Here is a 144,179-nt window from a genome sequence, read left to right on the forward strand (position 1 = left end):
TTCCCTACTTTGCTTATTAGTAATCTGTTCACAGATCTGTTTAAAGTGCGGTGACATACCATCTCTCAGACTATTAACAGTTCATCCTCTTTTTTGCAGAAGAGCGTAAACTGTTATTTTATACAGGCATTGGAATGCGGCCAAGTTACTTTGTGAAAACACACAAAGTAACTCTTCAGTGTTAGGACACGAACTGGAATTTCCCAGGTGTGTCTCAGAGTACAGCTGCTAGTATCTTTCCTTCTGTGTAAATATTCCTGTCCTGAAACACTATTCAGATTAGTTTTATAGCATCACTCAGTTTCACTACTGATGTCTTATTGTGGAACCATTTCTGTATGGGGGGAAAAATAAGGAGACATAAAAAATACTGGTTTCCATGGTTTGGCCATTTTGTTGTTCCATTTATCACAGGTAAAAAAAAATGTGGCACTGCTACCCAGTGGTGGATCAAGTAGGTTTCCTTTTATATGTTAAGTACGTTCGGATTAAAACACTATACAAATAAATACACAGCAGAAAAATCTATACAAAAGCAAAACAATATTATTATGTATGTCAGCTCTGAATCAGTAATTGTTTCCCCAGTTCTGAACACAGGTTCAACCACAGGTTACCCTTTGCCTTCCATCCAGCTGGCCTGTGACACAAGAGGTGCCAGATAGCCTTTTGTTTCACCTGTTTCGGTAGTGGATGAAGTGTGTCTAGGTTATGGTTGTAGGAGTATGGAACACCATGCCGGTGAAGTCAATACCCTGACTGCCTTCAAGAAACAGCTGGGGGAGATCCTCAGATCAGCCGGCTGCCAACTCGATAAGCAGAAAGACCTCTGCTCGGTTGCGACTGTTCTTGTGATCGTATGTTCATGCTGCTGTTCCGGTATAAAGATACTGGTATAAACCTATCCTGCTGGCCACTATTCTGTGGCTGACAGATAGTCTTCCAATGCCCCCTGCACCTTGGCTAATTTTGTGAAATCAGTCAGGCAATCAAGCAATCAGGACACCCTGTGTCTGATAAGAAACAGCACAGTCTGAATTCAGACACTACATTATAGTAGCTGTAGTGTTAACCTTGCACTTTGCAACATTTTGGATAGCTGTGCAAAGGTCATTACAGACCCCTGTCGACACTGAGGTGGTACTGGCACAAAGTACAGTATCAGGTTTTTCTGTGAACTCTGAGGAAATTGACACCCAATGCTGTAATATGTAATGTTTCTGGATGAAATTGTGACAAAAAAACGTCTAAAGCTTAAATGCAATTTCAGTAAGTGCTGCATACGGTGCAGGTAATAAAAATGACAAAATCATGTTCTTCAGCATTACAGTTTTATTTTATTGGTTTAATACCCAGAAAAATGCTACTCACAACTGCAAGCAATACTACAGTGACAAATGGATGTTAGTTATTTTAAAGAGTCTTAATGCCTTCTGGTAATAAAAAATTAACACACGTTCCTTTTTCAGGATGTCCTGAGAGATTTCTGCATTTCTGCTGCCGCTCTGCATGCAAAGGTTATTTGCATGCAATATTATGCAATATTTTTCCTGATTTTCTTCAAGCAGAAGGTGCTTCTTTGAATGGTAGTTTGCTGAATATCTTACCGCTGGTACACAGAACAATACGCGATTCGGGGGCGTAGAGAGTTTCAAAGCAATGTGACAAACAGCTGGGAAAATTGCTGCTTTTATTACTCTAACAAGGGATCAGGCCTCAAGATAGAAATAATGACTCTGTTTTCCTGCAGTTGTATCCCACATAGGCCAATGTAGCTGATGGTAATTGCACAGGAAGTAGTGAGAAATGGAAAAATAACAATTAGGCAAAATAATGATAAAATCTGAACAGTTAAATTTTCACCGACGTGTTTGCATCAGATCCCTGTCTCCATTGTTCCAATTGAATTTGAGAGGCTGCGTGTTCTTCACTTCATCATCTTCACTGAATTAAATGGAGCTGAATGACTCTTATGGGTTCAGACTCAGTGTTGTCCAGCACAATCATCTTATTGGATTAATTTCAATATTAACTGCAAATCAGCTGTGCTGTCTGCTGGCTGTGCTTTAATTTCATTTACTCTGCAATGTGTCTTCTGCTGCTTTTAAGCATTATTTTTTGTCGCGAGTCACAATGTTTCTGGGCAGAATTACAATATTTGGCCCTTCAGTTGAAGAGATGAAATAATCCACCATGTGCTTTTTAAATCAAACGATACTTTCAGTAAGCACTGATCACATTTGCCAGTGCTGAGTTACCAGCTTGAGTGTGGTTTGGAAAAGCGTAACATCGTCCAAAGTGACTTTGCTGTCAGGGTCAGTTCGGCTGGGGCAAGACCTAGGTTGCTAGGCGTGTAAAAGACAAAGTCCAAGCTCATTTGCTTATACTTCATCAGTGCTACTTTTGAGAGAAGAGATTGTTCAGGAAGATTTAAATACTAATAATTATAATAATTGCTTACACTTCTATCGCGCTTTTCTGGACACTGCACTCAAAGTGCTTTACAGGTAATGGGGACTCCCCTCCACCACCACCAATGTGCAGCCCCACCTGGATGATGCGACGGCAGCCATAGTGCGCCAGAACGCTCACCACACATACGCTATCAGTGGGGAGGAGAGCAGAGTAATGAAGACAGTTCATAGATGGGGATTATTAGGAGGCCATGATTGGTAAGGGCCAATGGGAAATTTGTCCAGGACACCTTACTCCCCTACTCTTTTCGAGAAACGCCCTGGGATTTTTAATGACCACAGAGAGTCAGGACCATGATTTTACATCTCATCCGAAGGAGGGCGCCTATTTACAGTATAGTGTCCCCTTGTGGACTGTTTGTTTTTCTCGTGTATGTTCTATTTGAGTAGATAATGATATGCATTAATTAGAATAAAAAGGTAAATTCTGTAGTAAACAATATCTCCACCTTTGTAGCTACCCCTAGTGTTAGCTCCTCACTCTGCAAAGAGGTCCTTCAGGTGTTTTCCTTGTCCTCTGCCAAGAGTATTAAGCCCAGGTTTCTTATGCTTGACTTCTCTAAAAACTTTCCAAAGTGCATTGTCTTATTGGATGTTGCTATTTCTTGACTGCCCTAAAATACATTGTAATGCATTCTTGCTTTTCAAAGAGTGACACTCTTTGCACACTGTGAATGCATGCTCAAATAATGGTATCTGTGAGAACATCATCCCTGGGAACTTGAATCAAATGAAACATGAAATATCATTACAAGTAAAGAAATGTAATTTTTTCCATGTTAAAACTTGTTGATTCACAGCATTTCAGTGATGGCATTAACAACACTAAACCATAGGTGATACTTTCAGATTATAGACGAAGAATACCCTAATCACATTTCAAATATTTTTTTTCTCTTCATCTTGTATTTTTTAACTGTGTATTATTAGAGGAATTTATAGTCCCCAGAGGACAGCTGAATTGAACATGTGCTTATGTCACATGCACCAAAAATTGTCAACTATAATTCACGTCTAATGCCAGAAATCCAAATCTTTGCGAACGAGTTTGCTGCCAGCCTACAAAATTCATGACCTATAACGTATTCATGACTTGTTTACTTCTGGTTGTTGTTCAGTGATTTTCTGTTGCTTGACACCATTTTTTTCTAGTGAATTAGCAATCAAATGGCTTCCGAAATCTTTAACAGCCGGGAGACTATGTACGAAAAAGGATTCATTGCGGATTAATATACAGAAAGCATCTTAACCACATGATATCACTAGCAATACTGGCCGTATTGCAATGATAATACTGCGCTAAACAAAAAAAAAAACGATTCTTCATTATTATTTCACATTTGTATTCTAAAAATAAAAATGAATAATACTTTTAAGGTACAGCACATAAAAAATTAAATACCGGATACAGGGAAACGCTTGGTCTACAACGAAAGAAGTTATTTTGAATGTAAAAAAAAAACATTCAAAAGCGCACCGAAACGGCGGGTTGCTGCCATTAAACCAATGTTTAAAAAGAGTTAAACAATAACAAGCTTGAAATTCGCTGTAGCCGTGCAATATCTACATTTAACAGGCGTTATTATCTTAGACGTGGGTATTTCGTGCATTGTCAATAAAAGAGTAAGGGATTATAAACCCGGAGAGCCGTCACCCCCACTGAGCCCGTGCCAGAGGTGTCGGGCCACCTCCTTACTCAGGAATGGGTGTGCGAGACCAGTGACGTCTATTGACATGCCCCAGGCCGCTTCGCAGGTAACCGCTTGCAGATGTAGCTGCCTGTGGTCCTGGTGTCAAGAATGCAATCCTAGCGCGCCCTTCAGCTATTGCAACAGCTCAGGTTGCGATTCCTGGCGCCGGGCCGCAGTTCCGCGAAGTGAGAGCTGAAACAAACAAGACGGAATGAAAATACAATTAAAAAAAAAAGGGCGGGGTATACCCAGTGTGAGTCAGTTCATTGTGACTCTTGTCGCTTTGACAGTTTGACAATGGAAACCAATGTGACTGGACATTCCCGCAATTTGTCGACGTGGGAAAGAGCTGTTTGTTGTTTCTGCCCCTGTTTTGGACGACTTTTTTTTTTCCCACCCAAGCTATATCACAAACGTCTTTCGTTGGGCATCGTTGGTCGTGCCAGACTGAAGACTAAAACACTTATTTTGTGCCCCTGAATGCTGATCACTTGGGCTTCAGTTTCCATCCGCGGTACTTAGGGTTAGAAAATTAAGTGTACACACAAAGCCGATATTTTGGTTTGTTTTGTTTGTTTGTTTTTTTTCAAAAGTCAGTGCGATTTAGCACACTGGCTAAGCAGCCGAACCCGCGTCCCATGTCTCACCGCAGAGCAGAATGAACTCTGGCCATAGGAGTAGCTGAGATTCTGGTCTAGATGTTAACGTTTTACCTTATTTTAACTGTTATGGAACATGTGGCGTTATACGAAAGTGCTTCGAGAAACAAGAATCATGTTGGGCTGATGAAGCGCATCGTATTCCAACTAAAAATAATAATAAAAACGTTTTCAATTGTTTCTCGGTTTATGGATTTCATGTGCGCCTGTAGCGGTAAAAAATAAAATAAAAAATCCACACTTTTTAATGTCTTTTGTTAAAACGCATCTTAGCTTCGTAGACTGCTAGTAACCTAAATCCAAACTGTGTAACTGGGTTTCAGGCAAAATAGTTCTGGATTGTCTTGTGATTACTTTTATTTTGGGTTCATTTTCAGAAATCCCGAAGAAGGATCATTCTTCTCCTGGAAAGAAGAGTTAAAAGAAGTGAGAAATTACACAATTTCAGAAAAGATGAGTGGAGCAATGTGAACATCTGGTAAAGTTTGGAATAGGCCACCATTAAGCTCGTTATACTGGAATAAAGAGCACTGGACCTTCCATTTTAGTTTTGCAGCTGGCTGTTAATGAGCTTCCTGTGACTGTATTTAGTAATATCAAATAAAATAAAACACATCAAACATAGAATCCAAAAACTGCAGTGAATGACGACTCAATCTCTCCATGTTTGTGAGAACGTCCTTATGTGGAAGAAGATAATCAAGGCACTATGAGTTTTAAACAAAGGCTCAGCAGGAACGGCAGAAACCAAGGTCCTCCTCACCTCTGCTACTCTAACCTGTACTTCTCCATGATGTCACTTCCTGAAGAAAACTACCAGTACCATAGTGAAACCCTCTGTCTCATTTGTCTTTCTGCATCCTTCACCCCATCTGCAATGTTTCAGTTACTGCTTGATTCCCTCCTTGCTCTGTATGGCGGTCCTAACATCCTCAATCAAGTGGGTTTAGGCAAAACATCATATATGATTTTATACTCCCTCACTGTAACTCTTCTCAAGACTTAGAAAACTGTTTTTGCAATTTTGTGCTGATTAGCGAGCAGGGTGTGGCATTTCAAGAACTTCGAACCTCTGTGAAAAAAAATCTCAGCAAAAATTACATTTATTTTACGTGCACATACTGTATATGCTTTTGTTAAATATGTTTTTTTTTTTAGGTCTCATGACATTTCTATAAGAATCATTAGCTGGCAGGCCAAAGAATCATTTGTCTGAACAACATATACTGTATTGCTGATTGCTTCTAATGACCACATTTCTGTTTTAACTGGAGTGCCCCCTTTCCATGAAAATCATTGAGAAAACAGCTGTATTAAAGATGAGAAATGAGCTTTATTGTCTGAGGAAACATTTAGTTGCATGTGTTTTTGGGGTCAATCTATGGGGCCAGGTTTTATAGCTTCCTGTGTGATGGCTTTGCTCAAAGCTTCTCATCTGGATATCTTAAATGCTGAAACAGCAGAGGATGTACTTTACGTCACTAGTTTGTTGTAGGACGTGAGTGAAACTTCATATTCAGCACTGAATGGTACAGCAGGAAGCTTTCTGATTGATATCTTAAGGTTGAATTTCCTTTTGACAAAGAATATGCCTGTACATAGCACACACAGCATAATTGGAGGTCTCTGATACTTTTTTAAGCTCTTTTTGGTCTTTGCGTGTTTCGGTCTTGAATAATGTAAGATCATCATCTTTTTCTCTCATTCATATTCATATTGTCTTCAGGCTCATTATCATTGTTGATAACAAAATTCAGTATTCTGGATGCCTTTAGTTGGCTCCTGGTGAACAATTATGTTTTATAGGGGGTCTTATAGAACAACCTGATACAACAGCGATCACATCTTTAATTTTAAACATCTAAATTGCATGGTAAAACTACAAAATATCACTGTAAAACCTTCATCATCTCTGCACGGTTCCTCTTTAAATTTGCTTTTCAACAGCTTTCTGTTTCTTCTGTAAGCTTTTTTTAAATCGTTAGGGTGGAATTTTTACATATACAGTATCTCTCTTGTGTACGGAGGGCATCTGAAGCATGTATTTACAACATGATGCAACTACTGTTGAAATGCAGTTCGCATAAGTCATTAGGTTTGTTACACTGCTCTGTGGCTTGCTGTTTGAGAACATCATACTTTCCAAGGTTTACAACCTATCAGAAATGTATGAGCTGTGCCAGGTGTTTCTGATAAGACGCTGACTGCCGCGGGGATAAGCTGAAAATGCATTCAAGTCTTCTCAAAACTAGCAATGTGTGTTATGTGACTAATGCATGTCTCACTTTGTGTGAACGTTCTTTCAAGGGAATAAGAACATTGTGCTGTTCTCAATTTCATGACTGTTTTCACAGGCCTGGATTAACACTTATCAAGTTATGCCAGACTTGACATAATATCTGGTAAGGGAGTATATAAAATTTGCTGTGTTTGGCACTGAAATACCCTGTCATCTTACTAGGCATTGCTGAGACTTGTATACTAAATGTCTTCTCTTCTCACTGGATCTGCCTGATCCTGTGTAGACGAAGCTCATGAAAGATAGTTAAGAGGTATACGTTTGGAACAATGTTCTGTGTACTGGAACATTTCATTGGTCTCTGTTTTCTGATTTGAAATCTTGAAGGGCTTTGTAGGTACCTGCCATTAGGCTTATCCAAAAATCATCTGTCTATACCTGCCAGGTTAGTTTGGCAGATACTGTACAGGAGTCTTTATTCATTTATTCTTAGTGGCTTGGCAAATTCTGAGAATCAGCATATGGGGTGAAAATTAGGACATCTTGCGGGCATGACTCAGCTGAGGAGGTGATGTTAAAGTGAGATCCAGCAAAAATAAGTCAGATAAGCTTGTTCTGAAGGTAAAAAATTGATCTCAGAGGAAGGGCAATATCCAGCAAGCCCTCTGCTGATATCACGATGCTTGACTTGTTGACGTTGTTTCCTGCAATAATTTGACTTGCAATACTTTCGACCCTAATAAGGTTTACTTTTACATATACAGAGAGGTTCAAAATTAGTAAAGGTTTCCATTCAAAGCGCAAATTGGGCTCGAAAGACACTGGTACAAATATTACAAATCTTTGTCAAATGACGACATTGCCTAGAACTTTCCTGTCAACACAGCTGAGTATCACTGGGGATTGATTGAGTTGAGTCGACTCCGCTTTCTGCACAAAAGCAACCCCCTAGGGCTTGACACCTGTGAGGTTGTAGTGTTGTGTTGAGTGTACTAGTGTTGAGTAGTGTTGAGAGCTGCACCTGTACTCCCTCTGATGCCCTGTTTCTTTCCCCCTCACAGTGAGATTGAAGCAGGCAGCCAGGTAGTGTATAATTCAGAAGGTGTGCATATCTTGTCTTCATCTTTTCTGTGCTATTTTGAGAGCTGACATGATGAGCCGATTAAGAAGTGTCTTCCACTTTCTCATGGCATGGGAGATGAAGAATCCAAATAAAAGAAAAAAAAGTAAATGAAAACATTTTGTTCTCTTAGAGGACTTGGATCCAACTGCACATGTGTGCACGCACAAAGACACACAGATATATGTGGAAGGGTGTTGAAATGCTTGATACCAGATGGTTTTTAATACAGTGTTCAGAACAATGCAGTGAGCAGTGGGCCTTCACTTCTATGGCTCAAGGCTGCTCTGATTTCCACTGGGCTGTATTTCTCTTGTGTGAGGCTCAAACAACCTCTTGTGTTGTGGACCGAAGTGGTTGGTGCTTTTGTTGCATCGCTCTTCTTTAGTTGCATCCATTTCAGATAAGGAGGGTCAGGCGTCAAGGTCAGCCTTTAAGCCTCTGCTTCCTGTTGCAGACAGTGCTTTATCAGGCACTTTATCAAGCATCTGTGATAAAGATGCCAGTGCAATAGCACACCATAGTCATCAAATAATACACAGCAATGCCTTGCTATAAATGCCTGTCCATGTTATATTGTGTGTAGGAACAGTCACACTATGAAGGCTCTCATCAGCCAGATCTGCAGGTATGGAAAGCTGGCATTTATCAATCTTGGTCTGATTCTTTAAAATCTTGCCATTAAACATCATGGATGATGTTCCGGGGTCAGTTTTCCCCAAGACGTGGCTGCTCTCACTGCCACAGTACTCAGCCTGAAGCTGAGCTACAGTAGGTAAATGAATACAAGAGCTACTGTAGCTAGAAGATAAGGTTTACAGTACAGTTACAGTTCACCAGCCTGCCTTGTTCAGCCAGCACTGGAATTTAGCAGAAATAGTTATTTAATGCTGGGTTTTGTGCAATGCTCATTACACTTAAGCAGCTGTTAGTGAAGTATTCTTACTGCACTGAAGTTGCCTGCCTATTTAAGCACAGCAATAGGGCCTGTACGTCTGTGGTTTGCAAAGTGTGTAACCTGTTAATTCTTGTTTCGGGCTTGTTTCAGTCATGTAACACTCATGTGCACCATAAAGCTGGCACAGCAAATGAAAAAGCAAGAGGCAAGTGTCTGCCAAAAATATTAGGTAACTGAATTCATTACCAATAGATTAAAATATTTGGCCATGTTTCAAAGCGCAGTTCTGAGAAAAATGGTTCCTGCATATGTGCAAATTTTATCTCTCAGCAGTTGATCAGTATGTCAGTCAACTCCTCCACTGAAGATTATATGTTGGCCTCCTGTTCCCTCTGTTTATATGACAGAAGAGTAGGCGTTTCTATCTCATCTGCAATCAGTTCGAATAACCACCCCTCAGGACTCAATGCAGGACTGTTTCAATATTACGAGGTTAAACATAAACCCTTTGTTATATCTAAACAAACACAATGCCTACACTAATTATTTGCACATAGTCAATAATGTGGATATATTGCTTTCAAGGTTAGTCTTTTTAATAATAAAGTCAGAGTAACACTAAGATCAAACTGAATTGGACAACTGCATGAAGTTTTTCCTGAAATCCATTGAACCTTTTCTGACTTCATTCAATCCATTTTCAGTCCTATTTCCCTAGCAAGGGACACAGCTTCTTTCATATGTAGTGCATTGCCCTGACACATTCTAGGCATATCCCCATCATCTCCAAAGTCTACTGCTCAAGAAGTAAAGAAATATTTTTAATAAATCAGGCTGTGCAGCATTAATATCAGGTGGTCTAAGTGAAAGACATCATTTTCTATTTTTTTTTTAAAGTCTCCTGTTTGGCTTTTATGTTTTAAATAACTGGTTACGTTCCTTTTAAAATGCACTATGTTGCTTTTTTCAATTTTCTAATTCTTCTTTGGAAAATTTGTTTTTTCTTACAAAAAACATTGCTGTTTCTGGCTACAAGTTCTCACATTAATGTATATTTTTCTAAAGTATTTCTCTTATTTAGCTGTGGGTTTCCAGATCTCTCAACTATGGTTATTGAATACACTATTAGGGTGTGTGCCTGAGTATTTTAGATGCTACACTATATGAGACTGAATTCATTCATAAGGAATTTTCCAATTAAGCTATGATTTCCTTTTGGAAAAATATACTGAATGTTTTATTAATGTGTGGTAGTTAGGATTTAACGTTTTAGAAGACCTTTAACATCTGCCTTTAGAAGATGTTAGAAGACCTTTAACATGGAACCTTATTCCAGATGTCAAAGGTATTCTAAAGCAGGATTCTAACATAATTCCATTTTTTAAATCAAATGTACTTTCAGCCTGTGAAACAAGAGAGTAACATCGTGTTGCAATGTCCAAGTCACTCATGAGAAAATTGAAGCCCATGTCTACAAAAATCTACCTTTTCTCAAGTCAGTACATCAGGGGCGAGTCAGCCACGTGCACTGACACGTCAGTCATGTTCCTTTGCGATGAAAACCAGATGCGTGAAACATGAACACACACGAACACATGTACACAAGTCGTTAATAAAACAGCAGAGGCTTGTCATGCATTACTCATGTGTGACACACAGTTAAAACACACTTACTCGGATTTGGAGATTTGGAATAGTCAGTTTTTTGTTTTCAGCACGGGAGTGCCAGTATAATGGCTCTGTGCCTTTGGAGAGTGTTTACAATATGAATCAGCAAATGTCTGTCTTCAATAATCATAAACAAAGTCTGTTCTTTAGCCGCCTTGGCACCTGATGCAAGAAAACACATTCTTAATCACTGTTCTTGAACACTGTAGGAAAACTACTGGTGAAAATCTTTAATAGTTTTGTGTTTTTTGAAAGCACAAAAAGGCTGTATTGAGACTGCACGTCTCGTTTTAAAGTTGTACTTTATAGTTTTAATAGTCATCAATCTATAAACCCCTCTTTTCTTTAGCATTTCCAGCGTAGCTGGTTCATTTATCTACAGTTATCTTCAGTTGTCTACATGAGTGCTTATTTGCTCAGAAAAAAAATAATTTTGCTGGTATGTATATAAAGTGCTCTATATGGTTATCATTATGTCATTGTCTTAGGATGCATCCCATTGAATTAATGAGCTTTTTAATAACCACTAGACTGCATGTAAAAAGTATTTTTTCCTTGCGTGTATTACTTGTGCATTAGCTTGATGATATGACAAAATAAAATCATATATACATATCCTTTCTAATGCTGGTTTGCTTGCCGATTTTGTCTCAAGAAAATACATAATGCTGTTCTTTGATAAACATTTGTGTTTCTTTTTTTAAAACCAGGTGAAGTGGCTCTGTGCAGGCTTGGAGTACAAAGTGCTCTGTGTTATTTTAGTGATGTTCCAATGCTTTCACCCTCTGAACCTCTCCACCAAGGACCACCTACGCTTTGGAAAGCTGCCAGCTGTAGATCTGCCCCCAGATTGGGGGCCTGCCAAGACAAGGCGAGCCAATCGCTGGTGCTTGTTTACGAACATGCTTTTCACTACAACTCATCTCTCTCTCTCTCTGACAGAATAGGCACAGCTCAGTCAGTGATACAGAACCATAGCTGGTATGAGAACAAATGCTAACAGTCTTTCCACAGCAGAACTCTCTAAAGCAGACTTCCAATTTCAATTTTTGTCCACATAATCTCAAAGCCATAGACCGCAGACTGCTGTTTCACTGCTATTAGGACTCATTAGCGTGACATGGCAAACATTAACTGGTGGAACAGGAATATATTTTTAAGAACATCACTGTGAGTTATGGGAATTAATATTAATCAGATCTTTCACAAACCTGAGATACTAAATTGTGGACTTCTGAATTTGGTTTTCTGCATATACAGTACAAGGTCAGCTTTGCGATAAGTCCTTAAACAGGTGAAAATGTTTTCTTTTATGTTATAGACACAAAAAGCACGAATAGGAGTCTTTTTGGACAGGTCTGCCTCCATAATCATCCATAAGAACAGCTGCAGACGTGAGGTGTTCATTCAGACAATCTAGCCTGTTTGGTTGCTAGTAGCTAATTCACCCAAGGGTCTCATCCTGCTGTTGGTTGGGAGAAGCAAGGGTCCCTGCTTCAGCAGCGTGTCTTGGTAGCTGGCTAGTTCCCCTCTCCCACAACCCTTTGCTAACACAAATGTCTCCCGTTCTCAATTTCGAATCCACTTCCATTTGTGTCTTCTGGTTTATACTTCACTCTTAATTCTGAGGAAGTCCACTGGGATGACTTTGCCAATGCAATTGGAGGATTTTGAATATTTGGATCAGGAGACCCTATAGGCTCCTCTGTTCAAGACTAAAAAGCTTCTGTTCTTTCATTTTGAAACTGTAGGACATTCCTTTAATCCCTGGAATGTATCTGGTTGCTTTTTTCTGGACTGATTCCAGAGCAGTAATGTCTTTTCCCTAACATGATGCGCAAATGTTTTAAACGATATTCTAGATGAGGTCTTACTTTTGTGTTAAAGAATTTTAACATAACACCCATTGATTTGAATTCTACAGTTCTGACTATATATCCTAACATTGTGTTTGCCTTTATTCTGCTTCCCCACATTATCTAGAAAATGACATGTCAAAATAAACACTTGTAGTTTTTACTACCTGTAAGCGGAATCGGGTGATGCTGCTCATTAGTATTCCATGTAATTTCAATTCTTCTTTTCCTGGATCTCAAGTCTGAGTTTTGACCTGCCTTGTCCATTTTGTTTTCCACTTGCTTGTCGCTTTTCACATGCTTTATTTTCATTTTTCATACAAGATGGTGCATGAAACCAGTTTTGCATTCCTGGGCAGGATGAATCACGTTTTCCTTAAACAAATTTTAAAAAACACAAGCTCTGTACAGGGAAGGGAGCCTTTTAATAGATCTGAAAATGATTCAGCCCTTGAGAAAGCAGACCAGTTCTATCCCAGTGTAGGCTGACAGTTTACAATCATGAGATGAAACACAACAGCAGCAGAAACATTCCCTGTGTGTATGTTTGCTATATACTTAACACTGAGTTCTTTGCCTGTTTCTCTAAACTGCAGAAATAACCCAACATTTCACCTTGGATTCAGTAGAAAAGTACTACATTGATAATGCTCCTGAACAGGGAGATCTAATAAAAGAATTGTTTACTTTAAAATTGTGCAATGAATATTGTTCTGGCTAACATTTACTGTTCTCCAATGCGAAATTTATTGCTTGTGCACTAACTGCAATAAACCTTCCTTCTCAATTATGCTGTGTTTTATTATAGGGGATTGGCATAAGGCATTTGCCAATACCTTTTGTTTAATATCCTCAGGGCCCAGAGGATCAGCATAGCAACTATTACTGACACAGTGCAACAGCAGCTGTGTGATGCTCATTGTTTGCTGAGCGTTTTACAGACTGTTTACACAATCTGGCCGAATTGCACACAGTTAATTGTATTTGGTTTTAATAATGTTTTATCTTCTGCAGCTAGAGTACTTTTATCTGTGTTATGTATGAATAATGTTTCAGGTATTCGGGCACCAGATGTTAAAGATCAAATTCGAGTCACGCAGAAATGGGACATTAAAGACGCTTTCACTCTTTCCAATTTGATTTGAATCTTTCACAGCATCACATTGGACTTTAGCAGGATAGCATCCCATAATGCTGGGTAGTTTTACATATTTGTATTTTCCTATATAAATACTGTTATACTTTCCTCAACAGATATCCGGCTCATGCCTGTGACTCAACTTGTCATTGAGACACTAGTGTCCAAGAGGATCATACTGCATGTGCATTTTTAGAGTAGAGTAGTTTATTACCATGTGTACAATGGAATTCTTAATCGCACTGATCTCTCAGGACATACACAGTACAACAGACAACACTACACAGTGTAGACAACGAAAACAATAAATATATTGTGAAAAAATAAATATGTAGTAGTGAGACCAAGAAAAAAAAAAAGGTAGACTATGTTAAAAAGTGCAGGTGTGTATTGAGTCTAGTGGTCCGTGTTTTAACAGTGCGGTATCGCTTGCCAGAGGCTAGGGGGGAGAACAGTTTGTGGCCGGGATTGCTGGGATCCTGAAAGATGGATTGGGCTTTATTGCGACACCGGATGGTGTGGATCCCACCGATTGATGGTCAGTCACATTCCATGACTCTGTGCCGTTGCCACAACCCTTTGTAGTGCGTCTCTGTCACGCGTGGTAGCACTGCTGTACCACACAGTGAGGACACTGGTGAGGACACTTTCTCTGGTGCTGCAGTAAAAGTTCATGAGGAGCTGCTTCCCCAGACCGCATTTCTTTAAGCACCGCAGAAAGTGCAAGCACTGTTGTGCCTTTTTCAGATTTGCTACAGTGTTTTGGAGGTAATTTAATTCTAAATTCTGTGTCACATGGAATCCTTTACCTATTATTTTTTCCTCCTGACATCCACTGGTTTGAGTGACAGTAAATAGTTTTAACAAAGAGTGACAACACTAAATGGGTAGAAAAAAATAAAGATTTATTACAAGAATTTGTTAACCTCTTAAGGTTTAATTATGTGCAGTTTAAAAAGCTGCTACACAAGTTGCTCCTTTTGAGACAAAAGGGTCAATTTTAATGTTTTAAAAAGAACGGTTAAGCATTAATTAATCTTATTAATCTTAAGTACACTTCTTGCAACTTTGAAACAAATCACATACACAGGGATGTTGATACAAGTCGAAAGCACACAATACATAATACAATTAAAAAAAGCTATTTACATCATTGTATCACTTTGGCCATATAGAATAATAATCATAATGTTTAACAGCTCAATATAATAACTAAATCCAGTCTAATAATAAATTACACAGTACTGTATGTAAACCTGCTATCAAATCACCAATACATTTAACTGTCTCCATTAAATTCAAAAACATGAATTCCTCAATATAAATATATTTTTAAATTCTTTGAGACTAGCTTCTTTCAAAGTACATTTCTACAAAACAAATCAATTCCCCCTCAAACATGTGGCTGTACGATCTTTAAGAGCAGTTTATGCAAAAGCCTTATGAGAGATGTTAACTGCTTTATGTGTTGTAAAGATGTATGTGTTGGAGTCAGCCTTTAAAAAAAATGTCCTTTTCCCCTTTAAATTCAGTCTGTCAGTACCCAAAACGCAAACTTCAAAGTCATTTTCATTGGCAGTTGATGAAAAGTAGTTAATAAGTAAATCTTTTGATGTTTTTTGGTTTATCTGACTTCTAACTCCATGTATACTCTGAAGCAAAAATGCTTAAAAACAGACCTAAGCAAGTTATTTACACAAATCATTTCCATGACAATCAGCTACGTGTCTATCTCTCCACAGAAAGTGCGATCAGTCCTCCTGTCACCTCCAAAATCAGATTTTGCAGCTGCAGTGCAAAACAGAGGTGGAGAGGAAGGACGAAAGTCCAGACGGCCTTGAACAACAGACGTCCCTTTGTTGGCTGTGTGTGTGTGCGAGTGCGCTCTTGCAGTTTAAGCTTAAAAGCGATAAAAGAAGGTCTTTCCTCCGCCACACATGCTGAGGATCAGTTCTCTACAGACGAACATGTACAGAGATTCCTGTTCTTATCCAGCTGTACCCACCAGCGCAATGACATTTCAAGATAGGACATCTTGTGCAGGGTGACCAGCTCAAAGACCGTAAATACGACCTCAAAAAGGACCGAAACCGTTACTTAAAAAGTGGCAGGAGGGCACCTCTCCCCCTTTTTTTCCAGGGCACGGACAGCGGTTCAGTCCTCAGTGTCGGGCTGAACTCCCAGCATGACGTGCAGCTCCTCTGCGGAGTAGCCCAGCAGGTTGTGCAGGTCACAGACAAAGCGGTAGACGTAGCGCTTGCCCGACGTCTTGTGGATGATGTTCTTGTCGTAGTAATAGCGTAGACCCCGGCTCAGCTTCTCGTAATTCATCTTCGGCTTGTTCTTCCGACGACCCCAGCGCCGGGCCACCTGGAGGAGCGAGGAGAGACAAGGTAAGGGAGAAGGAGGGACAGCCAGACATATCCAACGTCGGCTGAACGGGCCAGATCTGCTGTGAATTTCAGTTTGCTCATCCTTCCGTGGCACAGAAGAAATTAAGACCACAAGACAACAATGTGTGGAGAGTGGCTTGCGAAAACGAACTTTCAGGTCATGCAATACAGCTAACGCCAAACAAAGGAGCGCAGAGTTTTTGCTGGTGTGATAGTTTCAAGGGTCTGTTTCTCTTTTTTTTTTAAATAAAGCCATGTACTTAAGGTTAACAACATATTTGTACATGTAAAGTCAGAGTGGGACAGCAGTACTGACCTCATCAGGATCGGTGAGTTTGAACTCCCAGCCATCTCCGGTCCAGCTGATGAAAGACTGGCAGGACTTGTCCGTCAGCAGCTCCAAAAGGAACTGCCACAGCTGGATCGGTCCGCTTCCTGCAGGAGGTAAAACAGGAAAACGGTCAAGGGCCGGCCACATTAAACAGGAAGATGTTGCTATGCCACCCCAGCAAAAGGAGACAGGAGCTGACCTGTGAATCCAGCGAGGACAGAGGCCGGGATGACTGGCTTGCCCAGCTCCTGGGGTTCGTTTCTCTCCTGCACGTAGTCTTTGAAGGACAGCCCCTGCTTGTGCAGGCCAAGGGGCCCCGCGCTGCAGTCCTCGTCGAAGCTGTCTTGGGAGGGAACCCGCTGCATGTCCGCCAGAGAAGACTGGCTGCTCCAGGACCGCAGGGCTGACTCGCTGCTGTCGAAGCTGTCCATGCTCTCCACAGAGCTCTGCTCCTGTGAGGCAACTGCGGAGAAGCAAACAGGGACACCATTATTTTTGTGTTCTATAACTGTTGGATTCATATACAAAGCAACAAAACCCGGCCAATATAGAAATGGGACCTCACACAAAAAACTAAGCAGGGTGAAGAAGGGAAATTGAACATATACTGGCAATAATGTCATTGTTTTAAAGGGCACGTGAACAAATAAGAGAAACGTATTTTCTCTGTCATCGCTCCTGTCTCTGCAACCTGTACCCGGGCAGTATTTAAATATTACGTTGTTGTCAAGTGTTGTAGCTCCCATGAAGGCAGACGTTTCCTCAAGCACCCAAAAACAGACAGAGGAGAAGGATCAGATTTTTCAAAAATGCAATTCAGTGGCATTTCTTTGGAGGAATAAAGGAATTCATTTTTGCCCACCACTAGACATTAAAGGACTTTGAATCATATGATAAAAAATCAAAGATTAGCACTTACAGGGTTTACAGACTCCTGAGTTTAGGTTGTTCCTTGAGAAGCCCTGGTTGACAGAGAAGTAGCCAATGTTGACAGTCTGCAGTTGGGGTTTGGGAAACATCTGAAAGTCTTGTTCTGTGGCCAACACTGTGGTCTTGTCAGTGCTCTCAAACAGCTCTCTCAGCAGACTGCTGGTGTTATCAGAGATCTGCAGAGCACACTGGGTCTGCTCAAGACTGAATCCTACAGAGGGAAAGAGCTCACTCTTAACTCCACTGGACATACAGCATACCAAAGGGGTCACAACAAAGCTTTCCTGTGTAAACATGTAAAACATGCCAGCGCGATGCCTAGTTTTGCAATTGATTTGAGTCATTTTCACACACGTCAGGGAATACTTCACCTTCCTTAGCCAATTCAGAAACAGTGAATAGTGTACTAAATAAATATGATGTTCTTCTGATTCAGTGTTACCTGGATACCATGAATATCAAGGTACAGTGGAAATAGAAATTCTCAGGTGCAATGATAGAAGAACACAGAAATACAGAGGAACCCAACTCTATACACAGCCATTGCTGAGGGCACCGCCGTAACCTTAACATATCTAAAACAAAGCAGTACAGCACCTGAAATATCCAAGGACTTACCTATGGAATTGTTGTTAATCCACCTGGACATTGTGGTAGGAGGGACACTAGTGTTGTTGCACTGAGACTGTTTGTCCTGAACATCTGTGTGAAAGAAAGACAGAGGCACATGATGTGATTAAGCCAATGATCTTCAGCTGAAAGTGTAATACCTACAGTATCTGAAGGAATCTGATTCATCTTCGCAATTATCCGATCACGTGTTGAGATTCCTGCATTCCAAAAGGAGGAAGCCCACCTCTAGGGCTTTAAGGTGAACCTCCACTGTTCTCTTAGTGATAGTATTGAATACAGTATTTGCAGCAAATGCATGGAAACCTAATTCCCCCTTTACCTTTCATCATCTGCTCCAGGTGCTCCCAGAGGATGTCCCCAACAAAGTCGGGAGCTAGCTCCAAGAAACGCTCCTTGCCCAGATCACAGAGCTCCTGCCCGGTCATGTTGAAGCTGGAGAAATTGACGCCGGCCAGACTGAACTCGCTCGCTGACCATCGAAGCCACTGAATAACTTGCTTCTTGCTCCACACACGTGGGTCTGCCATGGAGAGAGACTAATCAGCACCCCGCCACAGCCCGATTACTCCTCAGATAGCTGTGCCAAACACCTGCCTTCCAGTAGGTCCATAAAAGGCTCAGTGTTGATTTGAATGTCTTCAGGGATCTTGTGACACAGTTACTTTATATACTGCACAGTACAATAGCCTAATAAACCAATAAATAGCCTCAGAAAACACTTAATGCTGACAAACAACCTAATATTCCCTATGCACCTTTAGCAAGGCAATAATAAGGACTGAGGCTACAGGAGTAAGGGGCAATCTTTCTGAACGACAGCCATGAAGGGCAATGGCAGAGGGCAGTTTTATATACGATTCAAAGCCAAGGCTTTGGGGGTGTCCGCTGTGAGAAGATGAGAAGACATCTTGATGGAGACTCACCGTTGGGGATACCACAGCGCAGCTGCTCCTTGGCAAACCCACTGAAACTGGCCTTCAAAGCCTGGCTCATGACCGCTTTGCTGCAGGGCGTCAGCAGAGGGACAGTGCACGAGCCCAGATCTAGGAGACGCAAAAGAAACAGGCATATTGATTACTGAAGGCCAGTGAAAAGGGCTTCCTGGTGTTTACTTTCTTCAGTGCAGGAGAAGATGGATCTTGCCGGCCACATGGGCCTTTCACTATGCTAGTTAATGACAGACTGACGTGTAGCACAGATTTATCTCTGCACAACTGGCTTGGCTTATGAGTTTAATTACTAGCATAGAATCTCTGATGTTTTAGGGATCCTTTTCGTCTCTGAACATGTTCTCTGCGTGAGGAATATAACAAAACCAAGTTCCAGATTCCAGTGGGGAAGCTGCTGAGAGTACTGCACTCAAAGAGATCCGAGCTGTGCACTTCTGACCAGATGTTTAGAGGGCAAGAGAAGCAGCTGGATGCTGATGGCTTGAAAGAATGGAAAAGCCACAGTTGCACAGGGAGATTCCTGTGGGCCAGTTCTGGCTTTGATCTTCGCTGCACAGTTGCTGAGGTTGTCAAACCGTGGTGATGGTGTGCGTGTGATTGTTAACAACTATCCCTGACGACTCTTTCAAAAAACTTCCCCTTTTTATTAAGTAACATCATTTACATCATTCTGGTCTCTGATGTTGTAACTATGTTTCATAATTCTCATTGAACACTAAGACGCTAATACTGACACATACTGTACATTACACTGGAGTTTAATGACAACATTTGCCTACAAGGGGCCTTTGTGCTAAATGAGGCTAACACATTAGACTTTTGCAATTTCAGACTGGTTCCACCTTGCTTGGGAACAACGTTTTGAAAAAACAATTTTTAACTTGGTCATCAACAAAACAGTGCAAGTGATCCTTGTTTTCTGAATATCCAAGGTCTTGGTTTATTTTTTTTCTCCATCAGCTCAACCTCTCTCAATCTAGATCCAAAAGTAACTTCCGAGAAGGACATTCATTCACCTTTTTTGCATTAACTCCTAAATTTACTCTATAACTATCCCAAGAAGTGAAGATTTATGCACAATTTCCTCTTGAATTTTCAGTTTTTCATTGCTGAGGTCAGGCCAAAAGTATCATTCTATTATCTTGGAGGACAGGATCAAGTCTTCCGGAGGTCTGTGATGTATCTTACCAAGTGAAATGGAGTCAAGGCCTGAAGGCACCTCCTGGACTGACTGTTCATCATCTGAAGCAAGATAGCATCCCGCAAATAAGGACATGGGGTCTTCTAGGACATCAAATGCAGTCTGACGCTGAGGAAAAATAGGAGATAAAAAGAGCTCTTAAATGACAACCTCTGCATTGTTGTTTTTAGCTAAAAGGTGCTAATAACTGTTCCTTGCCTGCTCTAAAATTAGTTTTGGTTGCTTTCATTTAAAAATTAAAACAAAAAAACAGGTTCTATCTATAGAGTAGGTTTATTTTTATAGTCTTATGGTCAATTATCTGGTACATTGAAAGTCAATGAAAGGATATCGGTAAGAAGACATTTAAAATGTGGCTCACCATACTCATCCAGCTGCCAGAGCAAATAACTCTGTACTGGCACAAAAAGTGTTTATATCTCAAAACACGAAACTGAATGGTCAGAAATCAGAGAGTCTACAACTTTTACAATCGCGAGTTTGAAATTCCACTAAGCAAGCTATGAAGAGAAACAAACTGATATTTTCAAGAGTGGAATTGAAACCCATTCAACGGGGCAGTGCAGCTGAAGGACAGTCAATAGGCCTTAGCAGACAGCACTGTACAGAGTCCACACCTTTTCTCTACCTTGTCCTCTGCCACTGAAAACATTCCACTCTCTGAGATGAACTGCAGCCTGAAGGGGGGGGGGGGGGGCCTTAACTTTATTATCTGAGAGAGGTGATAATTCATCTTGTGGCTGCCGGCTGCAGATCCTAACTGTATATGATTTGCTGCGTGGGAGTGCGCTGTTTCAACCCAAAACTGCAACCAATTCCTGCCTCCCCTTAGATCATGGTGGGTAGATTGCTGCCTTATCTAGACATATAAAAGCAGGTCATGCCCTGACTTAAGACAAATCTGAAGTGCCTCTTTTCTTTTTTGTTAAACCAGTCATAAAGTTTACAACAGAGGTTGACTGATTTTATCATCTTTTATCCTTCCCAGCTTACTTTCTCTCTGACAGCCTTCTGTCAGCAAACACCGATTGGCCCAACCTGCTGTCTGCTGCCAAGAACAGTACTTGGGCAAAATCTCACCTCTAACACCTGCTTTCACCCCCAGTTTCTTAATGAGAGTGCTTAGCCACATTAGCCATCATTAATACTCCCACACCTTACTGATAAACACACAAAAGCTTGGCTTGCTGGGCCAATACTGACCTTTTCAGTTCAAACACAGGCCTGCCACTGACGTCTTTGGATATTTCACTGTTTTGTTTCTGATAACAAGTAATACAACCAGAAGCCTCAAGCTTTAAACTAGGAGTTAACTGTATTTCCACACATGCGCGTAATACTCTGTGAAGACAGCTTGTGCGCACCATCTGCGACATTAAATCATTAAAGGCAATCGCTTGAGGGTGATATCTTTGTATTTTTTATATATTTTACTGGAAAAAAAAAATTTGTGTGTGTGTGGTATCGTTCCAAACACACAAATAAATATCAATGTGAAAAACGCCCTCACTTTGATCTTGTTTGCCGAATTTTAGCCACGCGAGTGACAGAAAAATATAGTTCAATAAAACGAATGTGCCGTGATCAGACACCTTGCTGTCTCCGTTCCTCGTGTTTACTCCAGCTTCTGCATTTAATGGGCAATTTAGGCTTCTGGAAACAGCGCATCTCAGAAACAATTTAAGAAAATAAATGTGCTCAGCCTGACCTTTACCGGAGTATAACAGCCCATGCTATGGCTAATCTAGAAGGTGTTCAGATGAGAATTTTAGTGTCCTTATGCAGCTAATCTTTACAGCACATGGCTGAAACATTAAAATTCCACAGCAGCTGCAGTGGAACCTGGTGTATCCCTTAGGAACCCTTAATACACCCACTGTAGATTACTGTAGATTAAAATTGCATTGTAAATATTAATATCAATAGGATGACAAATGTTTAGGACTTACTGTACTGAAAAAAAGCTTCTTGGCACACACCAGTTAGCAATACCTGGTCTGTGTTATTTCTGGCCTCGCTCAGAGTGAAGACAATGTTCTTTAATTTGTTTTGGTTTTTCATTTTGTCAACAAACTGATAAAAAGGCCAGCAGGCCTGTATTTGCATTAGAGCATACTACAGAGTTTCGACAGTCTCTCTTTGGGCTGACAGCTCCTGGGCTGGGCTGGAGTCTGGGTACGAGGAGTATGGTGTGAGATTACTCATAGGGTCTAGTCACACTCTGATTGTGTCTGTTTTCACATCTTCTTCCAATCTAGCACTTGGGTCACATCACTAGTGCACAAGCAGTGCATTGTTATAAAAAAAGAGTAAATAAAGAGAAAGCTAGTGAATGATTTATTCAAATAAAACAGTTACGAGTTCAAGGTGGAATTAACTTGAATACAAGACAGTAGCACAACAGAACCTGAAGTGTTTACCAGTGTCTTAGACTGGGGTCTAACCCTGCTTCTGGAGAGAGACTCTTACAGGTCATCCTAATCCACTCAATTTTATAGCTCACCATGAATCAATTATGCAAGTAATCTACACATTTAAAGAAACTTTGATCTCAAGGGCCTAAAGGTTTTGTTCCAAAATGAACTGCGAATTACATTAGTTAACAAATCACCTGTAATTGATACACCCTCAAGTATACCCTATAAACTCGCTTGTACACATCAGACCCAATTTTGTAGAGTATACAAAGATGTAGGAAGATATTCTTTGAACATGACCGGCACTTTCTAGAAATAATTCTGATGTTTAAAACCAATTTTCCGGTTGAAAGACTTTGGGTGTTTGCACTGAACCATTTCATCACCCCGACTTGAAAGGAGTTCAGACCAGCACAGCCTCCCTTTACTGGCAAGTGAAAGGTTTTTCTGAACAACAAACACTTCAAGGTCTCTGGATTTGTGTGTCTCTTTGTTGTCTGAGGACTAACTGAGGTTTTCAGAAGAGCTTCGGAGTTGTATACATTAGATACCTTAAATACAAAAACTCCTCTACAGATTACCCCGTTTATTACTACAGTACATAGTTGGACGCAGCATTTTTCAGTGGAAGTAATGGATTTTATAACCGCCTCTTTTCTCTTTCCTCCACGCAGTGCACCTTTTGTAACACAAAACCGTTTTCAAAGCGGTTCAGGTACTGTATTTCTAAACTCACACAACTGCTACTGAAGGTAACAATTTCAGTTCACAAGTCAAAGGCGATACTCATACGTTTGACACAAAAAGACATGAAAAGCAACCATCATTTACGAGATCAAAGCAATTAATGTCATTGTGCAGTGGCATTTAAATAAACCTTGATATATTGAAAGTGGAGTAATCATGAAGTATTGATTCTCAAATTGTGATGAGTGAAGAACACACTTATGAAAGAGTGAATTATTCTCTCCGTCTTCCTACCTTAAGAATGCCGCGGTAGCCGCAAGACAAAGGAGCCACCTGATCCATACCGACCTCACACATCGCGATCTAAAGCAAGAGAAAACGCGTTAGACTTGTGCAGCGCTTTATTATAAATTATTCATTCATAAGTGAAACACCAGGATGAGCAACAAACCTTCCCAAATAGCAATAAGTGAAGGTTTGTTTAAAGACGTTACAGTGACACAGTGACAGAGACAAAAAACAAATAGGATAGTGTTCAGCGACCAAGCAATTACAAAACAGGACCCCTTCATCACCGTGCAGTCATTGCATTTGACTCCTAGACGGTCTATGTATTTTGAAGTACCGGGCACTTCAAGAACCGCCATATATTCGACAAGAGCAATGATAATAATAATAATAATAATAATAATAATAATAATAATAATAATAATAATAATAATAATAATAAACTAATTTTACATATTAAACAATTATCCCGGGGCGCTAAGCGAATAAGACAGGGATACACGACCTTGCAGATAATATTTAAGATGTACTGTATTTAACATTTAAGCTCATCCAGAGAGCATACAACTTAAACAGACGAGTAATGATAAAGTTTATTTCAACAAGTAGACAAAGATATGAGGCGCTATATAACACTTTATTTCAACCAATGCTTTATTAATGTCTACACTTTAATAAGAATGGTATAGTTTGCTCTTTTTTTTACGAGAAACGGTTGAGTCACGTTACTTTCTTTTTTCACGCTTTCAAATTCCGCTTTGCATGTGACACCGACCAAACAAACTGATTCAGTTCCCACATCAAAGCCACGAGTGGAGCTGCAGAGGAAATCTGGGAGTCCTGTCTGTGGTTCTTGTGTTTAGAAACAATGCAATTAAGGAAAGATAATTTAAACCAGAATTAAGAGCAAAGAACCCAGACAGCAGTTCTCGGACGATTACTCATGTATGTTTTACTTCACAGTAGGAATCTTTAATGATGTTTCCCATATATATAATGTGGCGTTTCTGTTATTACCTAATCTATACAATTCTTACACAGAAAAGCGCATGATTTCCTCATTGGTCACAAGTTTAACAGATACCAGAAATGACTCACGCTCGCTCGTCACAGAGTAGGTGGCACCCTGGGTACAACTGAACAGCGAGCCTAACGTGTATTACTGACAATTACCTCGTTCATTTATTAAATCCAATTCAGTGTTGCACCGCAAGTTTGATCCATTAGAAAATCGTTCAAACGCACAACAGGAAACGCACGTAAGATGGAAATGATAAAAACGTAACATTTTTTGTTAGTGACTTAAACCTCGATCACCGAAATGTACAGGCAGGAGAGCATCGTATTTGATTTAACTGATATCGGAAAAAATAAGCCGGACGTACACTACTGCATTGTCGAAATAATTCAAGCACAAGTGATTTTTTTTTTGCGGCAAGTCAAAAAGTTTACGTGATAATGCAACAAAAAAAAAACCGAAGATCCAACCTAAAACGCCGGTGGCTTTTAATCGGTTAAGGAAAATTGTGTTGTTCAAATAACAAATGAAAAATCACAGAACGACTTTCAGAAATTCTCATTCTTACAACAATACAGGTTAATAACTAATATAATATAATACCGCACCCAAATGTAAATAACTATGTTAGATTGCTTCAAGAGAAAGACAAAAAAATAATCTGTAATTGTTCACAAGCTTCAAATATCTCTTTCCTTGTATAACGCGTATCGTATTCGATAATTACGTGTCAATTTAAATTCGATCATTAAATTCACCTTTACTCAGGTGATTTTCTTAGCCCAAATTAGGAGCTATGCACAAGCAACACCGCACACTGCTTACCTGTTGAAGACGTTCTACAGTGAGAGAGAGATAATAATAAATCTATTCTTCTGAAAAGCTGGAAATATGTATATCCACAATAGGTCGATCGTATTCCAGCGACGTCCTGGTGGACTAAATTCCTCAAAACAGACAACCGATTGACGTTGATCTTCGATCTGTAGTAGATGCTTGAAAAGGCGGCTGCAGTTTTAACCTGCTGTCTTCGGTGGATGTGAATGATCCGGCTCCGTGCGGCTCTAATTAATGAGGAAGTGCAGATCACTTTGCTCCTTTCATAGACTGGAGACCAGTCGCTCCGGGGAGGAGCAAACAGTAAACACTGATCTGCCATTCACTCAGAGTAGGTGTTTCATCTACCCAGACTAGTACAGTACTAGTACTACAGCTGTGCCGCCGAGAATTGTAACACACCAGGCATGAAATAGCTTATGATTATACTACAACCGTAGCTGGAAGCGATATTTGGTACTGAAACTCCGCACGTTTTCTTTAGTGTGGCTTCTTCCTGTACGTACTGTATACGTAGAGGTTAATTCCACGCTGAAAAGTAAAAAGAAATAAAGAGAAAAAAAATACAACGTTTCCACAAACGCGTGAAAAGGACTCCACAGCCTACACGTGCTTTTCCATCTTTTTACTTTGCAATATGGACTCAAACCTCTGCCGTACTTTGTAACACTCGCACCGAGGCAAATGCCTGCTCTAGTTTCTTAATGCACCGCACATGTTACAGCTGCGAATGAGCGCCATGTCTGTAAATATATGATAGAAAGTGCGCAGGCACTGCTGACGATATACGTTATGTATGGTACAAACACATACAGTACACGTCTATGTTAGAATTCAAAGGAACACGTAAAAGTTTATTCCCTGCTGAAAAGAGAAGGAAAGAAACACCACGTTTCGGCTGTGGAGCCTTCTTCGGGTGTGTTTGAGTTCTATGTCGCAAGTGGGGAGGGCACATTGCTTGTGTTATTGCATACATAAAATGTCCCTGAATGCACGGGGCAGCTTGTTCGTTTCAAAAGCCTGTTCATTATATTCTAGAAGAGATCAATTGGAAATGTATCAGTAACCTTCAAAACCCTGTTCCCGATGGATTCGCTAAAAAGTTGCTTGAAATCAATTTGTTTGCCCTTGAATTTCATAAATTGTGCACTGTGTGCACAACATGATCACTTGTGTTCGGTTTGCAAGCCTTGGTATGAGATAAGACCACGAGCATTAAAATATCTGATAGAATGTGAATCATTTTTATTGACAAGGTGTACTAACGGGATTCTGATTGTGAAAAATAGCAAAATGGGAATGCCACATCTGAGATTTTACAAGCCTTTCCAGTCAGTGCTAAACTGTAATTATATATGTAATTATAGACAATTTAAGTTGTTCTTGAAAGAAATTGCAGTCTGATTTTGGCACACCACTGAAGGTGGTAATTGCATTTATCCTAGACACTTCATTTGCTGGGGATTTTGTATCACAAGTCTTGGTCAAAGAAAACACCGTAAAACCCTTCCTAGCCATGAAGTAACTCTGTACCGATGGAAGCTGTACAGTATAAAACCTGATACAAAAGATTTCATCTCTGCTACATAAAACGCAGCAATTGCTATAGTACTGCACATGCCAAGAATATACTTTTCAAAACACATCACCCATTCTTAGGCTTGTCTCACAGAGAAGCACATCATGACCAGTCAGTCAACAGTTCTTGCGCATCAATAAGTGCTGCGGTACAACACGGCATTCTTGTCAGAAGGCTTAATGACATTGATAACATCTAAACGGGAATTACTGTGAAAATCACAGCAGGGCTGTGGGAGTGTGGCACAAGGTGCCCACCCGTGTTGCTGAAGCCTGCTCTTACAGATTGTGCTGCTTCATTGACTAACGGCATGCTGGCACATTAGAGCTACAGTATCTCCCACTGTAACAGAGCTCATTACTAAAGTAAAACAATGGAAATAACAAAAGAATCTAAATAGTTTTATTGATTGATTTTGAGCTGTTTCAGCTTTTTCCACACAGGCTGACCTCTGTTTAACTCATCGCTTTTAAAAAAAACGTAATTTAGTCCAGGCTGACATCCAGTGGTCTTGAGAAACTATTATTTTAGTGTGACTAGATGATTGTTGTGGTAAGAGTGGGGGAAATCAATGGGGGAAATCTACACTCTTTTTCTTCTCCTAACCAGCCCATTCACACAAGTGCAAGATGTCCATTCATGCACGTGATCTATAGGTTTTAAGCTCGGCAGTGCCTGTCATTAGAGTTCCCGTTCAAACTGGTGACAGTATGACATTAGGGCACAACTTACTCCAGCATGACCTTTTATTGCACTTGTTTCTGGGTTTGATTCTGTCTCCTCCATTAGCAACGTAATGGAGCCAGTTAAGTGGATAATAAGTACAATCAGTGTTTTCCAGGTGCTGATTGAAGAATGCCCCTAAAACCTACAGGATCTCAGCATTCAAGTACCAGCGTTGCTTATCCTGCTTTGTTGCTTCAGCCTTTTAGAATCAATTGGTTTTCTAGTACAAAAAGGTTACCCATATTGGTGAGGTGTGCACTGGTTTTCATCATACAGCAGTGAGGTGCACAGCATCAACACCCATTTCTTTTCAGTTAAAGAGCTGTTCTTCAGTATAAGTTTTTGGTACTTCCTATTGAGCAAAATCTTAATTGCAAATGTGTCAAATGCTCTCATTAAACATTAAAGTAAAAATGTATTTTTTTATTATTTGTTTTCCCGTGTTAATTTCAGCTGTGCTTTGACTTGCTGAAGACTCAAAGTTATCCAGTGAAAAAATGTTAATATTGGTTTATTGATCACTATTTGAATATTTCATTAACATTTTTTTGGTCATTCTTTCAATTCAATTCAATTCAAGTAATCCAGCCTATAACTGAATAGCTCCTTTCATATTCAGGTTCCCTTGGGATCCAACCACTGTCATAACCATAAAAATAATGATTTTATAAGTGTATTACCAGGATGTTTATTAAAATGGTAGTAACAGCTGCCAAAAAGGCATTTCACTCTTATAAAACCTAATGCCATGAACCACAGTTTTCTGCGCTCTGGATTAATAATTCAAGAATAACTGATCATCTGATGTAGTCACATCCATAGCTACTACAAACTGTGTGACAAATAAATGTGCCTAAGATTCCCGGCTTTAGTCCTGGTGAACGCAAGGAAAGCTGTGTGAACCTGCAGATGGATTTTGTTTACCACTAAATAAGCCATCGCCTAGCAACCCCTACATCTGGCTTTCCCTGTGCCTTTGTTGTGAGGCCTTGGTGTACAGGATCATGCAGTCAGGGGCTTCAGATGAATACATCAATCAGTACAATGTCTTTAGCTGCTGTGTCTCTGTTAGCTAGACGGTGACAAGACAGTGCAATAGTTTCAGAAGGACAATACAGTAAATAATACATGAAAGCAGCTGGAGTGTTAAAAATAGACACCTCGGAGCACACAATCACAGCAATATTCTGAACATGCTTTGGCCAGTCCGTGACTATTTCTGTTTCTTTCACATTTCATAATCTGCATGACCCACTGTGAATGAAACATATTGAACTAGTACTTTTTCAGCACTTGCTCTTTGAAGGGTGTGTACAAGATTTCAGATCTCAGTTTTTGATTGCCCTTCGTATAGATAACAGGATTTTAGGTGGAGTTGTCCACACTTTCACACTACTATAGAATACAACCTATTCCAGTGGGCTCTTCACTGCAGATTTAGTAACTGAATTACCAAGACAGATTTAATGGCCTAATTGAAAAAAAACAACCTTTAAGCATTACATTAAGTATCCAGATCTGACTGGACTAGTAGTACAGTCTCTAATCTGATACCAAAAAACTAACTACACTCTGCATATTAGCTTTGCAAAAAACTAAACCATTTGACAACAGCATCAGTAACGCTCCTCAGAAGTAGTCAGCACATTATTTGTGAAACAGCACTTGAAAAATCTGTATTTAAAGATAAAAGCATGTCAATTCAACATCCACACTGATCTGAGTGCTATGAAGGCCTTTATAAACAGCTTAGCGCCAAGGATTTTTAATTGCAATGCATGAATTATGTTGGGAAAATATCAAGTCTTTGTATTCTCTATATCCTCAAATGAATCACAGATAATTGTGTTCTTTAGTTTAAATTCTAAATAAAGCAAATGGAGCATTTCTTAAAAAGATGGCACTGTGCACATAGAAATGATCCGCTGTAAATTAGAAAACAACAGAGTGAACAATTCATACCTTTTTTCAGTAAAGGACAGTAAAACTACACCTCTTTGAAACCTTTCATGCTGGTGCAAAACTTTCTTCTTTAAAAGCAGATATCAATAAATTACCCAGACTATAATCGAGCCATAACATGACATCAGTGTTGTGTTGTACAGGGTTCAACTACAGTACCATGCCAGAGCACTCTAAAACAAAAAAACTTTAGAAAATCTGATTGATGTCTGTAAACTGTAAGTGCCACTTTGCACATTACCACTTGCATTTACCTGGGTGATATTTTAAACAGATAAATACCAGCTGCAAAAAATAGAGTGGGTTAGCATACTTTAAGTTCCCCTGTGTTTTGACTGCATGATTGCTTTTCCATATAAGCCAGCAGATGGTTCAGAGGCACTATAAAACAACACTAACCTAAGAATTAAAAACACAAATGATTGGTAAATCTCAGATTTGCTGGTTATGATAATGTTGTTGATAATGATTGGTAAATTTCATTTGTTTCCTTGTCTGATCTGTACAAAACTCAAAAAGCCATCATGCTTTAATATGACTTTTAACATTAGTATGTACAGTACACCATCTTGACACTATATATACACATCATTATATACTTTCTTCTATGAAATGTTTGTTTCAAAACAAGTACATTTCTTTAGCACTATGAAAGATGTTATATTGAAAACCTTGAGGTTTCTACCAAAAATGATTGATAAACCCAGAGTTAAATCAATAAACGAATCAGATAGCTGAAAGACAAATTAACATTCACAAATCACTTTCATCTTGCTATGTTTTAGGCTGATCTCACAAACCAAGAATGGCTGGGCCTGGTCAGTCCTTGGCTTAGAGACCTCCAAGGAAATCCAGGTTGAATGGATTAAGACAGGATACATGGATAAACCTGGGCTTTAACTGAATGGGGAACACCAAGTGATGTCTGACCATACCAATGTGTATATAACATTGAAGAAATATTGTTATGTGCATGTAAAAGAGGGTATCTATAACATCAGGCAATGCTTTTTTAAAAACACCTTTTTTTTAAAAAAGAGAAGGTTTGGAATAGGTAATAAGGCTTTAGCGGAAGAAGACTTTTGAAGAAAGTGGAGCATAACACTTCACGGCATTTCTATATAAATTAGACATCGTCTGGTAAGGTTCACTGTAGCATGCTGACTCCAGTTTGGCCATCACTCAAAATCAGGACATTAAACTCCCTAGGAATGATTTTTACGATAACACATAAACAACATTGCTTACTTAGGAGAACCAGAGGCTGTGTGAAAGTCCTTGACCGCCTTCATTTCTAAATGCAGGTGAAATGAAATGTTTTGTTTTTCTTCAGCGCAGCCCATGAAATTCATGTCGACAGAGAGATGCTTTATGAAAACACTGGTTGAGACGCCGAAAACAGAACTGGCAGGGAAAATGCACTTCAAGCAATTTGTTATGCTTGTGTTGTGAAATCTACACTCACCTCTTCCACAAAAAGGCAGAAAAAAAGTTGTCCCAAGAGAATGTTGGGAAAACCAAAAAGATTAAGTTTACTGGAAGTGGGGGGAAAAAGCCGACCGACTAATGAAAAACATTAATAGTCTTTGTGATTTTTAAGTGTTGAAATATTCAGGATGGTGATTCAGGGTTTCAAATTATGGATACTGTATACTCAGACAGCTTTTTGGCAAATTCATCTTTTCACTTAAAGGCTATAAACCTTCACTTAAGCAGACAAATTAATGAACAACAACTTAACTCTAAACTAGTAACTATCAAACTGAAAAAAGCGACTTATTGCTTTCAAGGTTTAATTGGCATTGCAATCTCGTCAGAAAATGCAAAATTTGTCACAGAATGGCAAAAAATGGGTTTGGGTCAACGGGTGTCAGGGTCTATGATGACTCATAGGTTTGTAATGAATGGCCGGTGTCATTTTGTCTTTGTCTTTCCTTGTGAGCTTCCCGTTGATCAAAAGTGGTCCTTGTGCAGACACCCATTAATTATCACACCATTCAGAGTGGAGGGATTGGAGTCTAAAGTCTAACTGGACCTCAGACTGAGTGGGGGATCTCTAAAACAGGGTGTGGATACACAATGGCCATCTCCACACAGCCCACTGTTAGCTCGACACAGACTCAAGACAAAAACCCCAGTCATGAGAACTCAGGAGCAAACAGAGGTAATGAAACTGGAGGAAACAGTTTGGACCAGAGCACCTAGGAGAGGGCTTGGACATCAGGGACTCCACAGACAGCATCCCTGCTACCTGAAGCTGGACTGTGTGTTATGATGAGACCTGAATCTAAGGCTACTCATGCCACTCACACCTGACAGCGCACTGAAGCTCAGCAGGCGTGACCCTGGCCAGTACCTGGATAGGACACCTTCGAAGGTTGCTGCTGGAAGAGGTGTTAGTGGGACCAGTAAGAAGCTCTCACCTTGCAGTCTGTGTGGGTCCTACAGGCCCCAGTAGAGTGATGGGAACACAGTACTGGAAAAAAGACGCAGTCTTTCGGATCGGACATAAACCCAAGGTTCTGACTCTCTGTGGTAATTAAAAATCACAGCGAGTTTCTTGAAAAAAAATAAGGGTGCTACCCCGGTGTCCTGACCAAATTACCCTCTGGCCTTTACCAATCATGGCCTCCTAATAATCTATGAACTGGTTGAGTTTATTGGCGCACTTTGCTGCACATTAGTGGTTGTAGTGGGATTCCCCATTACCAGTAAAGCAGTTTGAGTGCAGTGTCCAGAAAGGCTTTATATAAAAACATTATTATTACTACTACTAGTACTTAGTAATTAGTCATTAAAATTGACACTCTGGGCACAATCTGACGGCCTCAGATTGCCCCTTGCTTCAGATTTGTCACTTCTCATCCCGAATAGATATATGTTTTGTGCCGTTAGGCTGCTTGAGGATATTGGCTGACGCATGGCACCCGTTCTTCACTGATGGAGTCGGTCATGCAAAGCGCTCCTCAAAAACGCTTTATAAATACAATGGATTATTTAAGTATAAAGCTGGATTTGTACACGCTCTAGGTGGGCATTCGGTGTCTCGTTACTAATTAAAACCAGTGTTATAAATTCTGCGCCTTGCTGTCACACACAAAAAAAGTTGCCTGTTCTTCTGCGGTCGTTGCTAACGACTGCTGATTTTGATAGCTCGGCCTGTCACGAAACCGCGAGAAACGTTTCCCCTTGTTTTTAAATCGCGTGGCTTTAGGTCCCTCTGCTGGTGAAGTATGCGGTGTGCGTTTCAGTAAGTTTACGTAAAGCAATTGTATCAAAACAATACAAAGGGGGTACAGAGTATAGATTAATAAAGTATATGCATATGAAATGCGGCACTATTTTAAAACAAATGTTGAACTTTTATTTTAAAGGATTTTTCTTATGTTTACGCTTCAGAACAGTGCAGTAGGTAGTCTGTTCTAGACAAGACAGAGAGCTAAGCCAAAACAAACTAGTGTGTGTGGGTGGTTGTGCCTAACTGCGTTAATAAACACGTCTAAAACATATTAAACTCTGAAACGCTGTGGTTAGAACACAGAATGAGAAGAAATACAATTGGAGTCTGTGTGTTTGTGTTTCAAATACAACTGAGTTTATCAACCCAGACTGCCATAAAAATGACATTTAATTGAGTGCAGTCCAATTTTGAAAATGAAAATGCCGGTAATAACGGCATAACCGCTGTGACACACCTTTCAAATATTGTTGATTTCCAAAGTGCCAATTTTCATAGCAAAAAGTCCCATGACACACAACTCTTTTCTTTTTATCTTTGCTTCAGACTTTCCTTTTTCGGTTAGAAAAAGCTTAAAAAGATTATTAACGGAGTTAAAACATTTTAACAACATCTGAGCGTTTTGAGCACAGATGGTGATGTAAACAAATTGCCGTAAATTGGATACAATATCTCCTGTTGCTCTTAAAAATATTTTTGTCCAAGAAGCACTGCTTTTAACATAAACTATGATTTATAATAATCTGCTTGGGTTTAAATACGAGTATTATAAATATGAGTATTATTGTAAATAATGGCAGGAGGCCATAGCATTTAGCATTTTTTTAAAAATCAACAGGAAGAGAACTGTTAGGTACTCAAAAATTGTGTTCTGTGTACAACACTTACTTAAGTAAGCCAGCCGCCCCCACCTCAGAGTTTTACTGCAGAAAAAAAGTGAAAAATGATGTGACCATTTTTCATGTGTAATTAGTCAATGAAATGTGATCCTTCACTGCAGTTAGGCAGGCCATGTGCTCCAGCTTGGAGTGAATGGCTTCCAGATTTGAATCCAATCTCTTCTGTCTAGACTCTACGTTGCTTTTTTTCCCTTCGTAGCTGAAAACAGACTCTTTACACAAAACGCCAACAGCTCAGAGGTTTTTGTACCTCTTTCTCATAAAGATGAGGGACAGGCCTTTTCTGCAAGCCAGACCGAAGACCAGCCTCACTCAAGACTTTTTTTTACAGAACACGTGTCGTCTGGGACAGACAGACAACTTCAGGCTCTGCAGCAGGTCATGCAAAGAACCCTTCTCCAAGAAAATCTGGTTCTGATTACTTTGCTTGAATAAACAAATGCACTATGGACTATTTTAATAATGCATGCATGCTTGATACTTGATGTGAACTTTTCAATATCAGCTGAATCTTTTCATCATGCTCCAAGGGCCTGCATTGAATTCAAATTGAAATTTCTACAGAATATACCTCTGTTTTTATTTATGTATGTAGCCGCTGTCAACATTCATTTTTGTGTATTTAACTATACTTAATCTATCATAGGTTATTGAACAGCAATCCATTCTATCAGGAACATTTAAGGATTGCAGATGAATTAACTAATTTCAGAAAAGGAGATGGCGGTTCTTTACCATCCAACTATGCAATATGTCAGTTGTGAAGAGTTAAACATCACTCTTCTTATCAACATCTTTGAGACTAATGAATCCCACTCCTCTTCAAATAAAATTCAGTTTTAACCTTGGGGCAAAGGGAACTTGATGTGAAGCAGAACAAATACGACTATGATGGAAGACACGTTAACGCTGATTGTTAGGAATTCCTAGCTCGTGAGGGCTCAGCCTAAATTAACTGTGTCCAGTTTCTCAGAAGGGATATGAGCTTTACCTGCTAGCCGGAGCCCAAGCCTGCCCTAGACAGACAAGTAACTGGTTTGCAGTTTTCCCAGGCTTACTTGTCAGACTGATTGGTCAACATTAGTATAGTACATTTCTTTGCACAGACAGTCACCCAATCAGCTACTTGGGCAGGGACCTCCAATTATATAAATAACCCCAGTAGCATGATTTCAGCTTGGATTCTGCTGGAGCTAAACTGGTGAGATCCCATGTGACTCACTGTTGTCATTTGTTTCTAGAGCTTCTGTGCTCATGATATACTTTATGGTCCTACACCTTCAAAAAGAAAACACATTGGATCCTCTCACAATCATAAACATAAGTTTTATATTTTTATTAGTGCATACGTACTTGGTCAGTGTCAGGGGAAGAAAATCTTAGTAGATTTCTCAGTCACTTTGCTGATACATATGCAATTATCCTTTTTTTTAAATAAAACAGAACTCCATGTAAAAGAATTAACAAAGTGCTGATTCATGTGTCTCCAGGTGACATTGATATTAACCACATGTCCTTGCATAGTGTAATTGCTTGAGAGCATACATTGCCAGACTCCACTTAGAGAACTTTCCCCAAAGTATAATAGCAACACCTACAGTATGTGTAACATCTCATTTCAAGTTCAGCAGAACATTTAAGGAACAATCTTGATGCCTTGATAGGAATAGGAATGAATCCGTTCAATTGTCATAGTTTAATGTTAGTACCTTAAGCGAGCATTTGAGAATGACCGTTGTCTAACAATGGCATTGCTCTGTGTGACTAATATAAAATGTGAAATTGTCATGCCATTTAACAAAAATGGTTATAGCATCAGACATTAAGAAAACTATACATGACTAATTGTATGTTTTTCTCTTTGCTTTTATTAGTTTTAGTAAAACAAGGAAGAGTCAACATTTGTCTACTGGAAAAAAAGATGCTCTCCCTTTCTTTGGTGTTGATTACAGAAAATTAAAACAATTCTTCATTGCACTTTTCACAGAGCTCCGATGTGCCCCGAAGAAAAGACTGTGTCAGTAATCAAAATGAAAATGTAATTTCCTGAAACAATTGTAATAGCTCTACTATGGAGGTGCAGCTCTTTTCCAAACTCTTTCTGAACAGTGTGGAATGTGATTAATAGCACAATAAGGTCATTTCAATAATATTGTACTGGTTTCCATATTCTCAACCAGATCCACATAAAAGGCACAAATCTACTTATTCTTATTTAATATATAAATATTTATATTTGTATTCATATTCATACATAAATGTATATTTCTTTTACATGATAATTTCTAAATTAATTCATTTTTCTAATCCAATGTGCATTTTCTTAGTATGGTTTTCCAGGACTGGAAGCTCACCTATCCAGGCAACAAGGTGAAAGGGATGAACGAAACATTCATTAATATTTTTTTGTATCATGCAGTACTGAAAGAGTCAAGTTCAAGGATTCCTTCCCCCAAAAAAGGTACCACAGTGAGGTTCATTTTAGGGTAAAGTGATGGTTACTTTCAATTAGTTCAGCCAGAGTGTTTAAATTAAATGCTAGAGAAAACAGAACTCTATTTTGGCTTTCCATTCTTCACTATGAAGTCATTACACAATTAAGAATACATATAGTGCATATGAAAATAAGATCTGCTTATGCAGATGTAATTTTGTATAGAAAAGGTTTTAGGAAATGGATAGGTAAATACTCAGCCTGAGGTGATATAATTAGCGAAGTTTATTTATATCGATAATCCAGTATATTTTATATCCAGGACATCGATGATTCTGGTATAGTTAGAGAACAAGTCAAACTTGTAATGATTGCAAAATAGTAGGATTAGCAATCAATGTAGAAGCAGCAAATGAAACTCACATGGATTTGGTATATTCAAGACTGGGCAAACTTCTCAAAGACATTGACAAAGGTAACGTATAGAGAAACACAAACCAGAGGACACAAGTGAAAGCTATATGGGAGAGCATGTCTTTATGCAAAGAGTTGTGGGAGTATGCAACAAATTACCCATCCATGTTGTCAAGCCCATACTCAGGCATCTGGAAACGACTGGATAAGATCATTGGATCAATTAGTTACTGACAAAATAAATTAGGTAGATGGGAAGAATGGCCATCACTCGTTACCACACTTTCTATTGTTTGTTACATTTCCTGATTAAGGCTTTCATTTAGCATAGGAATGGCAAATTTGCTCACATTATGCTGAATTGTAAGTATGTGATGTGGTAAGAGACAAAGTAGAATGCATGTTATGAGATCCGAGTGCTTTTCAAAATATGGAAAGGTCTTTGTAGACAGGCAAGGGAATGTTTCCAAACACACTCAGCCCTTGTAATTTTACTTTGAGCAGTTTGTGTTGACAGATCTTGTCTAGTGTTTTTCCAAGCCCGTATTCGAATCAGATTGTTGAAATGTACTTCCACATAAAGCAAACGTCAATGACGTTTCTGTGCTCTTGTGTTTGAAAGTGGAAAGCTGGTAATCCAGAAAACACACTGATTTCTAATGACTGCCATCTAAATTAAAAAGAGACTGCATCTCACATCAAGTATTCAAGCCATTCTGTGTTACAAGCTGTCACTAAGGCCACTAAATGTTTCGATCCTACAGTTTTTAGTGTGGGAGAGAAACTTAAACCTGCTTTTACTTTTGTAGAGCTGACCAATGAATCTACAAGCCAATCCTCAGTTTTTCCCGGTTCTGTAGAATTCTGTGGAAACCAGGATCAGGTTGCGTGACATTTCTTTATTGCCTTATTCTCCATTATTATTGCCCTGAGGTCTTTGTTTCTTGCTTATGATTTGCATTTTTTGCCATTGTAAGATGAAGGATTCATGTTTACACTGGGTTTAGTTTGTGGCTTTGGGCATGTCTCTAAAGGCATTTTTAAAATATTATTATTATGTTTCTTTAGTTGGACAATCTGCCCTTTTCTTTTGCATTCTTTTAGAGCAGATGGCCTCCCGTCTCTTCTGAAGGCTTACCTCCAGTGGAATGCCCTTCATGCTTCTCTCATAGCCATTCCTGTGTGGTACTTGTTCTGCAACACTCTTTCTATAGGATGTCCAGTGGCAGAGTGAAATCCGTGGAGAAAACCAGACGTGCCCTGTTCTAAGACTGACAACCTGAACAGAACTAGTAGCAGGGCTTGGCGTGTCTGTCTGACTTCCTGCTTTTCTTTATAAAGTTAGGAGTCCACCTGTTAAGCTGTTATTATGAAACCTCTTTTACTTCAAGCTGGGATGTACCCTGAGTAATTGCACATCAATTTCAGGGAAAGGAGACACAGCAGCATACTTGTACATCATGTCAAAAATGCAGAGGACTGAAGTGCCTCTGATTTTGTAATCATTTAGCATTTTTGTCTTTTTTTTTTTAAAAAAAAAGCACCAGGATCTTTGAGAGACCATAGCATTGACATCTTGGTGCCTTTTCTGAGGCATCCATCCCAGCCATTTCAGAACTAAAACGCACGTGTAATTCATAATAAATCACCACAGCTACAGCCACAACAGCAGCAGGCTTTCAGTAATCAGGGTTGGACAAACATGATTTCTCTCTTTCGGTCTTTAAAAACAGGACGTGAACCCCACCAGGTTTTAAGGAAGGGCTGTGGGGGTTGGACACTCATCACTTCCAAATACAGCCCCTCGGCTTGACCCAGACTTGGGGGTCTCTGTGTGTGTTTCTTTTTTTCTCTCTCGTAATTTCTCCTTTTTTTCCCCTCTGATTTCTGGCAGACTTGCGGAATGTCTGGGAGCCAAGGGGATTGGGCCTTGCTCATGGTGTAGCATTTTGAAACGAGAAAAAAAGGAGGGAGAGAGAGAAAGTAAGAGACTAGACCACAGAAATGTAAACACGTCTGGAGCTAAAATAACTCTGCTTTCATTGAAAACACCCCTCAGTCACAATCAGACTTCTGTGTGCTACACCCTGTCAAAAACCCATGTCAATACGTGCCAATTAATTAATTAAATCGTAATTGTTTTGCTGTTACACAGGCACGTAATAGCACAAATTTCTATATCGATTTTATTCACTGTAACTGACTTTCTTTGAAAAAGCAATAGTAATACAATAAATATGTGAAATAACAGAAAAGAAAAGCTATGAGAACTAAATTCAGAAATCTTCATCTTAGCATTGTTAAAGAATTTCTTTAAAATCAAATGCTCACAGCTAAAACATAAAAAAAGAGATTTAGAGTTCTGCATCAAATAGATAATGTCTGGTATTTATGCATATATTGTTTATAAGTGGCCGGCTCAGAGAAAAATTAAAATGTTGTACATTCATTATATGATCCTTATTATTTACAACCTATTTTGGAGAATAAACATATAAAAAAAATAATAACTAACAATCCTTTTTAAAGGGTATAAATTAATATAAGTCATTTAGGCGTGTAACACATTGTGATACTTCAATGCACATGGTGCACATTTCATTTAAACACAATGACAACAATTTCCTTTGCCACTCCTAATACAATACATCAGACAAAAAGTACTCAATTTCCATTACGTTGCATGGTTAAAAAGCCAACTAAAGGGGGAAAAAAATATGTGCCATTTTCCTTACAGCGTCTTTGCTTAAACATTGAAAATGACAACGCAGTTTTGAAAAAGGGATTCGGTGAATTTGTTCTTCATGGTCTCGATGCCAGGCAAAAAGAGCTGACGTACGAACGTCTGGAACCTGACCTCAAACATTTAGACGTAAATTAAAACAATTAATTCCTGAAAAGTCAATATGGGTTTTTAAATTTGTACAATTAGGTAAAAAATTATGTTTAATTAGCTAATTTCGGAAAATAGACGCAACAAAATCCGGGACCTCTTCAAGCAGGGTCTTTGGGACACCTGTACTGATGTCTGAGTAGAGACTTCATGAAACCTCCCCAGAGCCCTGAGGTTAAATAATCCTTCCTCATGGCCCACAATCCATACACTACAGCACGTATAGTATTTTCTCCAGCACGGCACAGTCCTTGGATAACAGTCTTAGCTATTAATGAAGGGGACTCACTGTTCTCGACACCTACAGTATATACCCTACCAGGGTGCTTAAAATCAAGGTGAGGCCAAGCCGTTTCCCTTCTTTTATGTGCTCTAGCTAAACGCGTGGTTATTTTAAAAGAAACATACTTTAAAGATAAAGAAGCTCAAATCGTCATAAAAAAAACTTAAACGTTTAGAAGTCTGAGCCTCTGCAGGGATATTTTGTTGGATGAGAAATTTGAAGTCCATAGGCGCGATCTGAATGAATGGATGAACAAGTTAAATTTCTCTTGAGCTTTAAAACGACGCTGTAGAAGTCCACTTTATGGATTAACCCCGCAGTGTTCGTAGTGTAACTTAATCGAGAAGGCGGCGTGAAATTATTTTCTCGGTGAATCTGTTCAGAAAAGATGCCGGCAGAACCATTGCTGCCAACTTTTTTTGGGGGGGGGGGTAGTCGGTTTTTGCCATTAGGTGCTGAGCAATAACAACGGTGTAAAACCAGCTTCGCTTCCATTAAAAAAAAAGAAGAAAATATAGCAGATAGCTATAGACAGCTGCAATTTGTCTTGATGAATTACATCATTGTGTCTTTTTCAGTCTGAGTGAGTTGATGTTTTGTCTTTTCTCGACTATACGTCGTGCTCATGGTGATTTTAAGGCTGTATTGTTGTTATTCTTGAAGTAATTTACCTAGACTTGAATTTCTTTCATTCGCGTTACTTCTCGTCCTTTCTCTTAGTTTATTCTCTCACTCGCTCACTCGCTCACTTTCTCTCTCTCTCTCATTCGTCCGCTCACAGTAGTGTTTTGTGTGACTTGCTCCATGTACTCTATGCTAATATAGTAGATGTAGTCTGAGCAGTTGCACTGATCCATAGTTTAAGGAAACAACGAAAGTCATTCAGTCCTTCCAAAAGCTCAGTCCTCAAAGCTCAGTTAAACTTCACGGAAAACAAGTCGGAAGAAGATATTATATATACAGTACGCATCTTTCCCGACTCCTTAAACAAACTGTAAGTAATACCGCTGCTGAGAAGTTTTTTGTACTCTAAAAAAAGTTAGCCCTAGACAGAAACGAGACCGGCGCAGTATTAAAATGGTGCTTGAGTTTATGATGGGATCTGTTTTGACGCGTAGATTAATATGGCACATTTACAAATATTACAGAGCCCAGGGTGTCTGAGATGCTTTTGCAAACCGAACAGGACAGGACAATTGGTCCTTACGAAGTGCACCGGCAGGGCGCTGCGTGTTTGACAGTTGTTGTATCACATTTCTTCTTGCTTGATTATAGGTTTTTATCTGAAATACTTTTTTCAACTGAGTATTTAAAAAAAAACATTTCATTAATAGGTTATTGCAAGTTAATAAATATTGCTTTTAACGCAAGATGATCAACAAGGATAAAACATGTGAGATGTGTAGTTTGCAGCTTCCTTCTAATAATGGAATAGGTAGATATGTTAGATATAGATATGTTTGGTCGGGTCCTTTTATTTAGTTTGTGAAATGTTCAGATAAAGACAGTTTGACAGTTTATACTTGCATTATTGTGTAGGAGACCTCTGGCGAAAGAATCGTGGGGTTCAGCTTGATTTAACACAAACTACAACCGTAAATTGTTTCTGGTTAAGAATGGTGTATTTGTTGTACCGAGGGATACTGCTTTTATCTTTGAGCGTTTGTGGAGGATGTTGATTTTTTTTATCCTAATGTAAACAGGGAAAGATGTACGTGTGGGATGAAACGATATGAAAAACGAAAAATATTTCCATATCAAATTGATATAATGAGTTGCTCTGCGCCGAAACCCATTTTATCGTAGACGCTTATGGGTGATAAGAGTATGCTCTGTAATTTTATTTTTATCCCCGGAGAGATTTACTTATGTTACTTCTACGGCCAATCACATTTCGGTTAAATATTTTATGGGACCAGAAGACATTGTGAATTTCAGTATTTTACTAGTGTATTTTAAGTAAAGTTTTTATCGAATCCACATTTTCCGAAACTGGAGATGACACCTTTCTAAAATTTAAACACTGACTAGATTAGTCCTGACAGATAGATGAGGGTAGATTTGTAGTCACTGTATCTTGCAAAGGCTGCATAGTGGTGTCAGTGTTGCTGCTTCTCAGCCTTTGGGTCTCTGGGTTGCTTTACAGTATGGAGTACCTGCTGTGTGGAGTTTGCATGGTTGCTAGTGGCCTAGTGATTTTTCATCAGGTACTCTGGTTTCTTCCCACAATTTAAAGGCATTCCATCCAGGTTAATCTGTGTCTTAATCTAACTTGTCCCCTGTGTGTCTGTTTGTGCCCTGTGATAGGGCTCCCTGAGTCTCTGTCCTGTGTTAAGAGAACACTGAAAATTGGATGTGTATTTCTGGCTAAGGTACTTACTGTAGGACACGTTAATTTATTGCAGTTAGAAGTCATTATCCAAGCCGCGTCGTGTAGATTTTGTAGTGCTGTCATTTGCAATTGGTTGTACTAAAGTTTTGTGTTTGATGTAGATTACCAGAGTGTTCTGAAAGTGAACAGCTTATACTACCTACACTGCATTGCATGTTCATGTTTAATTCTTGCTTGTAATATAATAATAATGAAATGACTTAAAAGGTTATTTTTTCGTTCATTTTTTTTCTTTCTCCTCATCTGTTTAGAAATAGCTTGTCTTTGCCCCTTCTCTTGGTAGAACCTTGAAAAAAGCATTAGTCATTAAAATATAAAACAGAAGGCTAAATAAACCATTTAAATGTGACGTAAAAATTGGAAGAGCGACAGCGTCGATTTGGGTGTGATGTGTTTTAACAAGAATCCCTCAGACAATTGAGTTAGATAAACAGTTTAATTCCATCTAGTCTACCGCTGTTCCAATCTGTTGACTATTTAAGAATTCAATTAGGTGGAAAATTCTAAAAAAGAAAACAGTTTCTTTTTTTAGTGATTTATTTTCATCCTACAGTGTATCCTAAAATAATCAGACTTCCTACCACTTCAAACAGACAGGGCCTGTGCTGCTCTTTAAACTGTCACACATGTAAGTTTTAATGGAACCCAGTTCATACATTATAGCCATTAACCTAAAATTTGTGCCGAACAGTTCAACTAGCAAAAGCAGTGTTATCAGAAAATGTTTTTAGACATACATCATGAGGCTAGTTTTTCGGAGATCTGATAAAGACCAAAAGGGAAATGGTAGAGATTAGTGCAAATTTCTTGTTGTATTGTTTTAATCATATTTGTTAACCGAAGGGCTGTACTAAAATGCCATACACTAACTAAAAAACACAAAAACTGAAGCTGAAGCTGAAATCGGCAACTTTTAAAGGCTGACCATCAGCTGGAAGAAATTCACTTCAGCCTCAATATCCGTGAAGCCAGAGTTATGAGTTATCAAAGGTCAAGGGAAGAAGTGAATAATCAGAACTTCTTAATCAATAAAATCTTAGAGGAGCTCCAGATCTAGATGAAGAAATTGCAGTTAGCATTTTGGTCCACTCTCCCATACTGTGAAAAAAGCTTTCTCTGTTTTTCTCCCACACGATCCATTTTGCCAGACCTCAGCTTTTAAACTTTTGCGGTTTCTTCCAGAAAATGATGAGAAACTGTTGGAAGAGAAGCACTTTGAATATCACCATGATAGTGTACAAAAGAGGGGAGATTGTTATTTTTGTATGAAAGTCCAATCTGGTCTTCAAAAGCTAATCAAATAAAGTTATATTCATGAACTATAAACTACTACTGTATATTATCAGGGCAGAAGCCTGACAAATTCTCTGAGCTTATGAACCTCTGAGCATCTCTGAGAACGTTGACCTGTGTGTGTAATGGCTGATATATGAGTACTATTATTTTCCAAAGAGGGTGTTTCTTATGAAAAAAAAAAGATCAATTTGTGATATATGTTCTTTTCCTCTGCCTTATCGAAATGTATTTTCTGTTCCAAAGGCAACACTTAAAGTTTTGTGCCAACATTTTTTTCACATATGTCACATCTTTCCAATTAGATTTTGGCTTTGCCGTTCCTTTTCTGACTCTTGGTTTCCAAAGAAAATTCTTAACAATGCTTTTCATACCATTGTGAAAAATACTGATGGTTTTTGTCTCTCTGTCACCAATCCGTAATTATAGTCACATTATTGTATAGCACCCAGTATGAAAGGGTACATACAGTATGAGGAAACTCACAGAACAACATAATGCTCTTTTAGTCTGATAGAGATGTACAGGGGCTCTCTTAGACATATTGTAGATTGACTATGCAAAGCACACTAGCCTCCATAAGACAACAATCAATCTAATCTAAGGTCTTCTTGCCTGCCTGTTACTGTTTTTCACGTTCGAGATTTCAGCCATATGGTCCTCTTTAATTCCCACTTTGGAACCTAGACTTATTCAAGTGGACTGTTAGTCTTTGCAGAACGTTGGGTCTCTGCGTTGTGGATTCCTTCAGTTTCTCAAGGTGTGCTTTGTGAACCCTTTCAGAATGCTAATTGGAATATTTCTAGCCCGGAGGCCATTGTGGAATCGCATGGTAGCCATATTATGGCTGATTTCTCATGTGACTAAAGAGATGTATGGTTTACTAGTAGCCAAAACAGCTTTGGCTCTTACTATAGTATACTACATGTTACTGTTGAATAATGCATGTCTGTCATTTATTCTGCAGAAATGCTTACCCATGGATTTTCTTTTCTGCTTTCTAAACTGGTTCTGATTTTTAATGGACAAGGTGCATTGACAACTAAATCAATGAGTCCAGATCAACCTAAAGACTGATTCTCAGCAGGCAGCTCTCCTGCAGTGTGCAGCTGAAGTGTACGGAAAGACAAGGAGGTCTATGAAAGAGTGTCCCAAAGAATGGTGTAACAGAATGCAGTGCTCTTTGTTTCATGCATTGGTCAGTGTGCTTGTGAGAGCAGTTTCTAGGCAGTGGCAGTAGTGCATTTCTCTACACCTCTACAAAAATCTTTACCGTGTTTTTAGTTCTTTCTGGATTTTGTGACAGCATATTTTTGATGGTCTTGAGACGTTTATCGCTAACATCTGTCTGTTTACATATTAATATCGTCACAAGGCTTGAGGTTTGTGGAGCTGAGCTGTCTGTTTGTTGTGATATCAGTTTAACTTGAGTACTGTAGGCTGGGATCACTCCTGTTGCACTTTCACAGCAAGCGACTATCAACAAGGCTGGTGTTGAAAGACACGAGATGTTAGGATAGAAGAGTTCAAGTGGAATATTTGCCGTTTTTGCTCTCTGGCTGTCCCAAAGTGCACTGTCATGAAATTCTGCAAATTATCCTGTTCTGTCAAGGGTTCACATGATACTGCAAGGAATGATTCATGCACCACTCGAAAGGAGAATGTACTTGTAGTATGTACGATTACCAAACCCTTGATCACAAAATATTTAGAAATCAGACAGATTAGAAGAACGGAACTTTAATGTCCCTTTAGTGGACCAGCAAACTACAAAATGATCCTTTATAATTATCAGGGATTATGGTATTTCCAGACTGCACTATGTACAGCAGTACCTCCCACCACTGTTGTCAAATTAAAGCAGCTCCAGACAAACATATAGATTTATCTTTTCAATTTCCTGTCTCGTATGCATCAGGGTTAGATTTAGAAAATTATAGCAAGCGAAATATGTTTGGGATCCCAGAACATCTACGCTCTGTTAATAATTCCTGTGAAGTGTGAAATGTCACAGCAGTCACGACTGGGCCATTCTGGCACGATGTCCTGACCATGAGATGGCTGTGCTGACTGGTATGAATGGCCGGGGAGGAATGAAGTGGTAAACCCCACGGTTGGCTGGTCAGAAACGGAGGCCCGGCTGTCTAATTCAAACCGGCTGTGCGCCGGAAGGCGACTCTGCTGTCCGCCTGCTCGGGCGCAGGCCTGGATTAGCCAGAGAGACTTGTTTTTGTTCTCCGGGCTGCTGCAGTTTCTTAGCCCCAAGACTGCAAATTAAACCATCCCATAAATCTTCCATTATAGGTAGTAAAAACTAATTTTAGATTTCCTGCTCACGGCAGCATCTCCGCTGATTGCTACCACACTTTCAAAAGGGGCCTGAGCTGAACTGTTCGGAGGGCAGGGGCTGTTTTACTGCAGCCGTGCCGTGTGAAGAGCTGTAGTACAGACCTTCATTTACGGGCCACACCATGCCTGTTAAAGGGCTGTTATCGTTTGTAAAGGTTAGCCCTGATGGACCGATTGACAGCTCGCCTGTGTTCGGCGATTTCTGTCCGTGTGTCATCGTCTGGTCATTGGCTTGGCGATGGCCGCCGTCCCCTCGCGCAGCAGTGGTGATACAGCGTGACCCGCAGTGTTACTTATTTGTGTTTCATGTGCTCATACGGCAAAACAAATTTACTGCCACACCCCCGCCCCCGACCTGCGTCGTCTTCTAAGAGATGTGGTCAGAAGCTGCCAACATTTAACCGGAATTGTAATACATTTGGCATTTCCTTGCTTGTGCATTCATGCAAGTCCAACACCTTGGTTTCATTTTGCAGCTTGAGGCAAGGAGAGCTTGTAGACATGTATTCCATTATAGGAATTATAAAAATGTGTATAAGTAATGCTCAATTAATTACTTTTTTCACAATTTAAATGCTAACCTCACTTTATCATTTTCTTGTTTTTTTTTTCATTGTATTCTTCCAAATTGGATACGTATTGAAAAACACTTTTTTAAGGGAAGATGCGTCACACTGCACATATGATACATGTATATTATGCAGGATGTTCTCCAAAAGGGAATAGAGAAAACTGCCATTTACTGTACTTCTCCTGCTTAAAGAATTTTAAATTTCATTACATACTGTATGTATGATACAAGATGCAATTTGCCTAACCACATATTCTAAAGTGCATAGCTTTACTATGGTAAAGATAGTGGAAGAAGCTCAGTTCATTTTAGGTAAAACCTCGAAGCTGCTACAGTGTCTATCCTGTTTTGATTAATGGCTGCATATCTGTGATATTATACATTTGTTTTCTTTCACAATCACCCTCTACAGAATGGCCTTTTCAGACAAGATTTTGTTCCCTGCCTCATCAAGCATGAGTTATGTTTTGTTTTTGTATGGAATTTTTATATGAATGCTTGACAGTACAAACTGCAGTATTTTAGTTTAGGGTTCATAAAATATGTTATAAAGAAAGGTGCCAGTCTGGAACTACAGTATGTCATAAAGAAAGCAGATTTACTGGCTTGAATTTGGAATGGCTGAATCGTCTCCTTTGGAACAGCTTCTTGGCTGCCAGCTAAAAAATATTTTCTGCAGGTACAAATACGTTTAGAAATGATATCAAATGGATATTCACATTTTTAAGGCTGAACAGTTCTCTACAGATTCTCTACACAAAAAAGTCATCATGTTGTACTGATATAATCAGCCTATTTTTATAATGTTAGTATTTTATTTAAGATGATTAAACTGTCACTACAAAACCATACCCTTTATATTATTATTATTATTATTATTATTATTAATAATTATAAAGATAGACTTCCTGTAGATAGACTAGTACAGGCCTCAAGCTTTAACAGTGCTGTAGATCTTAGTGTATTTTAAATTCTGTGGTAGCCCTGCAGTTCATCTGAATGCATACCAGAAGGCCATTCTCCCTGGCTTTGTGTCATACAAGCTTATATGGACTAAACAGCAGGATGAGTCAAACGAGGGTATAGGGATAAAGTGCTGCTGAAGGCGAAAACGGTCATTAAAAAATAATTTGTTCAGGTCAGGTACGCCCCATCATGTCAGGTAGCAATAGCAATCTGATGCAGCACCTGCCATAATCCCCATGATCAGATCAGATTTGCCCATACATCTTTCTGTAGGTCCTAGTGCCTAACTGCATCTTATAGTATGTAATGAAGTGAAACACAATTCTGAATTTGTTAGCCCCTCTTTCAACAGGCTTTAATACTGTTTGGGGAAAGAGTATGCAGATATATGCTGCATTTCCTATAATGGATTTTGAGTTGTACCATTAAATACATCAAATGATATGGTAGCTCCACGGAGAGAACCTGCAGGAGACTGAAAATCCACATGTACAGGGGCTTCAGTGTAAATTACCTGGGTTAAACTTGGATACTGAGATGGAAAACCAGTACTGTTTCATAAATACAAGTGGATTGTGATTACAATGGTATTTCAATTCTCCAGAGAGTGTTGTTTTATTTATTATTTTTAAATGAGACTCGTAATTAATTTTGAAAGTATGGAAAGTCAGTTTTAACGAGTGGGAAGTACTGAAAGCCCAGCAAGTGTTGCATAAATACGCAGAGTAAAACTGACAGCGATGACATTTAAAATAAAAATGCACAGAGTATAAGCACACCACATTCTAGCTTGAGATGAGTCATGGATTTTGCTCAAGTTGAGCAGGTCTGGAGAAGTGCACTGATACCACCTGAAAGCAATGTCTTATCCACTGTACTGGGGCCCACACATATGGAATCAATTTATAAGCCCTCTTCAGTTTCCAATATACTGTAAATGCCGAGACTTTGGGCTTCACTGAGAAGAGATGTTGAAAGCTGAAGGTGTTCACACAAGCTTACCGTTCAATTACATTTCTATTACAGTGGGTAGATGCTGCCAAAGCCTACCTGTCTGCTCACTAAACTGAACTGGACTGCATATCTGAGGTAGGTTATGTACAGTAAGCAGTTATGTTTTGGAAAGCAATAAAGAAAAGTAGACCTACTGTATGAGAACACTTTATTGTCATAAATACTAGTACAGTAATTTTATTTTCTAGCTATCTGATTGCAGACTACCGGTTTCAGGTACTACACTCGATTGAGAAGTGGCTCATTGATAGTCTCTTGCTCTTGATAAGAAGCAGGGCCTACTTAATACTGGACTTTGAGTTGTCTATAGTGGAATATTCCATGGTCATTTAAAGGGAACATTCCAGATTTTTGTTTCATCATCCACTAGAATTCATTTTCTAGTTGTCGATGCTTTGCAGCTTCGTTATTTCAGCTACAAATAATAAGGACTTTAAATCATTACAATACAAGAACAATACCATTACAATTCAGTCCCAAAAAGGTATGTAACAATATGACCTCCTTATAAAAGAGACCTTCTTGTCAGACACCTGCCACTAAAAAGGAAGGATATTATTTAGATATTTTACTTCATTCTATTTTGGCTTACTGTGCCTAATTGTTGTAAATTAAGATGATATGCAGAAAATAAGCAAGAAAAGATGTATAAATAAACAGCATAATGTGAACAAATAGTACTGTGCAGATTTAAAGTTGTATTTAAATGAATTCAGTCTTTTTCATTTTCTAAAAATAGGTAGGGAAGTGTTGGGCATGGCTCTTAAGAACTTAATTCCAGTAAAGACCATTTGCAAGTTGTTGCTTAAGGAAATACTGTATGATAAATTCCTAATACTCAGGAAACTGTCTTTATTTTATGTATGCAGTATAGGTTTCCAGTTACAATTGTTTATTATTTTTATGAGACCTATGTCAGATAACAAATGCAAGAGATTCCTAGTTAAATTTAATTTTTTTAAAAAGGTATATAATTTGTCACTTGGCTGAGCTCAAAATATCCACAGGTTCTGTAGGTGGAGTCTGTCTCTGTGCAAGAAGTATAATTTTTCTCTTGGTTTATATATTCTGTTGCAGGTTTAAATATCTTTAAAGCCCCGACTTTAATCTACAGTAGATAGCATACAGTATGCATTCTGAATCAAAGCCTCCTTTTCACTCATGATCCTTATGTGTCATGATCATTCCAGGACAACAGTATGGTGGAGTAATATTTGACTATACTGGAAATGTATTGTGGAAAAGTATCAGCATGATATTAAACATGTTCAAGGTTTCATGGATTGCTTTACTCCAAGCAGTTGTGTTTATTACTTTTTATTTGTTGTTTTAAGACACTCTGATACTAAGTTATTATCCAAAGAGCTGTTTCCACAGACACACATTTTCCATTAATTTCCTCTTAGACACTTTTCTGAACATTATGCAGATGTAGAAAACTCATGTTCAAGTCAATGTCCGTGTGTACTAGGGTAGATGAAGATGTACGCTCTTTTTCCAGAGTGGATCTTGTTGAGTCACTTGCAAAAAGTGGTGCAGTTTATATACATAATTAAATGAAAGACTGTTTTGTGGTTCTAAATGTTGAACCCAAACGGCCTGCTATTTTTTTTAATTCTTGTGAGCCACACAAAACCATCATTGTTAATGCTGCTATTTAGACTTTGGAGGGTAGGGGGTAGGTGTACGTTTTGACCCAGGGTTTTGCATTGCATGATGGCTCTCTGGCGGCTGCTAGTAATGTCTTTCCACATGTGTGACGTCTTGCCAATTTTATTTACTTAAAAAATATGTAAGAGAGGCCTGGGAAGGGGGTGCCATGACTTTCTTAAGGTTGAAAAAAATAAAAACAGATTACACCAAACTGCTCATAAGCAGTAACACAAGTGGATACCCGATGGTTTTTTAGCCTATATGTGGAATAGGCCACAGACCCCAAAAATGCCACAAGCATGCACTGGTTTTGAATGTTATGCATTATAACTTGGATTCGCTCTTGATATTCTGCCACTTGATATTCTGAGTCTGTACATGAGAACGGGAATAACTGCATTTCTTTATTTTGACTTCCCTTTTCATATGTTGTTGCTGGTGTAACAGTGTCTTCAATGGTTAAACAATCAGAGAGCAGACACAAATCTTCCAGTCCTTTTACAGGCGAGTGAGTGTGGTTGAATGTGGCCTTTTACAAGCCAGGAGTTCAGAGACCTCTATTCCTGCAGGGGTTTGAGGGCTGTGAACGGGATGGAAATGAACAGAGACAAGGGTTCCAGCAATGTGTAAAAATACTGGGATATTCTCATTAATACTTATCCATTTTCTTAATTGGAATTGGAGCTTTGCTAATTGAGCAGAATCTTCACAATCCACCCTTCCATATTTAATAGATCTTGGCAGCCATATCACCCTGCAACTCACAACTGGCAACCCACTGAAGCTCAGCAGGTGTGAGCCTACTCAGTACCTGGATGGGAGACTAAGGTTGCTGCTGGAAAAGGTGTTAGTGGGGCCAGCAGGGGGCGCTCACCCTGCGGTCCATGTGGGTCTTAATGCCCCAGTATAGTGACGGGGACACTATACTGTAAACAGGTGCCGTCCTTCAGATGAGATGTAAAACCGAGGTCCTGACTCTCTGTGGTCATTAAAAATCCCAGCGTTTCTTGAAAAGAGTAGGGGTGTAACCTCGGTGTCCTGGCCAAATTTCCCATTGGCCCTTACCAATCATGGCCTCCTTATAATTCCCCTCTATGAATTGGCTTCATTACTTTGCTCTCCTCCCTGGTAGCTGATGTCTGGTGAGCGTTCTGGTGCACTATGGCTGCCGTCGCATCATCCAGGTGGGGCTGCACATTGGTGGTGGTGGAGGGGAGTCCCCATTACCTGTAAAGCGCTTTGAGTGGAGTGTCCAGAAAAGCGCTATATAAGTGTAAGCAATTATTAATTATTATTATTAATTAAGTGATTTCATTGATTGGCATTGATGACTTTACATCACGATTTCAAACACAGAAAATCTCTTTTTGAAAACATAATTTGTTCGTGTTGAGCTTAGCCTGTTCTGCACCATCTCCGTTGAGCTATGGGACAAAAACATTTTGGAGATCACCCGTTTCCCCTGTGCCGTTTGTTGCAAAGGAGATCGACAACTTTCATTTTAGTTCAGGACAAACTACAGAAATTTGTACTTTTTGTTAAAATGCCTTTTTTTAAAAAAAACAACAGGAAATATGATTATTGCCTCCCAGAATGTTGAAAAAAAAATCTACAGTTGAGGTTTATCTCGGAAATCAATCAGATTGAGTTGAGTGTTCAGCCTGTTTCGGTCTTGCAGACTAAATGCTTGGGGAACAGGGAATTAAACATTAACATTTTTGATAACAGTATGAAGAGTGTGTGTAAGCCAGCATTTTCAGTAACAGATGTACCTAATTTGCTCAAAATATGCTAAGTAGGGTAATTCTTTAAGGAGTATTAAACAGCCTGATAAGACCACCCAGTGCAGGTTTCATGAAAGTCTTTTTTATCAACCTGGTAGATAATGAGAACCAGGGTACAGTAGATGCTCACAGTTTTCACCTTTATTGTGTCAAACGGATTGTGTGAAAGCGATTCAGATCGTGCTTCCTCTCCCCCCGCTCAGTTCATTTAAATGTCAGTTCTTGGATGTTTTCTTCAGAGAAGCATCGCGAATGAAATGATCCCGGCACACGTCATTTCATTTTGAAGAGCAGCTTTTCTTTTCACCAGTGTGCCTTCAGTTGCTGTAGCACGTGGAGGGAAACTAATCAGGTACAGATGGACCTTCCTGAGATCAATCCTGTATGAAGCTCAGTCGATTCCCTTCCACATTTTAAACAAATGAAGCGAAAAAGAAATCAAATGAATTTTTGTTCCTATATAGATAGACTAATGCTTAGCATTTTTTTTAACATTGTACTTCATTAGAAGAGTTCATTGAGTGTGCCTAAAGGTGAGAGTCCATGTTTTCCCATAAACTTTTTCATGTTTCCTGTTCTTTCCACAATAATCTGAAAAACGCTGAAAGCAGTGATTTCTGTTTCCTGAATATGGCATAATGTGAATAATATATATTTAATATGAACTGCATAAGAGTTTAATAACAAAGCAGCTAGTCTTTAATGTAATGGATTGGTAATTACCTATTCAGTCATTAAGGAAAGACATTGTGAAGCAGAAGGATATGAAAGAAACTGACAGATTACTGCTCCAGGCCCTGTTGGGGGACCAGTTGGTGATGATATTCGCCCTCTGCCAGAGTTTCCAAACTAGTGCTGGACAGAGGGCACTGCGGAATCGAAGGTGCCGCTCTGTAAATTAAAGACATTAAACCTAGGTCCTCACTACTTGGCCTTTACAAATCCCATAAATGTAAAATTAAAACTAAACGCCACTCGAGGCTGGTACAATCTGGCCTCCTTAACATTCTCCCCTTGATTCGGTTGCTGATACAGTCTCTTACCTCTCTGCCTGATCAGCTGTGTAGTGGGGATTCTGCGACTTCAGTGGTGGATTAAGTTATTGGGCTCCTTCCATATTTAAAATGCTTTGGGATGAAAAGCACTGTATAAATGCAACTAATTAGAACTGATTGGTGCTTAGTCTATTGCTATTTTGTTTGCCATTTGGCCTTTTCACTGTGTTGCCTTTCTCCCAAAACAACAAGGGTTATTTTTTTTGCACAATCCCCATTGTTCCAGGGTGTTGCCCTCTAGAGAGAGACCTGATCACAGAGCTTTTTTTAAAACCATCATTTCTCCTCTACAATATTCTCCTGTGATGTCACCTTACTACTTTTCAGCCGGGGCATGTTTTTCTTTGGAAAGTTTTATTTCGGTAAAGAAAACAAGGGATAATTATAACCCCTTGACTGAAATTACATGCCACTTCTCTGCAGAGCTCCACGTATGGTCCTCACGGAGCCTGTCAATCACTCCACACCTTCTCCACCGCGGCACAGAAAGACTGTGTGAAAAGCTGGGCTGGTTCAGGAATGCCTGGGGGTGGGGTGGGGATGGGGGCACAGTCAAGGGCTGGGCTGTGCTGTTGCTGCCTTGAACGTAGGACGTCGTAGTGAGAACCAGACCTTATGGAACCCCAACTATCCCCACATCCATTCCCTGACTGTCACGGATGTTGGAAGGGCAACCGTGGAATGGCCAGGAGCGCAATAAAGACCCTATGCGTAGCGGTAAAAGGGGGCAACATTGGGGGTTGGCCCAGGCTCAGGGGGTCATACGATGTCCGTATAGAAACCTATGCCCTCAGGCAAAGGATGTGGGGCGACCTGGTACTGGGCGGGTCTCACGACATTCGTACCCTCTCTGCTGAGCCAGGAGCAGAGCAGACACAGGAAGTTAATAGGCTACACAACAAGACACACCGGAAAGACATGAATTGCACCGCCATGCACTGAGCACCACACCGCCATGCTGCCTCGGAGCCCCAGATATCTGCACTTGAGTTCTGAAAGAAGTGAGGACAATATGAAGACACGAACACTGCTAATGCCGGGAAGCCAATTCCATTAGTGGACTTGAACAGTGTTGTGGATTGGGGCATGTGATACTGTATGATCTTCCTTAATGCCAAGTTTCATCCATGCTTCCCTTGACGCTTTCATTAAATCTTAGGATTTGCACTTTTGCGCTTGACATTCTTATATTATCTGTCCAGCAAATCCTTAACTACAAATGTTCTTTTTCCACGTCTTTGGAATGTTATTTCTTGGTTTGAGGCCACTCTTATGTTAACCTTATTATGGTGTTGATAGCTTTTGGTCGCCAATCGCATATTTTGCAAAATGGATTTTCCCTAATATACCGCTGTGCTACTCCTGTGCAGTTTGATCAATTTTTCCCTTGGCCGCTCCTTACTTGCATGCTGGTAGCGAGAATGATTGCTTGCAACAGGAACTATAGTGCCGTTGAATTTCTGGGAGAAATGCAATGGAAAGCTTTCTCATCTCTTAAAGGAATTGTTACAGTTTCTTGTAATTCAAGTTATGTGATTGTCTGGTTTAGAACTCTGCTCCATGCTATGGCAAATCAGCAATGTGCACACTGTTTTCTTATCATTTAACAGTGTTTCTGCTTATGGGCAGCTGCGGTGTGTTGCACATAATTCATTTGCATTAAATGAATACAGTACAGTTCTGTGATGTCAACCAGTGGCAGTGGGCAGTCTGCTGTGCTCCCTAGGTGAGTATTGAGTCTTTCTGAGCTGCAGTGAGCAGGAGAGCTGCTGTGTGTGGGAGACTGGTCTGGCTAACAGGGTGTTGGTGACATCAGCAAATGACATAACCAAGCCCTTTCTTTAGAAACCCCTACCATTTCTATTAGTGTGCTGGGTTTCCACTAAAAAAAGTGTCCCATGAAACATCAATTCTTGGGAATTTTCCACTGTTTGCTAAAGCAGTAATACCGTGTTTGGATGTAGGTTTTTAAAGGGAGGCAGTTTCACATTGAGCATCTGCATTTAGCGTCACCTTTTCTTTTGTTCCTACTTTACACCTAGAGTGTATGTGCATGTGCACTCATTTTTTTCTCTTTATTTAACACGTTACTGTACTGGTCGTTTTACACCCACTACATTTGTTGCTCTGTGTAACTGTAACGAACAGTTCTTTCCGGACCCTATGCGGACGACACAGTCCGACGGAGTGGGGAAACACTGGGGAAAAGTCATGCAGGAATATGGGGCAGAAGACAGGGGGGCGTGTCCAAGGTGCGCTGGTGCACGGGGGAGGCGTGGGCGAGGCGAACAATCCCAGAGAGTAATCCTTAGAGTATCCAAAACACACGAGTAAGTCCAAAACCAGGAGATCCATCAGAAGAAGGATTAAAAACCACGAAGGCCGGGTCGGAACCGGCGGACGGGGAACAGGAACGGGAACGGAGGTTAAAACCTTAACGGGACCAGGCACTTCCTGGTCCTGGACTTGCACGATATGGAAATCAGATGCAGAGCCCGGATGAGCGTCAGCGCCTGGCTTTTAAGGTGGGCTGGGAATAGGACACAGGTGCACAGGATAAAGTCTCACGTGAAAGGGCTGGAGCACCCTTAAGGAGGGGGAACTATAATCGTGACAGTAACGCCCACTCCTGGGATGTGTATGGTTTCTGGACACTCCACTCAAAGTACTTTACAGGTAATGGGGACTCCCCTCCACCACCAGTGAGTAGCCCCCACCTGGATGATGTGTTGGCAGCCAAAGTGTGCCAGAGAGCTCACCACACATAAGCTACCAGTGGGGAGGAGAACAGAGAAAGATTGATAGATTATTAAGAGGCTATGATTGGTAAAGGCCAGGGGGAAATTTGACCAGGGAGCTGGGGTAACAGCTGGGGTAACACTTTTTGAGAATTGACCTGTGATTTTTAATGACCACAGAGAGTCAGGATCTCAATTTCGCTTCTCATCCTAAAGACAGAACCTTTTTTTAAATAAACTGTCCCTATGACTGGGGCATTAGGACACACACACAAACCGCAGGGTGAGCACCCCCTACTGGTCCCACTAACACCTGTTCCAGCACCAACCTTCGCTTTCACAATAGGTCTCCCACCCCAGCACTGGCCAGGCTCACACCTGCTGAGATTCAGTGGCATGCCAATTGTGAGTTACAGGGTGATATAGCTGCTCATCATATTATTCAGTTCAATTACTCATGGATTCATGTTTTGACACACTGCAAGGCTCACAGTACCTGACAGGAGAGTTTGCATGGATTGGAGGAGCTGAATTTCCCTCTGATGTAATTGCAAGCCTGTAGGTATCCAGGATGTCATAGGAGTCACTTGTTTCAGGATTCTGGGGATCCCTATCCCACCATTTCTAACTCTGTTCCCAGTGGCAGTCTTCCACTAGGGAAATCCAAATGACAATCAACTTGAGAGAACTTTCTTTTTGATAGTACAGTTCTTTTTCGACTGGACCACCTAACCGTACCACTTTAAAATAATGGAAAAAAACAAAATGAAAAAATTAAAGGAATTCTGACTGAATAGGATGAGAATAACACAAATATTTCAGGCACTTCCTCAGGTTTCTGGAGATATCCTAGTATACAGATGCCAGTAATGAACAGAACCAAATTCATAATGAATACACAATGAATGGTGGTACTTTTTTACTTTAAGTTATTTTGCATCTTTGCATAAGACGTAAAAAGACAGATGGTCACCATGTTTGCAGTTCTCAACCTAGGAAACAGAATACCAGGCCTTAATAATAAAAGCCTGTCATTGATTGTTAATAAAAACGGCCTTATATAATAAGTTTATAGAACATATCACTAGCACATCTATCGTGTCCTTGTGAAAGCCTTGAGTTGCATGCTTTTGCAAGGAACTGCTTCTCAATACTCTACGTTCTGAGCACCACAACGATAGTCTGTGCTGTGATGGTTCCCAGATGTGGAATCTGGGACGCTGAGAATTGGAAACGTGCTTATCTCAGGTTGACTGGTTAACCCCAATAGTTAAATATTATTAAGTTAAATATACAGGCTTGCATTCATGGTAATAATCGGGTGTGATTATCCCAGGCATGGCATTAGAAAAAAAAAGTTAAAAAGTCCTATACTGTCACACAGTTTCCAAATGTAAATGGCACTTGCACAGTAAAGTAATTGCGACAGTGCGCTGGCGACGAACCTCTCTCTCGTTAGAGCTCCCCGTTACCCTCTTGAGCGCTTTTTTACCTTGGACAGCACAAGCCTTCTAAGCTCAGGAAATATTGACCTTCGTTATGAAAGCAGCAGGCATATAACGCCGAAAGTGAGAAAGTTTCACACCAAAACATTTGAGAAATTAGATAGCAAAGTAGAACGGGGGACGGTAATATTTCTCACTATGCGCTGCACATTCTGTGGTATGCTGTTCGTGCCACCGGTATTTCCCTTTAACAAAATCTGGGAAATTAGGACCGTTTCATTACTTGGATCGGAATGGCTGCAGAAAGCGATCCAGGTGTAGGGTGACCCTATTGTGGTTTTCAATAAAGAGGTACGGTGGGGGGGATAATCGACACTCGACACAAGCCTCCAAAGTAATGAATCTTTATTACTTTTTCTAATAAAAAATCATTTTAAATTCTCTAGTTTTTATTAGACTTCTTTAGTAAACTTTTAAACAGTCGCAGGGTTGCTATTTCTCTTCCATAACGGCAAAACAAGGAAAAAACAAAAAATATAGCCCTATTTAAAAAAAATAGGGCTATATTTTTTTTTCATTTTAGAAGAACAAAAGTCTTGACATGAGGAAAAAATGAAGACATTATAACTTAGGAGAATTTCCTCATTGGTTGCGTTGCAAAAATGATCAATTTTAACGAAACATTTCGAAATATTTTGAAACAAGACATTGTTATTTCTCATGGCCATAAAAACAGCACCACACACACACAAAAACCCTTTTCAAGCTACGCTGCGTGCAAGTTCAAACCATCTACCGGTAACGCATGTAGAACGAGAAATATGTAGGCTGTTTGTTTACACCGTCTGAGTAACAAGCAAAACAAAATCCCGGACAACTTTTGGAAATGTATAAATCGCGATCGGACAGATATTTTAGATCTCAAAAAGAGAACATATCCGGGAAAAAGAGTACGTCTGGTCACCCTAATATAATGGTGAAGATGAACAGAGATTCGGATGGAGGTGAGACTCTCCCGCATGAAAGCACAGTGGCTGAACGCCACACTGCCGCGCGTCCTCTCGAGTCCCGCTTGCTCCACAGACGGCACAGATGATGAAACCCACCTCATTCGTTAGTGCTGCGTTTGTGCCGTTGAAAGTAGCGTTTGTGCTGCTTTCGTTCCCGAGATATAGCGCCTCCAGTGTTCAAGCGCTCTTTAATAGTTTAGCTCGTACCCTTAACATTGTAAAGACAATCAATATCCATAAACATATGAGCCTCCTTAGATGTGAATAATACTAAGACATGACGCATTAACCATCTATGGCATAAACCTGTGGTTGTAATGTATGTAAAATCACCGTGATTCTAAGATCTGTGGTTTTTATTTTCTTAGGTACGTTTTCCTTTTCTTTCCCTACCGTGACACGCTGTTACCAAACGTGTAACTCTGCGATACCATCGCGACAAGACCTCCGCAGCATGTCATGATAGGGACCCCATGTATAAGGCGTGTATATCGCGGCAGTGTATATCACGACTGGCGCCTTGCCTCCATGCCATCCTGGCACCGCTATCGCAACAAAGGTCTCATATCAGGACATGATATACCCAGTTAGGACGTGTCGCAATATATGGACTTTATGTCGCGACATGGGGTCAGCATATCCTGTCAGGGTATGTCCTATCGCAACATATGGACTCCATGTCGCGACATGGGGGCGGGGGCATTTTGTAAGGGTATGTCATATCGTGATATACGGGCTTCATGTCGCGACATGGGCGGGGCAGTTTTCCCATATCGCGATATAGAGCCTTTCATGTCGCGACATGGGCAGGGCAGTTTTTGTCATATCGCGATATACGGACTTCATATCGCGACATGGGCGGGGCAGTTTTCCCATATCGCGATATAGAGCCTTTCATGTCGCGACATGGGCGGGGCAGTTTTTGTCATATCGCGATATACGGACTTCATGTCGCGACATGGGAGGGGGGCAGTTTTGTCATATCGCGACATAGAGCCTTTCATGTCGCGACATGGGGCGGAGCACTTTTTTCCGGGTTATGTCATATCGCGATATGCGGGCTCCATGTCGGGACATGGGGGCGGGGGGCGTTTTGCCGGGGTATGTCACATCGCGATATATGTCGCGAGAGTGGCGCAACAACAGCGATGTGATCGTGATGCGTGCACTCCTATCGTGACATGCTATCGGAGTCGTGAACGCGCTGTGGATGCCATGACATTCTTTGTCTGCTATTCAGTTTTGACCTCAGTGCGAGTTCTCTTAGATTGATTAGTAACTGGAAACCAATGGATGTGTTACTGTATATCCAGCGTGCTCATACAGCACACATGGTTAACCGGGGCTACAGTATTTGGACCAGGAAGAACATCCATCACCTGTGTATCTACATGTTCTCGGAACTTCCGCTGTGGCGCTGTAGCCAATCAGAGTGTCGATTCTCACTCTTCACCCAATCGCGGCCCGAGCTGTTCGGGGGTTTAGCCAATCACGGGTCTGAGAGCTGTTCAAGCCAGCAGCGCCAGGTGGATCGGCTTGGTTACTGTCAATGAGAAGCGGTTTTAAAAATGTTTTACTTATTTGCAAAATAACTACATCGGCTTGTTTTTTTAACGTCTTTATTAATTCACAATGTCCCGTACTCTTTGAAATAAATACATTTTTTATTTGCTATATAACTGTCTCCGCTGCTTTCTGTAATGAATACATGGTATTTTAACTATTTTAATCGTATATTTAAGGTAGGGGAAACACCTTCTGCTTTGTACTTCAAAAATAAATAGAAATGTAAAGTCTATGATCAGTATATTATTATGCTCATGCTTTCAATTTTGTTTTTATTGTTAAATTATACAGATCTTGAAACTTATACCAAAAAATGTGAATATGGGCTCTCGTGTTGTACCGGCGGTAATTTGGAAACTGGCGTCTGTTCACCAATGTAAGGAGTACACAAGCAATACATTTTCAAGAATATGGTTAAAAATTAAAATAAAACATCTAGCCCAATGAACTTAAATAGTAACTCCTCCCTAAATATAAGACTGTTTATTCGTGTAAAGGCTGCATAGCCTGGGGTCAAGTGATCAAAAGATCACAACTGAAAGATCTGGTGGTCGTGACTTTGCCGTTTTGTACGTCACAGAGTTCACAAAGAAGGTGCTATATTGAAATGGCACAAACCGACACAAACATAGCACTAACGAATGAGGTGGGTTACAGTTTGTGCTGTCTTTAGAGAGGCGGGCAACTTCACGGAGCTTAGCAAGCATCCTCCCTGGCTCACACCTCCAAAATGGGGAAGGGGGGATGTGATGGCGCTGATCTTTGCCCACCGCAGTCGTGTCCTCAGCCCGGCCAAGTTAAAGGCAAAGTTACCAAGCACGGTATCTCTTTATTCCTCAACTCGTTTGGCCATTACGAGAATTTGACCGCACAACTGTTTTTGCCAAAAATGCCGGACTGAGAAAAAGTTAAGTGTTATACTTGTTCATGAGCTACGGATAGTTACAGTACACTGCTTGTGAAATAACATTATGTTGTAGCGCCCTCACCAGGCGGTGATGGGATAGATTTGAACCTGTTTGGGATTGTGGGGAGATTAACTCCTGGGATTTGGGGGGAAGGAGAGGGGTTTATGTACAGTACATGTTGTGCGTGTCTGACTAGTCCATGTTTCCCGATCCTGTTTTGTGATCTCGGATTCCCACCCTGAGCTCTCTAGCCTGTATTAGGCAGTACCTTGCGCCTTCAGTAGCGGTTGCAGTGGTTTTATTTTTGATGGTTGTTGAGAGCAGTTCTTTCAAGGTTTTATGTCTTTGTGATCAATCAAAGAGCGTTTCTGGTACTACTGTTTTGCGTGATTGTTGCGCACGTCACAATATTAAGTATTCAGGGCTCTCCTGTATTTCAAGGAGGAGTGGACAAGCCGTTGTGTGCCGTTTCAGACGGCTTTTGCTTTGACACCAACAAAATATCTGCCGTTTTGTGGCTGAGAGTGCTGACCTGCTATAGAAAGGACAGAAAATCATCTGTTTTGTCTTAACGTCTTAATGCAGTGCAATGTGAGTCTGACTTAAAGGAACCGTTTGAACTAACCTAAGCATGCTTGGTCTCTTGACATCCTCTTAACATCTGAACATTAAGTTAACTGCAATGTGCCTGATGTCTCAAACTGCTGTCTAAAAACATTTGGGAAACCTCACATTGAGGCAAAGCAGAATTCTAACCTGTCTTGTCGTTTGTGTTCCCATGACCAGGAAGGTGTTGGGTGGACAGACTTGGTGTGGATCCTCCCACATGCCAGCAGAAGGACATGATTCAAACTGTCCCGGACCCTGCTGTCCCTGTCAAAGTGAGCACGCTGTTCTCTTTTTTTAATGGGTGCTGAGATAACATTAATGTATTTACACATATTTAAACTGAAGTGCAGTATACGGTATATCCTAAGGACAATGGAGACGTTTTTTTTTTGGATGCTCAATGATTTAAACTTCAGTGTATATCCAGAAGCTGGTTTTCAGTGGTCAGCATCATGGTCACTCTTCCAGCCTGGTAGCAGTCATGCTGGTTAATATTGACAAATCAGCTAATTGTTTTTCCTTTTCGCTTTAGCAGTAGTAAAATCTCTATAAACAGTCACAAGTCACCAAAAAGTGCAGTGTTAGATCTATGTGGAAGTTCTGACTATTCCAAATGACGCTTTTGTCAATTCCTCTGCCAAGCAAGTGATGTCTATGATGGAGCTGCAAGCTGGATTGAAGTTCCTTTCAATTCTAAATGGAAACCCTGTCACACTAAAGTCCAGCTTCTCCAGGTCTCTAAAGGAACACGCTGTATCAGTGTCACCCAACGTAAAAAATAAAGGACCATTCCGGGAGAGACCGTGCGCCGTGCTTTGCTGAAGCAGCGCTGTATTTATGAAAGCTGTCTGTAACGTCTTGGTAGCGCAGGCCAACATAAACACCCCCCACCACCCCCCCGAGAGCAGACTTTTTTCCTTTCTTAAAGTCAAAAGGAAATGACACACTAGCGAGTGAGATCAGAAATGGAGTGCAAAGGAATAGCTATGCAAGATTTATAACACGGGGCACTTTGCCGTTCAAAGTATTGCCTTTAGGGGGTAGCAGGCCTGTTTTTCTCATTCCCGTTTTGTGGCCATAGTTTGGGGAGAATTCACTTTTCTTATTGTTATGTCTGCATCTGCAAAATTTATGATGCTTCAGCCAGGGGTGTTAATTTTACTACGAGCGGTAGCTGACAGCTCAGCACATTTTTATCACAGTTATTTTCATTATTTTTCCCCCTTTTTTGGTAGAAATGAGCAAAGCCAAAGTTGTAAGTCTGATATCCCAATAATAACTCTTCTTCACTTGTCACCAGGGTGGTTTTCACAGTAGTGCTGCCACATTAAGGGAAAATGTTAGTTGTTGATTTAGCCAGGTGTATTTCATAAATACACCTTGGTAATTGTCCTTAATTGTAAGAGCCCCTTTACAGCACTTGTCCAATTGCAGCTGCATGTTTAATTGGAGTCTGTACTGTATATAGTGTGTTCTGTGTGTCTTGGTTTTGGTCTTCACATCATTAAAGGAGAAGTCAATTCATGAGACATCTTTTGGTTTGTTTGGAAGTTTTTATTTTTCATTTTGTTTCTTCACTAACCAGACTGGGAGCACTCATACAGTATGTGGTGGATGCCTTTTATAAAAGAGCAATCTTTCTTATACTATTGCACGTGTGGGTAGCCTTTAAGGTGTGTTAAAGTAGGAAGCTCTGGCCCTCTTGCACCATTGGAGGTACCTTTCAGTTGGAAAACACAGACGATTTGTCTTCTAATTCACTTAATTAGTTTAATCATGTCATTAAGATCCGATATGGAATGAAATCCAGGAACGAATGCACCACTTAAGGGCAAAGCTGCCTAACCCTGGAATTGCACTTTTAAAAAAGAAACAAGTAGCTTTAAAATGATTAAACTAAAATTTGTGGTAAATATCGGGTTGCATACAATCAAAACAGCAATCGTGCCTGATTTCCTTGGCCAAAACAGAGAAGCATTGCAACAATGCTTGTTCATGGTGTCATCATGATTAATGTTACCAGAAGCTGTTTGGTAAGCACTGGAATTTGTAAAGAATAGCTCATGACCAGAGGAAATAGTTCTCCATAAACACTCAAAGCTGTGTTTTGCTGCTATATTTAAGCAGGTCAAATATGTCAGTTAAGCTCCCAGGCCAGTTTTGTAATGTAATTTTTCTTTTAAGGAGCTTGAACGTGGGACTTCAAATCCTTCTGGATGTTTTCATTGTTTCTTGTTGTCAGGTTGAATAAATGTTGTAGTTATGACGTCAGGAAGATGAAAGGCGTAGATTTATATCTCCCTTGCTCTGCCTTTTCATTACAAAATTCACATAATTGCTTGGAATCCCTTTTAAGACAAACCATCCTAAATCTTAAATCTGTCCTGTACTCCTGGTCATAACTGCTATGTATTGAGGATATACTGTTGTATGGAAAACTTTGTAATTAATAAAACATGGATTGCGTAGACATGTAATGGCCTACATTATAAATGCGGGATTGAACTAAAGAAACATTGCATTATAACTTCAGGCATTTTTGTACTTTTTCTGCTCAGTTTGAATTTTCAATTATTTATTTTATACCCCATCGAATTTTGGAATTGAAAATTACTATTGGAGTCAGTTTGCCAGTACAGTCTCTGTGCAGCATGCGAAGTATCGGTCCAGTGTCCATGCTCCTCCAACAGAGTCACCTGTTGGAGACATTTGCCATTTTACATGTTGTTAATCCTGCTGTGAATTACGGGAGAGTGTGCTCAGACTGTAGGTATGGTGTGTCTCTTATGGATATCCAGGGTGTGTTAACCCTGCTGTTGTGGCCACATCCCCCCCCCCTAGCCTCCTAATAATCCTCAACTATGAATTGGCTTTATTAATCTCTATTCTCCCCCCCACTGATAGCTGATGTGTGGTGAGCGTGCATGCTGTGCGCAATCTGGCTGCTGTCGTATCATCCAGGTGGGGGTTACAAATTTGTTGTGGTGGAGTGGATTATCCGTTACCTGTAAAGGGCTTTAAGTGGAGTATCCAAAAAAGTGCTGTAAAAGTGTCGTCATATATGTCCTAGGAATGGGTGTTACACAGAACATCAAGGAAACTCAGGGCAATTCTGTTCGGGCAATTCTGGAAACTCCAGAGAAACAGGAGACGTAGTACAAGAAAAGGATATGACAGTGACGTTATTATCAATTTGAGCTCTTCAAAGCAAGGGAGTGGGGTTTTGGATTAGGATGCTCATCAAGTGCTGCGTTCTGTCTCGGGGAGTGTGGTCGTGGCCAGATCGTGGTCATGGACAAATTACTGAGACTGGTGCTTGTTGGTCCCTGAGGATGCTGCTGAATTAGTTCATTTGAGTTGAATGGGGGAGGATGTAAGAAGACTTCACAGTGGAAGATAAGACTCTTACTGGGAGGTTGCTCCCCAAACCCCCTGATGGCATTTTTGGGTTGACCAGGGCAGAGGGTAGCCCTGGCATCTCAGGGCTCATTTGCTGCTCCTGTGTGCTATGCAGTTTGGAAGCAGCCTGAGGCTTTACAGAGACTGAGAGTGAATCCCAGTTGAGAGTCGCATGTTTTACTAGTCGAGCCACTCTGGAGCCCCATGTGTGCTGCTTTTGATCTAGATGAATTGAATTTCCGATGCATGGTGCATATCCTAAGCAATCCTTGATCTCATATGATGTCCAACTCAGATTGCTGTTCTTTGGCCTTTTGTGAGTGGCTGTTGCTGTGCTTCACTTGGTTTTCATAACCCCTATTGCTTAAGATTGAGGGGGCTTTGTCAGGCTTTATAGTCAATTATGCTTGTAATATACTGTAATTGCAGGTCTAATAAACACGTTGCCAAGCAATGCAACATTACTTCAATTTTCTTGTGATCCTAAACCTCTTCAGAAAAAATTTAATACGGAAAAGAGGAAATGGCACTTCATTCTACACTAATTTAGCTGTAATCGTTTTTATTTGTTTACTTGCTTGCTTATTTGTTTGCTGTTGTTGCTAAGGAGGTAAAAAGCCATGCATATCAGTCAAAATATAAATCTTTACACCCTGCACCCCCTTCAGGACAGCACGCAGTACCAAAAACAGCACAAAACTGCAAAAGACTCTGAGGAAGGAGGTGAAGTTTACTGTGAAGAACAAGAAATATTTTACCTGTAGAGTCTGTATCTTTTTTCCCCTTTTTACCGTTTTCAACATCATGAAAAGAGAAAACCCGTCTTGTCACCTTGCATTCCTTTTCAGGTGGTGAAACTCGGCGAGCATGGGTTTTCACGGTGTACAGTATATTTCTGTGTTTCACTTTCCAGGCCTGCTCAGTGTTTTCAGTCTGGTGATGGGCCCAGCCGAATCCTTTCCATAGCGTTAAGTTGTTCCTGTTGGATTTGTGCTTTGTGGGGAAACTCTGTCTCTGTGTCCAAGATGTACAATAGCCCGTTTTTCATTAGTTTTCTTAGTAAGTCTGAGTCCCATTGTAAAACAGGGTGGTAGCTCCCAATCTTCAACCACAGAGCTTCCTTCTCTGCTGGAGAATGCCGTGCCCTCTGCAACAGCATGCAGCTGAGCGTTCCTTTGAGGAGGATCGTAGATCCTTAGAAAATGACCGTCTGGTCGGAGTGTTCTGAAGCACAGCAGTTAAACGCTATCCCTGGCCTTACGCTCAGAATTCCTCCTGAGGAGCAGGCCAGACGCCTTGCGCGGCGTTCCAAGAAATCCAGCATTCAGGAATTTTATTTGTGGTGGGGTCAGACCGTGGGTTTTTTTTTTGTTGTTTTTTTTCTTCCTCTTCAAGAGTTTTTTGTTTTTTTGGTAGGGACCTGCGGTCTGGTCACGTTCACTTAAATTTTAACCAGCCTCGGCATGTGGGGAGAATCTGGGCAGATATTTCGGTCGTTCGTTACCCAGCAGACTCCGCCGCGCTGCTGCCAAGAAGTGACAGAGCCGCCGACACACTTGCTCACATGTGCTCAGCTGGGGCAGCAGGCAGGGGATCCAGATGTGGAGCTGTGTGGCAGCTGAGGAGAAGCCGAGGCTCCAGAGCACACTAAGGTAATCGGTTCTCCTGCGTTTTCAGACATTCAGGCTCTGCTGTGTTGATGCCATCTGCTTAAGAACCTTTGTGAGCAGGGAGCATGTACAGACGGTGCAGAGGACGCATTTGAAGTTTGGGATCTCGATCTCTCTCCTCAGTCTGTTGACCAGGAGCTGCCACTTGAACGGGTAGAGATGCTGGTGTCATTCGGAGTTGTTAGTTTTTGTGCTGTTCAGGGCATACATGCACTTTAGAGGTTGCCTGATGCAGGTGTTTAATGTGGATTTAAAAAAAAAAATCAGGGTCTGCTTGTCAGCATTTACAGGGATGTAGGGGGTCCAGATGTTTTTTAAATAAAAAAGAATGAGATATCTCAAGAGCCGATGAACCTGGAAATTGTTGATGGTGAATAACTTCTAGAACGATCCGCCAGTTTACCAGCTAATTGAAAGTACAACATTTCCATAAACCTAAACTATTTATAGTTCAAGGCGAAATAGTTAGCAAAAACTGTATATAAGTTCAGTGATATTTTTTCCATTAGCATGACAAGTCACTGTAGCTTTCTAAGCCAATGCATTCTATTAGATACCTAAATCATCCTCTTAAAGAATTATCACGATAGCAGGATAGATTAAAAATTGTTTTCTTAACAACACGTGTTGCTTTGTGAGCTGGCACCATTTTTTTAAATCTGAGAGAATAACAATAGGGTCTCCTTGGGTGTGAAAGTCTTTGCTTTTCCAAATGGTCTCAGAAATAGATTATTTTCTTGTTGTGGAATAGAGCTTTTTCTTTTTTTGACTAATTTGTCACCAGCTTTCCTGGAAATGTTTTTAAACAGGTAAAACGTTCAGGAAAAATATTATTTCAGAGCACTAAAAAGCAAAGCACAGAGGTAACACTTTCTCTGTGGGTTGTTGATCCTTATAAAGGCATTTCAGTGCACAGTTTGCTTAAGAGACTTGAAACATTATTTTTCACCTGTCCCATAGCTTTGCTAATAAAATCATCAGGTTGTTGTTTACAGCTAATATAGAAAGGTAATATTGTGATCCATTGTGAAGGTCTATTTAAGAATAAAAAGTTCTAAAAAAATAAATTGAATTTATTGTTACTATTAGAAGTGTTTGATTAATAAAAATAAACTTTTTATAAGACAATTGGAAAGCACTAGGTAACTTTGTTTTGCACATGTCCTCAAATATGTGTATGTATTTGACAGAACCACACTGTACCAAGCAAAAACCACACAACATTTAGAAATCACAAAGTATCTATGCTGGTTCCATTAAGAGGTGGCCAAAATCATCTGGGTTTTTTTTTAAATATTTTTAAAATAATAAAAGTTTTCCAAATAAGGGAAAAAAAGTTACTTTTATTTGAAAGTTCCTTGGAAAGCCTCACTGGCCTGAGAGAGAAACTAAGTTTGCTTTTCTAATTCCAAGCTTTCATATAACAAGGATGTGCTGTGCAGTTTTGCCTGAGATTTTCTTGTGTTCCTGAAATGGCTTAAAAAAACAGGAATGCGAGAATGCAAGCATTCTTTAACGCACTACTTGCGAAAGGAATTCTTTCTGAAAGGGATTTCCTGTCCAGTGGTCTGACTGCTGGAGCCACATACAATGATTCACGTAGCTGACATGATACTGGTCTTGTCTGATGGAGTACAGGGTTTGTATGACACACTGGCCTGTAAGAAGACACACATTTTTTAAACATATTTGAGGGTTTGACAGGGAAGCCACTTTAACTCGGTCTGCACCTGCTGGTGTAAATGTTTTTAGAGAACAGAAATGCTGGTGATATGTTTCAGCATGTGTACTGTTGCCTCACAGTGCCCAAGCTCTGCGAGGAGTCCTTTAGGAAGCCAGCTCCTAAGGCTCTGATGACTGGCTGTGATGTGGTTCACCACATCCTCTTGTACACAAACATACAAAATAAAATTTCTCTGGGATGTGTATTACAAAACAATACAATTCTGTACTGCGGCCTTCAAATCAAATTTTCCAACCGCCCGCCAGTTACAAATTCAAATTCCTGGCTCTTACCCATTGCAAATCTGTCGACAAGTAGCAGGTTTGTGTTTTGCAACTTGTGCGTGGTTCAGAGGCTTGATTTAATCTAGAAATACTGCATAGGTATATCCAGGACACCACGGGAAACTGAGAATAATTCAAAAGTGTTTATTAGGCCTAATCTCTGTTAGTGATGTGACGCACTCAAGAAATCCCTGTTGGCAAATTCTACTGTAGTCTAAAAAGTAATGAGAAAACAAAAATTAATTAAAAACAGAACATTTTTTTAGCTGTTGCTCAAGTGATATTTGTTGCTTTTGTAATGTTGAAGTATGTGCAAACGTCCACTATTTCTGGAGCAGCAGTATACTGTATATCCACAGTGTTACAGTTTTGAGAAGACCAGACCTTTCCCGTTGCATGAGTAATAACCTGCGCATGAAGGTCATTAAATCAGAAGACGTGGTTTTATAACGGTTGTACATTTTTAATATCAATTGGAAAAAAAGTGCTATCTGGTCATACATTCCAGTGTCTTCGGATGCCCAGAAGTACTTTCTTTTGAAGAAGTTTTCATCACATCAGATGCAAGTATGGGCTCCCCCTAGTGGCCAATAAAAACAGAAGGATAGAATGCCTGTTGTCTTTTCATCGGTGCACTTTTGGTGAGGAGTCTATCCATTTTATTTGTTCAATAATGATTTAAGTGTGAGCAATCATCATGATCCATTACAAATATCATCACTTACACGAGGAAGATTAAGTCCATAGTAAAAGCCTTAAGTTGTATTTTGCAGCTTTATTTTTGCTGTGAACCGAAGTAAATAAGTAGATGACATTTGTCAGTATCTGCACTGATTGAAACTACCGCTGAAGGACATTCATTCGGAACACATGAGCACTTCCAAATGTGAGCTTGACTTGCGGATTGAAACAGTAATGGAACACGTACAAAAGCATGCTAGGAAAGCTTAATCTGCCCTCCATTTCCTGCGATGGCAAAATGCGCTTGCTCATATGGAAAATAGGCCCTGGGGCCCTGACAAGTGAGGTAATAACAAACACACCTGTGTGTTGATCACAAGTATGTGTTGACGAGAAAGTGAGCGTGCTCTTCTGCCATGCAGTTCTCCGTTGACGTGACACTTTGTTTTGATGATGTAGTACAGCTCAGGCTCCTCAAATGGAAAACACATGAGGTCCCCAGGGTGCACAGAAGTAAGCCAACAACTACACAGGGTTTGGGAGAGTGTTTAGTCAAGCAACAGACTGCCATTATGACTGAAGAAAAAAAAAAGAAGCTTATTTTTAATATAGCTGTCTGGCCACGTTGATTAATTCAAATCATATGGCCCTTTTTTTCCTTCTCATTGCAATAATGCACAAGGCTGTGGAATGTGGCAGTAAAATGAAAGGGGAATGTTTCAGGAACACAGCGTTGCAGCTTTCAGATGTCCTTTTTCAATTTCTTGTAGAAAAATGAAAACACACCAAGGACACACCAACACAGAAGTGGGCACAGGCCAGGTTTATTCTGGGTTGGGTGTGCTTTCCCTAGCCTCTGTACTTGTAATGGCAGGTCATCCAGTTATTCAGTTCAGCTCCTGTATTTTTGTTAGGAAGAATTCAGACAAAATAAAATCGCACCTAGTATAAACCTCTTAAAATATGTCTTGGAGACTATAAAGATTACATGTGATATGGTCACTGACATGCAAAACATGCATTACAGAAAAAAAAGCCAAGTAAAATTGACAGTTTCAAATTTTATTTAGATTAAGATGGTTTTTTAAGTTTTTAAGCCGAGAGCCACAACAAAAAAATGGATTGAAAATGGGTGGATGTCATATTAATGGACAGTTCAGATATATAGCAACAAATATACAGGACAGGTTCAACTGCATATACGCAGTATATCCCAATAATTATTAAGCAAGATTTATTTATTACTAAAGTATTCTCATAATTAATCTAGTGCTGATCCATCCCATTTAATTGAATTAGACATGTTAGGAAATGGGGTGCTGTTGGAAGCACTTAAGATTGTGAGTCCTGCTGTCACCCCCTTTCTGAAGCCAGTTCGCTCCAAGAAGGGACACTGACCGCTGACCCTGCGTCCCTCATTCACAGGACAGCACAGGGTGCTGAAGGCAGGCACGGGGATGGATGTCTATCCCCCATTCGAACCCGAGCCTGTCACGCCCTTGGGGTTACTGCGGGCAGACCACTGGGGCAGAGAAAAGACTGGCCCTCGTTCTCCGTGCTGAAACCACGGTGAATCCTTTTTCCCACTGAACAGTAAATCGAAGCAGAACAAAACGTGGGCAATACGTGAGTTATTGTGAGTTCAGGCAGTCCTGCACACTTGCCTCCTCGTCCCAGAAAATGGACAAAGAAAGTATGTGATAGGAACCAAATGGCTCAGAGGAAAGGATCATCTCATGCTGCTCTGATTCCTGAAGGCTGTGAATAGACTGTAAATAGCTTACAAATGTTAGTAATAGCCTGTTCTGGGTGGCAAATGCTTACAGCTACCAGGCGGTAGCTGGTAAGCCAGAATTTCTACAAGGCCTTGGTTACAATTAACATGTTTTTTAAACATCAACTAACAATTCTGGAATTTGCCTGGTGTGCACTTAAACAGTTTTAAATCAAAGACAATGAGATCTTGGTGTCTTTTTTGCAATGCTTGTTGAGTGATTGTTTCTAGGATGTTTTAGTAAGTGCAGTAAATGATTCTGTTCTATTCTTGATTGTTTATCATACATAGTACATAGCCATCGCAGATTCAGCTTGAAAGGACTGGTCCAGTTCATTTAAAAAATCACTACAGTAGATGATGTAGTCAGTGTAACTGAATGTCTGCAGCACATTCACGGAGTGACTTGTACTGCTAAAAACCATGCTCCCGTTGCAAAACAGTAACCAGACTTTGAAAATGCAACCCTGGGTGCCAGTTTTGCAACTAGTAAGAACTGATTCCCATTGAAGAACAAAGTTGTCCACTGAGTCTGGAGTGTCAGTTGGTAGGGTGTTGAAAGACATTTACAATGACTTCCTTTCGAGCTTTCCGTAAGCTTAAAAAACACAACCATGTTAACCAGGTTAGAGCTGCATTAGTGTTTAATTCCGCACTGGAAAGTAAAAGAAAAATATGAAAATGTTTACTGCATACATAACCGTCACTGTAAAATCTTCAAAATGGAAGAAATAATTGTAATTAATAAGAAAAGAAACAACAACCACAATAATAATTGGCCAGTATTATCTCTGGAATGCTTTCAACATGTTTAACATGAACCTTCTGACATGAACCTCTCCTGCGTCAGAACCCCATGACCCTCTTCCATCTCAAAGCCACGCCATCACGGTGCTCCTGCACAGTGCTGAAAGCTTTCTGACCGCAGTGCCTCAGGCACCAGGCAGTCAAGGGGTATGATGGGAGTAACACGGTGTCTGAAAGGTGCAAAGAGAGACTCTCACGACTGCTGCTCCCTACTGCTGCACACTGTTGTCCAGAGATGGAGCTGTTAATCGCAAGAGCTATGTGTCTTGTGTTAATATAAAAATATTCAATAATAAATGATAATGTGTGTTAATCATCTTTTGTTTTCTTACCACTAGTTTCATTCATTCTGGCTTGTTACGATTTATTGAACCAGACAGGCTGCTCTGTAAAAATGTAAAAAACCAAACATGTGGTGCTTGTATTGGACATTTTGGCAGTGTAGATTTTTTGGCTTGTGTGGTCCTGATCTCATTTTATTCGCTGTGGGCTCGCGGAAGGTGAATCATGTTACATTGTTGCATCTCTCTGGTGTGAGGCACCAACGAAAAGCCTGAAGCTGCACTGGGTCCTGTATCTCACGGTAAAACCATCAGCAGCTGGTTGGATTGCACAGAAAGTAATATGGTATAGTAAAATGGTTATCTTACCAAATAATTGCATTGGCCATTCTGGAGGATTTGTCATGCCAGACTGGTGATAAAGACAGCTGTGAAGTTAAAAATGCCTTTAACGAGTCTCATGAAGTATATTCCTATTTTGCTTCTCTGGTCAGGTACAAGCCGTGCTGGTTTAGTACATTATAATGTGGAATGGCTGAACTTCCCAGCCTCCCGTGTGAATGTGTTTTCACTGCAAGACCACAGAGGGAACAGAGGGTCATTTCCTACAGACTTCCTCCCTCAGCCAATAAAAAAAAAATCTAAAAGCATCACCCAAAAAATAGTTGCTGACAGTTAAGTGCAGGGAAGATAAATTCTCCCCACAGAACTTGAGGAAGCTGTCTGTACAGTATATTAATGGTGGGGTTTGTGGTGGTCTGGGAGTGGAAGCAAAGTTGGAGTAACGTTTTTGGGAAAGGAAAGTCGATCAGTCAATGTGCTTACTTCACGCAAATTTCAATCCCAAACCCTAGCTTAAATTTTTGCTCATCCATCCATCCTTTTCATTTTGCTTTTTTGGGTAGGTTTTCAAATCCAGTGAAGGTCTTGCCCGGTAGGGGCTGCTGTTAGGTGAGTCATTCATGATTCAGGTAATTAAGTGTTTAAATGGAAGTGTTGGGAAAGGAAGTGCTTGAAAAAAAATGACCAAAACATTTTTGTGGATATACAGTACTCCAGTGCCACAGTCTTAAAAGTGTAATGAAGCCAACTGTTAGAAGTTATAATTCAACTAGTTCTTTTCTGACTATTAAGACACTTTTGGAGATGCAGCCTTTGAGCAGGATATTTAAAATTAAATCAACCTTTTTTTTTCGTTTATAGAACTGTGACGTTGTGTGCTTTGATTTCATTATCGTCAAGAGCTTTTTAAGTGCTGTGAGGATCCTGTCAGAAGTCTCCTCACCTTTTCATTTCTGCCCCCCCCCACCAAAAAAAAAAACTTGCGAAGCGGTCCCAGCGCCTCTGGGTGCCGGGAGGGCTGTGATGTCAGAGAGCACCTGCGGACGGGCCAGGCCCGAAAAAAAACCCGGGTTTCTCCTCTGGGACAGGTGGCGTTAGGGCGTCGTAGTCACACTCCCTGCTGCCCTGCCAAACTGCTCCAGAACAAGCGATGTGCTGTGGGCTCAGCTCAAGAGGACGCTGGGCATGTGCAGTGCTTGTTAGAGCAGACAATAAAGGATAATATTCAGAACGTGAAAGGAAAGCTATTCATTAAAAAAAAATTAAAAAAATAAAATGCAAACGCCTATAACAATATGTCAAAACACCAAAGTATTTGTTCAAATGTAGTATTTCTCTTAATATGTACCCTTGGCGCTGTGTTATCTACTTCTTCCATTAGTGATTTCAAGCAGTTCGCTTTTGGGCAACCATACACTGTGAGAATTGTCTTGAGACATAAGTATTACAAATAGCTGCCGAGTACGAGCTCTTGCAAAACCCATGTCCAACAGCAGGGCCTGAAGCAACACATCTTATTTGAAGCCCCATCTTAAGTAGAGAATTTTTTATACAAAATGTTTTCATATTGCACAAACTGCCAAATTCAAAACAGGTTGCCAATAGGTCAGCTCCTGTATAAGGACAATTATTACTTCATGCATTTTGCCTACAACCTCCAAAGCTCTAAGTATTTACTGCAGGTGAGCAGTATTCAATGGGAGATGCATTTCCACAGTAAAACGTCTTGCTAGTGGGAGTCACAGGCGCTACGTGATATCTTTTTCAACATTTTTGTCTTTTGTATGCAAGCGTACAAAAGGTGACTGATATGTCTGTTTGCCTGCAGAGATTCCCAGGAGCAGATTTTTTTTTCCAAGATCCAAAAAGTGCTCTATTGGTAAATCGTGCCAGTGCAGCATATGGGAATGCTTCATACATGAGGCTGTGCCTGTGCACTTGTAACTCGGCTTGGCCCATCTTCTTTTCTGCCATGCCTGACCTCAGAAGCTAAGCAAGGCTGAACCCAGTCAGTACTGGGATGAGGGTGCTAAGACGAGACCAGGTCCTGGCAGCTTGGTACTTAAAGATCTCATGGCACCGTTCTTAAGAGTAGGGGTGTTACACTGGTGTCATAGCTAAATCGCTCTCCTGCACTATCCTGTCTCCTTAAAGTTCCCCCTTAATACAACTGATGACGTAATTTCTCATTTCTCAACCTGATCTGCTGTGTAGTGAAGCTGCAGGTATAGAACGCCTCTTGGACATGAAGCAATACATGATTATTATTATTATTATTATTATTATTATTATTATTATTATTAATCCTAGTGTCCAGTGTGCTATCATTTGGGATTAACCAGCACTTGGATTAAGTTTCACAATAGTTGTCTTGTACTTGAAAGATTGATTTAGTCACTTTGTAACTTTTCATAATTTTTTAGTTATTTTAGGGTGGAGAGGGTCTTTGGTGCCTACTGAATGAAAGAAAGATAGAATGAGTCTATCTGTGCTAATCAGTGACTGTACACTAACTTCTGTACTTCACATGCTTACACCAAAGTGGTTTTCATGGTATTTTTTAAAGAACACTTCTGTGCTGTTTTTAGCAACTTCCTTTTTTTCTGTAACTCTGCTCTTACGCAAAGTCAGAACTGGTCTTCAAGCACAGTGCGGCTTTGTGCTTTCTCTTGAGCAAGCCTCAGAACCACAAATCTCAAATAAGGTTGGAAAAGAAACTGCTCTTCTAGAATGAGGCTCTTTCAACAACCTCAGGGATCTTTCTAAAACTGAAGGGTGTGCAGAGGCATTGTCTGCTTCTGATGTGATAATTCGCTAATATTATAGGGTCTAAATCAGCATTGCATGCTTCCTTATTCTAGAACTGAAATCTTGCAGTTGAAACTCTTTTGCCTTGCAGGTGTAAGGTGCTTATGAGCCTCCCTGCTCCTTAGGCTTGAAAATAAACCTAAATGTAGCCACGCTGCCTGGTTTAACAGGGCTTGATCCAGATCTTCTGACTTCTTCTTTTTCACAGCCTTAGTCCCAGACTGTCCTGGGGTCAGCTGCTTTGGTTGCTCTTCTCCAGATCTTCTGACGTGCAATAACTTATAGTTTTGCAGGAGGCAGTTGTAGGATGTGGCTTGAAACACTATTATACTATAATACTGCTAACAGAAAATACTAACGACCAGTTTCTCTACTCAATTTGGCATCTCTTTGGCCATCGTTACAAAACTCTGCTCCTGCCTCAGACTGATGCTCAGCATCCACTACTGAATATATTTTGAAAGGTGGTTACGTGAAAGGTGGTTAAGATTAGAACACAGAATTTGAGGCCCATCTTAAAATACTGTACTGTACATTTCCATTTTGCAGTGATGCCAATTGAGAAAGATCCATGAATCTTAACATAGCAACTCTTCAGAGGGCTTGGGGGGAGCAGATGTTTCCCCAGCTGTGTGTCTCCATCCACGTTGAGATGTAAAGCTCTGCTCCTCCAGTACACTACCGTTCAGGAACAGCAATAAGTGTGATCTATCCCCCAAAGCAAGGCCATTATGTAATGAGCTGTCAAGCAAGGGAGCTAGTTATAGTTTCTGACAAGATCCCTCAGTCAAAGCTTGACTCACAGATCTCTTTTTTTACTTTTAATGCGTCATGAGGAGTAACGAGCCTGTTTTTACCTCTTAATCCTATCCGGCAGGTGCTTTGATGATCATTTATGAACTTTATGAACAGGGGGGCTCCTATCGCATCACTTAGAAACGGGTGAAAACAATCAGCACCCGGAAGAGCAGTTTAGTCTTGGAGATGAGGTGGGAAGGCCGTTTTTTAAAACGATCCCTTTGTGGCAAATGGCTGCATGTGCGTTACGACGGTTTTACTCTACGGTTCATTCTACAGCAAAGCAAATACAGTTACAGAGCCTTGAACCTCTGGGGACATGCGGCGCGAAACCGTGTAAAATTTGGACTGTATGATCAGACATCTGCATCCTGCCTCTGACTGGTATGTCACACTTATAGCACATCAAGACGCACCTGCCCCATCACAGACTTCGGCTGCACCAACCCGCCCTCCCATCCCCCCATCCTTCTGCTCCTCCAAAAAAAAATCTTCTAACACACATCATCAAGAAAAACAACATTGTTTTTAGCCCTTCTTATCTCTCCGCTCCCAAATATCCTGTTTCTTCGAGTTGCGGTCACCAGGACCAATAGAAACCTCTTCCTGCTATTGGCTGACTTCATTTCCCAACGTTAGCACAATCTCATCCGTTCCAAACACCGCCAGCAAACCTCAACACTTGCCTGCTCTCCACAAAAAAAAAAAGTTGGGACCGCTTTATTTACACCAGGACTCGATCAATAGTCCTGATCGAGAATGGCCAGTACCATAAAGGTAAGCGACAAATGTGTTTTTTTTTTGTGTGACGTTTTTAGGGTTTCTTTTGAAGCTGTTTTCGCCGTGCAAAGAGTTTCGCTTCTTTTCATGCGCTCTAGAGAAAGGAGATAATGTGGGAATGGGTAACACCCTTTCTGCCACAATGGTACTACAAGATTTCCTTTTCGCTGCCTTGTAAATTTCCTTTTTCCTACCCAAACTGTCTGCAAGGTTCAAAATTTCTTCAGAGGCACCACGAAAAAGGCCATAGCATTTGTAAGCTCTCCTGGACATCAGAAAATGAGTGGTGGCTGCAAAAATAGAAATCTCAATTTCTAGCTGTAAAAGGATACTCTTGGTTTGTATCTTAAAGTGTTTATTTTTTCCTAAAAATACTTCAGATTTTCAGATTTGCAAAAAAAAAATGCTTTGCATACGTTTTATATTTTAATAATAAATAGTTAAAACATTCATTGTTCACTGGTGAAAATAATTTGTTACCATGCTCTGGGATACTGTAGCTAATCTGTGTTTCTGTTTTATTGTATATGCTGTGTACAGACCACTGAAGTAACAATGTTTCTTACAATGTTTCTTTTCAAATTTGTGATCATTTCATGTGGATTGGAAATTTGTGCCAGAAATCTGGATTTTTTCAATGCCACAGTCCAATGATCTCCTGCTGAATTAATGTTAATTTACTAATCCTAATCATTAAAATGACTTCAATCATTTTTTTAAAAGTATTTGTTATAGTAAAAAATGCTGTAACATTCTCAGTTCCAAATCAAACCCACAGAACACTGTGCTTTTAGAAGCAACAGTGTGCATTTCATGCCAAATGATTTTTGTAACAATTTTAATGCTATATGAGATTAGCGCTGGCTGTTTTTTATTTTTTGTTTGTAAAGCTACATCCATTGCGGCTATTTTAAATAGTTATTTTCTGTGAGCAGTTATATACAAAATATTTTTAAAGCATACCTCAGATTCTTTTTTCTGAATTCACTTGATGCCCTTTTTTTAGACTGTCATAATTTAATGATGTTTGGAAGTGTTTGCAGGGATTCTGTAGCAATGAAGTAGACTGAATCCCTTTTGAAAGCGTCCTGAAAATAGATTTAATGTTGAAGTAATGCAATGTCTGTTGAAAATGTATTAAAATAAAACCTCATATCATTCGTATTAATGTAATCAAATCATACCCGATGATTCGATTCCACAAATTCAGAGTTAAAGCAAAGACAGTGGTCGGAATATTACAAAACAGAAGAAAATGTGTTTCTTTTGCTGCACTGTCAAATCAGTTTAATCAGAGAAGCACCAACGAGTCTCCTTCTGTCATAGTATTAAATCAACATTTGGCACAAAAGGCTGGATAATGTTATGGAGCAATGGAATATTTTGTTGGTACCATATTAAAACTGGAATGAGCAAAGCAGTGAGGTTGTTAGCTGTAGTGTGCACATTGGTATTTAAAGGACACGCCTCTGAAAGAAAAATAAATCTGTAAGCACATTGTTGTGGCCTGATATGCAAGTTGTTTACACTGGAAAATAAAAACTGCATTTTGGCAGACAGTTCAGCACGTTCCCTGTATGTGAGTACGTTCAATAAACTCTGCAAAGATCTGTTATTTGAATGACTTTTGTGATCGGACAAAGAAACGAGTTGTCGTGGATCCTGTGCAATTGTTTGAACAAAATATGTATTCAAAACAAGGGGTGTATATTAGATTGTCAGACTGTGTGCGGGGGAATGTCCAATGAATTTTATAGTTATTGCATCTTTGTTGCTGAGCATGCTATGAGTGTAAAAATGTTTAGTAATTTAGCGTTACCATTGGGCCTTGTGCAATATCTGCCAATGCAATATGTTCCCAAGGAAGAGTGCAGACTACTCTGTCAATGTAGTCTGTAGATTAGTGCTGCACACTACAGATGTCTCATTTTTATACAGTAGCTGTTTGCCAAAGTAGGGCAGGTAAACCACTAATGTGAATTTTTGTATTTCTTCTTTCATTATACAAGACGTCTTTGGAAAAGGTCCATGAAACATGTTTTGGCTAAGTTTTCCTTGAAGTCTTTGACGTTTTCAAGGAGCAACTTGATTAGCCACCCGTCTCTAAGAATCCAGTACTGTGATCTGTGTTGAGTTCAATGCATCTGTTCCCACAGTACAAAGATGTTTGCAGTAGGAGTTTAAACACTACATGAACCATATAGCAAAGGACCCAGAGTTTGTGTGGAAACAATAATTACAAAGTGACGCTTCTCACTGGCTTTGAATGTGAACAGTATTGTAAGGAAATCAGCGGGTTCAAGAAAAATGGTTTGAAAAGGAGTTCGCTCATTTGTGTTCTGTGAAGATGCTGGCTGTTACCCATAGAGGACGTGGAGGCTCAGCAAGAAACAGCTGTGTGAATGAATGGAGACAGAGGCTGCATTATTTTTATCTCAGGGGTAAACATTTACTGGGCATGATATTCAGGTGTTTTGTGTGCTTGTGTTTGGTGTGTTGTGTTTCCATTTTTCCTCTACCGGGTCTAGACCTCTACCATCATATCTAAGGCTGGATTTTCTTCAACCTGCTGTAAGACCTTTACAGCCATTTCCGCAGGTATGTACTGTACAGCAAATCTGTCTGAAGGCCTCAAGACACAAACATAACAGTGGAACAGTGCTATGGAAGCATTTGTTGAAATGGCCAAGTTTAATTAAATGAGTTAAGATGGTTTGAGTCACGTATGGGAAAACTGTGACAGAACTGCACTAATAAGCGAATACACAGACTTTCAGCTTCAAGTTTCATAACGGGCACAGAAACCTTACTTGGCCAGAGCACTCCTGAGTACTGTATGCTCCATGATAGGCTCCAGATTACTGCAGGGATTACTGTACCAGGAATAAATGGTTTTCTGATAATTAATGGATATAACAGAATGAAGGTTAAGTACAGTATTACAAAACCAAGGTAATACTCAAGCTTACCAGTTAGAATGTGGTGTGTACATTTTTTCCATTTGTTTTTGCTGGGAGAGGAATGAATCAGTTTTTATAGAGGATTTTATGTGTTCCTTCCTGTTCTTGTCAAGTAAAAAAAGAAAGATTCTGTGGTGCTCATTCATTGACACATAGTAATCCATCGGCACACAGTAATTAAGACATTTTTGATATGTGGTGGCTTTTTTAGGTCTTAATTAAGTATATGTGTGTGTTTCTTAAAAAGGGGTCATTTTCAGAATTAAGGTATTTTTGTGCGTATATCTATCTCTGTAGGTAAGACTTTGCTGACCTAATCTACCACTAAATATATACCAAGTTCAATTTCTATTACTGGTTTCCTTTCCGGGTTTTTTAATGCTCAGTTGAGCACTAACTTTCTGTCCTGTGTCACTGCTTTTCTGAAAATGAGTTGTGGCAGTGACTGAAATTAAATTATTGTCCAACATCTTAACTGATTTTAGCAATGATATCTACTACTATTGGTTGGCAGGACCTCTAAAGATGTAACTTTGAAATTTCTATATCCTTCCGAAGGTTTTGCAGTTTTTTATGCTTATTTTTCTGTTACTGTTCCCCTGAAAACTGCCACAGTGTGCTTGAAGCAGACACAGCATCTCTGTCATTAGAGTTAGTAGGATGTCTGTCTACACATTTGGGCTGAATACTAACATACGGGGACAGCAAAGGACCCTGCTCTCTCACGTTTCTGAGTATTCTTGAACTATTCCTCAGGGCTTGAGCCTGTCTTCTCAAACCATGGTCAGTTATTTACTCCACCTTTGTCAGTGGCGGAAACTGCAATTTATTCATCTTTATTTTTGTACATACTTCAAAACCCATAAGTATTGGCTGAACAGTGTTTACCTGTGTGACAAAACCCAAAGGCGGACAGAAGCCTAGGTGACAGTATTGACTCAGGCCTATAAACCCTTCAAGGGCCATCTTTGTAGTAGCCCATTTCACTGTTTCCTCGCCGTAGCAACCCTTTTGTCCGGTACATTGAATGGGCCTCCATAAATTGAAACGAAGATTTTCAAAATAGGAAAGTGCTGTTAGCTGCAGCAAGGAAATGGGGAAAAGGAAGTCTAGAATCTAAGAGATTTGTCTTAAAAAGTGTCCAGTGAATGATGGCTAGTCTTTCTTCAGATTTAGTTCTTCACTGCTCGTAGCCAGCTTTCACTGAGCTCCCAGTCCCTGACCCATTTGCCACAGGACACAGCGTGAGAGGAAGTAACTTCTTGAAAACTACAGCCATTTCCCTTTCCAAAAGGTTTCATTTTAAATCACATCTGCTCCAAGCCGTTCCTGATTGAGGGCTGTTTCTGAAATAATAAAACAATCAAACAAAAAGCAGCGAGTGGGTGTTTGACTAGTTGTCTCAGAAAGAGCCACACACAGAAGGTATCAACCACCCAGGAAAACATTTCGGGTTTGTGGGGAGTCTGAAGAAAGTCCGTACAACGTGAAACCTTGATGAATCTGATTATGAATTTAAAAATTGATGTCCCACTATGAACCTATGAGAAAGCAATCGTTCTGAGGACTTCTTTAGGGCTAGTTAGGCTAATCCTATTATTTATTGAGGATTTTAGGTTTGAAGGGGGTCACACAGAAAAGATATACATGCTTCAGAAGTGTATTTTGCATTGATTAACATTGAGTTTTAATGATAGGGCGTTCTCCGGGATTCTGTGTTGTTCATTAGAAAGGATGAAGCATCTGGTGGCTCACAGCAGTAGCTATAATCAAAATACGATAGACAAGCACTTCCTTTTTCCATGTCCTGCACTGATATCTAGCCCTATCAGGAACTTTCAATACAGGAAATGCTTTAAGAAGCAGTTTCCTGTCTGCAGTCACACAACTAAGAGAATCCTGCTGGTACATGAATGAATGGTGTCTCCCATTGAGTTGGGTGGCTGTAAATTCATAAAATCCTCCATTTTTGAGGTGAAGAATGTATTTTAAATATACAGTATAATAATAGTGAGTTGAAAAGTGTGAATACTTTACTTTATGACCTGCTTTGTCACAAAATGTAATGTAATGAGGGAAAGCATGTAAAAGTATGAAAAGGCATATCATTTAAAACTTTTAAATTTCAGTTAAACAGCTGCCTGTTGCCTGAATAATTACTATGTTTAGAGTTAGTCAGTTAGTTATTTAAAATAATTCAATGTGACATTCAGAAAGACATCTGTCTTAGATCTCTGTGCTTTAGGATATTGGGTGTATAACAGTGAAGAATAGACAACTTTGCATTGTAACATCTCCACTTTATTTTCTAAATGTGTATTCTGATACGAGAAAACATCACAGCTTTAAACAACGAATATTATGAAACTGAAATCCATCTGTATCTTTTAGCATTCATCAACAGGAATGAAGGTAAACAGACTGATTCAGTAATATCAACGTATAGAACATAAAAATGTTTTTTTCCCCAATACACAGTTTTATACAGGGGTAGAGTCAAGGTTAGGAGCTGTACTGTGGAATGTGATCAAGGAATGTGATCAAATTTAAAATAATACTTCCTGTAAAATTGATAAAAATGAACCATGGCTTAGATAAGCATTTGTTCATGTGGAAAGTGGAACTTTTATGTATTTTATGTATCCAACTTCATATCATACTATTCTCACATCTGTTTTCCTACTCAAAGTTTATTCATTTATCAGAATGTTAGGTGGGGTAGATGGCGTACCTACTGCTGTTACACTGCAAACATGTGAGGTGTAAAGTAGCTCAAGGAAACGGAGGGTTTGGATTTGAACCAGGGTGTCAGGAAGTGTAACCCCCCCCAAAACAAACACGCACACACATACTGCTCCAGAGAACAGCCGAAATCTGTGCTGCCTGCTCTTTGGTTGGTTGAGAGGCGGATAGCCTGTTGATCTTGAGCTATCTTGAGGAAACAGAGTTCATCAGCCTCTATCTTCAGAGTATGTTGTCTTTATTAATTGAAAGGCTAAACAACTCGCAGTGTACTTGCCTGGTGACCAAGTCAGGGTTGTTAAAAATGACCAATCTTCCAAACCCTGGTTAGTGTCCTTAAATGATGGCTGTGGAGAACTGGATTCGCTAAAACTGCTTTGTTTGTTGGAGTGCTAGTGCAATGAAATTAACAACTATTCTCCTGTGTAGTAAAACAATGGACTATAGCAGAAAGCTTTGAAGGGCGTGTTTTAGAAGTACAAAGTTGTTTTGTTTTTTTTGGCCTCATCCTAGGGTTCGAAATCTATAGGGATCCTTCACTGCTGCCTTAGTACTTCATTTAAAACGTGCTGTACAAAGGTTAAGTTGGTGCTTTGTTATAATAAGTTTGACAGTGTATTTCATTATGTGTTTTATTACGATACTGTTCCCCACTGAGTTTCGTCGGAAGTTAAGTACGTTAGATTATACATCTTCTATACTTTTCAAAGTTTTTTTAAAGTTATTCTCAGAATCAAGAATGTATATGTATGTGGTAGCAGTCAGCAGCTTTACTGGAGAGCGTGGGACCAAGTAAAAGAACTTTGATCTGGAACTGGTATTCAGTTCTCTTCTGTGGCAGAATTTTACTGTACGATGAAAACAGAGGAAGGTACCTGCTCACCCGAGCAGCACCAGTGCACATTGCTCCTGGGTGGATGTAGGGTTTGTTTTGCTTTACTTCCAGAGGAAGAGAACCATCTTGTGCTGGCTTTGAAAGTCATGCGCAGTGGTCATCAGGTGAAGGTTAATTGCCCAGCCGGCCCAATAATGTGGTTTGCAGCTGAGATATCAGGGAGGAACAGTGGCTACAAGATTAATCTGGTTTCCGACACAGCTTCCCTTTCCTCCAACTGGTTCCAGTCCAGCCTCTTGACCTGTCATCAACCGTTACCAGGGAGGGCGGCTCTCTCGTTCACACAGAGGAGCTTAAACACTTTCACAGCACTCCAGAGAGCAGGAGGTAGATTGCACCTCTCATATCTCTGCAGAGCAGCCTCGACACTGCAGCTTCAGCACGGATTTTACAAACAATGGAAGCAATTAAAAACCAAATGAGCAAGCCTTTAGTCTTAATTAGGACCCTGAGAAGCAAGGAGACCTTTACTTCATGTACCGTCATGCCTTGGAAATAAAAACATGACTAAAACGAGAAAAAAAAGTAAATGACTTAGGTAGTGATATGCACTTTATGGAACAAAACAAGGTTTATACACTTCCACTAGCACAAACCTGCCTATCATCCATTACAGTTTGTTCCTGTGGGCCAAGAAAACCTAATGACTTTGTCCCAATCAAGAAGAAAGACATTGCTATTTTCCAGGTTAACTAGAAAAAAACACTAAGTATTGTTTGTAATAAGCAGTACAACCAACACGTCTGTAAAAAAGCCTTAAAATATAGTTACTAAACACAAAGTTAAGCCATTGCATATACTTTCCAGCAGCATGGTTAAGTGCTACAATAGGTTTGAAGTCAATGTTGAAGCCGACAAGTCCAGCATTGTGTGTAACTCTTAGATAGAGTTGAAGCTCATGGCTAAATAAGATGGGAGTTCTGGCCAATGAAAATCCACATCCAAACCAGTGCTGTAATTAAAAACATGTTTTATTTGATGGCAGTGGCTGGTTGTTTCACTACACAGCCATGTGTATGCTGTGTAAATATATTGGCACTAGTGGGTAAAAGTTAGCCTGTCATCTGTTTTGAAAAGAATGCCTGGTTTCCCCCAATTATTCCTGTCATTTGATGTAATAATGTTTTTTCAAAAGGCCCAACTTTCTAAACAAGGCGCAGATAAAAGAGAAAAGACTCTGTAATTATATAAATAACAATAATAACATCTACGACAGATAAAACCATCAGGCAGCTTGGCCTTTCTGTTCTGGGTAGAATTAGAGGGTTTCCTGAGGAACATGCAGCTCAGGAAATGCATGTGGAACTCAAACATGACTGTGATTTTCTGCTCTGAATAAACGAAAATACGAAAGGGGATTAAGGCCTTTATCACCATGTGGTATGAGCAAGGATATCCTAAAACCAGATAATGTGATATCTGCACGATTGTGGTTGGTCCTGTGGTATGCTTCTGCCAGGCTCGAGCCTCAGTTATCTTACGGGAACTCTCCTGATCCTCTTTGTCTCCAGCAGGGAAGATCAATGGGTCCAGCTGTACAGTGAATCGCAGCAGCTAGGTAGAGTGATCGATAGCAAAGTAGGACAGGATTGATTTACATACGGCAGGCAGGCTTCTCTTTAGACTTCATCATCTGCCACGTGTCATCAAAACTATTAAAATCTGCAGTCTGCATTTCAAGGCAACTTTCTTAGGCACACCTTTGTGAGCGTCTGCCACTGTGGGTTTCCTTTGCAGATTTGCAGACTGACCAACGGTTTGCCATGCCTATATTCCACACCAAACTGCTTTTACGATACCTCTAGATGCACTGCCTTGTTTCGCTGTGCTTTGCTATCTTTTTTTTTTTTACCGTGGTAAACTACGGTAAATCTAGAATTAAGTAAAGGTTTATTTCATGCTGCAAAGAGAAGAAAAGAAACACAGCGTTTCGGCAGTGAAGCCTTCTTCAGGTGTGAAGGCTTCTTCTCTTCTCTCTCCAGCTTGGAATGAACCTTTGCTCGTTCTGTGGTTGTCCTCCTGTTCCACACCGGGGTGCGGTGCTTTGTGTTTTAGAGGGTATCCATATTGCCATAACTAGCAGGTGCACAAATCAACATGGAAGACGAACAAAAAATAATGATTGGTTTTGTTACCTTCATTTGTGGCTTGAATAACGATTCATGTGACACATGCATAACAGGGGGTTCTGGTTCCCAGGTGGTGGGTTTGATTGTTTTCTTACACTTGTACCACTTGCTACAATGTTTATTTGATGAATTTACCTGCTGGGCTTCTATAGGTTTATATTGATAATTGTTCCACTAATTACCATCAATCAGCAATTAATGGGATGCTGTATAACAGCATAAAAAGTAACAATTCTTGTCCTGTTCTGCAATTCCTATGCTTGAGTGCGTCAGATTTAGGTAGAATCAGACAGGTATAAAATTACATTGCGTGGCAATTATATGATACAATGGGAAGTTCCTCCAATAAGTGCATGAAGGAAGTGAACCTCTACTGGATGGAAAAACAATACACTAAGAATTATTTTAGGGCCTATGGTCCAATGTATTTCACAAACCTGAACTCTGAGTTAGACAGCAGATAATATTGACAGGCAGATAAATATAGTTGTTTGGGATTTTTAGCATTTAACAATGTACTGTAGTTCATCTGGATTTTACAGTATGAAAGTCAATCCTGCCAAGTTCTTGTTTGCTGGAATGTATGTTATATTGTATGGTTGTGATGCAAACAGCTTCCCAGATGAAACACAGCGCATTACAGGCATGCTCCCAACCCAGAAACCACACAGTGCCTATTCCAACAGCTAAGGTTACCCTTCCATTCCGGGATAATTCGACGTTACAGGCTAACGTAGGGGGTCATGTCACTGTAGCCTGCCCATGTACCACATAGAGTTTGAGTTAGACTGAATATCTGAAGGGTTTTTGAGGAAACTGTATGGTAACTGTAAGAAAACAGCCCTTAGGCTTTTGTTTTTAAGTTGTGAAGTTTAGTTTAAAACATTGTGCACTTTAAAACAATATGCGGCTTATTTCTTATATTTAACCTATGGAGAACTTGTTAGTTGCAGACATGGTGTGAATACGTGCCGCAGTAGAGGCTGCTCAATGATGTCTTAACAGCTGGAATGTCTGTGGTTCTCCCCCTCAGGAAGCACTGTCAGTGGTGAGTGAAGACCAGTCGCTGTTCGAGTGTGCCTACGGAACGCCACATCTTCCCAAGACGGAGATGACCGCGTCCTCCTCCAGTGAGTACGGGCAGACGGCAAAGATGAGCCCCCGCGTCCCCCAGCAGGACTGGCTGTCCCAGCCTGCTCGCGTCACGATCAAGATGGAATGCAACACCAGCCAGGTCAATGGCTCCAGGTGTGTGTGTGTGTCTCTCTCTCTCTCTCTCTCTCTCTCGGTCTCCTGGCCGTCTCTGTGTGCTCGTCTAGGTCCTCAATCACTCTCCTGGCCATCTCTGTGTACTCGTCTAGGTCCTCTGTCACTCTCCTGGCCATCTCTGTGTGCTCGTCTAGGTCCTCTCTCAGTCTCATGGCCGTCTCTGTGCGCTGGTCTAGGTCCTCTCTCTGTCTCATGGCCGTCTCTGTGCGCTGGTCTAGGTCCTCTCTCAGTCTCATGGCCATCTCTGTGTGCTGGTCTAGGTCCTCTCTCAGTCTCATGGCCGTCTCTGTGCGCTGGTCTAGGTCCTCTCTCTGTCTCATGGCCATCTCTATGTGCTGGTCTAGGTCCTCTCTCAGTCTCATGGCCGTCTCTGTGCGCTGGTCTAGGTCCTCTCTCTGTCTCATGGCCATCTCTATGTGCTGGTCTAGGTCCTCTCTCAGTCTCATGGCCGTCTTTGTGCGCTGGTCTAGGTCCTCTCTCTGTCTCATGGCCATCTCTGTGTGCTCGTCTAGGTCCTCTATCACTCTCCTGGCCGTCTCTGTGCGCTGGTCTAGGTCCTCTCTCTGTCTCATGGCCGTCTCTATGTGCTGGTCTAGGTCCTCTCTCAGTCTCATGACCATCACTGTGTGCTAGTCTAGGTCCTCTCTCAGTCTCATGGCCGTCTCTGTGCGCTGGTCTAGGTCCTCTCTCTGTCTCATGGCCGTCTCTATATGCTGGTCTAGGTCCTCTATCACTCTCCTGGCCGTCTCTGTGTGCTAGTCTAGGTCCTCTCTCAGTCTCATGACCATCTCTGTGTGCTAGTCTAGGTCCTCTCTCAGTCTCATGACCATCTCTGTGTGCTGGTCTAGGTCTTTTTGAAAAGTGCATGCTTGCAAACGCATGTGTTCTATGTGTTGTCCTGGGTTTTCTGGGGGGTTACAAAATAAGGCAGAAATGGCTAACAAACACTGTATAGGGACATTTGTTCCCAAGATATATTAATATTGTCCCTAGAGTGTAAAATATCTGCCATATCACAATATGCACAGAATCACAAAGACAGTTAGAGGTCAAGGTGACCCCATCAAAAGGGCCCACAAACTGGAAATAAAAGCATACCTGCCATTTCATTTGCAAACAGCGACGGTGTGATGAAGCAAAGCAGGGTATATTGGAGCTATTGATATTATAGATGATGATATTTTAGAGGAGCACTTTTACAAGTCATTATAAAGGTGACTATAGCTTTATTTATCCTCTTTTATCTGGATGATTGTTGAAAAACAACAAACAATAGTTTGAAAAGCTTCAACATCGAACATCTAGTTGGTTAAGCGAATTAAATCTGTTTACCCTTGAAGCTCCTAATTAATCTTTAACACATCGCCTGTGCCATAAGAGTCAGCAGCCTGTGGTCTTGCCAAGCACATTAGAAACCTTTTTTTTTAAAAAAAAACAATTCTGCAAATCTGTCTGAGCTCTGACCAAGAATGAGAAGCTGCAGCTTGACTTTAAACTCAAAGCAGCTGTCCCTGCTCACAGAACAAGCGCCACACTCAGAATATTTATAGAGCGTCTGTGCCCCCTTCTCTCCTCTCCCAGCTCTTGTGAAGCGTGCCGCTCAGCAGCCCTGGCCTAGCGCACACAAGAGCACAACCAGTTTATCCACCGGTGAGAAAAAGGGAAAGGTTTTTCCAATTAGCACCAGGTTGGAGTGCTGTTGCAGTGCTTTGCACATGCAAGAGAGGAAATAAACACGTCGCAAGCCTCCTGCTCCCTGTGTGCCTGGTTAGATGGAAGCACTCAGGCTGATGAGCCAAGCCTGCCAGATGCACAGAGGACACTGCTATTGAGGCGGCTTTGCGGGGAAAGTGTGAGAAACGACAGCTACAGCACTGAACTCACAACTGGAATGTTGCACAACTTTACGCAAGTCAGGGAAAGCAAAGGCTTGAGAAGGGCAAAGGCCCATGAGCATGAATCAATATTTCCCAAGCCAGTTTTCATCAATGAAAGCAGAGAGAAACTTGGTATCTGTTGGGGAGTCATCCACCTAATTTGCAGTGCATGCCCGTCTTCCGGTTTTAATTGAGATGTCGATCTTGCACAGCTTGGCAGCGGATTGTTTAGTCTGTTATAGAGTTGAACTTGGAGGTTTCTACGGTTTATGAAAGACCCTATGCGAAAACTGAAACTTATACGGCTTTCACAATTATACTGCTTCCCGTTTCATTGCATTATCAACCACAGCACGGCATCAAATCTTTTTATCTTTAAAATGAAAGGCCAGGTGAGATAGATAGATGTTCTCCGTTCCTGTTGTGTTCTGTGAGCTGTTATTGGCTGATCGACAATCAGTGATGAAAATGCACTCAAAAAGGGATGAGGTCCGTGAACAGTGAAGGAATACAGCCTTACAGTGTCCCACAGAGCGGCCAGCTAGTGCACGCAATTAGAAATCATCCTAAACCCTCTGATCTCTGTTTGAACTGAAGTGCAGTCCTTGTATTACTGGCGAAAGGGGAGTTGAGGAATGCTTTGGATGTCTTGCCTTATGGCAGATTAATTAGCCACACAATGCGAGGAACAATAAGCAGTGTTTCTTTAAGACAGGGGAGGGGAGAAGTCTGCTCTTGCCTGGGCTTCCCTTTTTATTGTTTATCCTCAGCTCGCAGTACCACCCAGTAGTGGCTGTAGTTGCTGTTTATGTGAGGCTGCCAAGAAAAAAAAACGGCTGTGTGAAACACTGGGGCACTTTCCTATTTATAAAGAGAGACGTGTAATCCCAGGGCAGTCTGCCTGAACAGCGCCTTCAGACTATCTTCTCTGGAATCGGTGGTTTAGCCCTTAAATAAGGGACACAGTGGGACTACCTTGCAGCACAGAATGTTTATACCTGACGGTGACTGAGTGTGAAAACACACATGGTGTTCACGGGGGGTTGGGTCAGTGAATTGGAACGGAGGGCTTGAGTTTCCGTTTTTTTCTCATTCACTCAGCATAAGGTGTCTTTTCTTTACTACTACCACGAAGCTGCTGAACTGGCAGATTTGGAAGTTGAATCCCTGTGTTTATATACTGCTCTGTTACAGTGTGGGCTTTTTTCCCCCAAAAAGACCGGTGTGCCTCATTTGAAGAGAAGAATTTGTGTAGGAAGCTTAAGTCTCCTTGCTTTTCAAAACATGGCCTTGTGTTACTGGATGACTTAGAATTTGTGCAGGGATTGTGTATGATGGTATTTCAATTCAATTTAGTTCAGTTCAATTCAATTCAATTCAATTCAATTCAAAAGACTGTATTCATCCCATGTGGGCAATTTAAGAGGTATTTATATACTGTACGTACTGTCTAATTATCTATTGTATATTGGCTAATTGCCAATCTCATTTCACTTGGGACCTGAGTTTCCATTGAAAAATCGCCACAAAGCCACATGAAGCACATTTATTTTCTGTGTGATAGCGTTGACCCCTCTCATTGTGTCGTCATTTGGTTACAAATGGAGGTGTTTACTCATTCCCATTTGGAAAACTGATTTTACTTCAGCGCCATCTCAGCCTATGCAATGTAGCTTTAGTAGTTCTGCTCTTGATCTTAAAGTCCTATCACATGCGCATAGCAGTAATTCCATGCATTTGTACATTGCTTTACATCCCAAAGGATCTCAAATTTCTTTCCATAGAGTAAGAACACACCAGGTTCAGCAGGATGGAAGCCCTGTCTGAACAACATTTCCCAGGAAGCCTTGGGGGAATGAGCAGCTGCTCCCAGTCACCTGACCAGTTGCTCAAAGACAGTTGGTCAGATGACTGTTTAAAAAAGCAGGAAGTGGATGCATTCTGGGTTCATCAGTTCAATTCAGCTTCGGTTCAAGATGCTTTATTGGCATGACCAATGAGTAAAATTGACGTTGCCAAAGCACAATAAATACAAACAGAAAGTTAAAAAAATTACTGACAAATTAAAAAAATTACTGACATTAACAATACAGACACATCATAAGATATCCATCAGTGACTGTAATATCTGCCATCTAGAGGACACAAGGCAGATCCTTTTATTAGCCATATAAGATAAGATCACTTTATTAGCCATATACAATTTCTTGCATTAGGAATTCATCTTTTTGCATACCCCAGCTTGCTCTCCATGACACAGAGACACAGACAGGGAGAGAAGCTTGGGGTCAGAGCGCAGGGTCAGCCATTATACAGCACCCCTGGAGCAGTTGGGGTTAAAGGCCAGACAGAGTAGGATTCTTCTGCCAGCCACAGGATTTGAACTGGCAACCTTCCAGCCAGAGGTGCAGATCCTTAGCCACAGAACCACTGCTCCACCATCCTTTGTGTGCTCCATTCACCAGAGGACAGAAAGACTGACCATAGACAGGACTATGAATTTTGTGAAGCTACATTTGTTCATTTTGAGAGTTTGGAAGTTGGAAAAGCCTCTTGGGAGTCTCTTGAGTAGTTTTGTTTTATGCTGGTAAGTAGCTCAGTTGCCTGCCTGTGATAGTTAGGGACTTTGTGAAGACTTTTAGTCAGGCGGTCAAAAAGGAGCATAGGCTTTTGTTTTGGTGTTTAGGTTTGGACTGATATTTTGTTTTCTCCAAAGTAAATGCTCTCACACTTGCACCAAACAACCAAAGGCCAGCAGTCATCTAATCCAGCGACTCACAACTACAGTAGCAACCCCCTGCAGGGTTGAGCCTGGTCAGTACCAGGATACGAGACTCCTGACAAAAAACTAAGGTTAATGATGGAAGAGGAGTTAGAGTGGCCAGTAGGGGGCACTCACCCTGCAGTCTGTGTGGGCCCTAATGCCCCAAGTTTTGATGAATGTTGTCTCATTCTTCCCCTGTACATGTGATGTTGTAGAAGATGTTTGAGAGCCATGTCTGAGCGATTTCAGTTCCACCTGAATGTCATCTTTTTACTCCTGTGAGGCACTAAATCGTATGTTTCAGTCCAGGCAAGTTTAGTCTTCTTTTGGAGACAATTTGTCTGTCCTTCATGAACTATTTTTTTCCTTACTCTTCAAAGAAAAGAGAAAATCGTTATTTCCGAAACAAATTCAACATACTATATGCTATGAAAGAGCTTTCTAATGTATTGAATTGTTTCCAAAAGTTGTAGAAGATTTGACATAAAAAATATAAGACCACACACTTCTTCTTTGTAATATTAAATGTAGTATTTCCATGTTTTAATAACAATTCTACAGGACTCATGAATTCATAATAAAAATAGTAATATTTTCCACTTTGGTGAAAACACGCAGCTTACAGTAATTCAGAAGTGCATTGTTCTGGTGGCCTTCTTAATATGGCTTCTGAAATCCAGTCCATTAAGCTTAGATTGGCCGTTGCAACATTGACAAAGTGCTACGTGATTTCCTAGGAAGGACAAACAGTTGGTTGACATATGAGTTTGGTTCTAATAAAACCCAAATTGTTAATATTGCGGCCATGTTGAGCGCACACTTATAAAACATTCCAACTGTAATCCCCAACATCTGCTGGCTGTTTCTGCAAGGGATTCGCTGGAAACAATAACAGTTGCATGATAGATGCTTGAGGGGTCATGCGTCCAACACAAAGCCACTTGCGAGTTTTTTCTTTTCTTTCAGCCATGTTCCACTTTTTAATAAGATTTTTAAACACGCATGACAACCCCTTAGGGTCTGTGATTAAACACACGCATATATATACTGCATGGGCTGTATATCGGGACGTGGGTGAGCTATTACGTTTGGGTGAGTGGGACAAAACGGTTACTTTTATAATGTGCACAAAGTAAAAAAAAAACAACAAAACCTCGAAAACCATGGACAAGTAAAAAATAGAATGCTTTTTGAAAAAAGAAGTGCTCTCACTTCTCTCAACCTCGGGATTGAAGGAGCTTCTAGCTTTCTAGGCTTTTGACAGTTTTCTGCAGAAGGCTCAAAATTCTGCCTCAAAAAACAAACAAACTGCAGAATAATCAATGTAAGCTCTGCGCCACGCATGGGCAGCCACTATCGAGTGAACATACATCATTATCCCCTTTGTGGGATAGTATGAAGTCGGCCATTGGGTGTTAGTTTCTTGTGTTGCATTGAATTATTAATACAATCGAGCAGTTAGTTATTGGGATTTTTTTCGGCGTCTTCCCTGGCTGTTCTCACCAGTTTCCCGTTCTGTCTCCCTGCACAGAAGTTCTCCGGATGGCTGTGGCCTGGTGAAGGCAGGCAAGCTGGCCAGTGGCTCCGACGGTGGTCCGATGAGTTACGGCAGCTACATGGAGGACAAACACATCCCCCCCCCCAACATGACGACCAACGAGCGCAGAGTCATTGTGCCCGCAGGTGCCAAAGCTGCTGCTGGGTTCATCCCTCGGACGTTTCCGTCCCTGTTGCCCTGGAAGGGGGTGGTGGGTGTGGGGGAGTGTGTGTGGATGTGGGGGTGCTCTTTTCATCTGGTCCCCAGCACTGAAGCTCTAAAGCTTTTGCTGCGAGAGGGTGCAGCGCCTCGTCTAGACCATTTCCTACTGTAGAATTCCAAGAGGAGCAAAAAGGGAAAAAAAAACACTAGCAAACGCGACACCTTCTGGGAAACAGCCGTACAGGCAACCCTGTCAGGGTCGTGAGCAGAATCGCATGTGGCAGAACTTCAGATATTTGCCCTGCACAGCTTTACATAACCCATGTCTTGGAAGTGGGTCGCGCTGAACAGTTAACAAGTAGAGGGATAAAATTGATGTGTAATCATTCTTTTTAGGGAACAGAAAAAAGAATGTACTTTATTGTCCTTCACTGGAATGTGAAAAAGACATGCTGTACAGTAGTTCAGTGGTAACAAGAGTTACAAATTCAAGTTTCTCAGCTTTACTTCAAACTTTACTGACTCTGTAACACCTGTTACGGTTGTTATTGCATACTTCTTATAGTTTGTGTATCTATAGTATCTATAAATGACTAATGAATTCATTACGTTCAGGGTGTAAGTGCAGCAAAGTTACACTTGGCTAAAGGCTGAAAAAAGTATAGAGGGGAAATGACTTAATGTAGTTACACACTTCCTGTCACCGATAACGATATGGAATCGTTAATTAGCATTACAGACAACACAGAAAGAGTGGCAGAAATCATTTCTGAAGATGTACAAGTACCAGCCATTAAAGCTAGAAGCCAAGTGTGAAGAACTGAAAATTCCTCTGAAGCCCAAGGAGACCACCCTCGTGTGCAATTAGCAAATTATTTTTTGCACTCCATTGAGGAGTTGTGTAATAGTTTCAGTCTTGCGGTGCAACTTCCTTTCTAACCGAAGCTGACGGAGACAATGATGAGGCATGTTTAGTACATCCTGTTTTTGCATTTTTTTTTTCTGAAAAAGGACAATGGGAATGTATCTTTGGAATTAAGGCAAAATGGAAGCAAAGCTGTTTTTTCTGCTCTTTAAATAATTAATTTTGACTTCACTACCGAAATGAACTAGACCCCGTATTTGAGCTCTGAACTACAGAAGTGTGGTGTCTGGGCACTGAAGAGCATTTACAGCCTTATTTTCTTGTGGTAAAGCCTTATTTTGTTTGTTTATTTATTCATCCATGAGGCCTGTGCCAGAGGCTTTCCACAGGAAATACCAACTTTACTCTATAAACCATCATGACCCTTAGGACTCCTCTTCCTGGTGAAGTGATAGGTCCCAATATTTAGAAGCATACACATTTTATTACTTCCCTGTAGAACGGCTTGTGCAATTTCTTTCTTTTTCTTATTGTATCGACAAATCATTGATTCGCAATTGTCAAGCACATGTCTTAGTTGCCAATTTAGGCTCTAGCTAGATTGGAAGGCTTCATGAAAGGTTTCTCCGGTATTGCATGTCAATGAGTACAGGTCATGCTGACAGGAGAGATGATGAATGGATGTAATTTGCAATCTGCTTGTATTCCTCAGATCTGGGATGATCCTATTATGTTTACAAAAATAAAACATCTCATGTAAATACCACGGAGGTGAAAAATAAACACTACGCATCACTTTGGCAGCTGAACGAAAACAATGCCCTGTATAATTTTTTCTTTCTGTGTTTCATCAGTAAATTCCATATAGTTTGGGAATGTACTGTAGTTAGATAGAGCTTATTGGGATACATTAAGCAGATGTGTCCAGCTGTTGGATTTATATACCAACTAGATACATTTTAAAATGGTGCGCCATATGGAGGTTTAAAAACAATTTTTAAATTAATTTTTGCTCTTCTGTATACAGTAAGTCTAAATGTAATGCATTCCGTTATATTATAATACACTCGGGTGCTCTCTGTACGCTGTGCCTTTGTGTCTTAAAAGCTAGCCCAGTGAGCTTCCACCATCACTTCTTTTTTCTGTTTGTCAAGAAGGATAAAAATTAAAAGGAAAGCAATCTCGTTAAATTTCATTTTTATCCTGCTTGTCTCTCTGTAGAAAGAAGTGATCGTGGAATTGACACTTCTCATCGCGTTTTGCGCCTGTGTAAGTACTTTGTTCGTTTTGGCTCCGTCGTGTATTCGTGGATATTCATGGAATCCCCAAAAAAGCCGTGTCTCTTCACCCCATCTGGAAGAAGGCTGCAATATACTGTAAGGCAATGGCCCATGTGTACTTTAAAGAGTGCTTTCCATTCCAAAGCAGCACATCAGAAAAAGAATCTTGCATTTGTCTGTTATCGGCAGGAAAAGCTCTTGAATTAGCTGTTGAATTAAAAGCTATTGATTTCTCCTCTGCTGCCCTGACACTTGCTTGCAGTTATGTGCAGGTATGAAGAAGGTGGTTAAGAGTGTTCCAGGCGAAGCTGCTTTAAAATACAGATTGCCAAAGCCTGTAAACTCCGGGCTTGATGATTTGCAACAATTACAAGAACAGAAACCCATTTTATAATTAATTATTCACCCCTGTTATTTAAAATTTGCATCTTTAATCTTGTAATCCATACTCTTTTTTTTTAGTAAGAAAGGGAAAACCCTCAAAATATTTTGACACTCCAGTTTCTTTAGCAAAAGCTTCCTACACCAAATACAGAGCCTTTGAAATCATAGCAAAATGCCCCAAAAAGTCTTTCCTGGGGTAGCATATCTCTAAGTTGGTAGACTGTTCTTGCTGTGGTATTAAGTAGCTGGCACAGTAATGCAGTAGGTTTCATTGCCACTTGACAGTGCTGGGGCCCGGGCTTCAGTTCATCTGTGTGGAGCTTGTATGTTCTCCCCGTGTTCGTGTGGGTTTCCTCTGGGTGCTCCAGTTTGCTCTCACAGTCCAAAAACTTACTGGCAGGTTAATTAACATCCGCGAAAATTGGCCTGGTGTGAGTGTGTATGTGTTTGCCCTACAATGGACTAGCGTCCCATCCAGGGTGTACCCTGCCTTTGCCTGCCAGGATAGAGTCTGGCTCCCTCCCCCGCCACCCTGCACTGGTTAAAGCAGTAAGAAAATGGATGGATGTCTCTGCCCGTGCCCCGATCCCAGTATGACCCCGGTGTGCCTTGCAGATCCCACGCTGTGGACGACGGAGCACGTGAGACAGTGGCTGGAGTGGGCGGTGAAGGAGTATGTCCTTCTGGATGTGGACGTCTCCTTGTTCCAGAACATCGATGGGAAGGAGCTCTGCAAAATGAGCAAAGAAGACTTCCAGAGGCTGACCCCCAGCTACAACGCAGAGATCCTCCTGTCCCACCTCCACTACCTCAGAGAGAGTGAGTGTAGCAGCCGGCTCTTGGCCAGGCCTCGGAGCAGTTGGATACCTGCAGTGCAGCACGTACCTCCTATAAAAACCTGCTTACTGCTCCTGATGTCAAAATCAGGCTGGCTTACCCTGCCACAAGCCTTCATCATACTATAGCGTGAAGCTTTGCAGTATCTATAGAATCCTGCATGATCTTTGTCTAATTTCTTTCTTAAAAGAAAATAGAAAAAAGGGGACAATTGTACAGTCATTCAGGACAAGGTATTTGCATGCTTTGCCATGCCTCTCTTGCAGTCTGGTTTTCTGCAATACCCCCTTACTGTATCACGCACAATTTGTGTTCTTCCCACAATCAAAGGTTCTTTTCAGCCATCCTTACATCACGCTGTGGTTATGGGGAGGACATGCCAGGCTTGTCAGAACATACGTTTAAGAGTGTGTGCAGATTTTAACAACCCGAGCCAGGGAGGATCTTTTGCTATAGTACAAGGCTCACTTTTATTAATACTATATTAGCTCACACCAGTTAAATAGGATAGGAAAGATACTGTACAACAATTATTCTTTTTACTCTGAAATATCTTTCAGACTATGTAGAGGGATACACAATAGAGAAACAGCCATTGCAGCAGTGTTGTTCTGAATCATTTCATTTTCATTTTCGTAGAGATTTTCATCACTCTTATTTATACATTTAAAAAACATGGGAAAGAAAATAGATAACTAAATAGTTCCGTCAAAGCTCTGCTGATAGTTTTCTCTTAAACGTATTATTAGGTCTAACATACTACATATTTGGACAAAGAGAATTTCTGTTAGGAATTGATAATTGCGGTGTTTTATCTTGTGCAGTTTAATTACTGGACTTCTTTTGCTTTATTCCCGGTCATCTTTTTATGCTGGGAACAGAGCAATTTGGATAAAAAGGAGGAACAACACATATATAGTTACAGAATAGATTTTCAAGGCTTGAGGCTTTAGAAAATGTTGTTTTTTCAAAAGTCTGGTACTGTACATTATCTGACATTCATCTAAGACTACTCTCTGTGGTGTTCCAAGTACAGATACATAGCTTTTCATTTTAACTTTTGATGTTTTAAAATTAGTTTGAATGATGGGACAATTCCTTGTTTCACTTGTTTGTTTGGGCAGTGCTGTTTTTTTGCGATCAAATGCGTTTGAGAAAAACACAGTTAAGAAGATTGCCTTCCCGAAAACTATTTTGGGTGGATGCTTCTCTCTGTCTGTGCCAGCTTTTCTAATGGTCAGTGGACCTGGTTCATGATTCAGGCATTTTGTGTTTTGAATAAAGTCCAAATCGAATGGGATTGAAGAGAGAACCAGGCACAGTCAGAAATGTTTTTAAATGACCTGAAGAAATTGCTTTTTCTTCAGCTACTGAAAAGGTCCTTGTATTGTAGCTAAGACACCGCAACATTGTAACAATTAGTGCTACTAGACAGGCATATCTAAAATCTTTTTAGGGTGTTACTTGACTGTTCTTGAAGACCGTGACTAGATTAACAGGTAGACAGTACTTACTAGAAGTATTTACGTTTTTAATTAATGATGTGCTACAGTGTGTCATTATAAATGCCTTTGGCTTAAAAGGAGACCATACTTTTAAATTAGATATCTTTAAATTGGTAGACTAGTCCTACTATAGCATAAAGTACTTGGTTTCAGGATTAGGTCCCTGAAGAATATCCATGTTATGACAGGAAATAGGTTTTGTCAGAATTAGCAGACATTGTTATTTGAGGAAATATCCGCAATGTTATTGGCATCATCTTTCATTTTTAGTTCTAATTCCTTTTAACATTGATCGAGAATTCTCAGATTTTTCAGGACTCCATCTCCTGAAGTTTCAACCAGTGCTTTAACCTTACAAGCTCTGAAGGTTACATCTGGTTCAATGGTCCTAATTTTAGAAAACACATGGTAAAAAATATTTATAGGATGAAGAATGTTTTAATTTAAAATGAAAAACAACACAAACACAAAGGTTCTCAGTCTTTTTGTGTTTTCTTTGGAGGTTTGGGGTTTTAAACCTTTTGGCACAATGCAAATGTTGGTCTTTAGGAATGTACTGTAGGCACAATATCAACACGTACCTATCACGAACAAGTATGAGAGATGGCAAATATTTCATGAACAATTAAGCATAAACCTGCTGGTTTTAAGCTATATTTTGGATCATCTCTTTTGTTAGGAAATAGTAAAATGAAAATGGAGGAAAACTATGGCAAATCATTTTGTTTGGTTTTTTAAAAAAGGCAGAAGGTTTAATGAGAAAAACATGAAGAAATGCTGGATCACAGGAACTCTTCTTTATAAAAACTGGGGTCGCTAAATGTACAAAACTTTGGGGAGCCTTGCTGTTGACAGCTCTCAGCAAAGCACATACAAGAGCAAAGCTTGCCTTTCATCCTCTTCTCCTGCTTTCTTTTGGCACTGCTCAGCTGTTTCTTTTTCATAATATGTACACAGGCTTGGAGAATTTATTTTAGAAAAAAACTGTCCAGGCATGCACTTTTCACAGATGATTGTGGGCAGCGGCGATGCGCTCTGTGTGTGTGTGTGTGTTTTCCTTGGCCTTTCAGCCTTCTCCTGTGCACTCAGTGGATGTGGTGTCTCTCGCGCGCTCTCTCCTCGCCTGTCCCCCTCTCTCCTCCTGGCCCGCTGGGGTTACTCAGGCCTCTAGAGGGGGCCGCCTCACAGATCGCCAGACGTTTCGAGCGGTTCCAGTTGATTTCCTCTTTCAAAAGAATGTTTTCTTTCTCAGCTCCACTTCCCCACTTGACTTCAGATGATGTTGACAAAGCCTTGCAAAACTCCCCTCGGTTAATGCATGCACGTAACACAGGTAAGGAGAACCTGCACACCTCTCTCTGCTTTGCCAGGGGCACCTTACTACACTGATAGTGCTGATTTCTAATAAATATGTATGGATTCATATATATTTATCCTCTCCTATATAATTTCCCTATATGCTGGTACAGGTATGTGTGAGTTTCTAAAAGGAGAACACTTCGTATTTGGTTTGATCAGTGCAGGTTTGACTTTGTTCCCCATCTTTTTTGGTTCTGTCAACTTGACGACAGACATTATGATAATCCTGAGCCACACCGTCATGCTTCTTCATTTCAGGGGGTCTTCTATAATTAGTATAACACAGTAATTCCATGTAATAAAGTTGTTATTAAATACATAATGGTTGATTTTCCCTATTATTATATTTAATTATTGTTCACCTGCCTGCCTTTCACTTGTTTGTTGGCTGATAACATTGTGTGTGTTGCCCGGTTGAAAAGTACGATACGATTGTGTCTGCAGGCTGGCCTTTTCTGCTTTGCATCTCTACTGCCTTATACTACCTTGTATAGTATAATCGGAGATGCTTTATTTGCAGTGCAGTCCTTTATGATGAACAGTTTCCAGACTCAAAATCTCGACGGTTTCCTTTACTTTCCAGGAGGCGCAACGTTCATCTTCCCCAACACCTCTGTGTACCCAGATGCAGCACCCCGGGTGTCGACTCGGCCAGGTGTGTTAAAGATCATGCACTTGCGCCCGAGCTTAAACATGATACCGCCAGCTGTGTTTCTGTCTTCATAAACTGTGATGGACTGGGACTCCGATTCTGGTGTTGGAAGAATGCACTTTCATCTGGTTTTTGGTCTTCCTAACAGGCCAATTTGATTTGAGTTTTCCATTTGGGGCATAATAATCAGTTTGCTTTTGACTCTCAAAAAGTCAAATGAGATTTGTGATTGGTATCCACCCTGTATGAATTTCCGATTTAACCACCAAATGGGCTAGAGATGCTCAGTAGGGTCCTCAAGAATGTAACCCTTCTTATGTTCTTATGTTTGAAGCCCTGCAGACGGAACAAATGCTCATAGTGGGACAGTCTAATACAGTGGCATTCCTGCCTGTGTGTGTTCATCATCAATTCATCAGCTAGTAAGAGCTGTTTAGTCAGAAATATCAGCCAGGAAGTTGAGGAGAAGCCGTGTACAGCTCTGTCTGCTTAGGTTATTGGAAACTGGACCCTTGTAATTGAGTATTTTAACTAAAAGTGAAATAAAAGTCTGAACAAGCAAACAGATTAAATACTGTAAGTCATCGATCACCACTGGCAATTTAGAGCTCAGCTGGAATTAAAATAATTAAATACACTATCCCCCCAGGACCAGTGTTGAGAACCATTTATAGCAATATGACTGATAAATGAAAAGTTTAATTTGATGTACTTATACACCCATATCTACCTTTGTGAAGACATCTTTTCTTCAGATTTTGGATTGTACACTTGGTAGCTTGTTACTGTGAGGTGTGTGCTCCCCCTGCTGGCTTGATATGGCATTACAGAGACTAGCGATGGCTGAGTGAACTGACTGCTGGACTCTTCTGTCCTTTTTGCCGAACTTTTTGGTTTTTCAGACATAGCCTATGAAGCAGCTAGGAGGTCAGGATGGACTCCCCAAGCTGTATCTTCTTCCAAGGGTGAGTAGGAAAGGGGTTTCTGAAACCGGTTTGTCCGTTCAACCTCTTGCTTGAATTGTCCTCGTTAGAACTCTAATATCCTGAACTTCAGATGGTGCCATTTTTCATTGTAAATGAACAAAAAAGAGACTGAACCGTTTGCTTGCAATTGGGAATGCTTTTTTTTCTTCTTCAAAAAATAAGAACCAAAGAGAATTAAACAGATCAGCATGGTGGTGCAGGAGTTGAGTGTCCCCGTGTTTGCTTGGAGTTTTGCCTGGGTGCTTCGGTTTCCTCCCACAGTCCAAAAACATACTTGTAGATTACTTGGCCTCTGGGCGCTCTGTTGTGAGTGTGTGCACGTCTGCGTCTGTTTGCCCTGCGGAGGACTGGCAGCCCATGCTGGGCGTATCCTGTCGTATGCCGCTTGCTTGTCGGGATCGTCTTCGGCTCCTACGCGACCTTGTATTGGATAAAGCAAGAAAATGGATAGAAGGAGAATTTTCCATCGCAAGAGAAGTCTTGCTCATGTTGACCTGTCTCTTTCCAGGCACCCAGCCCTCATCGTCAGTAGTCACCAAAAATGAAGAGCAAAGACCACAGCTAGGTAAGTTATGTTTTAGCTTCCTTTAAAAATGGAACCTGCAAGGTTTAGTATAACCATCTTAAATGACTGCTCTATTTAATTTAATCATTCCAAAAAGAGAAAGCTTGACACCTGACATGCACAGGTATTTAGAAGGACCATTCAACAGAGACTTGCTAAAGTTCTCTGTGAAACCAGGGAATAATATATTTGATCTTTGTTCCCTTGTAGATCCCTATCAAATACTTGGGCCGACAAGCAGCAGACTGGCAAACCCAGGTAAATTCAGAGATAAATATCATCACACCTGACACCGACAATGAAACACACCTGACTGGCTCTGTGATATTAGGCTCTTTGCCATATTTCTGCAGACATATTCACCAAAGAGTGTAAAAATTTACACTCTCCTGTGAACATTGTCTTTGCAAGATTATCCGGATTTAAGCATGAATAACTCCAGATGCGTGCATCGCTTATGTATCCTAAGCCCATTGTAAGTTCTTTAGAAACAGACGTCCAGTAGTCACTGGTTGCTGTCTCCCTCTTTCCTCTGTCCTCCAGGGAGCGGACAGATCCAGCTGTGGCAGTTTCTCCTGGAGCTCCTGTCGGACAGCTCCAACTCCAACTGCATCACCTGGGAGGGCACCAACGGGGAGTTCAAGATGACCGACCCGGACGAGGTGGCCCGGCGCTGGGGGGAGAGGAAGAGCAAGCCCAACATGAACTACGACAAGCTGAGCCGGGCCCTGCGCTACTACTACGACAAGAACATCATGACCAAGGTGCACGGCAAGCGCTACGCCTACAAGTTCGATTTCCACGGCATCGCCCAGGCCCTGCAGCCCCACCCCCCGGAGTCGTCCATGTACAAGTACCCCTCGGACTTGTCCTACATGAGCTCGTACCACGCGCACCAGCAGAAGATGAACTTTGTGGCTCCCCACCCTCCTGCCCTCCCTGTCACTTCCTCCAGCTTCTTCGCCGCCCCCAGCCCTTACTGGAATTCCCCCACTGGGACCATTTACCCCAACAGCCGGCACCCAGCCGCCCACATGCCCTCGCACCTGGGCACTTACTATTAGACAGACCGCTGGCCCGCATCTTCCTATTCAGGAAGAAATAATGAGGGAAGTGAGAGAAAACAGGACATTTGTTTGCAAATGCGAAGTCAAAGATATATAGAACCTAATGAAACCCCCCAAAAAAAGAAAAGTAACAAAGCAGAAACATGAAGGGATTTGTGGAAAGTGTGAATTGGTATGAAGGGATGAAAGGATGATTCAAGAACTGAGAGAGCGAAAGAGTTCTAGATACTGGAAGAATAAAAGCAGGTTGCTGGGAGCTGCAGTATGGCTGACTGTCAAGGGCAAGTTGCAGGTGGTCATTGTAGATAAATGCTGGGAAGGCAATAGAAGACGTAACTTTATACCTTCTTATTAAAGGTAATGAACATACTACAGGAAATACACAATAACTGCATGAAAAGTTAGCAAATATATATATATGAATAAAGTATTAAACTACCTTATTTAATGAAGCAAACATATCAGACTATAGACTAAAGACTATAGAAGTGTGTGGAAAAGTCAGGCATAGCACAAACACGCAATGGTGTAAATTAAAAAAAGAACAAAGACTCCCAGCCTTCTGGGAAAGGTGCAGGAGAAAGGGAAGGTGTTATCTGTAGCAAACTGTGAAATAAGCGTGTGAGCATCGGGAAGGACTCGAGCTGAAGGAGTGGACTTCAGGACAGACGCTTGTGAGAAAAGGGATAATGCCAAAGCAAGGGAATAGCAGAGGAGAATGGAATGGATCCGGCTTAAATCCCGAAACACTGTCCTGAAAACAGCAAGTCCTGTATCACTGAGAGGACAATGAAGTATTAGTCCTTTGGATACACGCTGCCAGTTCTAACAGTATTTTTACTGCACAGTGGTGCACAAGCCATTATTGAAGGTAAAGGAGGTTATAAGGAAAACCTTTTTACTTGACTGTTTTTTTTAAAGGGAATACCTTGAAAACATAATGCATCTCTGTTATTTGGAAAACTGGAATTATGAAGATTTTTAAATGTATTAAATAGGACCTCAAATCCTTTTTTGGGGGGGAGTTTTCTTGACCTGTTTCTGAATATAGAAACTCTTTATACTGCCAAAGAGATTTCATAAAAGTATCTGTTTTTTATGACTTTTTTTTTTCTGAGTCGCGAACGCTGTGCGTTTGTTAGATCGAAGTATCCAATTCAGTGTTATTTTTTTCTTTTTATATTATAAATATGTAACTTATGCATTTATACACTACGAGTTGATCTCAGCCAGCCAAAGACACAGACTTTAAAAATATGAAATAAGAAATACGGGAAGAACTAAAAAAGACATAAATGGGGAAAAAAACCAAACGGCAAACCATTTGTGGCCTTGGCATTTTTAAACTCTGTAAGCTTTTGTTTACAATTCAAACTCTAAGTGCGTAGGAAAAGCTGAGTATATGTAATGAAAACCTGAGTTTGGCCTGGCATGGCATTTCAGAGCTTTTCTGTATTTTAGCGCTAGAGGTTAAGGGTGGGTTAGGGGTACACAGAGAATCTTTAAAACCAGGGAAAATGGATGGGTTGTAATGAGGCTGGTCAAAAGGGAAGGGTACATAGAAAACATTTTACTACGGTAAATTATATGTTTTTCTATTGTGTAATTCAAATAAAGTATTTTTAAACTACAGACGGTATATTGTATTATTACGTCACTTGAAGAAAAAAAAGTAAAGTAATACAATTAGCACGGACATTTATTGCTGTCAGCAAGGAAAAATACATTGTGTGGTATCTCATAATTACCAGAAAATTATCTTATTATTACAAGAGAGTACATTATCTTGTAATTACAAATTAGCAAATGATCTTGTAATTACAATGTGGCAATGCTCATTTGAGTTTATGATCAACCTGTTCCATTGCGTAATGACAGCAGTGACTGTAGACGCTTGTCTTGAACTTGAGGTTTAGTGTTCGTGACAGTGTCCAACGCTGCAGAATGAACACAGGCTACTTTCCACTGGGGTTTGGTCATTAAAGTTACGATTTGTACCTATGAACACAATCATTACAATCATGAAGACACTCACACGTACCCTTGAACAAGAACAAGTGTACCATGCCATCAACTCCACTGCTCAAAACTGAGAGTCAACTAATGATAATATAGGTATTGTATGGAAATTATGCTATTGTGTGATTATCATACAAAGTACAGGACAATGCACGATATTGTAATTACAAGATCATTTGTGATGTCATAAGTACACGATAATGAAGTAACTCTTAATTACGAGATCATTTACGATCTCATAATAATTAGATAATGTACAGTGCCATCTCACAATAAGGACTTCATTTTCTCATAATTATGAGATACCACATGATTTTTTTTTCCTTGACGGCAGCGATGTGCTTTCTTAAATACGTAGTCAGCAGCAGTCTGGGACAAGGCTCACTCACAGTGTCACTGACGCCTTGCAGCCAGTGGAGCTCAGAAACTCAGAAACTGAGCAAGGCTGGGCCTAGTCGCTATTGGGATTGGGGATCTCCTAGGAAAATGAGTGGTGGACAGTGCTGGAGGACCAGTATGCAGCACTCCTGTTCCGGAACAGAACTTTCTCTCCAGTGGTCCAGTATGGTAACAGTACACAGTGTGCTGGAGAAGGTGATCGTCTTTGAAGGAGATGTTCAACCTTACTTTCTCCCTAAATTCAACAGGTAAAGTCATTTCTCACTTCACACAGTCTGCAGTGCAGTGGAGCTGCAGCTTGTCAATGAGATGGGTGCTGCACTTCGTTGGTGGATGATGTTACAATATGTAAAGGGATTTTTTAGGGTCCTATGGAGTAAAAAAACAAATAATTATCATTATTGTTTTTAGAATGTCATTATTACTTCTTGACCTGATCTACGGTTCCTTCCCTTTTCTGATGTTACATGATAGTGTGTATATATTTGGATATACTGTACATAGGGTGTGTATACAGATGTGGTTGCTATGCATCACTAAAGAGGCGGTTTTGCATTTGTTGTTTGCTGGACTACATGCCTTTACATCCAGCTCCATTCATGTTCTCTTTTCATGTCCCACATTTCAGCATATTATTAGACAGCCATACATTCTGTGACTGGGATTTTCAAGCTTGTTGCTGAACCATTGTGTTTCTATGCTATGGGACACCTAAGTCTTTCGTCTTTTATCTGTTATCTCATTCTTGCGACTGGTCACAGCAACAGAGATCCCATCCTGGAAAGGCACAAGCATGGGACTACATCCTGGACAGGACTCCAGTCCGGTGCTGGGCTCACACAGGGCACAGTTAAAAAACATGAATCACCCTGATCAGCTTGTCTTTAGAAGGCAGCAGTGTCATACTGTGGTCAGGATCCTGGATTCATAATTAAAAGATTGTGTCCTCAAATTTGGAGTAGATGCTGATGTTGTACCTTTGAGCAAGGTACTTAACTTGAAGTGCTCCAGTAAAATATACAAAAAAGGATAAATGGGTGCAAAGTAAGCTACTTTGGAAAGAAAGCATCAGCAAAATAATCATTAAAGAAGGGAAGAAACTCAAGCACCAGGCAGAACCCTATGCAGATACAGAGTGCAAATTCACCTGAAAGGTGTCCAAGGCTGGAATTGAACCCGAGACTCAGCTACACCACTGTGCCTCCCATTTTATCTCCTGCTCAGCCTGTAAAGCAGTTCTCTAATATGGATCTCTGACAATCCCCCCCAAAGATCAAAACCACACGGTGCACCTGCAAAACTGAACGGGCCAGGAAGTGTCAGAAAGAACAAAAACACAACCAGATGACATGAAGGAGTATTTAAAGCCCTCTACCCTCCTATTATCATAACACAAGAGAATTATACAGCTGAACAATAGAGCACAGGATTCGATATGGATACCTGGCAACACGAAGGAGCCTGTTCCTTTATTAATATTTACAGGTCTGTGGCTGTGCTCCTGGTTTTCTACACCTCTCAGATAGGTGTTGCCTTTGAATTTACCTCTGGCCTGTCTAGGCTGTGCTTTTTCTCACTGCCGTTGACATGACACATGGAAGTGTTAAACTGCAGTCAGAAACCATAAGCAGACTCTGTTGACTCTCTTTTAACCAGTGTTTGGTGGATTTTTACAGAGGCTCTCAAAAAGTACCTAGAGCAAAATCTCCCAAAATTTTACTTAGAATGGTATAAATTGTACTCTTGTACCATTTATTAAGCACATATGGAACTAAAGCATAAATGTGGAAACACTGCATGATATATGCATTTTTCTCCTGCATTATTAAGACTTTTGTGTGTGATAAAAGTAACAGAAATGGTTAAACATGACAGGATCTGACTTCCTATGTTTTTTTTTGCGGGTGTTGTTATCAAATTATTGTTTTCTTTTATTTTTTAACTTGTCTTTGGTTGCGTATTTGTATTTTTGTATGAATAATTCAGAAGCTCAGGACTATAATTTTCACAGTTCACTGAGCTATGTTTAATATATAACTACCCCTGCTGCAAATTTCCTTTTTAGAGGAATGCTCTTGAAACTCACAGAAACAAAAGTCTGTAAGTCTTCTCCATGGTGCTCCATTAGAGATGCAGTGTAATTACATCTTCACTGCCATTGTTTTCATGTTTACTCCACTGAAAGATATCTGGGCTTTAGGTAATGTGTTGCCTTAGCAACAATCCTGCACCCTCTCACTAAACCAGCTCTTCTATTATTTCCTGTCTCACTGTTTCAAACTTGGTTACAGCTTTTCGGAAATAAGAGGACAAAAATGACGTGGCTTTGTTAATCTCATGTCATGCATAGCCTCCCTGAGTGAACGTATTCATTGTAAAATATTCTATTGGCCTTATCAGTCAAGATAAGCTGATAAAGACATACTGTATTATATTATAGTGTCCTTTTTTGAAGTTACTGACTTCACTTCACTTATTATAATTCTCATGAGTAATTACTTTTTTATAGTGAGCTGTGGAACTGTAAAAAAGTTTTGTTTTGGCCAATTTTGTGACTAGCTTCTAGTGATTTTTGGAGCTCGTCATCTGTAGCTGATGTGTCTGAATGTCAGGGTTGAGGCAGATTGCTCACAATTTCCAAGGTAAACACAAACAGGCCCACAGAACTGGAGCATCTCATGTCAATTAAACAAGAAAAACTAGAACTGTGAATTCTTCTTTTCGAAAACCTGGTGGGCCAGTGATGGGTAGTACTGTATTCAGACATGGCATTGTGGTTCAGACCTTTAATTAGGCTTAGGGTTAATCCCCTTTCTCATTTTGTACATTTCTAGCTGGAGATGCCCTTTCAGGTTGGATGCATCAAACCAGAGCTTCCACCTTTGCTGAAGCCATGTCTTAGCTTTACTAATGGAATCTTTTATCTCCTGGTTCTTCACCTTACTGGTGCTTTTCTTTACTGAAGTGAACTGAAGCAGACAATTTCTTCCATATACACATCCCAACTGTAGGACTGCTGTCCGAAGTAAAGAGATCACCCTCTTGGACACAGCTTCTGAAGTTGTGTGCACTCAGTGCCAAGAGTCTTTTTCAATTTTTCTTCCTTAGAAAAATGTGAGGCTATTTTTTGGTAACAAATCCATTTGAATTTTTTGAGTTGTTACCCCTTTCATGCTTGTACCTCTCCTACTGGGGTTTCTTCCTTTTCCTTTTCAGAAAGAAAGTCAGTATTCTTCAAGAAAGAGGTACCGTAAATTATGATCGCTAATGATATATTTAGTGCACGCCCTTAAAATCTTATAAAACATACTTCTTGTGAAAAACAAAATTCAGATCCAGGAAATTTTAACGCGTTTGTTTTTGCTTTTTAAGAAGTAGCAAAAGTAACAGTGTTTGATTTTCTGTTGATTATTTTGGAAACGTAGAGGACATACTTATGTATGTACAGAAATATTACAATGATTTATTCACCTGATGGGGTTATACAAAGCATCTTATAAATAACTGTTTTTATAGACATTTCAGTACCCATTTGTAGAATCAGGATTGCTGGAGTTCTTTGCTCAAGTGTTACACCCAGGATGTAAATCCACAGTCCTGCAGCTGAGTCCTGTACCCTGCTGCTCTAAATCACAATATACTGTAAGTATTGATCAAATGTAATCTTTTCAGAAATCTTAAACTAAGAAAGAAGATTCAATTTCAAAAACAATATCACTTTATTTTGTAAGTATAAAAGAGGTAAATAATTTGATAAAGTGACAAAGCAAAGTGCAAGGATTTATTACGTTATCATGACCATGAAATTTTGGAAAGTAATATTACAAAAGCAGAAAACGGATTTCCTTTGATTTAATGAAGCAAAGCCTTCCCCTTAATATTTTTAATTAAAAAATCAACTGTTTAACTAAATGCACCAAGAAAGTGAAATGGTGGACCAGTATTGCTATTTTCTTATACTGTATATCTAAAAATTGATATAGGCATATAGGTAACCAAAATTATCTTTTTTAGGATTTTTTTTTGCCAAGATGACAAGACAGATTCATCTGTGAAAGGGCCTGCTGTTGAGATACGATTTGTTGTTGAATGAAATGTGTGTCAAACACTTAACACTAGCTTCAATACACACATCACCTTAGTCTGTTAGTTGTGCTATAAGATTAAATATGCCTACCTGGGATTTTTCTAAGGCCCACTTAAGAAAAACAAAAGACCTAGATCTACTATTGCTTCGGGACAGATCAGCATAGAATTCAGACAAGAATAAGGACCAAACACAAAAACTGCAAGGAAAGGGAGTCACATTGAGCAATAGGAAAGAATTAACCTGCGTAGCAATAGCATTAGTATTGATCAAGCTCTCCCTCCAAAAACTCCTTCCTCCAAAACTGACTGTATTGGCCTTCCATAAAGGACACTAAAAAAGAGTCTAGGAAGAGCGGATACAGAATACTGACATGTGCATCAACAGATATTCGAATGCGCACAGACATTAAACTGATGTGTGTGTTCTTACTAGGAACAGGCGCAAGTCTAGAGAAAACTAGGGAAAGCTAGTGGACCAACAATTGAAAAAAGGAAATAACTGTTTTGTTCGTCTGTTTCCTCACAGAGTGCAGGTCTCCCCCCAGCGCGCTCCCTCCCTTCCACCTTCAGGCTTCCTTCCTGTACTCCTCCTCCAGTTTCAGCTTCTCCAAATCATTGCAGAAGAGGCTGGGGTCACCGCAGCGGCGCACTCCGTCGTACTGGCTGAAGTCGGCCACATACTTCCCGCGGGGAGACATGAAGAGCATGGGCAAGAACTCGTAGCCCCAGAGGATCTCATCCGGGACATAGGAGGTGCGACTCTGGCAGGAAGAGGCCGTGGCCTCCGTGATGGCGTTGAGGATCAACACCAGTTCAAAGTCCTTCTTCCTCAGGTCTTCCGGCGTGAGGCCCCTCAGCGGACTCTCCTCGTCTATCACGTGGTAGAAGGTGAGGGGCAGGATGAGGAAAGGGCTCTCCGTGTTGGAGTCCACCTGGAAGTTCATGTTGGCCTGGCTGAGCGGGATGTTCTCCCCTTCCTTGGTCTCATAGCAGTGCAACAGTTTCCCCGACAGCCGGCACTGGATCAGCAAGCTCTTTCTCATGTTGGCCACGCGGACCATGAGACACAGCTTGCCCTCGTACTTACTGATTACGGCGTAGTGGCTGAACTTTATGGTCTCTGCTCTCTTCTTGGGCCTGGCCAGCTTGGCCAGGAAGGCTCCAGTGACAAAGATCTCAGCCAGGCAGGTGATGACCAACTGGGCCACCAGAGTGAAGATGGCGAGAGGGCACTCCTCGGAGATGTAACGGAAACCGTAGCCAATGGTGGTCTGAGACTCCAAGGAAAACAAGAAGGCCCCAGTGAGAGTTTTCACATTCATAACGCAAGGAGTATGGTTAGACGGTATCTCGGGCACGCTCATGTCTCCATGTCCCTTCCCAATGAGATAAAAGACAATGCCAAAGATGAACCAGGTCGTCACAAAGGTGGCGGAGAAAAGAGTCAGCTTGTAGCGCCATTTAATGTCCACAACCGTTGTCCAAATGTCATGCAGGTAGAGCTTAACCATACCCTCAATATTGTCAACCTTGACAATGTTGTGTCCATCCTTCGACACCACCCTCCGTTTCCTCCAAGAAGCTTTTCCTGCAGATTTGGAAAGGAAAGGTTCCACTGAAGTTTCTGGTGGGCTCATTTCCTCTTAGCGTTCAAATTAGGAATCTGGTGTGGGAAAAAATACAACAGTCATGGGCAGAAATTCTAGATGACCAATCAGATTCGCATCAGGGTTTCACAATGCACTTTTGCTCCAGACATCTTTTCTCATTTTTACTGAAAAACTGACAGTAGTACAAAGCTACACATTATAAGTACAGCGGAAAATCAAGAAAACGTGTCCTCAAACACGATGTGAAATTAAACTTATCATGGTCATTGGATTAATGTAACTTGGCATTAATGGGATCTAAGAATATGTTTACACGTTCCAATTTCTACTATTAGCCTACTGTAAGTAAGAACTACATTTTCCTTTTAGTCTTTAAGTAGTGTGCAGAATTATTATAAATAATACAAAAAGGTAGAGAATTACTTGGACATTGAAAAGTCATTTAAGATGTGAATATACAAAATCTCTGTCCTCGTATACAAGCTGATAAGTTTGCTAAATTAGTGAAAATGTTTTTAATCTCCTAAACATTTTTTTATCTTGACATGTCCTACATGAAGCACGGACCGGACTGACTGATATCACACTGACGTCAAGTTCTGTGTTAAGATAAACATGTTTCCTGGGGTGACTTGAAAGTCATTTGCTTTGAGATATTTCCTTAGAAACCATTGTAGTCCAGAAACAGAGCTAAAAAACAAGGAATTTTTATTTTGTTTTAGAGCTATCATAAGCTATAACCTAAATTGGCCCCAGGCTTATATGGTGGGGCACTCCAGTTTTACCTTGAGCAAGGCACTACTTTCAAAGTATTTCAGTAAAATACCCTATTGTATAAATCAGTAGAAATAGAAGGTATTGTCTGATAAGTGTTACCAAAATAAATTCATAATAAGCATTAGAAGCACTGAGTGCAATGAAGTATAGGTATACTGTAAATATTAGCTCTTAATCAAAAAGACAACTATCTTGTAACTTCTTATTCTGCCTTGCATGTTAGTAGCCAGCGATTAAATAGGACTCACCAACGTGCCATAGCTAATTATGATGTCTCCTATACCAATGTGATTGGATGAATAACTGAATAATATTATGCCTTTAGTTACTGGATCACTGTATTGCGTAGTTTCTTAAATCGCAGTTAGTAACTGTAAAAATCTAAAAAATAATTTAATTTCTGAAAATAACAGAAGGGTTACAAATGGGATAAGGTATAGTTTAGAGATACAAGGATCTCATCCAATGCTTTATGAAGGAATCCAGAGTCTCAGCTTCAGCCACATGGCTAAGCATCTTGAAGAATCTGGTAATGGTTTCATTTATTATTAATTTACTTGCACATCTATCTACAAAGTGGGCATTTTACCAGAATACGTCAGGGGAAGTATCCTAATCAAAGCTCTATACTGATGTCCTATAAAACAGCTACAACTTTCTTCTGACTTCATACTTCTCTTTAACCCAACAGAGACCTGTACACTGCTTCTGCTTCCTTAATCTAGCAAAATCCCCATTTTAGGCTGAACAGAAAAAGGAAATGTGTTAATCTTTCATATTATCTGTAATATATTTAGCACCCTTTTACATAACAGTCTTTTGCAAACATAAATAACTGTCATGTTTGAAACAAATGCCCGATTTCAACACTGACTCTCTTTAAGCGACCGTGCTGTGTCACAATACACAATAATGTGGTAAATTATTGTGTCACAGGGGCTTGCAGTGACTTCTCAATGTTCCAGTTCCCTGTGCTGTTGGTCTCCTTGTTTGGCTCCATGTACCACGTTTGTGGAGCAAAATCTATGTTCTCACATGGTAAAAAAAAATCGTAATGGGTCTGTGTGTATCAAGTGAATTAAAAAGAAAACATTTCCACATTCACAGAAGAAAAAGTTTTATCTCTTCTAGATCTCTGCCTAAAGAGATGAGAAAGAAGATGTTCTTACAAGAGACAAGGATCATTTAATTTTTTAAAAATCAGTTCATTTTAAAAATAATGAATAGGAAAGTTCAACGATACACTCACAGTGGTTCTCAGGTCCTAGCTATCCTTCTTTGGGTTAGATGTCCAGAAGTCTGCAGCTTGTAATGTGGAACTTGTTACTGCTGCTTCCTTGTTTATGCACCACGGTACTTACTCCACTGTTATTCCTTCTCATGTGTAATGAACTATAGCACAGTGATTATGGTAGCAGAACAAGACTACTCCATTGTTCCCTATGTCAGATTTAATTTGCATGTTTTATTTTTGCTGCAAATCAGATTGCATTTTTCTTTTCATGTGCATTCCAATCTCCTCCCTCTTACCCCTACTTAAGAAATGCTTTTTATCTTGTTATTATATCTTTCGACTGTAAGAAGTACAAACACACCCTCATTTACAGTCAATACTTATGATTCTAGCTCCAAGACCGTATTGTTCCTCTCTGACGATTAACCTGTGCAGCTGCTCACAATCAGCCAATGAGTTCAGTTTGCAGAGAACATTTTTCAGTGTTTCTATGTTCTACAGCAGGTTCTGCATCACAGCATCACTGGCACAGAATGCATGGAGAGATAAGGCAGTAATAAGGCAGAACAAGTCTGTCAACAAAGAAACCATCTTACTCTATGTGACAGAATGGAATAGACTGGGATCTGTCCCAGTCTTGGCATCACACAGCAAGACTTCCAATACGGAATCAGTCTTAAGATGACAAGAGCAGTTATTTAGTAAAATCAACAAGTACTGGATACGGATTAACGAAATCTTTAGTGATAAGGCTGCCAGCGCTCACCCTGCGGTCCATGTGGGTCCTAATGCCCCAGTATAGTGACGGAGACACTGTACTGTAAACAGGCGCTGTCCTTCGGATGAGACGTAAAACCGAGGTCCTGACTCTCTGCGGTCATTAAAAATCCCATGGCGTTTCTCAAAAAGAGTAGGGGTGTAACCCTGGTATCCTGACCAAATTTCCCATTGGCCCTTACCAATCATGGCCTTATTATTATAAGTAAAGAGATGAAAATCTGAAAATGTACCTATTTCTCCATGTTTTCTTCCATTTCCACCTGGTGTGATGGAGCCCATTTCTATTGATTTCTTGCTACTCAGTAGTTTAAATGGGTTATCAGACACCATACTGTACAGTATTTACTTTCCTGAATCTGCAACATGAAGTTTTATGTTGAGCTGTAATAGTCCTATAGAACAGCATACTTGGAGTGTAACAGCTGAGGAGTGAATTTAAAGCACAGTACTATTTTTACATTTAGTTTTGCATTCCAGATCAAGTTGATAATCCAGCAAGCGAAAAAAAAGCCATTAGCTCATCCTAGGGATTTTGAAGCACTTTTTTGCCAAATGTTGTGGTGTTTGGGAAGGGTATTCTGGAAATATTAACAGGTACACATAATAATTGCATTATTGTTTTTTTTTTTTAAATGTCCATGTTACTTGACTATTGGCAATTGCTAAACTTCCTGGAGACATTTACCAATAAAATGATTGAGACTGTATGCCGATTGCATTTGACTTTGGTATTCCCAGTTTCCAGTGGCATCTTTAATAAACAGGACTTAATTTGTAACGGGAGGTAATAAACTTCATTATAAACCATGGGTCTATCTGCACGTTTACATTCTCCTTGTAAGAGTTTTAGAATATATTGTGGTCTTTTGTGGTGTTTAATTCCTGTACGTAGAGGGGTATGATGTAGCTCATCACTGACTTTTCCCCTACATGCTGAACCATGATGTGGTTGTATAACATGTTTCATTGTTATACTGTACATGCACCTTCTCATGTCACCGAGATCTCAAAGACTTTGTACAAAGTTCACTTTCTCTTCACGTTCATAAACAATTTTGCTTCCCAAACATCGTGCAAATTGTTTGATCAGGTTACACTAGTCGATAAAAGTTTAACTCATTTATGCACATAGTTTTGCAATGAATTGCTTTGTTCCTTAAAATAAATGTGATTCATTAATGGGAATTTTTTTACTAAAATGGATCCACAGCTGGCATTTTTAAACTTTACATTTTTTTTTCTAAATAAACAATGAAACAACCCTCCAACATACTGTATGAATGGCAGTATAATCAGTTCATTATAGCTAGAACAGATCAGAAAAATATTCTTCATTGTGTTTCTCAATTTTCTATGCATAAAAAGGATCGGAGTGTTCCTTAGCACGTCATAAAAATCATATCATAATGACATACCTTCACTCAGTAGCCGTCCATGGAACAGGCAGTTTTCCACATGGAATTAAGTCCTGGTCTTCCAGCTTCTTAATTTGCGTTCAGTGATCAGGCTAGCGGAATTTGATTCTGGGACAGATTAGGAAGGTGGACGCAGGAGCACGTTCATGCACACTCTGAAATGACAATGCAGAACTATGATGGGCAGGATAAACCTATGCCAGTCTGTCTTAGGCCCACCCGAAGAGCCAGAAAGCAAAAGAAGTGTCAATCTGTAACATCTTCACCAAGTGCCAAGAGAGATGCAGGAAGGTTTCTTTCCTGCACTTTGTACAGTACCTACCCATTCAGCTGTTTAGGATTAGAGGTAGTGCACACTTTGGAGGCATTTGCAAATTCTTAGATTTGCTATTAACCCAACTCCTGTCTTGTGCCAACACTAAAAGAGAACGTTCTGCTCTGTGTGAAATAAACTAAAGCAGTTGACTTCTGACCTGACATTGTAAGCTCACGAAACAGGGTACTAAGAAAAGTGTATTTACATATAGTACTGTACTTTGTGTTTTTATGACTTGTTTAGTTTGACAGCGGGGGAAGCATTTTCTGAAAACAACTAAAAATGTCTATATTCCAATTATAGGTAGCTAATTCATTGTACTTTTAATTGAACTAGAAGATGTTGTAGGGGTTGTTCCCAGTAGCTTTTAGCAAGGTTAGGGTCAAAAATGTAGTTCTAGGGGTATTTTTCCATTACTCATTTCTGGCATTGCCTTAAATCAGTGGATCAGTGATGAAATGTAAGGCAGTAGTTAAGTGTAAGGATACAGGCAATGTGTCAGCTCCAGTGCACACTGCTACTGCACAAGCCCTGATGCTTGGTGGTGTTTACTGTGACATAGGGGATCCAGGCGCTCCGCGTTAGTGGAAAGGCTGGCTAACAGCCCCTCTGAATCGAGCACCTGCACTAACATTGCTCACTAACAGAGCAGAGTAGTGTTAGTGTGGATTTGTGGCCTGGGCTCGGAATCCATTTGTTAAAGGGTTGTGGGTTCACATCCCTGCTGAGTTACAGCTGTAGCGGTCCCGAGCAGGAGTCACCAGGAGGTAGCTCCAACAAAATACCATGTATAGACGGGTATGTGAACAGAAAAAAATACAGGACCCCTTGTAAGTTTGCTTGAGTAAAACGATAGCAAAAACTTTAATCAGAAGATTAAAAACCTTCTGTTGGTTAACTGGCTTGATGACACCTGGTATCTTGGACTATCAGCTGGTTTTTCATTTTATTTTCACTGAACCTACGATAGCTGTGCAGTGATTAACATATTTCAAACTCAAGCAGTGCTGGGGAAAAAAATCCCAGGTGATGAATCTGCACTTAAACGTGACTCCATGATGGCAGCTTTAGACACAACAGTCTTCCCAGTATTATTTATAAATTGAAATTACACAGCATTTAAAAAAATCATATTCATGCACACAGAGGTACATCAGATCACACACAGTGCCACCTGACGGGTAATTTCCTGAAAAGACTGTGCGAAATATTCACATTGGAAAAGATCTACCAGACTTAGAGACATGCAGAAAATAGTTAGGCCTCAAGCTTAATGGGCTGAGAAAGGTGACTTCAACCCATACTCATCAGGTTCTTCTCCTGTTTGAATTCTGTGGACTGTTTACAAGCCGATTCCAGCGTGTAGCAGATTTAGATCAGGACTAAAATGTGTGATTATGTGTGTCAAAGACTTTAATTCGTTAATGTTATGTTGCACACAGCATCCATTTGGGGTTTACGACGCTGTAGCTGTGTTTTTTGTTTGCTTTTGGGGTGTTACAGCTTTACGGCAGTTTGGTGGCCTGCCTCAGTCCTTGGTTTTTCGCGGTGTAACAATTGACACCACTACGACTAAACATTGATAAGCAATAAATGAACTTAATTCTCCGTTTTTGAAATCGTGCACATTCATCATTACGAACGATGTTCTCCTGTTTTCACGTAATGCTTGGAGAATGACCAATGAAACATTTGACCGGCCTAGTATATAACACGTTTATATTAACGCTTTTTGTATTACGTGATTCAGTGGCGCTGTTCAGTTAAAAGGAAGAGTTGAAACTAATCTCAGGTGTTTTCAGTAAAATGGTTCATATAATATGTGAGAAGTCATGTTAGAATAGCAGCAATTGCTCTATAAACCCCAGCAATTAAAGAAAGGCATTGGTCTCATTATTATCGCTCGTTTCTTTCAAATTCAGCAGCAATTTTAGAAAGGTCGCAGGTGTGTTGCTGTCGAGAGGTGACGTTGGAAAATCGCGCATGCAGTATCGTGTGTAAGTCAAGAGCGACATTAATCACTTCTTTGTGGAAAAATGTTACAGAAGCTGTTAGCTGTTTTACAGACCTTTTTGTTGTGTGTATGCATTATCGTTGTAATTGGCGCTAGAAGTAGTAGTAAGGTTAAAGTAAAAATTAGATCCGTCCTGCAGACGGTAACATGATTTTATCTGAACACCAAATGAAAGAGGAGGAAATTTAACCGCTGTTTAACGTGTATTAATTCAAAACAGATGCCCACTGCCCGTCCTGCTGTTAGCAGTTTGCTTATGTATCTCCTCTAGGCACAAGTGACGGACTTCAGACATGGGTAATAATAATGTAACGCTTACGGCCGACAGGCGCTGTGTAAGAGCCGGCGTACCAGAGCGGGTGACGTCACCGCCCTTCCCTGTGATAGCAGGACCACAGCTACTGGGCTGTGGAGAGATCTCTCTTTGGCTCACGGGGCTAGGTCGCTGCAGAGAGACGCGGAAGTCCCGGGTTCGAGCCCCGGAGGGTGCAGGGGCCGACCTAATGCGGCAAGGGCGCCCGCCTGAGCCCCAGTTGTGTTACATTGGTGTCAGAAGTGGGATGGGATAGCCCTTCGCCGGGGACGGCGAATTAAGCGGGGGAGAGTGTAACGCTTACGGCCGACAGGCGCTGTGTAAGAGCCGGCGTACCAGAGCGGGTGACGTCACCGCCCTTCCCTGTGATAGCAGGACCACAGCTACTGGGCTGTGGAGAGATCTCTCTTTGGCTCACGGGGCTAGGTCGCTGCAGAGAGACGCGGAAGTCCCGGGTTCGAGCCCCGGAGGGTGCAGGGGCCGACCTAATGCGGCAAGGGCGCCCGCCTGAGCCCCAGTTGCGTTACATTGGTGTCAGAAGTGGGATGGGATAGCCCTTCGCCGGGGACGGCGATTTAAGCGGGGGAGAGTGTAACGCTTACGGCCGACAGGCGCTGTGTAAGAGCCGGCGTACCAGAGCGGGTGACGTCACCGCCCTTCCCTGTGATAGCAGGACCACAGCCCAGTAGCTGTGCTACTGCTGTGCCCAGTAGCTGTGGTCCTGCTATCACAGGGAAGGGCGGTGACGTCACCCGCTCTGGTACGACGGCTCTTACACAGCGCCTGTCGGCCGTAAGCGTTACACTCTCCCCCGCTTAAATCGCCGTCCCCGGCGAAGGGCTATCCCGCCCCGCTTCTGACACCAATGTAACGCAACTGGGGCTCAGGCGGGCGCCCTTGCCGCATTAGGTTGGCCCCTGCACCCTCCGGGGCTCGAACCCGGGACTTCCGCGTCTCTCTGCAGCGACCTAGCCCCGTGAGCCAAAGAGAGATCTCTCTTTGGCTCACGGGGCTAGGTCGCTGCAGAGAGACGCGGAAGTCCCGGGTTCGAGCCCCGGACGGTGCAGGGGCCGACCTAATGCGGCAAGGGCGCCCGCCCGAGCCCCCGTTGCGTTACAATAATATGAACTATTATTGAGCCATTACATTAATATTATCATATGAATGTTATTGCTCAATAGATTGTTTATTATATAAAGCGCCTTGATGAACCCAACGACGCAGAACATATTGATAAAGAACAAATACACAAAGGTACGGTATAAAATAAAAAATAAACAAAACAGAAATGTTTAGAGATGGAATCTACTGTAGAACAATCAGACACGCTCGAGTGTAAAGACCAGTTCATTGGACTATTTCTTTTTTTAATCAGAAGCTGACTTAATAAACGCTTTAAATTGTAATATATGAGAATAGTTTCCTGTCATCTGATACCCCTGTGTATTTTCTTTTTCCCAGTACGATGGGGTGAGATATATTAACATACTGTACGAACGGTTACAAACAATACATTTTGTCCATGTCTGTTAATAGCTTATTGGGGCGATCCTACCCAGAGGTTTTGAGTGAGCAGCTTATGCTTCCCAAAGCAGTGTATCGAAACCCCCCTGTTCCCAGTTTTAAATGCACTTGCTCTTAAGACGCAATCAAAACGGCGTTTTCGAAAGTGCATTGCTGTGGTCTTCCCTACCATGTTTAGGCAGGGTACCAGAAAATATGGGTTGTAAACGCTGTTTGATTCAAGGTAGGTATTTGGACTGAGAAGCACCTTTACCAAATCCTTTCACTGTAGAAGCTCGTTTAAGTGGAGCTAAACATTACGTTTAAATTGCGTTACCTAAAGCTTTTTATTTTTGCAGCCCAAGGGATATTGCACTTTTGGGTCACTTGAAACGGACTTCTGTCAATGTTTGACCAAAACAATAAAAAGTTTTCATACAACACACGCATATGATTACCCTTCTGACGTCTTATTTAGTAATCTTAGCAGGCGGCGAATGCACGAAGCACACGGAGACCTGCTAAGGAGTTGTATTGAGTTAACAATCGGTAATCGGATCGCGTTCATTTTTTTTTTTCAAACGGCAATTGTTCCTTCCACTTAAGGGGACTTTATAATGTAAACTGAGCCCTCTGTCCCTGAAGAAATCCAGAAGACTATCAGTTAACTTACTGTAAGTTAAAGAAAAGAAACCGAGGAGTGTGCAGAGCTGAAAAACGAGTCTAGCAGCGTTCTATATTATAAACGCCTCTTCCAGCGACGATTGTTTTTCCAACTCTGGATCAAAAGTTGGAAATTGCAGAGTGGCAATGCAAGGCCTGCAAAAGAGAGCTGGACCCCCCGTCCCTCGCAAAATATGAAAATTAATCAAAGCTGTTTAGCTCTCCATAACAGTTCTCAAATTGGCTTTGGATTAACCTTACTTTTGTCTTGACTCCTAAGCGATTTATTGCTGCCTTATGGAAACAATCAATATAAAAAAAACAGGCACCTGTTTCAGCCTTATTTTAACCAAAAGCTAAATTGTGTATCCCGAACATGAAAGTGGGTTTTAGATTGTGTACCGTTGCTCCCCTTAATGTTTTTAACACCTACAGTAAATAGTGCATTTAATACATCTTACTTTGTCCGAGATGGAGTCAGAGGAAGACCTGTGGTCTTCAGGTACCCCTTCTCTAAGGAAAACCAGATTGCTGTTGTACTGTATACAGTAAGTGGCATCGGTCTCTTTGGATCAGAATTTCCACAAAACCTATATCTTGGTATGATGACAGAGGACACTGCAGTTACAGTGAATTTACAGAAATGCAAGCAACTTAATTTCTTTAAACTGAAAGAACATGTAGCTAATGCAATAAGGTTTTATTCAGATTACAGTTATCTGATTGTCTACCTAATCTGCAATTGTGCTGTCACATCCAGTGGAAGCAGACTATGACTATGAATATGTGCTGTGCGGTAGTTTTATTCATCTAAACCAATTTTTTTTTTCTTTAGGAAGTTATAAGCTGCAATTTGTGGATGTTTATAACAAGGTTATTTCTGTCCTATGATTTTTGGCTTAGGGTGACCTAGATAAAGTGTGCCGAGGAAAGCTGTAATGTCATAATTATGTCTTGGTTGGGGGTTTAGTTTGCTTTAGTACAGACCTTGTTTAAATGAGAAGGCAGACCCACGTATAAACATTCAGGAATGCTCGGCAGACACCTGCTGCTGCCTTAAATTGCTTTATTTTTCCAGTGGTGAAAAGCTGTAGCTTTTCAAAGCCTGTAGCTGCCTGCATCCTCACTGGACTAACAATCTGCCTTACACAGCCCAGGGTAATGGATTTTCATTAGGTGAGTATTGAGCAGCGAATGAGGAATTTTTTGTAGAAATAGAAAATCAAGGGCAGATTTTTCAGCTGATACAATAATGGGAATCAATATGAACCGACAGACTCTATGTAATGTCAAAAACTGTTGGGGTGTCAGATATCAGCAGATGTACTTTAAAGCAGTAAATATTGGGTTTTAGTGATTGTGGGGGTTGTAGAATAATGGAAAGATTTAAGAGCTGAATTTTCCAAAAGTGAGAAATATCAGGGTACATCTGCAGTGACCAGTGTTCCCAACCATTGTTTCTCCTAAAATAGGCAAAATAAGCAGAAGGATTTTATTTTAAATTGACCATATAATTAAATATGAAAAGGAAGATGAAAGACACACAAGTGTGCTCAACTCGCGTAAAGATGATCACATTTCGTAAAACAACCATGTAGAGTGAAAATCACGATGCAATGTTTTCAGAATTACAAGAATTAGTTTTAGACTACATTGTTTACTTCATGTAATTAAACTTAACTTCATATAATAAGACTACTTTTGTTTCAGCATATTCTGTCACTGAATGTTTGAGAAACTACAGTATACATTCTACTGCTTCCTCATATTGCATCACCAAAAGTGCTTACTCTAAATACAGTCGGAGTGCTGTGATCCCCATAACGCTGGTCCAAGCCTGGGCCATAGTCTAAGCCAACTGTGGCCAGGATTCCCTAAATTGATTGAAAAAAGCCATTGGCCATCTTTCTAGAGAGCAATAGGTTCTAACCTGCTAGCCTGCCCTAAAAACAGGGGGTGATTCAGTCTTTTCATCAGGGTGGAGGCATGAACTCTGACGTTAACCAAAGTGAGAGAGTCCTGCAGATCCTTCAATGTTTCTCTGAGGTTTTTTTGTGACATTCTGGGTGGTTTCCAGTGCTGTGTCCAAACCTGTTGAGTTTCGTATTCTTTATATACTGTTGCACTTGGCTGTTCAAGCTCAGCTTTATGTCTACCAAATCAGTGAACAGACTCAATCTATTCACCCCCTTAATTCTGTTAAGTAAGCTAGGGGTTAAAAATTTACGTCACGTATCAGAATTCTTCCATTTTTTTTCTACTTCATACACTGTGACATCTCAAACATTTCATTGGTAATTAAATTTCACCCTGTTGGATATGTATCTAAGAAGGCTATCCTGGCCAAACATTGTACTGCAGCTCTGACTGAATTATTTACAATCTTGTTCTAATATAATTGTGACTTATACAATACCCGAGAGTTGGCTCGCAGGTCAATGAGGGGTAAAACAAATTCTAAAAGTGGTATTGGAAAATTGTACTTTTGGAACCTTTAGAGACAGCCGCTTCAGAATTCATTAGCACTCCGCTGTAAAGATTGAGAGCTTTCTTCTTTTTGGTGTTTCAGTGGGGGGAAAGGGCATCCTGGCTGTCATAACATAATTGACTGTTATGCAACCTGTAAAATAGATATTTTGATTAATTTACCTAGCAGGTACCCTGATCCATGAGTTACATGAGTTGTGAGTTACGAACTAGAGTTTTTCTATTAAATGGAAATGCAGAGAACTATTGTGCAGGTGCAGTAAGATACAAATGAATGAAGTGACAATGGAGCTAGCAGAAACTGGAAGAAAGACACGAGTGCCACACAAATCAATATCCAAGGAAAAGAAGCAGTGGAGGATTCATCCAGCCTGAATGTATTCCAGGTTCACTAGAATGCTTTCATACCCACGATACTGATGAATGTCATACCCTGTACATTAAGAGGTGAGTGAAATTGCCCAAAACTTATTTGTGTCAGTTATTTATTTGGGAGAAAATGTAAGATAGCAATTCTCTGCTTATCTTTACGAATCCTGAAAAGAAATATCCTTCATGGTTCAGCGTTCAGTGTAATTTATACACTGAATGTTTTTTTTTTTGTTCACTTTAATGACGCAAATAAATAAAATACTGGTAAAGTGAGTTTTCCCTTGATGCCGGTAATGATAGCCATCACTAAGACACAGCACGGCCTTTTCTAAAGGACCAAGGCGGAAAGCTAGAACTATGTTGATAAAATCTAGTATGAAGGAACGTAACCTTTTGTGAATAGTGTTCAGCGTGCTGGGTGTACAGTAAATAAAGAAATGTGCACCCCTGTCTTAAACCATTTTTCTGTTCCTGGAGACTTGCAGGTCTCTTTAAACCACAGGAACTGGCAAGCTGGGGATGTTCCAACTGCTCGGTTCAGTCGGATAATAATAGATCAGTCAGATGGTTAAGAGTTATGAGCCAGACACAGTGGAATTTGAGTTTCATCCATATGCTTGAAGAGACTTTCTGGTTGCAGTGTGCGTCATCGTCAGAAGGGGGTGGTAGAGATTTCTCTTAAGTCAAATATACGGTAGTTCTTCTTTCTTCATCAATACATTCTATACTGAACTTTGCACATCCCCCTCCCCCCCCATTGGTGAAGATTCAAGTGTAATGTTCAATAACAGCATGTTGTGCAGTTTTCTGTAATATTTTCCCAAATGTAAATGTGCTGTGTGCATATTTGTACCCCCTGTGTTCCCTTTACAGTGCCAGGATGAGGCCTGCATGACCACATTCAGACAGTTGCTTCAGGACTTTTCAAAGGGAACTCTGGGAACATAACTGAGCGACTGCGAGCCTTCTCTTGATCCCAATAGGTCCTGTGCTTGCCTGGTGCAATTGGAGAGATCAATACACCACCTAATTTGGGGCTCCCTGTAATTAGGGATTTCTGTGCAATATCAAATGGGTGTCATCTGGAAGAAAATGAGCTTTAGAATGGGGGGCCAATATGATGTGGTGTTCTTTTGCTATAAATTATTTCAGATTGTTTAAGGTGCAGCTCAATGTTTGGCACCACCTGCTTGGTGCTCCAGGGTCCTGTGTTGGATCCCAGCTTGTGGGGCCTGTCTGTGTGGAGTCTGCATGTTGTCTGTCCAAGTTGGTGTGGGTTTTCACTGGGTTTCCTCACTCCTCTCAAGAGACATGCTGGTAATGTTTGACTGCTTATTCCCAATCCCAATGGCCATGGTGCTGGTGTCCTCCCGTGTGGCAATGGGGAGAGCATGCATACTTCACACAGAAGGTCCCCTGGGCTGAATCAGACGGACAGGATCACTGACCATCATGCCACCACGCCACTTATCTCAACTTTATAACCCATTCCTTTCTGCTTTGCATTGATTTTCCATCTCTGAAGGGTACCAAACTAGATCTTCTAAACCCTTCATTTCTGGGGATCATCATCATCTGTGGCGTGCTAGGTGACTTATTTTATTAATCCTGCCTTTTTTTTATTACAGTTCTGGTGTCCTATTAATGCATTTGCGTGCATCTGTCACTTTTCGTTCATTCCATCAACATTATTTCGACTTCTTCCTTTCCGCTTACTGGAGAACGTAGAGAAAATATTTAATGTGAAACATCAATCATGTGACGGCTGTATAATACAAAGCGGCTATCTGTGACACTGGATCTTAGAAATTAAATGGCAGTCTTTTTCACTGGCTTGGCAATCTACTGCTACCTTTTAAGATGGATTTTCAGATTGAAATAATTCCTATTCTGCAGTATTTTCTAATTTTGGCATTTCAGACATTGTGCACATTTTCAAAAGAATTTAGGCACGTACAGCAAACAGCACTCTTATTATTAAAATATTTTGCTTGGTGATCTATGCCATTGTCCCTTTTTTAATGTTGTATAATAATCTATCATTAATGCCTTTATAATGGTCTTTTTGAAATACCTGTTGCGTTCTGGGTAGAATACTTTTACATTCCAGCTCTCCTCATTTCTTGTATAAATAAATAAATGAAGGCCTGTTTCACCGAATGCCATTTTTCAGTGCAAATGTCTGTACCCTGCCAAGTGGTGATGAGACTCCGAAGAGACGCAGTCCTGTCCCCAGGGTTTGTGTGCTGGGACGGGCCGGTGATATTGTGGATCTGATGTGGGAGTTGCTTGGAAGGCAGGCTGCGGTGCGGTACAAGGCTGGAAACGAGATGTTTTTAAAAGACCGGCAGGCTGCTAAGACATATTTGAATTTCTCTCTGGTGGATTTCAGACTGTGAAAGTCATCAAAAGGCGGGTTGTGTTTTAAAGATATCCCTCCTAGTCCCACTCTTCCCTGAGGGAGCTGAGAACAATCTCGTCTTTGTAACGAGCTCTGTGCGTGAAACGAGTAAGGTGGGCCTCTGCTGAAGTTTGACCCAAATTAATATCCTTCAAAAAGCTATGTATGGCTGTGCTTCTTAATGGAGCAAGGCTATTTACTTTGAAAATCCTGTAGATGGCGTATTTAATTTTTTTTTTAAAGCTTTTGGTTCTATTTGTACTCTAGTTCAGCGTGATAGACTACGCATGACTAATATTTACGGCTTGACTGACTTTAACGTTGATCTTTAATACATAAATAAAACTCTTAAGATAACCAGACATTATTTGAAACACTTAAAAATCTTTAACGGTACTTAAACATTGAACCTATTGATCTTTTTTTTTTTCTCTCATTCTGAGTTACTGCAGTTGCTGCCAATAAGGCTAAATAATGATTATCTTGGACAGTGATTTCCCTGTAAACTGTGTATATGATCCTGCTATTCTACGTTAATCCACTGTACTTAAACTACAGCACCAGATGGTGTTGCTGATTATCGCTGTGCTGGCATGATATAGATCATTTTCTTCCAAAATCTTCTAAGCCTTACTTTCAGCAGATTTTTATTCCACAGCCTTATGAATAACATCATGTGGGTCCACAGTACAGGATCTGTACTTGAAAAGCAAGTTCAAAGCTTGTTTCAATAATGCTATTATCATGATTGAATGTATGAATAACTAAATATCTCTTATAATTGCCCGGATGACAGTTGAGACAGATGTAGTTTATTTTAGCATCTCTGAGGATACAAACATTGTGATTTGCCTTGATGTTCCTTCTCTGAAGGACAGAAATAGAGCATGTCAGCTTGCATCAATATTATGCTTTAAAAAGGTATTTTACTGATCTTTTCTAAATATAACCTCCACTATATTCCACAAGGTTAACCTACAGTAACTGTGTTGATGAACAAATGAGAACTAAGTAAACTAAAACAGTACTTTGTCTTCTGCCTTCCACAGAGATTTTTTTTTCCTCTGGGGGGAAGCTTATCTTTTCCAGGTTCCCTTACAAAACTAAAATGCATCGTTTATCAAGCTTTCACACCATAGGTCTTTCATCCTGACGAACATCTCCGAATTAGTAGGCAGTGATGGTGGGTTACACTGACATTGTGGGAACTCGCAGTCTTTATTTAAGCACTAGTAGAGAGCAAAATTGAGGTTAGAAGATTTTGTTTGAGATTAAATACCCATACCCTTCCACATTTCTATAAGTCAAAATCATTACATGCCACTGTTGATGCACAATCTTCCAAACTGAATTACCATTTTTAAAAAAGTCCTTGTATTGCATTTCATTGCATGAAATTGTTTCATGATCCCGGGGGTGACGCCTCAATCCGTTTTTTGCTGCACATATTAACATCTGATAAAGGGAAACTCTTATAGATTTTACCACTGGTGCCGAGTGTCTATTTTTACCTACTGTGCTCTGATTTTACTCCGGCTTTGAGCTCTGTCATCCCATTTTGAATACTGGGGCTTCGGCTGCACCGTGGAGTGTTCTACAAAGGGAAAGACTCACTATAATAAGAGCTAGTCCTCCAGAGAGGTCAGAGCCCAAGGGTGCGGAAGGGCTGGAAATGCAGCAGAATTAAACTCGGAACTAGGAATTAAAAGAGATTTCTGCACATACCAGGATGAGAAAGGAGAGAGAATGTAAGGGCTTCATGATGGAAACTCCACCACCACCACCACCCCCACACCTAAATTTCAGTTGCTGTTGCGTATCAGAATCTTATCAATCAAACCCCATTTTAACAGACTTTTCATTAGAGCTGCTAGAAGACTAATGACAGTGAATCAAAGGTTCGCTACTGCACTTGTTTCCCATTACGAATGTATATTGATGGGGCTGGAACAAAATGTTGTCCTGTTTGGAGAACAATGTGAAATGCCATTTCTTCTAGATGCTGGACATCTGATGCAGTGATAAACACAAACCCACCCTCATTAATAAAGAAACAATAATGATCCTACTACCGACTCCATCAGGCAGCGTTCGGAGGGTAAAGGTTCAGGTCTTCCAATCTTTTCCTGCAAAGTAATTAAGCACCACTCAAAACATAATTAGCTAAAATGTAGGAAAATGAGTGAGACTGGCCATGAGGTAAATGGCAAATTGATCTGTTAGCTGCTCAGTGTTGTTATAGAACTAATGGGAAGGGAATAGTCAGGAGTGGATATTCAGAGTTTACAAGTAGAAATGGTGATCATGAATTATAAATGTACAGTATACTGTATATTATAATAAATTTCAACAACTGAGCAAAGGTCCAACTGAGGAATTGGAATTCAAGTTCCGTGTCTCCACAGAGCCCCACAGAGGACTCGCAATGTGTGCATGAGAATCCCAAAAGAAGGTCTGGGACCCATTTCAAGTAAGAGTGTAAGATCTCTACTTGTCAGAGCAAGTTTAACCACAGCGGTTGTTAATCCTCCGAGCACTGCATTGCGGTAACGCTATCACAACTTTTCAAGAAGAAGGATCCCGGGGGTTCTAGTGATATTAATAACTGGAATGAGAGCCCATTGCTCTGATCAGAGAGCTAGAGTATGGTCAGGTTTTCCTCCTCTGTGCCTGTATACCTTAATGCATTTGAGGAGATCTCTTTTTTTTTTTCCTTCTTTGCATTGCAAACTATAATTTATAATTCATGTTCGTACTTGAGGCTTCAGCCTATATTCTGCGGTCCCATCTGCTCACCAGCTCACAGTTGAACATTAGCCTGCAGTACAAAAAAACGGAGAGGAGCTGTCTGTTCTTCTGTTCTTTTCCTGTGCATCAAAAAGCACAGCTGATTTGTTCTTCAGAAGGCTGAAGCACAGAAATGATCAAATGTATCTTCCAGATTGGGGGGGGACATACCTGGGACAAAAGTGCAGTAAATTGAATATTTTCAGAGCTGACGCATTTGGGATCTGGAAGGTTTCTAATTTCCCATTCATTCGGCTACTCCGGTTTTGCAGGAAGACCAGTGACTGGAAGGAAGGAACCATTACACTTAGCCTGTTTTGTACAAAAAGAGTGTCTCCGTGTCAATTTTTTCTGCTAGGATTTAGCATGGATTCCCTTTGTGACAGCTTCTGTGAACTCGGTGGAGAGTGCGAAACACGTCGATAACATTGACTCTGGCCCCGATGGAGGTTTATACAGTATAGTCTCCGAACCATCACTCCGTTGCAACCTTCGGCTCCAGTGGCATCTTTACCTTTAACAGACGGATAAAGGTTAAAGAGCATCCCTTAAATGACGTGCTGCGTGTGTTGCATTATTTGTATCGATTTCATTTTTATGTTACCTGTGGAAAAAGCTCCACTTACTCGCGGGGATGAGGAAATGGGGTTCGTGAAGGTCCGCAGTTGACTGCTAGGCCTGCGCTGTTGTGAACGCTGCCCGACACAGCTTGGCACAGTTCCTTCTTTCACAAGAAGTGAAGCGCGCCCACCCAAGGTCACAAACTCTATTCTGATCAAGCAATTCGATTCAATTAGCTGTAATTACAATTCAGGCCTATCAGCGGCTGGCTGCCCATTCATCTTCCCGCGACCGGAAGCGCTGGGTGCAGAAGATGTCTCGTGAATTAACCCACTACCCACTTCTCCCACTAGGCTTTGCAGGAGGGGTCCAGTTTCAGCTGGTGGTGACATTTTGGTGCGGTTCTTCTACAGAAAGGAATGACTCTGTGGTTCCTGTCTCTTCCTCCTGTTGGTTGTTTGTCAAGAAGAAGCTGGCAAAGCTGTGTATCATAAACAAGTCCCAGGAGTGCATTCAGCTCCTGTATTTCCCTGTTAAGTTAAAAGCCTCTACTATTATTCAACAGGCATGTTTTATGCTGCAATGAGTTAATCCTGACAGCCCAACTGCCCGTTTCATTTTGTGTACTTCATCAGTTGCATATTCAGGGCTTTTCTGGTACACTTGCTCTCTGGTAAAGGGGCACTGCAGTATTTTAACTCCTTCTGAACCGGTTATGTTTTCCTCATTGCAGGCATTGGATGCAAGATTCATGAGAGGGTTCCTTTCCTTTAAAAAACAAAAAACAAAAGCTTGATTTGGCACGTTGTAGTCAGAGGGCTGTGTTTGGCAGAGAGGGTTTCATCCTCCCAAACTGTGCCCTAGGAGAGCCGTCTGCTGCCACTACCTGCCATCTGTCCCTGACTCTCTCTCTCTCCTCCCTGTTGATTGTGTGGCATCTTCCTCAACACCGGTGGTCAAGGTCATTGTGGGAGCCATGCAGGATGAAGTCAGCTCCTGCTGTCTGCACCTGCTGTAGGTGTCAGGAGAACTGACCAGACCTCGCTCTCCTGCACGCCTGTGTGCAAGCTCACAAAGTCAGCAGGGCAAGGGGTACTAGTGTCAGCTGCAGGGCGTCTTGTGCAAAGCAGCATCCTTCTTGATGTACAGTACATCCAGCTTGAAACACTCAAACTTTTCTAGCTGAAATTCCACTGCTACTGTTGTAAACAGATATGTGATTTCCTAGTAAGTAGCTACAAAAACTAAACTAATCCTGCTGTGAGACTGATATTTTTAATTGCTGTTTTTACACAGTGTTACACTTTTTGGTTTCAATGCTCTTTTGAAGTCACATCTTTTTTTTTGCTCAGAAACTGTTATTTTAGACACTGTTTATTTTTAGGATCTTATAATAAATGGTGTAATTGTAAGAGTGAGAGCATGATACCAGCGTGTGCGTATACTGTATTTACAATACAGTGCGCTTACCATTAATCTCCCCACCGATTTGAAATGGCTCTCATTCCTAGACCTTTTCTTTCTGCATGTTTAAAAAAGCAACAGGGGATATTGGGTCGCTTAACGGTTGCTAACCCTCCAATAATATGCCAGAAATATCATCTTTGTTTCTGTACAGCCGTGAGTCTTTCTCTGATGGAAAAACGGAGGGTTTCGAGCGGATGCTTAGCTCTCCCCACCCGATAAGGGAGTGTGCTGGCTGAGTGCGCTTCAAAGGGACTGTGTCAGCTTCCCCCTGCCAGCTCCTTTTAGTCCTGGGTGATCGCAGCCCACATCAAGGAACATTTCTAATTGCCCGGCATTGAAAGGTCAGCTAGAGCAAGCCAAAAAGTAAATCCCTCGAAGTAAATTATCATGCTCAGAAGATAACTAATGTATGTTGGCAGACTGTGATGTGAGGGGAAATGAAGAAATATGATTCAGTGTTTCTGAATGAGGAAGCCAGGGGATGGGCTAAGATTTCTTCCATGATGAGTAAGAAACATTTGTGCAAGCAAAGCTCCTTTGCCAAAATCTACTATTTAATCTGGAATAAATCCAGAAAGCTAATACCCATTCCCTGGCTGCTGGGACAGTGTTCTATACTGACAGACTCGGGGAACTGAACCTTTTTAATAACCTTTGGAGTATTAAAAACTAAAAGGTCAACTCGGTCGACTTCTTCAGTATCAGTGAAATAAACTAGAGCTCCAAGAGACTATGTGGAACTGCATTTATATCTGATAACAGGCTGCCCAGCAAAACCCCGTCTTTCGAGAAACAATCGGCTGATTGTCACGTCAATTAGCTCTAATTACCAAACAATTATAATAATCACTTCCACCTCAATAGCGCTTTTCCGGACACTCCACTCAAAGCGCTTTACAGGTCATGGGGATCCCCTCCACCACCACCAGTGTGCAGCCCCACCTGGATGATGTGAAGGCAGCCATAATGCACCGGAACACTCACCCCTCATCGGCTATCAGGGGGGAGGAGAGCACAGTAATGAAGCCAATTCATAGATGGGGATTATTAGGAGGAATCTGACCAGGACACCGGAGTTACAGTACATACCTACTCTTTTTGAGAAACACCCTGGGATTTTTAATGATGACAGAGAGTCAGGACCTCTGTTTTACATCTCACACAAAGGACGGCGCCTTTTTACAGTATAGTGTCCCCGTCGCTATACTGGGGCATTAGGACCCACATGGACCGCAGGGTGAGCACCCCCTGCTGGCCCCACTAACACCTCTTCCAACAGCAACCTTAGTTTTTCCCAGGAGGTCTCTCATCCAGGTACTGACCAGGCTCACACCTGCTGAGCTTCAGTGGGCTGCAGGTTGTGAACTGCAGGGTGAAATGGCTGCTGGCTACAGGCCAGATAAACTGAATAGCCTCATCTCATTTGTAAACTGCCCCATGTTCTTATGATCTAAAGCATCAAGTATCATTGCACAATTATAGAACAGGTAAAGGTTAATTCTACGCTGAAAGAAGGAAAAATCCACATGGGTTTGGCTGTTCAGATGACAAAATGTTGTTTGTCACAACCCGTATGCTGACACAGCACCTCACTCAAACCACAGCGAAATTCTGCATTGTTGAAGCAAATTGGAGTGCTTAACTTTGGCACTCCTGTTCCATTTCACACGCGATACTGACAGCCGGGACCGTCTGCGAATGCAGTAGCAGCCTGGAGCTGTGAGGTGTAGAATACACCTGCAAAGAAAGACGTCATACTGGGGTCACACACGTCACATCGACTGATTTACAGTACACATGCCCTTGCGTGAAGCCATGGTTTGTGTACAGTGCTTTAGGATTCAGCACTGATGCTGGCACGACCCCAAAAAAATTGGTTTTGTTGAAATCCTATTTGCATAAATAACAGTGTTCCACATCTTTCGGATGTTGTGTTGACACAATATAATTGTTGGCAAAATACGACCATCTATTATGATTGTGCCTGGTTAAAGGCTGTCCTCTAGACCTGCGAATATACAACAAGTCTTTGACCTCACAATGTCAGTCCTGGTCTGTATTTCCATGTTTGACACTTCAGTGGTTTTGCCATTAATCTCAATTAAAAACAAAGGAGGACACTTGCGGGAGATGTCCTCAGTGTTTGTCACTATGGCACCATCCTGAGGAGGACTAATAGTGAAATAAAATTTGAAGTGGGAACTGGAATCTATTCTATGCAGAAAAATCGGAACTTGCTAAATGCTTTGATCTAATCAAAATTGCATTATAATAAGAAGTGTTGTAAAATTGTCCTTAGTTGTATACAAGTTATACTGTATGTAGTACATGCCATACTACAATAAAGAAGTTACTGGGTGAGATCAGCTGGTCGGTAAATTGTATTTGGATTCTGATTTTAATGTGTCCCATACTTTTACTACATTTATTCCTAAAGAGAAAAAGGAAACCCTATATTGTTTATGATGTTAAATAAATTAGAATCCATAACCTTAGCTGGATGCCTATATTGTTTTTTTTTTTCAAATGTGTGCTCTCCTAATGACATTTGGTGCAAGGAAATGGCTTAATTCTGACTTAGGTTCCTGTTTTATTTGGGCATGTCTGTACATTTGCTGAATGTTGGTGATCTTGTCTAATGTTTCTCAGTGTTGTAACTATGCCAGCAGACACATTTCTGCTTCTCGAAGGGCACTGAGTGAGTCGGTACTCGGGCATCGCTTTGAACTGTGGCTTCTTGGGAGCATTAGATTATGAAACTCTTAAATTCACACTCTACCCCTTTTCTGAGCCTTGACAATTACACCCGTGGCAGAAGGGTGCCAGGAGAGCCTTTTCTGACTGTGAGAGGGAGTGGACTGATGGAGGGATCAGGTTTAATGGATAGTGAGATACTGTTACAGTTCCCCTCCAAACTTTTCTTTCTCTTTCTTTTCCTGTTCTTCTCTGATTAAATCTTCATTTATTACCTTTATCATCCGGTAGAGGAGAGTATGGTAAAGTATAAGGTGTTCCCTTTCCAACTGTGCAATGCACTTTCTTGCTACTGTACATATATACAGTATCTCATAGGGAAATTTTAGAATGCAGAGTCCATATTATTTTTTTGCTGATTAAATACTGACATCCAAATGATTAAAAACCATTGCATTAATGCTGTTGATGAAGACGAGCACTTCTATTCTATACATTTTGAAAAAGCTTATTTTATATATGTTAAATACCTTTGATAATTTTGTTGAAATGCATGCAATCTCGCTACACCCTTTGGTGGGCCCAATGGAAATACCAACTCATGGTACAGTAGGGGTACAATATGTAACCCTTATTTTCCTTCTCTATGAGTCTATTAACAAAAAAGTCAATAGAATAAAAAAGTAGCGTATTTATATTTTGTTGAGCTCTTGTGGATCCTATAAATTAATCTACAATGTTATACAGGTATGAGCATGTTGGAGTTTTAATGTTTGTTAGAAAACCCAATCTAAAAATCCCGTATTCACATTTAGAATAGTTTTCCATTGATGTTCTTTTCATTTGAGATATCTTGTCTTAAACAGATCTTTACAACGGTAATATTTTCTTTTGTTGCAAAATCTTCCACAACTACAGTAGTGCTAGAAAACTGATACTAGTTGTTTGTTTTATGAGCTGAAAAACTATGCTTAACATGGGGAGCTTTTATCGTTATCCCTAAAAATAACCCTCGTTTATTACTGCAATCAACAAAACAGCAGGATTGGAGGCCACATCTTTTTCCGATTTCTAATGCAGAATCACTCCTTAATAGCAAATGTATGCCCATTGTTATACTGTATGGCACATGTTATTGCTTGGACTGGCAGCTGAATAAGACTATTCTGTGTTAGATCTTCTTGTAATCATTAGGAGATTTTACTGATATTATTGTAGCCAGAATGTATGTTCTCATTAGTATTCATACCATCTTTTAGCACTTGTATTGCACTCAGTGAAACAAGTTTTATAAATTTGTACTGTACTCAATGCAAAAAAAGTTGGATGTCTACATCAGCTCTATAGCTTTCACATATATTCAGCAGCTTATTTATGGCATCTACTGTTAAATCATATACGAGTGTACATAGTGTACATAGTGCTAGGATGTTTGAATGACATCAAAGAAACAAAAGTAGGCATTAAATTTCATACTCAAATCCATTTACTCTACTAGTATGGTTTTCCCCACATTTACATGAACAATATATAGAATAAGTGTGTTTCTCAGTGGTCCCCAAGCATCCTGTCTGTAAAATATATACTGTACTTCAGCATTGTTTTTCACCACCAGTTTCCAGAGATATTCTACTTGAAATGCTTGCTTGCTTCTCCTTGTATTTTACAAGCAGGTTTCGCTGATTAGGCACTTTTTGCTTCAAATCAAGACCTCTTCTGTTTCTTATCAAATAATCCTCTTGGAAACCAGCTGTATGGATGTCGCTGTGTGTTTACTGTTAAGCCTGTTTTGACCTTACGTAATGAAAATTAAAAAAAAATAATGTCACATCAGGTATCATTTAGTGTTTCTGTATTTATCTAAATGCAGTCTTAAATTATCTTATTTCAGCTGCCTTATTTTCACAGGCTGAAGGCACACATTATTTTTACCTTATTTGCTCAATTTGAACTGACAGCTAATTTGTAACATGGAAACACAGCACACATTCAGATGTAGCTGCAGGTCTGATTCTAGGCTAAGTGTACAGTTTATTACACACATATAATTATCCTTAATTACCCATTAACCGTGTATGTGGCATCCTTAACCCAAGGCTTCAATAAATCATAGGGTCTGTTTTTTTATTACACCCCAAATATTTATGATATAAAAAGAATTATGCACTTAACTGAAGCACTGTTCTGGGTCTGGAGAAAGTAATGTTTTATAGATAAAGCCTTGAATTTATTCCTGCTTTATTTTATGTATAAAAAGTTGTTGTTCAGGCTGTTCACCCTCTATAGATAGCACAACAATTTTAATGCTAAAACATCCGATTTCTAGGCCAGCCGTAAAGTACCCTTCAATATTTTCATTTTCCATACAAATGGTCAGTGATTAGTGAATAGACTTATTCATTAATCTATCCTAGAATGCAACCCAGCACTTCAATTTTTTTATGGTGTTTATTAATTTGATTTAGTTCATTAATGTGTATTCTGTTTTTTTTTAACACTGCTCATGCAACAGTGCAATAATGCATCTCTGATATAAAGTACTGTATACATGTATTTAAATCTATAATCCTTTGTCTATCATACCTTATGCCAGTCTACTTACCTTGTGATTCATTCTACTTTCATTTGGTTCAGGTCTCTGATTCAGTCTATGTACAGTATATCAATTATTATGGTAATGAAGAGCTCAATTTCACTTTGCTTCAGAAACTATCTAAACACATCCATTTTTGTTTTTGAATCTAAAAAGCCAAAGTTAGCTGCCACAGACAGGTGTTCAGTGCTGATTATTAATTAAAATATTAATTAGCTTAATTAATTGGGTGGTTCCACCTCCTAGTGTTATGTAATGCGAGTTAATTGATGTCCATTTCCATAATTCGTAGAGTCTGCTTGCTATTAAAAAGACACCATAATCCTGAAAGGTATTTAGTATATGATATCTAATCTACAGTATAATCCACTGTATAGGGACTGTTAGAAAAACTATGCATGAATAATAAATAACCATATGTCCTAGCTCCTTTGCACAGCTCTGCACATTAGGTCATGATTCACTGAACATTTTCACCTTATACATCAGCAAGCAACACAGGCAGTTCTGAGAGGGAGCAAAGGATTTTTGTATTGGTGCAATTAGCAGAGTTTGACAGAGCGTGCGAATATGTCTGTGACTGGCGTGCACGGTTCTCCCCAGTGTCCCATCTGAGGAACTGGATGTCATGGTGATGGTAACTTCTCACCTTTCTCACTTGCTCTGGTCACATACAGGAGCTTTTCTAATAAACTCCGTAGCAGGGAGCCCAGTGTTCCGTTAATTGTGATTTTAGAACAATGTCGGCGTTATGAGTCATTGGCCTCATTTCATTCTGAAGGGACAGAAGGGAAACATTTCCCAGGAGAATATGTGCTAATTAAAATAAAATTAAAAAGTTAGATATTAATAGTGGGAAGGTAAGAAAAACAAGCAGGCACACTTCAAATAAAAAAGGTTTTTCTACCTAGTTTGATTAATTGTACCCAGGTTGTTTGATGCAATCTTATAGATATTATTGTTGTTTTTTTAGGTGGGGGCAGTCTGAATGAAACTGGGGGCTCAACAGAAGCTGGTTTGCTTTACTCAGACCGTATATAATTTGCTTCCATTGACCTTTGTATTCTCTTGTGTGTAACAGTGCAATTTCTTAATATACTGGATGCTTTCCCAACATCTGTCTGATCTGTGCACCAAAAGCAACAGAGTAAATTAGAATTCCACATTTTGCAGTTGTATCAGCAACTGTTGATTCTTTGCACTAAGATAGATGTTGGTGAAGTACAATCGTTGAATATCAAGGTGATGGAGATAATGGTTCTGCATCTGTCAAACTGGTGTCTAAGATAGCATGTTACACTATGTTACCCCATGAGGTCATAGGAAGATAAGAAAGTTTACAAATAAGATGGGAGACGCTTACCCATGTCTCTTTAGACAAGAAACAACCTCTTCTACAGAGCTCTTTACAAGTTTGTTTCACTTTAAATTCACAGTTTTTTATTTATTTTTTTATCACATTGATCTCTTGAAACTCCTACTGAAAATTCTAATTAGAACAGCAGACTGTGAACACAGCTTTCCAAGCATATTGTTCAGTGACAGTCCATCTGGCTATCTTTGAATTGCCAATTTAAAGCTATAATTCTTCATAAAATAACACTGAATTCTTCCCAGTGAAGTGTTCAATTATAAGTGAGCAACGCCCAACTAGAGTCAAAATGTAATAAGGGGAAAACTAGCGTGGATTAACCTTTGAATACAGTACAAAGGTGAACCTCACTGACACTAACCCCTAACTTTGAGGACTTTGAGTGCTTGAATCAGGTCCGCTCCTAGACTTCTGTGTTCAAGACTAAATAGATTCAATCCTTTTAGCCTGTCAGAGTAGGACAATCCTTTAAGACTGGAAAGGCTCAGAGGAATGCTCTCTCTTCTCTAGACCGATTTCAGAACAGCGATATCTGTCTGCTATTGAGGTGACAAAAATGTACACAATATCACAAATGATGTCTTGCTAGTGTATTGTACTATTTTAGTGTAACATCTACAGTACTTGATTTAAATTCTGCACTTCTAAGTACAGTATATATCTCAGCGATGTTTTGGTCATTTTTTATTGCTTCCACCCGTCGTCTGGAAGAGATCAACACAAACGCCTTTTTCCTTTTTCAATGCTTCTTCAAGCTCAACATTTTACGTTTATTTTTATACTTTCCTTTCTTGGTGCTTCCGTACATTACTCTGCACTTGTGTACATTAAATGTGATCTGACAGATCTTTGCCCACGTCCCTGGGTACTCCGCTAATTACTAATCACCCCAGTCAGAGCATTCATCCCTTATCTTCTGTCCTTCCTTTAATCCAAATGCATGCATTTCCTTGAATGCCTACTGTGTGCAATTTAAGAATCTCTACTGTAGTTTACTCCTTACACTATGGTCTTTGAAGCTATGTTTTTTGAAAGTCTGATATATTGGATAGTCTTGCAGACTCTCAAACCCTTGATTCCTCTAGGTTTTTAACTTCCAGTACATAAATGTTAGTGCTGCACTTTCACCTCTGCCTTCTGTCTTGTCTCATCGGTATGCTTTGTATCCACTGTCATTACCACTCCCCATTAGCTATGTTTCTGCGATTCCCATTACAAGGTAATGGCCTGCTGATCGCAGCTTCTTTTGCTTGTGTTTTCTTGCCAATATCTCTGACATTTAGGTAAAAACGCATAATCACCTGGTCCCGACACTGGTTTTGCTTGGGAATTTCTTATTGTCTCTACGTTCTGTGCATCTGCTGCAGATATTCTCTGGTTTCATTTTCCTTCCATTTATCTATCCTTCCGTTTTCTAACAGGTTTATCCAATTCAGCATCACAGGGACGCTGGGGCCTATCCCAGCAATCAATGGGCAAAAGGCAGGCTACACATCCTAAAGACAGGACGGTATCCCTGCTGATGGCCTTTTCTCTCTTTTTCAGGCAGCACAGTAAAACTGTAATGTCTCAGAGGTCTAGGAGCAAGATATTTTCCAAGATTTTATTTGGAAGTGCCTGTCTTGTTATAAGTCCACTTTTGGTCCGGTTGGTGTGCGGCGTTTTTCTCTGTCCGACAAACTCAAGAAGGGGAGTTAACAGAAAGGTCTCCTGCTTGTTAATGTTCAACACCCATCTGAAGTCCCGCTTTGAAATGGAAGATATTTTGTAATTAGATGACATCACATGTAACTATACTGTATAAAAAAAAAGGCACAAAAACAAACATCTGCTAGAGAGGTAGGGGGCTATGCAGAAGTCAACCCACGCCAGTTGCCTCGCTTGCTGGCATCCCATGGTGAATCCTGTGTTTCTGGATGATCTGACACACATGTGGCTGTTGGGCTGTACTGTATGTGTTTATGCAATAATGTATTTGCACTCTCTTATTCTCAGAACAGCCTCTCCCATGGATTATAATGTGGCTTTATCAGTGTAAGTAAGTAAATAATGCATTTCCACCTGGACAGTGGCGAATGCTCCCAAATCAGACCTGATGGAAGAGAAAAAAATGTAAAGACGGAGAAAGTCTTCAAATTACTGTATTAAAGGGCCGTGGGGACGTTACCGTTGCATCTCAAGGCTAGCATGTCTTTCTGAAAATATTGCTTCTCTGAAATGTGGAGCCTCTCCAGCAAACCCGATTCAGTATGTGGTAAGTGACCCTGAAAGTGCTTAAAACATCCCTGACAAGAAGCTATTCTTACTTAATAGCTACCGTACAAATCCTCAATGGTCTCCTCTTTAACATCGAATGTTCATTTAGAAAATGCAAAAGGTACTAAAAGGGTCTCAGAATTTCTGAAGCTTATGGCACAGTATGTTTCTTCTCTTTTACATGTCAAGGATAGATGGCAGAGCTGATGCAAAAGCAGACACCGGCATGGCAGGTCCACCAGAAAAAGGAGTCATGAAAGTGCAGGTTGTGCTCTTCAATGAGCGAACTGCTAATCAAAGCGAGGGAGAGGAATTTGCATGATTAAATGAGTCCAACATTTGCTGCTTCGTCTTGGGAAGATAATGCAAGCCAAGAGCCATTGTCTGAAATAGTGCATTTCACACTCCTGCTCTCTGAGGGTCTAGTTGTGCCTTAGATTTTCTAAAATGCATTGTGTGAGTCTGAGAGTGTTAATGAAGTCAAGAAGGCCAGCAGGAACAAGCCTCTAAATGAGCAATATTAACAGACGTGAAGAATGAGACAAGTGGGACTGTGGCTCCCAGCTGGTGGAGACTGAAATGTTGGGTGAGCCATAGTCACGCAAGCCACATCTGCTCCTTGCTGTGCAGCTTGATTTCATTGAACCCTTACCAAATTCAATTCAAACACCTCTTGAAACATTTGAGTGTTCCCAATCTGATTCTGTCATATCCAAAAATGGCTCGATACCGAAGAGAGCTGTACTCAAACACTGGAAATCGGGGGGAAAAAAACTGTTTTGTACTGCAGCTGAACTTCAACGTTAAGGGTGTGGACAGTGGAGAAAATTTGCAGAGTCACTTCTGCTTCTTCAGTTGCCCCTCTTATGCAGTCATGGGGAAAAGGAGCAGAAAGATATCAGTGCAAATAACGAGAACAAAATCATTTTCATCAACTATTATGGCCTTCTCTCACGGTTTCTGAACCACTTTATAATGCTGCTTCAGAAGGAAAGGATCTATCTTCTGTTAGTTTGTTGTTTGAGAAAGGGGGTGAATAGTGTATTATTAAGAGGAAATGGAGGAAAAATTCAAAGCACGTATCTTCTAAACCAATAGTTTCATTGCTGCTGTAAACATTAAAGCTCTCAAAAGAAGGAAAAAAGCCAATATTGAACACATCCAGGTGGTGCTGTAACTCTGTGGAGACCTAGACTACTATAGTGTGTATTTAACTGTGTTCCACATATTCACTGAAGATAAACAGATAGCTTCGGAAGAATCACTCTTTATGCATGCAGACTTTCAGAAAGAGTACGCAGATTTTAGATATTCATTACATATGTTTGGTATCATTTTGATTTATTGATCCTTCATGACTGTTTGTGATTCATTCTGGTAATTTTCTCTGTTGCATAAGCATCAGTGGGAGAGATAATTGGGCACAGGTGATGGGGTGACTTAACCAGCTCAGTGCCAAGCGTGCTAAAAATCAAGAAAGATAAATGCAGAAAGGAACCCATATGTCTCGCATATAAAAAGAGAACAATACGTCTGTGCCATCCGTGTATGGAGGATGGACTACATCCTCCAGTTTACTAGACAGTGGTCTTCTTGTGGTGAATCAAGATTGTGGGATTCATCACCCACTAATTTAGCAAATGGTGTGATTGGTCACATGGGGATTTTGGTAACTCGAATACCAGCTCTGAGGTTGCTTACACCTACAGTACAGTTCAATTATGCAGCTATTGGCCCTGAGACTTTTTCTGACTTTTTCTGATGGCCCTGAGACTTGAAAAGAGCAAATGAAGCAAATGACTGAGTGGCTAAGATAAGAGTGTTTCATTATAATTAGGACTGTGATCGTCGGTCCTGTTTTGAATCCAATAAAAAGCTTTATTTATTGAAGGAACTGAAGATGTTCAGCTAAGCTAGACCTCAGCTTGAACTCGTATTTTGTTTTGTCTGTATGGGAAATAAAGTCACTGTGTTTTGCACCATATTTGTGCCTCGTGTGTTTTGAGACCCTGCCTACATTAAAGGCCCTGCAGCCCCAGGGTGTGTCACTGTATTTTAGAAAGTCTTACTGTGAAGCCCTTTATCAGCCATAAAGAGGAGGCCTACATGACCTCAGTTAGCCTTTGAAAAACTGCATTAAGGCTCTTTTGTGGAAAGTTATTAGTTTGCTGTCAAATGCAGCACCAAGAGTATAATTCAGCATCTGATCACTGATACAATTGGAGGGATCACATGAGTACCCTGGAGAAACAGTTATTAGTTCCGATTTTGTCACATTTTTCATCTATGTAATTATACTTATGTCTGCAGCCTCCATTGACATATAGCCCCAGCATAGACAGATCATGATTGCCAATTGACTTAAATGGACATTTAACAATTCTTCACAGCCAAATTCACACTGACATTAAAAATTTATTGGCATGAATTCAGCGTGTGTCTGCTGGAAAGAGAATCCCTTTGGGGTGGGGGGAGGGAAATAGGAAAAAGTCATTTTCAGCATTTCTGTATTCTGTACAGTATATAGCCTTCCTATTCCAGTCATGATGTGTTTTAGAAAGGCAACATAAAATAAAACCATGCAAGAATGGTACAGTACTGTATATCACAGACAGAATTTATATGACACCCAAGTAGCATATCTGGGAAAGGCTTTGGTCAAATGGTAGAGAGAGGCCGGTTCTCTGGCTGTGTTAAATTCACAGCTACATTACTCAGCATCTACAGTAAGGATCTCTGCAGTGGCCGTGCTTCTGCATTGTGGGGTGAAGCTGACCAGAACACAGGTCTCACCCAGACACCGTGAGGATTCTGCACATCCTCAGTTTCCACTACAGCTCCCTGGATTTTATACCAAAGTGAATTACACTGTAGCAATGGCTCAGTCTCAAAGTAAGAACATTGAGTTTTCAGCCCCCTGAGGTCAGCACTAAGATGGGTTCCAATTGGTGCTCCGAGCGCAAAGTGCGTCAATGATGGAAGAACATGAATTTAAAAAAGACATTTTCCCCTCAGATGGTTTCAGTACGTTATGCAGCACTATGTGAGAGGCAGTTGGAGTTCAGGTATATGCACTTGGAGCTACAAATGCCAATTTGTGACCCGAGAGATTTTCTCTAATTCGCAAAAGTTTCAGAGGTCAAATAGCATGTTACTCCGGTTGGCAGCTCTGGTTCATGCTTTTAATTTCACGCTTGAAGTTGTGAGCTGCTGAAGTCAGGGCAAAAGTGGATTAAATTCCTTCACCTTCCACACTTGATTCGGAAAAAAAAAACATGATACGATTAAGATGTAACAACCCTATTCTGGATGAAACCTTGAGAACAATACTTTGATGGAAATCTGTTAAAGCACTTAGCGAGTAGAAATTGAATTTAAAAGAGCAGATCGGAAAGTCCCCATACAAAAACATTAAATTGTGATAATAGAAGCTGTTCTGATAAAGATACTACAGAAATGCACACTACAGATTGTGTTTTAAAGGTCTCGGGAAAAAAATGTATGTTGATAAACTACGCTATGTGAACTGTGATAGTTAATACCTCAGAAAAAAAGTTTTGGTTCTTTGGTTGATTTATATTTCAGTAGATTCTGTGGTTAGGGGTGAATTTTGCATACTGTGGTGAATGCAAAAGGAATGTGCTGCCGTCTCAAGATTCACAGAATGTTGTTCATCCTGCAAGGATCTTTTCCAAAAGTACAGTTAACTGTTTAAGAAACCTGGTTAGTACTAATCTTGGACTTTCCAATGTCATTTTAGACAAGCACTAATATGTGGGCAAAGAAGGACATAAGAAAGATGACAATTCACACCACTAGGCCATTTGGTAGCAGCTAACTGATCCAGGGATCCCAGCCAAACATTTCTTGAAAGAACCCAGGGTATCAAACTCAACAACATGGCTAAGTAAGATTGTTCCTTACAGCCACAACACTTTACATAAGAAAGAAATGCTTCTATTTCTTAGTTTTTAATGCACTTCTACAGTACATAGTTTTGACTCATGTCCTCGAGTTCATGTTTCAGTGTATAATCCCATCATGGTTTATAAACACAGATTTTCAGGCAATGCCTCAACCCTCACTGTGGCAATTGGATAGCAGCCTAACTGTGCAACAGACAACAGAATGCTTCAGACATCAGTACTCAGGCCCCATGAAGCGCTGTGTAATTTCCTGCTACTTTCATGTACAGTATTGCACATTAGCCATAAAGGTATCAAGCATGGATTTTCCTCAGCAGGAAGATGTAAGCCTCCCTTGTACATTGATATGCAGATTTTCTGGTCAGAAGATATGTGCCTACACTGTTTGCAACAGGCGCGTGTAATTTGACTTAATTCTGTGTTGCCAATGTGTCCTTTCAAGAAAATTGCTTTCCCAGCTTGTTAGGTTTCAATAGCCAAAGGCCAAGTGACTAACCCATTAATTCCTCTTGTTTACCAGTGTCCTGGTTTACATTTACCCAAGGTGAAAAGTACCGTACAACATACAGCAAGAAAGGGAAAATCAAGATACCATTTAGAAAGGTTTAGAAACTTGTAGTTCTTCTGTTCTCTTTCATGACTATGACTTTAATGTAATGGTGAATATTGAAACTTTTTTTATTTGCTTACATAATGTTCTGAATATTTTAGACAGTTTATTTTTATTTTGAATACATAAATGAACATCCTTAAATTGTATCTAGTAACTGTGAGTTCTGGAAATATTTAAGCTTCATCTCTAACTGTTAGAAACAACTGGTAGTGGCTTTTTTTACGTTTTGCCCTGTTTTATTTTTATTAATGACTGCAGCTCGAAAAGTCTGTTGATGTATTCTTTCTTGAAGGTTTACACAATGGAAAGTGGGTGTGTAATTATTTGCCTTTCTCTAATGCATGCACCCACACCATAACAAGGAAAAACATCTTTTCCTGGGACATACTGTATGAAAGGAAGAAGGGTAACGCAGTTTAAAAATAAGCTTCACAATCCTTCACAATGGCAGCTTTAAAGACATCATCCCAGTCCAGTTGTTCTAGTTTTTATCTCTTTAAGCCCTGAATGTATAACCTGTGTTATGTAGTGTTTTCCCACCCTGGTGCCTGAGTATGACTGTCTTCACATTTTCATTTCAGTGGAGCGCTTTGTGATTTGTTTTTTAAAATTTAACTCTTGGGACAGGTGTTAGAAATCACCATGAAGTCCAAGAAGCCAAAGACTAGGCTTCAGAACTATTTAGGATGGTTGAAATGACTCGAGATCATTTAACCAATGAGTCCATATATCTGTAAGAATGTTCATTCTAAAATTGAATGTGTCACCACCTCTTCCTATACATCTTTAATTAGCTGGTCATTAGGTCCTGTTTAGAAAACTTAAACCTTGTTAAAACAGGGTTTTCTCTTTGCTCCAGTTGTGGAAATATCACCCATGAACGAGATGATTTCTGAATAATCCTAAATGCTGGAAACAATTTAGACGGCACCTGCAGAAACATCAGTTCCTTTCAGTGGGTCCCTAACAACCTTCCTTTGCCCTCTGGAGTTGGGGCAGTTTTGGTTTGGCTGCGTTTTCTGAGCCAAGCTACAATAGTTTGTGCAAGTTGCCTTTTGGGACAGCAATATACCGGTTGATCAATCAAACAATACAGAAAGCAGTTCTCTGCTGGTAAAGAATGTCTG

At 40.4% G+C, this 144,179-nt stretch overlaps 3 protein-coding genes and 1 long non-coding RNA gene across 12 annotated transcripts; 1 reads left to right on the forward strand and 3 right to left on the reverse strand.

The window, feature by feature from the left end:
• Positions 1-14,631: 14,631 nt before the first annotated feature.
• Positions 14,632-25,686, reverse strand: ets2 (v-ets avian erythroblastosis virus E26 oncogene homolog 2). 2 transcript variants are annotated; one of them, XM_015341758.2, is made up of 10 exons: positions 25,417-25,686; positions 23,580-23,648; positions 20,169-20,289; positions 18,954-19,073; positions 18,350-18,550; positions 18,016-18,099; positions 17,387-17,608; positions 16,667-16,930; positions 16,453-16,571; positions 14,632-16,113 (listed from the first exon to the last, which is right to left on the reverse strand). In XM_015341758.2, exons 2-10 carry the CDS (start codon positions 23,640-23,642, stop codon positions 15,898-15,900), a joined length of 1,410 nt encoding a protein of 469 aa, XP_015197244.1. In that variant the 5' UTR covers positions 23,643-23,648; positions 25,417-25,686; the 3' UTR covers positions 14,632-15,897. The 2 variants fall into 2 exon arrangements, with proteins under 2 accessions (XP_015197244.1, XP_015197245.1); XM_015341759.2 differs by lacking the exon at positions 25,417-25,686 and adding an exon at positions 24,349-24,371.
• Positions 25,687-40,697: 15,011 nt separating this feature from the next.
• erg (ETS transcription factor ERG) lies at positions 40,698-104,023 on the forward strand. 8 transcript variants are annotated; one of them, XM_015341728.2, is made up of 12 exons: positions 40,699-40,850; positions 61,387-61,481; positions 86,316-86,530; positions 92,724-92,875; positions 94,978-95,025; positions 96,036-96,239; positions 99,015-99,095; positions 99,705-99,776; positions 100,676-100,738; positions 101,268-101,324; positions 101,535-101,582; positions 101,868-104,023. In XM_015341728.2, the coding sequence occupies exons 2-12, from the start codon at positions 61,443-61,445 to the stop codon at positions 102,386-102,388; spliced, it is 1,500 nt and encodes a 499-aa protein (XP_015197214.1). In that variant the 5' UTR covers positions 40,699-40,850; positions 61,387-61,442; the 3' UTR covers positions 102,389-104,023. The 8 variants fall into 8 exon arrangements, with proteins under 8 accessions (XP_015197217.1, XP_015197214.1, XP_015197220.1 ...); XM_015341731.2 differs by lacking the exon at positions 99,015-99,095 and having other exon boundaries at positions 40,698-40,850; XM_015341730.2 differs by lacking the exon at positions 94,978-95,025 and having other exon boundaries at positions 40,700-40,850.
• Positions 52,921-58,664, reverse strand: LOC107076735 (uncharacterized). The gene is made up of 3 exons (XR_001477902.2): positions 58,520-58,664; positions 56,168-56,324; positions 52,921-53,005 (listed from the first exon to the last, which is right to left on the reverse strand). It is a non-coding gene; the product is annotated as an uncharacterized lncRNA (long non-coding RNA).
• Positions 104,024-108,509: 4,486 nt separating the features above from the next.
• On the reverse strand, positions 108,510-114,784 carry kcnj15 (potassium inwardly rectifying channel subfamily J member 15). Its single transcript, XM_006628045.3, has 2 exons — positions 114,715-114,784; positions 108,510-110,561 (listed from the first exon to the last, which is right to left on the reverse strand). Exon 2 carries the CDS (start codon positions 110,533-110,535, stop codon positions 109,465-109,467), a length of 1,071 nt encoding a protein of 356 aa, XP_006628108.2. The 5' UTR covers positions 110,536-110,561; positions 114,715-114,784; the 3' UTR covers positions 108,510-109,464.
• Positions 114,785-144,179: the final 29,395 nt, after the last annotated feature.

Source organism: Lepisosteus oculatus, chromosome 5 (genome assembly GCF_040954835.1).
Source record: "Lepisosteus oculatus isolate fLepOcu1 chromosome 5, fLepOcu1.hap2, whole genome shotgun sequence".
NCBI lineage: Eukaryota > Metazoa > Chordata > Actinopteri > Semionotiformes > Lepisosteidae > Lepisosteus > Lepisosteus oculatus.

Coding starts and splice junctions, on each gene's coding strand:
- erg (XM_015341728.2), top strand. CDS start 61,443: ATGATTCAAACTGTCCCGGACCCTGCTGTCCCTGTCAAA. Junction 96,240..99,014: donor CCTCCACTACCTCAGAGAGA/GTGAGTGTAGCA, acceptor TTTCTTTCTCAG/CTCCACTTCCCCACTTGACT. Junction 99,777..100,675: donor CCGGGTGTCGACTCGGCCAG/GTGTGTTAAAGA, acceptor TTGGTTTTTCAG/ACATAGCCTATGAAGCAGCT.
- ets2 (XM_015341758.2), bottom strand. CDS start 23,642: ATGTGTGAGGTCGGTATGGATCAGGTGGCTCCTTTGTCTTGCGGCTAC. Junction 17,609..18,015: donor GATTAACAACAATTCCATAG/GTAAGTCCTTGG, acceptor TTCCCTCTGTAG/GATTCAGTCTTGAGCAGACC. Junction 16,572..16,666: donor TGTCCTCGCTGGATTCACAG/GTCAGCTCCTGT, acceptor TACCTCCTGCAG/GAAGCGGACCGATCCAGCTG.
- kcnj15 (XM_006628045.3), bottom strand. CDS start 110,535: ATGAGCCCACCAGAAACTTCAGTGGAACCTTTCCTTTCCAAATCTGCA.